The sequence below is a fragment of the Dromaius novaehollandiae genome, chromosome 9 (assembly GCF_036370855.1).
Source record: "Dromaius novaehollandiae isolate bDroNov1 chromosome 9, bDroNov1.hap1, whole genome shotgun sequence".
NCBI classification, from domain to species: Eukaryota; Metazoa; Chordata; class Aves; order Casuariiformes; family Dromaiidae; genus Dromaius; species Dromaius novaehollandiae.
In genome coordinates, this window is record NC_088106.1 from 32,029,920 (window position 1) to 32,168,781 (window position 138,862).

The following is a 138,862-nucleotide window of genomic DNA, read 5'->3' on the forward strand; positions in this document are numbered from 1 at the left end:
TTAACTGGTTGTGCTCTCAACAGGCTCAAAAGGTAGGTCAGAGTCTGATGGTTTGTGGTGGGAAGGTCATCTGCATCTTTTTTAATTCTGTTAAATGCTGTCTGACACTGCTGTCAGAGGTCCAGAGAACGAGGCCCAGAAGAATGCCCGAAGAAACTGGAGACTGTTTCAGGAATTGTTCTGCTGACACGTGCCCATGGAAAGGCAGCTCGTGACATAGGTTCAGCCAAAACTGGAGGATGGATGCTGTTGCAATGGTAGGAGTGCAGCCACGAGCTTCTGTGTGATTTGATGAAAAAGTACATTCAGTTGCTGTTCTGTAAATGCTGGTGGTGATGCAAATGTGAGCCCCTGGAGCAATGTTCATTGGGTTACACCTCTGAGCTGCAGTTGCCTGTGCTGTAGAGCAATCAAAGCAACATCTGTTAGGGTGGATGTGAAATACTGTGGCCCTTGTTGACCCTCTTTCTCATGAAAACTAAAACAAACAGAAAATTTTAAGTGTATGCAAAAAAAGCAATTGAAAGGTTACATAAAAAAACTAAGAGTGTAGTTCTAGCTTTGCAGGTCAAGAGCTGCTTTGGGAATGGATTAAGAACTGTAGAGCCATGATGGAAGCCAAGGTATCAGCTGGATGAGGAGTCCATACCAACATGTTTCTGGTTACTAAAGCAATTAGGCAAGGCTTTTGCAATTGCACCACCAGTCTCCACCAGAGTATCAGAATCCATTGGCCAGTTACAGCCCCATTTGACCAAAGTGTCAGATTTCAAAGATACTCAACTCCTAAAAGCACGGGAAAGCAAACATAGGGTGTTTGGGGACCTGGGACATACACCAGAGGAAAACCAGTCTTAATGAGTTCTAGTCTTTGCAGAGAAATTTATTTATTCCGAGTCCAGCAAGGGTCTTTCCCTTGCAGCAGTGCAGGTGCTGCTGCAGGTTAACCTGTATAACTGACTCACAGCGTGTGTGGTAGCAAGGGATGCCATTCAGCTGCTATCTCGTGGCTGTGCAGCCATGCTTCTGCCAGTGGTCGGGGTTTTGGGGGCATATCCCAGTAACAGTCTGTGCTTGTATCTCCTTGTATCATACCCACTTCATCAGCATAGCTGTACCCTTCAACTTGGTCACACACACTGTGCTAGACTCTGCACCAGTCACAGGCCCTGAGGTAGGTGAGGGGGGAACAGGAATAAGCATCTGCTTGTAGAAACGTATTTTGGGAGTCCCATTTTCACAGAGGCCTTCTCCACTTTCCTCTAACCTCAACTCCGATGATGAGGTGGCCACAGTGGAGGGATTTCTTGAGTTGTCCTTTGACTTCCTCAGTCTGCAAATGAACCTGTCTGCCAGGCATTTTGAGAATACTCCTGACAAATGCAACATTGCTGGTTGCACAGGAAGGGACTGGGATCTCTGTCTAGGATGGCATGGCTTGAGACAGCTGCTGGGAATTGAGCTGTAGAGACCTCTGCACACAAGATTTAATGAGAGTGGCTCATCAGTACAAGCCCAGTTGAGTCCTTGATCATGCTTCAGTGTGGTTGTTCCTAAAGACCAGAAGTGTGGCTTGAGTCAGCCACACTTGGCATCTTTTCCTGAATTAAGCCTTGCCCTATCTGCAGCAACTTTATTTCCTGGGCTCATGGATTTGGGACAGAGATCCAGCTAAGGTGAGGAAAAGGCTATGAGTAAAGGGCATTGCTCCAAGGACTCACTAGCTGGAGGAAAACTCATGGTTAATGTGCTTCCACAAGAAGTCAGTGCTGGTCTCAGACCAGGAGGACTTCTCCCTAGGTCCTTTTCTATATAGATCCTACATCATAACCGCTTGTCAACACAAGCAAGAGAGCTCTCCACCTGCTAACCCATGGCCTCCACACCGGGCCCTCGCCACATTGGCCACAGCACTGGGACTACCACAAGCGTCAGAACAGCTCCTTCGATGGCTGCAGTGGGACTGGCACCCTGCTGCAAACAGGCTAAGCAGAAACTGTCCAACAGAGAAAGAGGACCCCTCTTTGAGGGCAAAGCAGATACCACAGAACGTCGAACTTCTCCCTCCCCAGTAAAGAGCAATCACTGCCCTGGCACGAGTGCCAACAAGGGCACCAGCCTCTCCTCACCCCAGTACATTCCTCTGGTTTCTGCCAGGCCTAGTCACAGAATTACAGAATGATTGAGGTTGGAAGGGACCTCTGGAGATTAGCTAGTCCTACCCCCCTGCTCAAGCAGGGTCACCTAGAGCAGCTTACCCAGCACCGTGTCCAGGTGCCTTTGCAATAGCTCCAAAGATGGAGCCTCCACAACGTCTCTGGGCAACCTCTTGCAGTGCTCTGGCACCCTCACACGAGGAAAGTTGTTCCTTCTGTTCAGATGCAACTTCCTGTGTTTCTCTTGGTGCCCGCTGCCTCTCGTCCTGTCCCTGGGCACCACTGAAGAGAGCCTGCCACCATCCTCTTTACACCCTCCCCTCAGATATTTATCGGCATCGATAAGATTCCTCCCATCAGCCTTCGCTCCTCCAGGCTCCACAGGCCCAGCTCTCCCAGCCTTTCCTCACAGCAGAGATGCTCCAGTCCCTTAAAGATCTTAGCGGCCCTTCGCTGCACTCGCTCCAGTACCTTCTCATCTCTAGTGTACTGCAGAGCCTAGCACTGGATGCAGCACACCAGGGCTGGCCTCAGCAGGGCAGCTGAGGAGAACACATCACCTCCCTGGACCTGCTGGCAACACTCTTCCTGAGGCAGTCCATGGTCAACTTGTTGTCCACCAGGACTCCTGGGTCCTTCTCTGCAGAGCTGCTTTCCAGCAGGTCGGCCCCCAGCCTGTACTGGCACATGGCGTTACTCCTCCCTAGGTGCAGGACTCTGCACTCCCCTTTATTGAACTTCAAGAGGTTCCTATCTGCCCATTTCTTTGATGAATAGATTGAACAGGATCGGAGCCAGTATTGACCCCAGGGTACACCACTACCGACTGTCCTCCAGCTAGATTTTGTGCCGTTCATCACAACCCTCTGAGCTCTGTCATTCAGCCAGTTATCAGTCCACCTCACTGCTGGCTTGTCTGGCCTGTACTTCCTCAGCTTGCCTATGAGGATGTTAGGGGAGACAGTGTCAAAAGCCTTCCTGAAGCCAAGGCAGAAAACTGCCAGTGCTCTCCCCTCCTCTACCAAGCCAATCAGAAGGCAATCGGGTTGGTTAAGCATGATCTCCCCTTTGTGAAACCATGCTGACTACTCCCAATCACCTTCCTGTCCTTCAGGTACCTGGAAATGGTTTCCAGCACTAATTACTCCATCACTGTCCCATGGATCGAGGTGAGGCTGACCAACCTGAAGTCATCCACCAAGAGCTGTCTGGATTGACCAGTATCTGGGTCTGGGCAGGTTGCTGCCCTGCACAGCTGCAGACAGAGCAATGTAACCCGAGAGTGGAGATGAGGTGGGAAGTGGGCTGATGGGGTGTTCTGATCTGCCCTAAAATTGCTGTGACCTTTATGGTACAAACATATTTATGGCTCCTATCCACACCCACCCCCTCTACTCAATACCCCCAGGGTAACTGAGCTGCAGTTCTTGGGCATGCTGGCTGCTGGCCCCAGGTACCTGTCATGATCTCTGCCAGCTGCACTTTTCGGGGCTACAGAAAGCAAGTCCACATGACCGCTCCCAAGGCCTTCAGGTAAGAGCTGAAAATGTTCCCAACACTAGGCAGGACTCTCCAAGACAGAAATAAGAGCCAACAGTTTTTATTTTAAAATCCTTCCTGGGGAAATATCATTCCTTCTAGCATTCTAGGGTTTTTCAGATACATGTGTCAATTACGTTCATCTTTTTATCTATCATCATAGGTAATAGCATTTTTAATAAATTTAGAAAAACAAATACCATTAAAATCAACCCATAAGACCTCTTACACATAAATATTAACTTGAAACTGGGTCTAAACAGCATCTGTGTCCAGCAGGTCTCTGCAATTAGCACAGGCTTTTCTACCTAAGGATAATACAACCACGTGCACAGCAGTGAGCACCTGAAACTCTGTGAGACTGAAGAGAGAGAGAAAAGAAGATAGAGTCTCTTGGCATTGTCTGCATGAACAACATGTTTCAGCTCTTTACTAAAGCTTGTGATGCCCTAAAAAATCTTTTTTTTTTTAACTTAGCAACTCGTTAATTTGAGTTACAGTATTTTTTTATTGTTGTTGTTCACATTTTGATTTCTGCAAGTCAGTCTTGAGAAAGTTAGCTATTCCAGAGCTAATATAAGCTGGTTTCAGAGCAAAGAAAAACTGACCCTTTTTCAGCAATTGCGTGTACAGCTCTTTATGACTTTCTTGTGTGTGAATCTCTGGCATTTGGCCTTTGCTGGAATGACTTGGTCCTAAACTTCCATGCATTCAAGACTACATAGCCTTAGTATTACAATAGCCATGAAAACTTTGAACATGTTATGAAAGAACTATTAGTACCTCATCACTGCTGGTCTCTGTGCATCATTCCCATCTTCAAAAAGCTTAAAACCTATGTCTCAGTAGTGCTCAGCTACTGTACAAATGTAACTTGTAATCAGCGGAAACCCAGCTATTCTTTAAGTTACTGGGCCAAGGTGATTATCTTCCACCTCGGCATTCCTAAGTATTAAATGCTGATTACCTGAAAGCCATCCGAAAAGCTTCAGGCAGATAAGGAAAACGGATTAGAAAATCTTGCTATGCAACCTTCGAAATTAAGTGATGCCTTATCTGCAGCATGCTCTAGTGTGCAATGCAGGCTGGGATGGAGCAAAGTGGAGGAATTCCATTTTCGTATGCTGTTTGCTTGCAGACATCAGCTCTAAATGATGACACGCTGTGTTCAAACCACCTTGGTTTGAATTTCTATGTACACCACTTCTTTGATTTCAAATATTCTTAATATTGTTTTGTTGCAGCCTCAAAAATGTTTTAGTAGATTTTCACTTGTTTCATAGCAAACAGCGTCCTCTTCTCAGAGTGGGGCTAATACGCTGTTTGTGACGTACAGTTCCATCCTACCGAGAGGGACTGCTTCAACCATAGTGAATCTTTGAGAAAAATACTACTTAGTTTACAGCACAATGAAGTGCTCTATTACTGATGACCTTAGCTGGTTTTGTGATGCTTTTCTATCATTTCTGTAGCAGCTGCTTGGTTTTGTTGCTAGGAAGTCTATAAAAGTCAGAATACCGTTTCAAGGAAGCTCCTAAGAGCTACAGTAGGACGATGTCCCTGGACCACCCCAGCGGCGTGTTGCCTCCTCTCCAACACGCGGCAAGTGAAGGAATGCAGCGTCGTGGACCGCGGGAAGCCTCCCAGAGTTGTCACCGTCTCTGATCCTCACAAAATCACGTCTCTGTTCAGCGTGAGATGGGCAAAGCTTTGTTTTCCTTTGAGCTGCATCTTGACTCAGTGGAGTGTTATCGGCGCAGTAATTGTCACTGTCATGAACCTTGAAATTATATAACTCAACTAAAAATACACAAAGCTTTGGGAGGAGGGGGACAGAAAGAGACATTTTTATCGCTACTTCTAAAAGAACATCCCTCGTTACAGACGCAGGCAGTTACAGCAGCAGCAGTTTTTAGACTATAAAATCAAAGCCAAGTTACTCAAACTCTATTCCTGGCTATATTGGATTCTCTCTATCTTGAGCCTACAGGTCCTAGATACTGTGCCTCAGGCACATGTTTTACTTGGGATAAATATATGGAATAAAGCCATCTTCAGACAAAGTGAACCTCACTGCAGTTCCTTCAGCAGGCTAGAGCTGCCCTGCAAACACAGATTTCTCTCTGCAGTGCTTCTTGGCACCTGAAGTCACTGTTGTTACTTTGTCAAAACTAAAAAAAAAAAAAAAGTCACTTTGTAAAGAAACTTTGGACCTTTCCATTTGAGATGTGCTGCGCAAACACAATAAGTTGCTCTCTGGGGAAATGAATGAGCCTGGAGAAGAGATGGCTCAGACCTGGTCACTTGGATATGAGTCTCCAAACCACATTGCAAGGGTGTTCCCAGACCTCTGCCTTGCTTTGCCTACATTCTTCAGCCACCACATCTCAGTGTGGGAACTGGGGGTGCCTCTTCCCCAGCAGTCAGTTCCTGGCTCAGGGTTTTTGGAGGTCTTTCACTTCAGGAAGTGTGTCAGACCCTGGCAGGGGGAAAGTGATTTGGAGTTTAATTTTGGCTTTTTTTGACACTGCCACTCAGGCAACGTCTCATCCACAATTCTGATTTCAGAGGTACATCCCAGCATGAAAGGACAAGTTACTGCTTCACATCTTGCAACTGGAACCAAGCATGGTCAAGACTGACAGCGATTAGACGCAGCACTGCAGAGATTTCTCCTGTGCGACAAATGAGTGAAAAAGGGATATCCTTAACGATTCAGGCCAGGGGATGGCTCAGTTGGGCAGTTCAGAGCTACAAGGCATGTTCCTCCTAAGCAAGGTATGTAAAAGGTTGCTAGGTATCCTCTTGGCCACTAGGGCCCAACTCCAACGGCCAAGACCAAAGCCGTCATTTGGGACATTAGGAGACATGAGTGGGCCATGATGCTATTGCCCTGCTGCTGTCCCTCATCTTTCATTTCCAAGGTAAAATTGAAACCTGTGTGTGGATTTTAGAGCCCTTTGGCCTGTAAACCAGGTTTGCAGCCTGAAGCAGAGCTGTCGTGATGCCAACTCACTTGTGCTTTGCTGGATGAGAATAATTTTGCCCCAGGGCTGCAAGGGCTCAGCTCCGCCGCTGAGGATCAGGAGCTCTGGGGAACCAAGGATCCTCCTAGAGCTTGTAGCTGGAGATACTCACAGCCACAGCACACCTGGGTGAGCAAAGCCCAAAACCCCACAGGTGACATGACATGACAGCTTTCCCTGGTTCAGTGGGATCCGTCAAAATCGTTTCAGGAGTCCAGTACGGTCACTGAAACTTCCAGCAAATAATTTCCAAGACCAATTTGCCTCTAAAGGCAACAGCCTGTAGAGACTTGGTTAAAATACCGTAGGAAGAACTAGCTGTGGCTGCTGCTAGATCCCCCTTTGCCTCCACTTTGCCAGCCAAAGTGGCCCAGCTCCCTCCCCTCCCCTCAGATACCCTGTGGCCCTGACCCTGGCCCATCTCGGCAGCCCTCCACGGCCCCTCTCCAGTTTTTCTGGCTGACTCCTGCAGCTGTGGCCCAAAACCAAACACGGGCTCCAGGTGTGGCCTCCCCAGCACCGAGCACAGGGGAGAACAACTTCCCTCAAGCTTCTGGCCCCGCTCCTAATGCGGCCCTGTTACCTTTGCCAAATTTGCAATGAGAGGACCCTGCTGGCTTGTGTTCAACCCAGTGCCCACCGTTGCTCTCAGGTCCTTTCCACAGCGCCCTTGCTCTGCCAGGTGGTTCTGCGTCTGGATGCGTGGGTTACTGTGCTCCGGCTGCGGGACTGTGCTGTTCCTTGTGTCAGCCAATCCCCCTAGTTTTGTGCCATTATCCAGGTCAGTGATGAAGATGCTCAGCAGCGAGGGCCCCACTGTTGACACTCAGGGCACTCTGTTCCTCACCATCTGCCAGCTAGAGGTTGAGCTATTGCTTTCTGCCCTTTGTCCCCGGCAATCCAGCCAACTTTCAGCCCACCAAACACTCCACTTGTCCAGCACCCCTGGGTTGCACGCCCTTAGTTATAACCCTGCCTCATTCACAGGCGAGGAATATACCACAGTGGCTAAGACTCTTGGTGCTTTGGAAAGCTGATTTAATATAATGTGTTTGATTTTTTGGAAGGACAGCTGGGGGGTTTATAGCTCCCTTTGGTGTCCCCACACAGCAGTGATTGATTTAGGTGCCTAAGCTTTGCATGTTGCATCGGCACCATTCAGAGCCTGCAGTTTCCTGAGTTTATTGGACCTGATTTGGGGCTAAACACAAGCACTGCTGCACTGCAATGTAGTGCAGCCTTTCTGGGTGATGACCAACCAGACGTGTGTTGTTGCCCTTCTCTATTGGCAGAAAAGCCATGCTCTTTACCTCTGTGGGTTTTACCAGTAGATCTGGACAGACTATGCCCTATACTAGCACCTGCATGTGAATCCCCAAGGCAATCTCTTAATGCTTGTGGCTGTTGACTGCCTGGAAAGGTAAAACATCAGCTCTGCACTGATGTGGGCGAGCTAATGGTGAATGCACCTTGTGATCAGCACCTGCAATTCTTGCCATTACAGCAGTTTTCAGGCCAGAGTGTACCTGCACACATATCTTTCCAACACTTTCCAACAGAGGCAAAGCAGAAGGTATCTGAACCTGGACAAAGGCAGAATGTATTGCAAGCACTGGATGCTGCTAAGGTTCAGTGGCTATATCCTATTGCTGACCACCGACGGCAGGGGTGCCAGGACACCAGGAGCCAGATAAACTGGGACAAGAGAGTAACCACCAACGACACTTTTAGAAGCAAAAGTGAGCTCCCAGCTTTCCCACCCATTTTCCATGAAGGTTTTTACCTCCTCTCCAGGTGTGAAGGAGTCTCACTGTGGACCTCTCTGACCCTGCCATGATGGCTCTCAGGGGAAATCCCCGGTTGCAACTCTCCCCAGAGCTGGGATAGCTGCCATCCCTGCCAAGTGCACTGCAATTTCTGGAGACCCTCCACTGATGGAAATGTGATGGATGGCTCATGAAAAGCCAGCTTAGTTTATCAAATTGAGGCCAGGATCAGTTTATCAGATTGCCTTTCTGGCCTGATCTAACAGTGTGGATCAGCCTGCTTCCTCCACCAGTGTCTCTATCGCTGGCCAACAGCAGGACAAGGCTAGAGTTGGCCCTCTCCCAGATAACACTTGCAGCCTCCAACAATTAACAGATCAGGATTTCCTTCGGAAAAGCTAGTTTGGAGGCTGTAACCCGAGTAAATATTCAGCATCCACAGTGTGGCTGGCGAGGAGCTCCGCAGCTTACCTGCTCCCTAGGGACAGGGGGCTGAGCCAGCCTCCCTCCCCAGCCCTTCAGGCCTTGCAGTTTCACCTTGACCTTCTCTCCATCCGGAGGCAACATCAACCATCCCCACTGTTTCTGGCAGATGTTTCTCTAACCTATTCGCAGCACCCTCTGGGGATGGATGCTCCAGTTCGGGAATCCAGTGTGGAATCCCCAAACAAATTTCCATGTGAAGCCCATCACTTCTCACCTCATCAGATGAGGGCAAGGTAAGCGGATCAATCCCTTCCTCTAGGCAGCAGCACTCTCCATCTCTTTTCTGTAGTCAAAACAACTTCTGATCATTTTAGTTCTCCCCTTTTGACACTCCAATTGGTCCCTATCTTTCTTGAACAGTGGCCCTTAAACTGGATGCCAAGCCTTAAGCTACTCTCTCCCAGCTGCTCCAAGCAGTTTTTTCCATAGTTGCCGCCTCTGTGAGATGACTAGCCATCAGGAGAAGACCAGTCCCCCCAAGCCTCATTCATTTCATTATCAACTAATTCCTCATGCTGTGCAATACGGCTCAGCGTCACTTTTACGCTTCGCTTCCAACTCCACTCCATCCACACACCGGTCAGTAGTGAGTGTGTAGACTGCTGTATGGCACACACTCACTGCGCGCTTCTTAACTACAGTGAAATAAGTCTGCCAAAACGCCATTTCTGTAAGCTGGGTTCAAAGCTCTGATCACGGCCCCAGCCAGGTCCCCAGAGCCCATGGGCTTCCAATGCCGCAGGCACCTCCGTGCTGCACAGCCTGGCCTCAGCCCCTGGCAGCCCCAAACTTTGCCATGTCTAGGGACCGCACTGCTCATCTTGCCCCAGCCTAACTTCCTCTCTGATGCTGTTTTAACACAAAACCCCACAAGACAAATTTCGCCCGTAAAAGCTTATCCTCTCTCTGCAAAACTCACACGCATGCTAAACTCTGCCCCTAGCTCACCATACGCGCTGTTCCCCCAGGCCCTCCAGCCACTCCAGAGCCCTCCCAATCAGGTGCTTGTTTCTTTGCCTTCCTCATACCCTGACTTCCCTGCATGCCAGGTGCTGCAACCCCAGCTCCTTCCACGAGACAGCCCTCTTCAATCCACCTTCACCTCCGCCCACCCCTGGACAAACGCTCATCAGGCAAGTGGAAGGCAGTGCAAACATCATTGTTTGTGCCTCATCTCTGCCATCCTCGTTTCCCATCCCTGGGCACCGTTCCCCCCAGAGCATCCATCAAACGCACCCCAATCGGTACCCTGGCTGCAGGCCCCAGTAAGACCGATCCATCGAGAAAGGGTCCCAGATCAGGACAAAACCTACTGATTGCCCTCAACCTGCCCACTGCAAGACAGGCTTGCAAAGGAAACCCATACTTACATGGGATCAGCATAAAGTGGTTTAATTGATAGTAAGAAGAGCTGGAAAGCAAGAGCATACAAATATTTTCTTCAGTTTTGCTAGTCCCTTTCTCTCCTAGGCATTTATTTATTTCCCTAGGGGACCAGTCTGGCCTCCCTTCACCTCCTCTAACACCAGAAACAAGGCACACGACCTGAGGTGTTTCTGAGGGCGAATGTCTCCCTCCAGCCACCCTGATAGACATGTCCCTACGACCACAGTCCCCAAAATGCAGCCTGCAGAGGACCTCAGGAGATCTCTCAAGCCAGCCTCCTGCACCAGGATGGCTTTTGTAATCCCTGACCAGATGTTCGTCTAACCTACTCCCAAAATCTCTAGCAAAGGAATTTCACCACTTCCTTCTGTTCCAGTGGTTGATCAACCAAACAGTTAGTTTTTTCCTAATATCCAGCCTAATTGCCTTTTTGAAACAGCCCTTCACACACATAGACAACACGTCTGTTATCTTGTCCTCCTCAGCCATCTCCTTTCTAGACTAAACAAACCCTCCTTCGACCTTCCCTTGCTTGCACGTTTTTTGCTCTTTTTATTGTTCTTGCTGCTGCCTCCTGGACTTGTTACATGTCTACATCTTTATATCTTTTCACTGAGTAGAGAGGAATGATCACATTGTACATCCTATACACAGCGCTGACCTTAACACATCTCAGAAGAAGACCTGCCTTTCCTGCTGTGTCCTACACTGGCTTTGAGATCAACTACCCTGAGCTTTTCCTATGCAGCTGCTGCCTCACCAACTATCAGTGCTCTTAAATCCTGCTGCCCAAACCACATGCTTCGCTTGGTTTTTATTTAACAGCATCTCATTGATCTGGACTTTGCAAGGTCCACCAAAACTCTAGGAAAGAGAGGACGCAATGGATTTGTGAGGAGAGAAGGCAATCTGAAGAAAGATGTCCAGTTCCTCATGCAAAGCCAAAAATGGTAGGAGATGAGGAGGAGATCAGATAGGTAATTGCTGGAGATGGTGAGTGGGATGCAATGACTTCCCATAATGGTTACATCTCACTACTGTGGAAGACTGAGATAAAAGTCGTAAATGAATACTGCAATCTGTGGACACTAATTACTCAATAAACCTCTGGTAATTCCTCTGTCACTTCCCAGCAGAAATGCTCTCACTCAGTGAAAAGAACAGTAGCTCTCTGCCCTGTTACTGTCAATAGCTTGTCACTGAGGAAGAGTAATTAACGACCTGAATTAGGGCAACAATTTGTTTAAAGGGTCACTATCAGCTCATTGAGGTAATGCATTATTCCTGGAATAAAACAGATACTATCTTGTTATGCAGTAAGTATTTGGGCTGGACGATCTAAAAATATGTATTTAACATATTGTGATGCTGGGTTAGCGTGAGCAATGCCCGAACTGGCTTTTACATCCCAAAGCTCTACGATTCTATGACGCCCTTAGAAAGCAATAGTTGACTGTGATGATATTAAACACCGTTTCCGCAAGACGTCCTCCTCCTGTCTGCAAGCCCTGCCACACCAGCTTCAATGCAGAAGGAGGAGAAGGCAGGAGGGAGGGATGCACCAGACATGTTGGGCCACTTTCAACCCCAGAAGCACCCCAAAAAAGTGCAGCCTATGGCTGGGGACAGATGCACCTCCATTCCTGCTGCTAAATGGCAGCCCGGCAGAAGTTGCAGCGAAAGCAAAGAAGAAGAAATCGGAGGAGAAAGGATTCTTCTTGCTTTGCATCATCGCAGTCCAACCACATCTATTTTTGCTATGTGCATGGCATCAAGCACCCGTCACTGCTATTCCTACTCCATCCAGCGCATCGGCACCTTCACATGACAGCCTGCAACAGCATGGGAACAGCAGCTGTGAGACCGAGTGCAGGAGAAGGGATTTTTGCTCTTAGTTGTCCTGCAATGCAACTTAAAATCTCGGGAATTAGACCACTGCCCTTAATCCCCTGCTGACCCCCAGTAAAGGATTACTGGCTCTTCAAGAGCGCAGGGCACAATACCCCATTCCAAGAATACTTGCTCCGCTCACACTGGTCCAATATTACTTGTGCACCTTATTTTAGCCTCCAGTCATACCTCTGACACATATCCACGAACATTTAGCTTTGTCTTCTCAAGAAACAGAAAGGTCTGGCACCGACCTTAAAAAAATCAAGGCATATTTCATGATTCATTTTCCCACAGTGTGAGGGAGAAGGGGAAAGAATGACTGAGCCCTAATAAAACTCGCTGACCCTAGCAGTGACAAAGAGCAAGGCTGACTGCACGAGATTTTGTTCAGCCTGCACCTTCCAGCACCAACAGGAATGGCTGGGACGAGGCAGGCACGTGGCACAAACTCTTGGTCACTTGCTTCTTTGAGACACCCTTAAGCAGAGCCACTGAGAGCGGCATGCCTAAAAAAGCTAAGTACAGCAGTCCCGTACCATGTGGCTAGGAGTACTCATGGCTGAGAACAGGCAAAACTCATTGCTGGGATGTCCGAGCAGCCTCCGGAGTTCTTCAGTGGCCGCAGCTGTGTGCAGTGAAGAGGAGCCTTCTGGGTGGCAGACTTAGTTGCTTAAGTCCTTGTCTTACTTCCCTGTGTCCCCCCGGCTCGGCAGCACGCGGCAGGCAGCAGCGCTGGGGTCCGGGGAGCGCTGCTGGCCCCAGGGAAACACGGGTTCACGCTCCCCCGGCTGGACGCGGCACGGCAGGACCCCCCCCCCGGCAGGAGATGCGGGCCCAAATCCGCCGGGGGGGGGGGGGGGGTTCCTCCCCAAACTCACGCCAAGAGAGGCAAATCGGACCGCCGGGAAGGCAGCGTGGAGCTCTTTCGCTTTCCGAAACAGCCCGTGGAGCGCAGCACTCTGCTCGTTCTGCACCTCGGTCCCGAACGAGACGGCTCTCCCCTCCCCGGAGCAACTGCCCCGGCTGCAGCCCGCGGGCGCAGAGCAGGACCTGGGGGCAGAGCCAGGCGAGAGGCACCCGGCTGAGGTGCGATGAGTTCGGCGGCAGCGGTGCCGGGGCGGCGGAGGGCGGGCGGGAGCGCACGGCCGCTGCTCGGAGAGCAGGCGCGGCCGGCGGGGAGCGCTGGTCCTCCCGGAGCACATGCTCTGCTCCACTGCAAAGAAACGACCTGAAATCGCTGCGAGGAGCCGCCTGCCCTTCTGTGCCCCACTTTTTTTTTTGGGGGGGGGGGTCACATCACGGGGGGCTCCCCCGGACCGCCCCGTTGAGGCCAAACGCGCCGAGATCTCGGAGCGAAAGCGCGCGTTTCCCGGCCCGGGCGAGCGGCAGGAGCAGCCGCTGCCGTGAAAGCGCCGCCGGTGCCGAGGCCGGGACCCCGCCGCGCCGCGGGGAGCGGGGCAGCGCGGGGCAGCGCGGCTCCGCGGGGATGCGGCCGCCCGGCCGCGCCGTGAGCGCCGGCCTGGAAACGGGCTCCCCGGGCCCGGGCAGGAGTGCCGGGGCCGCTCCGGAGGGGAGACCCTCGCCCCCGCGCCCCCACCTGCGGGCACCGGCTCCGGGGCCGCCGCCGCCGCCGCCGCGCGGGTGCTGCGGCCGCCGCTCGGGCGGGACGCGCCGCTCCCCGCCGCCGGGGCGGCCCCCCCGGGCCAGCCCCAAGGCGGGGACAGCGCGGCCCGGCCCGGCCCCGCCGGGAGGGCTGCGGCTCCACGTGCTCTCGGCGGCGCCGAGCGGCCGGGCGCGGGGGTCGCCCGCCATCGCCGTCCGCCCCCGGCAGGCGCGGGCGGGCGGAGGCGGCGGGGCGGCGGCGGCGCGGGGCGCGGGGCGCGGGCGGCCCCCGGCGCCGGGCGCCCCGCACGGCCGGCGGGAGGGCGGGGGCAGCCGCGGGCTGGGCTCGGCGCGGCGCGGCGCGGCGCGGCTCGGCTCCGCCCGCTGCCCGGCTGCGGGGCGCTGTTGCAGGCTCTTGCGGGCTCGGCCGGGTGGGTGGCGCAGCGCGGTGCCCGTGTCTCGCCGGCCGCCGGGACAGGAGGAGCCGCGGGGCTCCCCATGAAGCGGCGGATGATGAACAAGCTGTACATCGGGAACCTCAGCCCCGCCGCCACCGCCGACGACCTCAAGCAGCTTTTCGGGGACAGGAAGCTGCCTCTGGCCGGCCAGGTCCTGCTCAAGTCCGGCTACGCCTTCGTGGATTACCCGGACCAGAACTGGGCCATCCGGGCCATCGAGACCCTCTCGGGTAAGCGGCGCGGCGCGGCCCGTGCGGGGCGCTCGGCCCGCCGCCCCCCGCCGCCCCCCGCGCCCCGGCGGAGCCGCTCCGCCGCCGCCCGCCTCGCCGCGCCTCGCCTCGCCGCGCCGCCCTGCCCGGCCGCCCGCCGGCATCCCCGCCGCTGCCCTCGCCTCGCCCCCGCCGGCGCCCCGCGCCCTGCCCGCGTCCCCCCGGCCTCTGCCCGCTCCCGGGCGCCGCTCCCCGCCTCCCCTTCCCCCCGGCCCGCCGGCGCCCGCGGCGCTCCCGGCCCTGCCGCCCCGCGGGCCCCGCGCCGCCCGCCCGCCTCCCCCCGGGCAGCGCCCCCCGCGCCCCGCCCGCGCCCCCCGGGCCCGCCGGGGACCCCCGGCCGCCCCGGGGCCCGCCGGGCCCCGCGCCCGCCGCCGGGCCCCCCGCCTTGCCGCGCCCGCCGCGCTCCCCCCGCCCCGGCTCTCCGGCCCCGGGTATTTTTCGCTGATTTTTTTCTCCGATTTTATTGAGAGGCGCCCGGGCGCCGAGCCCGCCGGCCGGCGCCCCCCCCGGCACCCGCCCGGCCTCGGGCACCTTTTTACGAGGTGCCCTGCCCCAACTCGGCGGGGGCGCCGAGTAAAAGGCGGGCGAAGGGGCGGCTGGGGGCCCGGCGGCGGCGGCGGCGGCGGCGGCGGCCGGGCGGGGAGGCGAGGCGCACGCACGCACCGAGCGGGCGGGCGGGCGGGCAGCGCCAGGCCGGGGCAGCGCGGGCCGCCGGGGCAGGTGGGCCCGGGGGGCGGCGGCGGGGCAGCCCCCGCGGCCCGGGGGCGGCGGCGCGGCGCGGGAGCCGGCGCAGGGCAGCATGGCTGCCCCGGGCCCTGGCCGCCTCGCCGCCGCGCTCCCGGGGCGGGCAGCCCGCGCGGCGCCGCGGCGATGCTGAGCGCCCCGTCCCCCGGGTGTTTCCGCAGGTAAAGTGGAGCTGCATGGCAAAGTCATGGAGGTGGATTACTCGGTGCCCAAAAAGCTGAGGTAACACCTCTCCCCGGGGGAGCGGGCGCGGCGGGCCGGGGTGCGGCGGGCCGGGGCCGGGGTGCGGGAGCCGCGGTTTTACTTTCGCTACGGGCCGGCGGGGGGGGCCGCGCCGGCGGCGCTCGCCGCCGCGGGAGCTGGCGGGGGGCGGCCGCGGGCCCTCGGCGCCCCCCGCCCCGCCGCCGGCTCCCCTCGGAAGAGCAGGACGGCGGCGGCGGCTCGCTCCGAGCCTCCCTGTGGCAAAGCCGGAGCAAATATTTACCGGGTCGCCTACAACCGCCTCTCGCCCCGCGCGAGGGTGTCCCCCCCCCCCGCCCCCGCCGCCCGCTTATCTCGCGGCGGGTTTCGGCGAGAATAAACAAAATGTCGCTCGGGGCAGCCGCCCGCCGCGGGCAGCGGAGCCGCCGGAGGCCGGGGCCGCCCCGCAGCCGAGCCGCAGCCCCGCCGCGGCGCCCCGCGCCCGCTTGCCCGCTGCCCTCGCGCCGCTCCGACGGCTGCGGGCGGCCGCCGCGGCGCCGGGAGCCGCGTGCTCGGGCCCCGGGCGGGCGGGCGGCTGTTCCGCGCAGCGCTGCGCGGGGGCGAGGAGCGCGGCGGCCCGGCCCGGCGCGGAGCGGCGCGGCGCGGGGGGCAGCGCGACCCGCCGCGGGGCCCCGCCGCCGTCGCGGGGTCGCGGGACGCAGCGGCCGCGCAGGGGCCGGGGCACTTGTGGCCGTGCCGGCTGGTGGAGCCTCTTCCTGCCGCTTCTCGCTCGCGCTGCGGGGAGAAGTCGAAAGCAGTCGCTTGTTTCTTAAAAACCTCCCTTTGTCGCTTAGCCGTGTGCTGTGATGGGTTTGGTTTTCGGGCCGTAATTTGCACGGAGCGAAGTTTTGTACAAAAGCGACAGCGTGCGTGGTGGCGATAGGTTTTTTTTTTTAAAGTAATTCAGCTCTACGCTTTTTCAAAACGTATGGCTCTGAGAGCGTACAAAACCTCAATGCCTTCGCGTTAGGCGTTTGAATTGTTTGAGGTGAACTTTGTGATTTTAACCAGGAGCGTGGCGTGCCAAGGGCGGTTGGTCTGGGTAGCGCCTGTTAAGTGAAAAAACAAAAATCGCGACGGTCTCATGTCGCTTCGTTGTCGCAACGTCCTTCTGAACGCGTGTCAGAATAAAAGGTCCGCGCCGTGGAAAGCTGCCACGGGAGCTGGAAAGACGCGAGCCCGCGGTGCGCAGAGATTGTCCAGCCTGCTAGTTTGGTGCTGCCTCTCGGGTCTCGTGCTGGAGATCTGGAGCGTGATTGACGTGCGAGCATTGGTTTTGAAATACATGGGAAATCGGGTTGTGTAATTGAAGCTCAGGAGGGAACAGCTCGTGTCGGGCATTACGTGTGGCACGGTCGGCTGCTGCGGCTGTGTACATGACAGCGAGATTTCTTGGGCAGTGGTCACGCGCTGTTTTACCTCTTTAAAAAAACAAACAAACTCTTCCCCCACCTCCCACCTCTAATATTTCTACTGTACTAAACCTCCACGATAACGTTCCCCACGTTGTGCCGGTATGTTGAGGACTTTTGAAGAATGATGGAGCCAGAAATGTGAGTTTAGGGAAATTAAGTTGATTTCCAGTTTTGCTACTTTATGCTGTATGAAATGGATGTAAACAAAGAATTCATCTTTACCTAAATTTTTAATCTGGCTGAAGTGGCATTAGTTTCCATTTAAGTTAAAAAAACACATTTAAACAGTCCAGAAATAAACTAATATTTTTCTTACCTTAATCTGTGTTCAGCTGTCTCCAAGTTTTCTATTTCGGCTTGGCTCCCCAGCTTCCTCAAACTGTGGATATCTAATTTAAGATGCTATCTTTTTTCACGTCTGGGGGAAAAAAAAAGTACTTCTTTATATTAAGCTATGTAGTCAGCATGGTTGCGCTTTTGCCCTCGTGTTGGTTAGGTTATAGATTTGGCTATGTTTTTCTAACGTGATTTTTGGCATGGAAGAGAGGATCACATGGTCATGTTTTTAGTTTTTCTGCAGATGCATCCCTCTTCCTCCCTCCTCCCCTCCAAAACTGTAGAAATTAGAATTTCTGCAGTTGCAGTGAAGTCCCGATACGGCCTCAGAGGCGCTGGCATTTGAGGGTTCTTGCTCACCTCGCGCAGGAATCAGGCAAAACTCGCCATTTATTCAAGGAGTTTGATTTTAATTAGGTCTGGAGAACCCGAGGACTTCTTAGCTTTCACGTTCTCTCATTTCTAATGTCACGGGAATGTAAATCAGTGGGTGGTAATTACAGGCAGTTTCCCCTCAGCTCTAGAATTAATATGGGTTGATTTATTTACAGGTATATGTATATATGCCTGTGTGTGTATGTATAAATATATATGTACAAAATTTGCAGTATAAAATGTTTGCTTGTGTTAGTTTTGTGCTTTACGTTCTGGTTTGGTCATTTTGTGCAGTAATACGGTTTGGCTGTGGGTGAGCATAGGAGTGGTTTCACGCCGGATTTAATGAAAAGGAAATTTGATAAGAAATCTGCTTATAAAATGTGTCCGAGGTCTCCCTCGACATATAAATTGGTAAATCGGATGTAAACGGGATGCCCCTTGCTATATTTGGACGGAAGGGTTTCCTCAAGATGCTTCAGGAGTCGCTGGAGGGGTTTGTTTGTTTTCCCCCCCCCGAGACGCGAGGGACGGAAGGGCTGGGTGGCGAAGGGCGACGGGCGAAAGGGGAGCCGCGGCTTTGCAGGCTGCGGGACCCGAACACCTCCCGGGGGTGCTGGGGGGGCGTTGGTGGCCAGGGAAAACACCGTGGAGTCCTGCAGCCAGAGCGCCGAGTTTGCCTCTCACGAGTTAAAGCGCAGTAATTCTCCTCCAATGCAAATGATTTTTGTCTCCTATAGGAACGTCAGGACAGTATCCCAATTGTTTTTGCTTTGTATATGCTGCATTGTGTATTGGCAAACTAAATAAAAAAAAATCCTGTTTTTTTGTAACATCAATTTTAAATTCACAAGAAACAGAGAATACTTTTATTTGTTTAAAACTGGGCGATACAATCCTGTTTCAAGAGTGTTTTGTAGCGGAAGCTTGGTATTAAAGGCAGCTTTATCATTATGCCCCCCTTACTGATATGTTGTACGTTCAAACGTGGATTTCTCCTTGCAATCTCTGAAAACCTTGTTAAAGAAAGATAGAAAATTGTGATTTGTTGTGAAATGCCAGAACCACAAACCTGCCACCACCGATGCTAACTTCTCTATAAGTATTTGACAAAAAATAAAATAAATAGTTCAGTAAGTAGCAGCAATGTAACAGAGCTCTGCTAAATGTGTGCAAAACAGTTAGATTTCTAATTTCCTTGTGGAAAAGATGCTTTCTGCCTGTGACATTATTTTTAGATATGAAAAATGAAAGCATGAAGAACAGCTAAACAGCAGACAAGGGGAGGTAATCAGGGAGAGCTTAGGCTGTAAATCAGTGTAATATTTGAAGAACTTTTTACTGTTCTAGTGAGTGGCAAAACTTTGGTAGCTTATTGCTTTTCTAACTCATGTGAGTAAGTGATAATGTCCGGTGTGTCTTGATCTAGAGCTCAGAAATTTTTGAAAGAGACCCAAAAACGTTTGGATTTGGAGGGAGGTGGGGGGGGGGGCCTCTTTTTTCTCCTAATCCGAACGTTTGAGACGCTTTCGTTAAGCCTTTCCTATTGTAAATGCCCAGGGGCGCGGGGCGGCTTGCGGACGTGCCCGCTTGCCCTCGGTGGCCGAGGGGCGGGAGGAGAAATACCTGCCAGCGCGGCCCTTGTCTCGTGGGGACCCCGGCAACGCTGAGTTTTCTCTGCTCGCAAAAGGAATTATTCTTAAATCCTCCCTCCTCCTAAAATACCGAATTAGAGGTAGGCGAGGGAGGTGACTTGCGTGTCTCTGTACCCCCAGGCTGCTACTGCGTTAAGCAGTTGTTTTAAAGAGAGTTGGGGGGGGGGAGCAGTAATACACAGCACAAATTAAGCCTGACACATAAAATTATCCAGATGCCTTAAATCTACCTGGCTACGTGTTGTCGTTATTCAAGCCAACGAGCAAGGCGCGGGACTCGTACGGTGCGCGCTGCTGCAGGAGGCAGGGGCAGATTTAATCGTTTAAAGATCTTGCAGGGGGTTTCGACGGTCGAGCGTGAATCACGGCTCTTGTTTGAAAACCGAGCGCTAGCAACTGTGAGGGCACTTGCCCAAAATGGTTAGAGGGAATGGTCTCAGCTTTGTGTGTAATTTCCATGATTCATTTTCATGGTAGTTGTTTGAAGTAAGCAATATTAAGGGGGGGGGGAAGAACCAAAAAAAAAAATAATAAAGGGGTTGGTGGTGGGGGAGGTCTTGGTTGCCCGAATGTGTGAGCGGTGGCGCGTTGGGGAATGGGCTGCTGTGACCCGCAGCAGAAGGGGCTGCGGGCCGGTACCGCAGCCGCGCGGCTCTTCGCTCCGCTTGACCTTCACCCGCAGCTTTGTGGCCGACGGAGTCATCTCCCGTGTAAATCCTGGACGTGCTTTAAATAGGGAACCTCACCCCGGCGGGGAGGGAGGTCGGTGTGGGGTATGACAAGGCTTCTGCGCCGCCGGGTCCTCCCCTCTGCCTCCTCCGCGCTCGCAAAAGCAGCGTTTTGTGGGACGTGGTGAGGGAAAACCGGGCTTGAGCGACCTGGGAAGGTTTTTACTTCCTGAGCAACTTTTGTTTGTGGTGTTTTTTTTTTCCCTTCAAGTGTTAATCAAAGTTTGAAAGGCCGGTTCCATTTTTGGTGTTGTGGATCGGAGCGGGATGGACCCTGGGCCGGCTGGTGGGGGAAACCTGACTGGAGCAGTTCGCCCAAGGCATCGCCGCGGGACAGCCCCTGGTTTGGGGGGCAGCCGAGCTTGGGCACCCCTCGGGAACGGCACTCGCCCCGCGGCCGGGGACCCGCGCTCGTCGGCGAGCTGGCACACGGCGTTTAATTCACTGGGGTTTTGCCCTGTGTGTTGAAGATGGGCACGGGCGACGCTCCTGCTGTTTTAGCAAAGCAGGGTAAACGACACCTGGGACAGCTGCAAATTCCCGTCCTCCCTCTCCCCTCCATGTCCCTCCTCAAGTCCACGATCATTACAGCTGGTGGGATGTGTTTTTTTTTTTAATCTTTACTTTATAATTTCCCCGGTCGCTTGCAAACTGGTAATTTCCATTTGGTGGCAACGTACGTGTTCTATTTTGGGCAGGCAAATTGCAGTGTTCTTTCAGCATTATTTTTAAGCTTTTACTTTGCCTCTTTTGATCATAAATTTAATTCTTGCTTGCCACATCTTCTAGCATGGAGGCAGAATACTTGCCATTTTTGGGGTATGAATCTATGGGAAGGAAGTTGAGAGCTTATCATGTGAGGTTCTTCGGTGGCAGAATAACCCTTAACTCCTACTCCATTATTTTGCTTCGGACTTTATCTATAAGAAATGTTATTTCATCAGGCAAAATTGCACTCATCCATTTTTGCCAGTGAAGTGTATTTTTCCACTATTTCTTTGTGTGTACGTTCGTATCCAGACACTGATTAATTTAGTGCTTATCTTTGCCATGCCAGTTTAGTTGTTATTTCGTGATAGGGAATTACTTTTGTCTCCCCCCCGCCTCTTTTTTTTAAAACCTAAAATGTTGGAGAATTTAAGATTTCTTGCATGGAATAAATTTGCAAGCTTTTCTGTCTCTCTCTAGGTAGCTATTCTTTTCTTTCATTATTCTTACTGCTTACTGTTAATTACACGGGCTTTTTTAAGGGAGAGCACATCTCCATGTAAGCCATACCCACGTTTAAATGAATTACTTTGCCAGAAAAAACCACTAGCACCTATTCACACACACAACTTTAAACACATCCGAGGAGCAGAAATAATATTCACGCTGATCTGTAATTCTAATATATCTATTTGATATATCTAAATATATCTAATTGAGGGTTTTGGGTTTTTTTTAATAGTTGTCTTACTGCTGGCTGTATTGGAGAGGGTGCGTGGGACAGATGGAAAAAGAATTGCAGGACCTAAAGAGCAAGGAGAGATTTTTTTTCCGGGTGCTTTCCTGGAGAGCACCTGGAGCTGAGGAGGCTTGTGAAAGGCAAAGAAATAGCCCCGGCTACGCTGTCACCAGACAGCAGGAAATTGTCCACGGTGGCAGCAGGTTTTCGTACCTCTCGTCTGCTGCTCTCCTGGTCTGGCTCTGCTTTTTTTTTGTTGTGTGTGTTTGTGTGTGTGTTGCTCCGTGGCTGCTGTTTGCAAAATGTGCATTTCCCGCAGCCCGGCGTCCACTGAGACCCGCTTCGAATCTCTCTCGCAGGGTTCGGAGGCAGGAGGAAGTTGCTGCTCTCCGTAGGGTTGCAGAAACGTGACCGAGTGGAGGTGGCTCATCTTTTAGGGGGCGGTTTGTAATGAGAAGCTGTGACAATTGCCAGACGTAAATTGGGAAAAACTGCTGCACGCAGCTAATTAGGTTAACAGGGAAAATTAAACACAAATGCTGGAATTTTCTCATGTATTGATTTACTCTGGGTTTAAAACTGAATTCCGGGTGCTAAAAATACGTTTCTCAGGCTGCTCTCAGGCCTATTTCAGGTGGTTGTTTTGAATATTCTCCTGTGATTTCCAGAGCAATGTTGGTAGCAACAGGCACAAAGAAATGACCTTCTTTTGTCTGTCTCTGAACTGGATGCACGCAACAGGCTTTGCTGTCGATCTCGGATGCTGGCTTTCTCGTATAGGGCTGCTCAGGAGCAAACCGTCTAAAGCACCTTGATTTAATAAAAGTGGAAGACTGGCATTTTGCATTGCAGGGGATCCTGTCCTGAGCCAGCGAAAAATCGGTACCTGTAACTTAGAGGAGCTTGATCGTTTCCTAGCAGGACTCTCTGTATGGTACGGCGGGGTGTGATGCTGTCGTTCTTTTTATTTTGTGTGTTTTCCATTGGGTACGATTTCATGTCTATGAGCCTCGTCGTACGGCACGTGGTCTGCTTTCGTCTCCCTTTCCCTTATGGGCCGTGCAGGCACCTGGGCTCGGGGCGAGGGCGGCGCTTGCCACTCGGGGTGCCGGGTCGAGCTTGGGATGCAAAGAGCTGCGGCAACCCGTGGATGTTCAGGGCTGTACGGCAGAGATGTTGCCCGGCCGGGATGGAAGCGATGCTGGGATGGGTGCGGAGGAGAAATCCTCCCGTCCCAGTGGCCATTGGATTTAGCGACGCGGTGGGGGTGGCTGGAGTTGCTGCCCTTCTCGGCAGCCTGCGGCGTTCCCCCTTTCCTCCCTTGCTCCCGTGCTGGGTCCTTGGGGGGACCTGCTCGCCCGAGCCAGTCTAAGCCCTTGGCACCCCCAGGCCTGCCACCGCTCCTCTTTGCCAGCACGTCCCCGTCCGCGATGCCAGCCTGAGCCCGGGCCCTCGGCAAGCTGCCGGCGCCCTGTGCCTGCTGGTGCCAGGCCCTGCGCTCCGGAGAGGCCCCCCCATGGCTGCTGTCCCCCTGCCTGGCCTGCACCGCTCCCTCCTCCTCCTCCTCCCGCTGTTGGAGATGTGGCCCTCTGTGCGCCCCAGCTCTTCCTCGCACCGTGGACCTCCGGCCTGAAGCGACGTCCCGGTAGTCCCCAAAAGCTGCAGGCCCTTGTGCCTGCTTCCGCCCAACACCGGTGCCTTCCTTCCTGCTGCTCCCGCCCGGGCGGCTTATCTGCAGAGCTGTGCTGCCTGCCTTCCTCTCCTTTCCCACTGGCTTTGCTGCCCCCGGGCTCTGCTTTCCACGTGGCCGAGACGGAGAGCCCCGGCTGTGCCCCCTCGCCGGGCCGTGGAGGTGCCGCCATGGTCCCTGGCTGCCTCGCTGGCTCGTGCTGCTTCGGCCCGGGGGCTCGGTGGGTGGCTGGCAAATAGGGAGCTGGTGTCAATTTATTTATTTTTTCTGTTGGTCTTCGTTTGGCTTGGGTCTTTGCTCCTTGCAAGGGTTGACGCTGGGGACGCCGCCCGGGCTGGCACGGTGCTGCCCTGTGGGGACTGAAGGTGGCAGGGCAGCCTCGTGCTCCAGCAGCAGCCCTCGCTCCCGGCAGCGCCCTGCCTGCAGGCTCCTCGGGGCACGGCTTTCCCCCGCACCTTGGGGTCCAGGTAGCCAGTCACCCCCGCCAGCACGGCCAGTTCCCATCTCCGAACAGCTTCCGGAGGAGCAGTGGTTTCTTTTTGACCGGGGGGGAAACGCAGGCGAGGAGTATCGATCAGCCCGTGTTCGCCAGCTCCTGCCTACGGAAGCGCCCGCTGCCCCGGCGAGGGCCCAGGAGCGCGATTTTATGAATGGGGTTGGAGGGTATTATGTAGCCGGAGAAAGGAACAGTGTCATGTGGCCTTTGTGACATCATGGCTAGTGAATGAGCATGTGTCTGAGGAAGGGAGGAGCTGGCATTGTTTTGCAGAGTTTAAAAATTCCTCTTCGCCAAAGCCCGGGCCTGCGAAGTGACAGGAGCGGAGAAATTGAGTCAAGAGCGAGCTGCCCGGCAGCGCTGCGCCGAGAGGATTACAAAACCGGGCGACTGAGTCCGCTTCCCCGCCACTGCCAGCAAAGAGTACAACCGATTCAAAAGTGAAACTCGGCAGGCCGGAGCGGCTGCCGGAGGGCTCACGGGTCCTCGAAGCCGGGTTCTGCCTGACCTAGCTGCTGTGGCGCTTTGGCCAGGGATGCAGGTGAGCGAGCCGCCCGGCGCAGGGCAGGCAACCCGAGGACGTGCTTCCTGTTTTCTGAATGCAGCGTGCGAAGGAGGATGCTCCAAGCCTGTTCCAGGGACACGTGAGCTGCTCCGCGTGTCGATATGTGGCAGAGCGGTGGGTCCCTGCTGCTAGGACAGGCACCAGCTCTGCTCTCGCGCGGGGGCAAGGATCAGCGCAGCACGCTGCTGCGACTGCTGGGTGATGCTTTCTGGTACCACCGACAAGCATACGTTTGATTTAAGACGTGGGAAAGAAGCCAAAAATGAAAGCAAAGATGAGTAATACATGAGTATTTATTATTAATAACCTATTACCCAGAGCAGTAGCAAGCTGGAAGTTTTGTTACAAATCCGGGTTGTGTCGGGTTTGTGTGTCAGGAAAAATGCCACAAGATAAACTTTTGCTGTTTGGAACTGGAGAGCCATGGGAATAAAAGTTCACTGGGAATTGATGGAAAGTTCCTATACAGCATACAATTGAAATTATAATACCGTGCTCTTCCTGCAGTTTATCCAATAAAAGAAGCCTGTTTGGTTTTCAGTGTTTTTTTTTCTCCCCAGCAAATATGGACTAGGATATTCATGGGTCAAATTCTGCTTTTGTGCTGATTCATCAAACTCCCACTGAAGTTCGTATTTCAGGAATTTGAAGTGGGCAAAATTGTACTGAGCATTGTTAGACCAACGCTCTTTGCCTGTCGGCACGTCTGGGTTTTCCTTCCTCAGCGCTGTACCCATCCTGGTTCTGAGATTCAAAGTGCTCCGTTTTTGCCCTCGTTTTGGTGCCACCATCTGTGCTTCTTAATCCAGGTTTACGAAAGCAGCATTGCTGAATTCCTGGAGGTCCCATCTGAACAGACGAGAGGTGGGGCAGGAGACGTGCTGCCGGAGCACGCAGTGGGAGCTCTAGCAAGCCCTGAAGAAGTTCGGATTTCTACTTAGTGCTGGAAGCAAATAGGAAGCCTGAAAAATGAATCTCGTCTCCAGTAGCTGGAATCAAGAGGGATAGCGCCGAGTACAGGGTTGTTCAGGAGACTCTTTTGTAGCTGTGTTTGTAGTCTTTGCTCAGAGTAGGGCTTTGTTTCTGTTCCAAGATGTTTCTAATTGCCTTGGGACTAGCTAGAATATATTGTTTCAGTTGCTTTTATTTTCTGTGGTCGTTGTCATCTGTTGTCCCCCAGCTATGTGGAGAGGAACCATCTCCTTGCCAGATAACCAAAGATCTCACTTCTCCAGTAAAGAGTTTTCAGATATAGTTTGTCTGCTAGCAGGCAGTTGTTTTGCTGTCTGTCCAAATGGGTGAGGTCTTATTTTTCCAGAGTTGTGCCCTGTTGTGGTTAGGCAGGGTCTATAAGTGGAAAGTGTATCTACCTTCTTTTTTTATCGCTTTGTTCCATAAAAGGTGCCACCTACGATGCTGTACCTGTGGCCAGATTTCCCTCAGCGACAAACTCAGTCTTTGAGTGCCCAGATTCTCCCCCTGCAGAGATAAGCCCGAGGCTCTGCCTGGCTGCAGTTTTCTGTCCTTGTGGACACAAATGTTACAGGTGCTCTGTGGATTACAAAAACAAGTCCTCTCGCTTCAGGAAGGCTTTTGGGGTGGGAGAGATACTGGAAAGGACAGGTAGCTCTCAGCGCTGCATGCAACTTCTGCCATGGTCGACAGTGTGTCCAGGCCTGTTTTGCAGGATAGCTCTCTGGTGACCGCTACCTTGACAGTGCTGAGACCTAGAGATCCTGGACAAGAAAGGAATACGTTGTTTTGCTTCGGTGCATAAATCATTGTATGGGCATCTTTTGCTGGCATGAAGGTGCACCTAGATCATGGCTCTTGCCATTGAATAATTGTTGCCCACTAGCACTTGAGATTATAAGGTCCTTTTCCCTCTCCGTAGTTTGCTAACGTTAATTTTTGTTGCTTTATGCTTTTATGCTTTCCTTGGGCACCTGTGACCTTGCCCATTGCTCCCGGTAGCGGTGTGGGGAGCCGCTCCAGGAAGATTTTAGGCGCTGTAGCAAGCGCCCTGATGATCCAGCCTGGGCATGGGGCAGAGGAGAGGCCGCGTAGCTGGCCAATGTTTGGAGGCTGGCTGACAGCACATCGTATGGCCTTTTCTCCACCAACTCCCCTCACTGCTGCTACTCCGGGCCGGCGCCTTTAGCTTTGCACAGAGAGTTTGGAGCCCTCGTTGCCACCCTTCATCGTTCAGCAGATTGCTTGTCCTGGGAGCCAGGGCGGGGTTTTAGCGCGAATGTATTTTAATTCCTTAACAGTGTCAAGGCCAAGTACCCGGGCTGTGTGTGGAGTTAAAAGCCTGTTACGAGCCGGAGCAGATACATACGCAACGCTCTTGGCGACTGGTTGAAACTGGGGCAGGTCTTTAATACTTATCTGTCACAGAGCTGACAGAAGAGTGAGCCATTGCTCATGAGGATCTGCTGCCAGGTTGGCTTGGGTGCGAGCAAAACTTGTCCAGAATGATCCCGAAAGACTGAAAAAAGAGAGACACAGAATCAGCTGGCCCTTTCTTCCATGCCCGGTTAGGTGCCAGCCCTCAGAAACCGTGCGAGGCTCTACGTCGTTGGATGCTAATGGTTCAGATGGGCATAAATTCTATTACTACCTGATATTATTATTATTATTATTATTATTATTATTATTATTATTATTTAGACTTCAAATGTGAAATGTCATCCGTTTTTTCCAAGTGGAGAAAGGTTGGTTGCAAAGAGAACATCTTCATAATTCAGACTCAGTTGTTCCCCCCCCCCCCCCCCCAATCTTGTAAATGCTGTTAGGATATCATAGTACTCTTTTTCTCAAGCAAGCACTAAAGTATTTCATAAAGGAAACAAGGCTGTCTTGGAGGCATTCAGATTCCAACACACTTCCCCTTTTGTTTTTTTCCCAGCTCTCTTGAAACCCAATTTTATTGAAAGTAGGAGATAATGGATAGTATTTTCTCTACCCCAAGTACTGATCTGAGGTAGACAGTGGTAAATTCCCTTTATGGTTTTATTACAGTAAGACAATACAAAGTTTGGATAGAAAAATCTTCATTGTTTAGGACAAAGAATAATGAAGTCATCACAAATTGGCTCCCCGTAAGGTCCAAGACAAATCTAAAATTCTGTAGGATGGTGAAAAACCAAACGGAATTGTTGCTGTGATTTCTCTCGCACTCACAGACACATACATGGTTTTGATATTAGCATTTTGAAGTACTACATGAAGTGGATCAATGTGTGAACTTTTTGTTTCCTTGATCATAGTGGGGTCTGGATCTAATTTTAAGTGTGGGACTGGAGATGTAACTAGCTCTGCAGACTTAAAGGGAAACGAAGAGAACATTGAGTTGCTGATTGCGCCTCTCAGGTCTAATTAAAAGCCTTAGGAAATTCGCAGCTCTGTTGAAGAGGATGGCAGGCCTAATGCACGCACCATTTTCTCCGGAGCCATTGCAACCTTCCAGCCACGTGCTCCTCCGACAGCTGCTTTAAAGAGTTGCCTTGCAAATCGGATCCGTTCATTAATTGGGGTTTTTAAAAAAAACCCGCTTGTTCCCCCCCTCCATCCCACTGTCAGGGTTACGTTTAATGCAGCTGGGGTCTGTGGTTTGGTTTGCAAATGGTGGTGGAAAGGGACGGGCTGATGGGAGGAAGCGTAAATAGGTGATTTCTCTGGAATCAAATGCAAGCGTTAATGCATCTTCTATTTTATTACTTGATCTCCACAAATACAGAAATTTCTTCAGAAGTCTAACATGCAGCATGGGAAACTTTCATTAGCAGAAAAGCAGAATATTAACAGGCTTGGTGATGGTGCTGGCTGGGTGCAGGGCCATCAGCATCGCTGAGAGGTGGCCGCACATTTGCTTTCTATAACTGCTTTAAGCCTCTCTGCAAATTTTTGACATCAGCACTGCAATTTAAGTATAACCATTTGATGCGTAAAATACAGTGAAGCTCAGTCGTGGATTATTTGATTAATGCATCTTAGAGCCTTGCTTGGTAAGAGCGCGGTATTGTTCATCATGTTTGTAGTGCTTGGTAAGCGCAGCCTACGCGACTGACTGTCCCTGATGGAGCTAGTATTTGTCCTTCTGCTACTAGATGTTCCAGCTGAGGAAAAAAAGAAAAGAAAACAGAAAACTGAAATAAGAGAGGTAAAAGAATCAGTAATGAGGAGCGATGCTAGAGATGTTAAACCACATACGTTACTGCGTTATGGCTACAGCCGTCGTTCTGGGGGGACAAAACCCTAAAAACTCAAAGCTGTTGGTTCTGCCTCTGATAAGCAATTACCAGCACAAGGTACCCAAAATCCAGAGGAAGGGTTAACAGAAGTGTCTTTCTCCTTGTTTAAGCTAATGACAATAAAAATGTGAGGTTGCTTCTTAGGTGCCAGCCTGAAGTGCCAGTCTGTGTGGGTGGCCAGCACACTCATTTAAACTCCGCTGACAAAGAAATAATCTCTTTTTTTTTAAAAGCACACTGTGGAAGCTCAGATGTTTTTCGGCAGCAACCACTGGCTACATGGTTGGAAAAGGAGACCGGTGTCCTGACTTCTCGAAGGCACTCTGTGTCTTCGTGTTTCCGTCTGACTGCTACCCCGAGCGTTGCACTGTGCGTGGGGAAGGTTTTGCTCTAAATGCAGACCTCCTTCGAAGGTGGTGAGTGACTCCACAGAGCAAGGGTGACTTTACCAAGCGGCTGAAGGAGATCTGGGATTATGGCCCTGTGATAATGGTGTCGCAGTTGCAGCGCAGGTCTGGGTTGATCTGATTAGCGGTGATGAACTGGAATCCCAGGACCAAAGCCCATGCAATGCTGGTGAGCTGGTGGGGACTGTTTCCTCCTATGGGCAGGGTCACCGATACCAAATATGAAGGTTTCAGATTGGATTTAGAAGGGCAAAAAACCAGGTGAACATATGTAGATGAATTTAAATCTAAACTCCTTTCTCTTTAGCACTGAAACTAGAGCTCAAGCTTATTTTTCGGCCTGTCTCACTTTCTACATTTGTGGGTGAGATCACGTTACAAATCACTGTAGAAAAACCAAGGGAAACTGGAAAACTAAAATGATGGAAGACATCAGTTGAATATGAGATTTTTAAGGAATCGGCGTGCTGTGCAGCTGGCTCAGAACGCTCCCACAATGTTTTTCGTGGCTTTGCCGTGGCTCACTTGGCACTTCATAAGGGGGTGGGCGCTGAAAGGATAGGTGGTTTGGTAGAAGTATAGAGGCTACCAAAGAGCAGGTGGAGAGAAACAGTAGGATCTAATTATAGTTGCCTTGTGTTTTACATCCAGAAGTGCAAGTGTCTGGCTGCTGGCTGGCCTTGGTGCTGCCTGTTCTGTTCCTCAGACCCTCCTTGCACGGTGTGGGGTCTTCTTTAGCGGTGGCAGGATGTTTCTGTCTCTACACCCATCAAGTTGTTTCTGTCCCATGGCGCAGGATAGGGACTATGCCACCAGCTGTGAGCTTGTCCTGGGACTGTGCTCCCGTGCTTTGGTGGGCAAATCCAAATCCCTGACCACTGGAGGGATTGAGCCAGTGATGAGAAACCAAGGCCAGCTGGACCCTTGCAGAGCCGTTTCTACTGCTTCCCATGCATTCCCTGAGATTCCTCTGAAGCTTTCCGAGATGGATCGGATGTACCAGGCACTGGACCTTTGCTGACAGAAGTAGCACAGCCTGGGTTTCCTTCCCTGCTCCGTTTCCCGTTCTGCTCCTCTCCCTTTGCAATTTGCAATGTGCTGGGGGTGTTGAGGGAAGTGCTGGGAGCTGAAGTGTATCACAGTGAACCTTCTGCAGGTACCGGGAATGAAAGCGTAGTCCCAGCTCTAGTCATGCAGCTCCTGTTTGAAACAAAATCCCAGGCTGCTGCTGGCCTGGATGCGCCGTAGTCTTACAGTGCCGTGGAAGCAGGGCTAGAGGGGCAGCGTCTGGGGAGGGAACGGGGAAGCCGAGAACCGTACAAGAACCAAGTTAATAAATGGAAAAAGTGAATCTAGGTGTCGAAGAGAGAATGAAAGAAGAGAGTAAATAAATGGAAAAATGCAGAAACATACAGTTCTGAGTTTATCTGTTTTCTCACACTGTCGCCAACTTGCTATTGGAGAGCTAATTGTAACTTACAGCTAGGTATTTTTCCATAAACTGCATGCTTGTAGTTACAGATATTTTCTTTTAATTCCTACCAGCCCGCTGTAAAACAGGTTGGGTGAAATGTGACTGCTGCCTTTGTCACGGGATCTTGTGTCGGGGTTTGTGTACGTGCTAAAATTAGACCGAGGCACCCCCCCAGGCTCCCAGCTTCTGCTCAGAGAAAGCTGAGGGAGCGGGAGGAAGGGGAGCGAGGAGCAAGGAAAAAGAACATAAAGGGCTTTTCTGCCCCAAAGTCCTCCTGTGCAGCTCTGGAAGTTGTATTAAATTACATATTTGAGGAGCTTGGCCTTGAGCTCTGCAGGTGACTGTAATCCCAGTGCCATTCCCTTGTCTTACGTGGAGCACGTGTGGTTCCTCCTGCTGCTGAAGGGGTGTGTGTCCCCTGTCCCAACCCCAGGAAGGGTGGTCTGGCCCTGGACAATGTGTCCAATGTTTGATCTGTCTTCAGGTTTTCTGCAGTGGTGACCAAGCAGGTACAACTTCATTTTCAGTGCTGAGTAATGAGCTGTTGGGAGAACTTACCAGGGTAGCAGTGGTGGAGGGAAAGCCTTAAATGAGATTTTGGCTAGCTTTTTAGAAGGTGTACTCTAGCTCAGATGGATACCGTAAGTGGGAATTCCTGGCTGAGCATCTCTGGCTTGTTTAGTGAAAGAGTTCAGGCTAGATTAGGGGTCCCCAACGTTCAGATTATTCCAGTTTCTCCTCTTGGAGGAAAGAAATGTTGCACTACATGGAGGTCTCCTTCTGTTTCCCATATCCCTCTGATCCTGCTCGCCAATTGGTAGTAACATGTGGCTGTCTTTACCGTGGCTGCACCTCTGGTGAAAGCAGAGCCATCCTTGCTCGGCGTGAGCTGGGGAGAGTGCTGGGACGAGCAAGCCGTCACAGGGAGGATGTGCTGAGGGTTGTGCCTGGTCGGAACAGGCGCAGACTGATCGCGTCTGGCCCACGTTCAGCGGCAGGAAGAGCATAGTCTGTAACCTGTGCAATTCCTTGTGCGAGCCAAATAGCGGTCCAGAAGGGATTCCTGAAAGGCCGGAAGGCTTTGGTGAGCATGTCCATAGTTCCCGACAACAAGAGGAAAATTCGGTGCTTGGATAATGCATTTGAATTTGCTGTGGAGGGGGCGGGGGAATGCAGTCCTTGTTTGTGGCAGGTCCTGGCATGGAGGCATGGCCTTGTTCGTGTCCTGTTAATAAATGTAGTTACTTGGGACCTTGCTGTGGCTGTAGGGATGTGCTGGGGCAGGAGAGGGCTGTAGCCACGCAAGAGAGATGTAGTCCTTTAAAAAGCTCTAACGCAGAGCTTCAAGCTGGACTTCATAGAAAGGGGGAAGCATCAATGCAGAGCTGTGCTGAGCTGTGCCCAGGCAATGGACTTGTTCTGCCCTGCATTTATATTTCCCTGTCCAGATACCTTAGAGCATCATGCAGTTTGACGAATGTGATCTGTCAGGATCAGGCTAGCCACGCGGCTTTGTGAGCCGGTTTTCTGTGGTTGCTCTCAGCAGCGTCCTGCTGTGCTGTTTGTTGAGGGAGCTCCTGGGTGCTCTGCAAGGTGGGCAGGCTGCATGGAGCAATAATGTGCCCACTTCCAAAGACCAGAAATGCCCTTAGATCTTCCTTTACAGGGTCAAAGAGCAGATTTCCAGCTAGAAAATGCCACGGGAGGCACAGGGGAGCCTGCCTTGCGTGGATGCTTGTGCAGCTCTGTGTGGCAGCTTCCTCGTGGTGAGGGGGTGGAAGGCTCTGAAGGTCCCCAGTAACCTCCCTGCTGCCTTGCTTGGCTTTGAAGGAAGGGATGAAGCTTTATGAACATGCCTCCAGCTGCTGATCCCCTGGGCATGTGTAGCAGACCTGGGGCTGGGTTTCTGTGGACTTGGAGAGGAGGGAAGCATTCAGCAAGGGCTTGGCAAGCTGCAGAAATTGCGCGGTCTTCCAGGGAGGACTGTTACTTCGGAACAGGGTAAAACTCAGCATCTTTCAGAGGAGGGGTGTTTACAGCTGTCTTCAATTTGAAGGCAGAGTTTGCTGATGGAAGTTCTGAGTTTGTCCCGGGTGATGCATCCACTTCACCATCACGTGCAGTGCTTCCTCTGATTCTGAGGCGAGCTGAAATTATAACGTCTTTGCAAATGCTGTTTCTTTCCCCCAGGCATGTTTTCATTTCCATGGCCTCACACCAGCTTTAAAAAACACTGATGAAAAGCTAGAGCAGAGGGGATCCACATTCTCCACGATGCCCACAAGCTCTTCTTTCTTTCCCTGTCTTTCTCCTCTATTGGAGATGCTGCAGATGAAGGTGGGTCCCCAACGGCTCTTGCAGATGAGGAATTAAACTGCCGTCGCATACAACAGCGTTTGTTGGCAGGGTTTCTGTGGAGGAGGCTCCTCAGCTCACCTCATCGTGGTCAGCCGGCACTGAGGTGCACCCCTGGCCTCCCTGCCCTGCCGTTGGGCTGGTAGGTGTCCAACCCTCCGTCTCCATGGAGGTCTCCTTTGGGCACAGGTGGTGGACCTCTCCCAAGGAAACACTTCGGCTGTGCTGAGCCAAGATGGACTCTCGCAGGCCTCTCTTGTCACTGAGGGGGTTGAGACAGGGCTGAGGGTCCCACGTCTTCTGCCTCCTCCCCACTGCTTGCCCTTGCCCTGGAGACACACTTTGCCTGGAGAAGGCAAGAGACCTCACAGTGCTCCAGCCTGGTTATGGGGCCAGGGCCTGGGCTGCTACCGCTTCTCCCCAGCATTTCTGCATCATGGCATCTCTGCGCTGCTTCCAGCCCGCTTAGCCACTGATACCAAGTGAATCCTTGAATCCCCCATGCCAGGCTGCATCTGCGCTGCACGGGGCATCTGCTCTATTGGCTGCTGGCACTCTCCCACCATTGGAGTGGTGACTGAAAGATAATTTATGGCAAGAAGCTGTCTGTTCGGTTGCTCCCCGTGAGTAGTGTGATGCTCAGTGGCTTGCCATTAGCGGTGGTGGGGAACGGGCGTTTCCCTGCCATGAGCTGTCATGAGAGGTAAGCGTGTGCTGAAAACAGTTTGCTGCAAGGTCTCCTCACCCCCCCGCTCACTGAGCAGGGACAGAGGAGAAAGCCGGTGGTACGAACGCTTTGCCTGCTGGCCACTCGCTGGGGACACCGCAGAGGTCGGCAGGCTCCAGCAAGGCCCATGGTGCTGGGCTTGCATGACCCAAATGCCGGTGGAGGTTTTGGTGGCCCTTGGGGCTGACCTTGCTTGGTGCCTTGACCGAAAGCTGGTGGGTGAGTTGCAGTGCTAGGAGTGAAGGGCAGAGCCTGCTGCACTGGAGCTGCTCAGGGCTGACCGTGCCCGCCTCAGGCGCTGTGCGTCCAACATGGCCCGCAGCACCCTCTTTCCCGGCACCGCTGCCGGGGAGAGCTGAGCTGCTCAGGACTGTTTCGGCAAAGCTGCCCCTCCCCAAAATGTGCCGTTCCAGCAGGCTCAGCCTGTTCTGCGGAGAAAATCTTTCTTCAGTAGCAGCCTCAGCAGCTCTCATGCAGGAAACGGGCTGAGGGAGCCTGCTCTGATTTGGTGTCTGGCCTGAAAGCTCTGTTCTGGGTTGCCTATGAACAAGTGTGAGTGCAAAGCTCGTTTCCCCTTCCCAGCCAAATAACGAAAGGTGGTGAGTGGTCCCAGAGCAGGCTCGTTGTCCTCCTGTCAATCTTCGGCATGGCTTTGCTTCACTGCCCCATTCCTCCCTTCTTGCCCCCGACCTGGTGGGAGCTGTGCCTGCTCCGCACTGCGGAAGGGCTGGCGGGAGCAGCTGTCAGAGCCCTTCCTAGTGCTGATCTCTGCTTCCCAGCTCCAGCTGCGCACCCGGAGGTGGTTCAGGGAAGCTGGGGAGGAAGAAGAGGCACCATGATGCAGTTGAGCTTTTCAGGGCAGGCAGAAGAGACTGGTGCATTTGGAGCCAGGGGTTATTTTGGTTCCTGTTCCTGAAGTTGCACTGCGTGTTGTCCTGCAGTGTCACAGCCCCCCAGCACTGCTGGTAGAGGGGCCTCGGGGGGCTCCCGGCCAGCCACTCCCACAGGGCAGGACTGTCCCCAGTGCCAGCTCACGGCAGCCCTGCCTTTGCAGGGACTTTGTGAGTCCCCAAAAGCCACAGCGAGGGAGATCACCCTCTCTGGGGACCTGTCCCGGGGCTGCACCACCCTCCTGGGGAAGGAGCTGCTCCTCACACCCAGCCTCGGCCTCCCAAGCCCCAACCTTTTGCCTCTGCTTTGCCGGTCAAAGCGGCCCAGGAACTGTCTTCTCATGAGGACCCTGAGCCCTGACCCTGGCTCGTCTCAGCAGCCCTCTGCAGCCCGTCTCCAATTTCTGCAGCTCCTTCCTGCAGCTGGGGCCCGAAACTGGATCCGGGATCCAGGTGTGGCATCCCCAGCGCTGAGCACAGGGGAGAACAGCTGCATTGCTGGGTGATTCTCCAGGGCTTTGAAGTGCTTTGCTGCGGGGTGGTGCGTGTGGTGCAGCAAGTGCTGGGAAGGAGGTCGGTGTGCGTGTTGCGTGTGCTTTGGTGCCCACGGGGTCCTTGGCTCCCCGCGCGTCCCATTCCCATATGCACTGGAGCAGTGGCCGGGCGGTCGGGGAGACCGTTGTTTTTGCACTGCAATAAAAGGGGGCCAGGACAAACGTCTTTGTGGGATGTCGGGCTTCTTGGAAAGCTGGGAGCTGCGGGTTGGCTTGCTGTGACTATGGCTGTTTTTCAGAGGGAATCCTTACTCATAGAGCAACGCAATCTGGGATGTGTGGCACAGATAGCCAGATAATGTTTGGTCATGAGCTAGTTGCTTGTTTCCTTTCTATTTATAGGTCTGGCAGCCAGCGGGAAACTCAAGCTAGAGGCAGGCTTTTTTAGCATTGCTCCTGACGCCATGTGGCAAAGGGATCGTTTCTGGCGTTTGGGTTCGTTTCACTCGGATTAGCTGATGGAGCTGCCTCGAAATACCTCGCCCCTAAGGCTGCGTAGAGGCTGCCCTTCGTTCGGCCCTCTTCTTCCTTGCGGTCCCTGGGCAAGGGCAGGCAGCACCCCTCTGCAGCCAGCCGCTCGCCCCGTTTGCAGATGGCCAGGTGCAAACTGGAGCCGTCACTGCTGAGTCAGAGGGGAAGCGGAAGCTTTGGCAGTGCCGCAGTGAAGTACTTGGGAGCTTGGGAGAAGAATCGCGTGTTGTTCTCAGCTGCCCTGCGTGATGCCAGCGGGGTGGGCACCGCAAAGCTGGGGAGCACGGAGAAGGAAAGGCGGCGTGCTGCGTCGAGTCCTTCTGCCTGGAGCACGTCTTGAGTCTGGGCCCTGCACGCTCTGATAAACCTCCCAGCGGCAGGTCTGCATGTCGAGGGGCCGTTGGGGCAGTTCTGCAGCCGAGCAGAGTTGCCACCTGTGTGGTCCTGCAGCAGATGGCCCTCTTGGCAAGGCGAAAAGATGCTCGGCTCGGCTCTGCTCCAGCATTGCGCCTTGCACCGACTCGGCTTAGTGCTAGCAGATGGCCCCAGCACAACTGGCATCTCACTTGCAGGCTGTTGTGTTGGTACTCCTGGGATGGAGAGTAAGACCTGGGGAAAGAGCAACGGGAGCTTTCAGGGAGGGAAAAGGGGAGTCAGTGAGGATCCTGCCACAGTCTTATGGCCAAGACGTCACAGCCAGCCCACTTGTGCTTCTCCCAGGTGCCTGCAAGCACCTACAGCACCACTGCTGTGGACCCCTGTGGATCTGTTTGATGCTTGTGGCCAGTAGATCGCTGCCTGCAGAAGTTTACCCATCCCCTCTCAACCCAAGGTTAGATACTGAGTCGGTGGTGATGCTTGGATCAGACTGCCCATCAAAATGCTCAGTAGATCACAGTGACAGGTTTGTGCAGGGCAGTAGCCCTCTGCCTACAGAGTCACTGCAGCCAACTGTGTGCCTTTCTCTTCCTTCTCCTCTTTTTGCATGTATTTCCCTCTTTGTCCTTCTTCATTGTGGTCCAGAGAAAATTGGTGGAGTTCTTTGAGTAACGTTTGCCTGGGACACCTGCAGTCAGCAAGATCGCCACAAACAGCAACTTTGTACGTAGCTGCTCGTCTCAGAGAGCCTGCATGCGCTTGGGGGCAGGGGCAAAGCCGGGGGGGGAAAGGGGGAGCTTAGCAAGCACTTCCCACTGCTGACCCACACAGTCTCGGCAGCAAACGTGCTGAGCCTTCCCAGCTCCTTGTGAGACAACAGCATCTAGAGGTCACTGATGCCTTTGAAAAATCAAGCCCCTGCTCTTTTGTTCTTACCAAATGAAACTGTTATAACTGTGTTTTCTGCGTGTTTTTTTTGTCTCTCAGCTCTTTCTCATGAGTTTTGCGGGAAGCTGGGGTGGAAAATGCACTGCGTGGCAGGAGCTAAATTGCAGTTGAGCAGCATGGTCAGAGCTGGGGAAATGCAAAATTAGCAAGGTCGCTTTCTGTCGGTGAGCGAGACGGGTTGTGCTTGCAGTCATAAAAGACAGTGGTTCTCCGCGATAGGCGGAGGGGAGAGAGGCCTCAGCTGCCATCCGCAGCTAATCCATGCTGTAACGTGGGTTGTGCTGGTTTTCTCATGTAGCGTCGTTAACCGAGGCCAGAGCCTAAGGCTGAGTCAGTTGGTGGAATTTACCCTCTTTACCTCGCTAGGTTTCAGTCCCTGCTGAGCTGAGGCATGGAGTGAAGGGACTTTGCTGCTCATTTCTCAGCACCAGTGAAGATCACGAGGCTGCAGGAGCTGGAAATTGCAGCGTTCGCTGCCGGCCAAGGGGGTCAGCACACCCCCCAGGGCAGGAAGCGTGGGCTCTGCTCTCCATCCTGCAGCATCCAGGCTCTTTCACGAGACCTGCTCTGCCAAATCAGCCACCAAGGACAATTTCAGGTTTTCATTCTTCTGTGTCCTGTTTACCAAAGTGCGTGTTTTTGCTCTGCGCACACCAGCGACAAATTGGCTGCATATCTGGACTCCTGTACAGACACAATACAGATATTTGAGTCTGACACCAGCTGTGGGTGGTATCAGAGCTCCTAGGTGGTTTTCTTTTGGGAAAATTTTGAGCCGCACTAACCTGTCCTTTCCAACTGAGCTGGCAGATCTGGCTGTGATCTCTTGCTTCAGGGCTGCCACCACTGAGCAGGTCCACTTTAAATATCCATTTTGCTGCTGTTCTAGCAGAAGCCCTGGCAGTCAGGTTGCCGTTTTCAGTGCAAGGCTGTAGGCAAATCTGAAAACCTTAGCTTCATGTTCTTACCTTATTTAAGGATGTTCCTCCTGGAAGCAGAGAGGATGATAGAAACAAAAAGAGAGAGGGAAAGAAAAAAACTATTTTCCATGGTCCAACCTATGGTGTTATGCAGGTGCCCAGCATGCATGTCTCCAAGCACTGGAAGTCTCAGTGGGAGGAAGACAGTGTTCAGTGACGCTTTGAATTGCAGCTGGGTGATGGCATCTTGGGATAAGGTAACTGCAGGTGTCACTAGTTCCGTTTCAATCCTAGAAGGCGTCTGGTGGTAGAAATAACTAGTCAGCATATATCCAGCAGAGCAGCAGCTCTCTCAGTCAGCTGTGAGAGGCCAACCCTTGGATTTTGTCAGATTTTCAGACCTGAAAAGGGCTTTTTCCTGGCAGGCTTTCAAATGCTGATGGCTTGAGAATCCCTGGCACTCAGATTTGTATGTGCTTGTGCAAGTTGGCCTCACTTTATGCAGCCATGGTCCGGTCAGCTCCAAGAAACCTGGGAGTCCTTGACCTGGCATGTGCCCGGAGGACATGCTCAAGCTGAGCTGGGGATGTACCCATAGTTCTTGATGTTGTGGGCACCTGGCTCCTGGCTCCTCGCTGGACTTTCAGGGCAGCTCAGTATATAACTGTTCAATCCTGCTGTGTCTGTGCACGAGTCTGGTTGCCACTGGTGCCCTGCTGCTGGTGGCTGCTGTGCCTAGTGCAGTGGTAAAGAGAAACCCAGGCGCTCTGCACCACAGGGCAGCACCCAGCGACCCTGCCGCGGGACGTCCAGTGATGCTGCTCGGCATGTCTGAACACATAGTGTGTCCCCGAGCACTGCCACAGGCCCTCAGGAGGAACATGCATCTTTTAAAGCTCCCAGGGACTCTCCAAACCTGCAATACCTCTTTTTTGATACGCCCTGTGTTTGATGCCAGTCATCCTGTCGCTTTGGGTCTGGTGCGTGAGTTGCGAGCTCAGTCTCAGCAGGAACAGCCACAGGAGTAGCCCATCCTTTCTCTCTTAGAGCTGGGCTGAGATGGAGTAGATCCCCCAGCTACAGTTTTGAGTGTTGGATTATTTCTGCATGTTGCTTTTCTTCCCATTTTTAGCTTGATTGGGACACCCTATCTGATTAAAAAAAAACCCAAAACTCAGCAGTTTGTACCTATGAGTGGATGGAAAAGGGGGCTGGCAGGGAGTGGGAGCAGTTGATAAGCAGAGGATAAGGGAAGGGATGTCACTTCACGGGGGAGATTTTCCAGCCTTCCCTCCTAGCCACTTCTCCTGTAGCCGTGATGGGGCTAGTGGTGTTGCCCAGTGCTTGGGTCCATGTGCCCCAGGGCACTACTGCTGTCCTGCTCTACTTGAACATGTGTGCTCTGTCATTTCAGGGCCTGGGCAGCCAGCTGGCTCTGCTGAGGTGCAATAGAAAGGTCGATGCTCGTTAGCCAGAGTCACCCTCTCACCATGTGCATGGGCAGCTGATAATCTCAAATCTCCCCAGTCACGGCTGAGGCTCCCTGGCATTGTTCCAGCAGGGCCCTTTCCCTGGGGTGGAGAGAACCTGTCAGGGCTCTGTGCGCCCGTAACACCCGTGTTTGGGTGTTAGGGGTGTACCCTAACCCTAAGCTGGGACAACCTCTGCCCCCAGTGAATTTCATATTCCCTGGCTTGTTCTGTGACCTTCCCATGCCAGCGGCAAGACAGGGAGATGGCGGTTGTGCCCTGAGGTCTTAGGGGCATTGCTGTAGCAGCCCAGTTGCTGGTAGCCAGCCTGGCAGCCGTTCTGCGGTGTGAGCCAGGAAGGTACCAGCCCTTTGGAAGTGCCACGGCCAGCTGAGGGGAGTGCGGGTCCTTCCTTCCCGGCGGTTAGAGGGTGTCTGCATTACAGGCTTCCTGTCCTTCCCCACTGGTCTTGTTCCTGGTGTATTTGGCGTGCGGGAAGCAGGAGTTCCCCTTCACAGAGATGCCCTGCCGCAGAGACCCAAGACGCCAGCTGTTTGCCTTTCCAGTGGCTTTGGGAGTGGTCTCCTGCTCCTGTAGCAAGATGGCACATGGGGGGACTGAGGGGGTGACAGCTGCCCCGTTTTGCGTAGCCGGCTGGCAGGCTCAGATCAGTGAGGGGGAACCCTCTCTTGTGGCCGAGATACAGAAGATGGAAGTGGGGGGGCATCGTGAGGAGCTGCCTGCTCCCCGGTGGGGCCACCAGCTTTGCCAGGATGCAGAGCAGATGCCTGGGCCCTGGACTGGGGCTCGGGGTGCAGCAGGTGTTGTCAGGCTTGTTCGATTAGCTCGGTCCAGCTTGCCTTGGTGGCGGATATTGGTGCAAATGCAGAGAGCACCTCAGCATGGGAGTTTGCCACTTCCTTTGTAAGAAAATACGGACACAGTGGGGCCATGCAGAATAATACATGCTGTCTTCATCCATAGCTCAGGGCCTTGACCTGATCAGGGCTGCTTTGACTTCTCAGCCAGAAGTGTGTTTTAAGAACAGCACCCAGCTATTTAGGCCAAGCTTGGGCCTGGTCAAAGTCATGCTGATACAGTTCTCTTCCCAAAATGGAGCTCACGTACAAAAACACAAGTGATCATTTTAGTTAGCAGTTGCGTGCATCAGGCACAGAACACGTGGGTCGCATTCACAAACCGGAGCACACTGATCAGGATGCCTACAGAGGTGATTTGTAGTCACAAATACAGCTTTGCAAGATCTGCCCTGCAGATCGCAGGGCAAGAGAGGCAGTGCCAGTGTAATACTCTGCTGGTGTTTTAGTACAGGGATAGTTGATGGCATACCAGTATTTTACCTTTGATGTCAGGATAGGCTACGGGCAACCCACAGGAGATCAGTCCACCCCCCTTTCCATGAGGATGCTCGCCCGTGCTCCAGAGTAAGCTTTCGATTTAAGAAATAAAAAGAAGCCCGTGACTGGCAGTAATAAGGGAATCTCTGGAGTGGGAGTGGGGCCTGACCGCTGCCTGGGTTTGCAGACAGCCTGAGCTGTTGGCTCAGAAATACGGATTCACCAAAGCCCAGCAATAGTAGCTGCAGTGCCAGCGCTGGTAACTATATCACTGCTCATCTGGGCATCTCACGGGATGTAAACAAGCATGTTTTGTTGCCTGGCTTGCTAAATAGTATAGGAGTTTGTTACAAAGGGACAGACAACCAGAACTGTAGCAACCTTTGGTGTGCGCGTGTGTTTGTCCTAGCATAGTCAAATGATCCACGAGAACAACCTTCACTTCTGCTTTTCTTCCACATCTCTTGTCCTCTGGTTCTTGGTGTTGCAGTCAGAGGATTTAAAATGTTGAAGAAGGACTTCACTCGTTTGTTTTAAACATAGTATCTCACAGTGTTTCAGCTTGGCCCAAATACCACAGGTACCCTCGTCCTTGAGTCTGCACATCCAGCCTGTCTGCTGGGCACCACAGCTCCACGTAGGAATGCAGACACCCAGTGAAATGCGTGAAGGTCAGGCTGTGCCTCATGACGTCCTGTTCCAGCCCTGCTGCTCTCTGGGACTGCCTCGGCTCAAACTCCCCACCCCAGAAATCAGGGAGAGGCAGGGGATTCACTTCCAGTTCTCACAGGACTTGGAACGGATGAGACTTTGTGCTACTCTGATACAAATCTGACACTATTGTAGCAGTGAGATACCCATCCCTTGCTTGGTCCGAAGCAGAGAAGACTTGCTGGAGTCCATGAACACTTTGCTGAGTCTGGCTTTCTGGAAGCCAAGCTGTGTTTTGGGGGGGTCATGTTCACTCCTCTCAGTTGCTGTGTGAGAAGTGCTCTGTGTCCTCTTCTAAGGAGAGCTAAAGGGATCACTCTCATCTTTGTAGTGACCCATGCAAAAAGGAGCCCGAGGGAGCAGATGCTTTCAGAGCGAGCATGTTGCTGGTTGTATTGCAGTGTATTCTCCTGGCCTTGCGCGGGCTGCCGTTGCAGTGCCGGTGAGCCTGTAACAGCGGGGCAGCCAGCGGGAGCTGGTTTTCAGGAAAGAGCTGATCTTGTAGATGCTGTGGTTTCCCTCCCGCCCCTGAAGCAAATCGTGAGCTTCGTTCTGCAAGGGCAAGGCCTTGGTGAGTGGACTTTGTTCACAAATCTGGTCGAGGCACCCGAGGGTTAATCATTTGTGGATGCGCTCTGTCACGTGTTCGGAGGTGTCAGCTTTGCAGCAATGGAGTCTTCCACCCTTCTCAGAAGCGGCATTAACCGCAATGGTAACGTCTTTTTGACCTCAGCCTTGAGAGCTGGTCTAGTCAGATTAGGATCTGCCCTTCCTTCCCCCTCCCCATGCTCTGAGTTGAAAAACAGCCTTTCAGCACACCCTCTCTGGCTGCGCACGGGAGGAGGACGTGTCTCTCGTGGAGCGGTGCTGCTCTTCCTGGGCTGGACCTGCTTTCCAAGCAGCGTTACTGGAGCTGGAGAGCAACCGCTGCCGCGCAGAGATGCCCGTAGGAGACACAGCTCCGTCTCACCAGCGTTCAGCTGCCTGAGCTCCTGGGAGCTGGTTGTGCCCCTAGCTGGAGCGGGGGAATCAGCCCGGTTCTCCATGGGGATGAGTCTTCTCCTCCCCGGCCGCAGCCAGGCCTGGTGTGGCGGGGAGGGGCAGGAGGTCCGAGAGCCATGCTGGGCCAGCGGTGGCTTTCTGGAGAAGCGGCGCCCGGGGGGCTGAGAGCGACGAGGGGGATTGTGCAAGGCTCTGCGTCCCGAGGGTGGTCCCCGAGGTGCTTCCTTGCTGGTCCCAGGTCCCCGCAGGTGCTCCTGCCGCCGAGGTCGCCAGGACCTGCGTCTCTTTGCTCGGGCAGCACACCGGCCTTCTCCCTCGAGCGTGACCTGGTTTTGTTTGCGGGTGTCTTCCGCCCGACGGTTTCCTGCCGTAGAGGAGGGAGCAAAGGTTGGTTTGACTCATTTCCTGCGCCATCCTCGCGCTGGCTGCTGTGGCGTTGGCTTCGCCGGCGGCACGGTGCCTCCTGGCCGGCTGCCCCGCCACAGGCACGTTCTCTGCAGCGGCGAGCGGAGCAGGAGCAGTCCAGCCCCAGGCACTCGAGAAAGGGAAAGCGATTTGGGGGGAGAAATGTGAAATTCCTCGTTCATCTGCACACCTCCAAAATGGTGAATGCTCACGGTTGTAAGCGTTTGCTTCTGCCCTCCCTCTCCTTTCCTGTTTATTTGCTGCAGGGTGGAATAAAATCAATATTACCTGCAACTGTTTGCCCTCCACTTCCATTTTTCCTTCCCCTGCAAAATCCACAGCCTCCTGTTAGGTTACCGCACATCGTCACCCCTCGCCTGGCCTGGGACATGTGCTCCGGGGCCTGCTTCTGCTTTCGGTTTCCCCAGGAAAAGCCGTGTGTGTTTGCAGGAGAACATTTCCTTTCCCGGGGCCTTGTAGGTGTTCGCTGTCTGGTCACAGGGCAGTGGCTGCACAGCCACTTTGGCAGCTTCGAGGTCAGCTGCTTTAGCAGGGCTGGTTCACCCCAAAACACTCACGGTGGTGCCGTTTGGCTTGAGCTCATGAGCACTGATAGGCAAAGGGGTTTAGGCACATCCATCCCTTTGGCACTTTGGAGGATCTCAGAGCTGCATGTCCAGCAGCCAGGGGAAGAAGTTCCCAAAGATATCTTGCCTCCTCTGGTTGTTGTACTTGTGCTGCGTGATGTGTCATACCGTGAGCTTCAATTTTACACTAGCAGAGTGACGGCCCTCTCCCTTGGCATCCTCCACATGGAGCGATGTATGGCAAGGGGCTTGGGTGAAAAGAAAAGACTTTGAAGTTCGGACAGTTTTCTTTCAAATGAAAAACTCAGCTATTTTGTTTCAAAACCTATCAGAGTTTAACCTCCACGAATTGCACGTTGGCACTTGGGACCTTTCATCAGTGCACTAGTAAGCCAGCCTGGCGGCACTGAGGACGTGGCAACTGTACTGGGTATGGTGGAGTAGTGTCCCCACTCTTCAGCTGCAGAGCAAGCCTGCACCATGTGCCTTCCCACATGCTTACGTGGTCCTCTGTCAGCCTGTGAGCTAGGCAGTACTTTGGGCTCCTGCTCCTGCCAGCCTGAGCAGAGCAGCACATCCCTGTGCACGGGAGCCTTTGAGAAGACCCCAAGCAGAGCCTGTGCAGTGGGGAGGGAAGCAAGTCTGGTTCTGCTTTTCTTGTTGGCAGGGGGGACCTTGTGGATGCAAAGTATAACCTTCCTTGTAGAGATGCATATGGTTCTTGTGCTTCCCGCAGGTAAGGATCTAGGTGACGGCATTGCTTCAAGAACAGGCCACACAAGCTGTGCACTCCCTGTGTGTCCTGGGGTGCTGGGCAGGGTTTACGTGCTTGACTTTGCCTGCAAGGGAGGTGGCATTTTAGCTACGCTGGCAAGAAGCTGAGCTAGTTTGATGCATGATGGTTTCTTCTCCGGCGTGGTCTGGGCTCAGGCTATGCAGGCACCCCAAGTGCCTAAGTGACAGGTGTAAGGTTGGCTTCATTTGCCAGGTTTTTTTAATCTACAGTAGTGTCCTCTCTTTGCAAAGGATAGCATAGGGGTGTCCTGGCAGTTGTATTATCTTGCTGGGAGAGGGTGGGCTTAGCACCCTGACCACCAGCATCGGTTGCTATTGCATTCTGCAGAGACGCAAGTCCACATAAGGAAAGGTTATAAAGGTTTGACTTAACTGAAAATATATCTTTGAAGATCTAGGCCTCTGCTCACGGCGTTGTTGTCATGATGTCCCAAGGATAGTGGAAAAGTGTGGCTTGCTGGTAGGAGTAATATCTTTCATTAGGCCAGCTCTGCCTGAAGGTTGGTATAAAAGGTACCTGCTCTCTGCTATTTCAGTCAAACGAATCTGCAGCTGAAGTGTGAGCCTCGGGGAATTCATGGGGACAGCTACCATCTAGTGCAATGACCTAGCCCAAGAAACAAGGTGGTGGCTTGTGATTCTTTCCCTGCTTTACCCTGCTGGTTTCCAGCTGTCAGCAGGTAAGACCCGACCTGAGAAAGTCTATACTCAAGCCATCTCACAGTCCTTTTCAAAGGCCAGTAATTGACTGGTGCTGTAGCATTATAGCTTCAAATACTTCTAACCATCTTGTACTTCCAAGTGGACCTACCTGTTGTTATCTGGGGGAAGGTGATGCAAAGTTAGGTGCCTGGGGTCTGGGCTTTGCGTGGCCTTTCCCAACAGCTGCAGAGAGCACCAAAATTATTACTAATTCCTCCGTTATCTGCTTTAAGTTTTTGCGAAGGCCAAAGGCAGTTTAGCAGCTGTGCATTTAATCCAAGTGTAAGTCTGAGATGGCTGGGGAGGTGCTGGGGCTACCCGAAGATGTTGGGACGTGCTCGTGTCAGTCGTGGCCGGGCCTCACCAGAGAAGATGGTTTGGGGGTTCATGGAGAGCGAGGTGAACGGTCCCTCCGGGCGGTGGGCAGTGCGTCGCCTTCCTGCCCGCTGTCCCGAAGCAGCGAGGCTCTGGGCACGGCCGATGGGCCCCAGGGCCTTGTTTACGGCTGGACTGCAACTTGACGGCGGCCTAGCTACCGCTAATCCCTCGCCTTTTCAAAGTGGGTCAGTGGGAAATGCGCGTACGCGCCGGGCTGATGGGAGGAGAGGAGGAGGCGTGTGAGGAGAAGTCGGGAGGTGGGAGCGGGGCAGGAGCTGGGTTTCGGTGAGGCTGCTTTTGGGGTCCAGCCCCAGAGGTGTGTTTCCATCTGCCCTCGCTGTGCTACCACGGCTTTGGGCCGCTGCTTTAGGGGCTGTTGCATTCGGGTGTGGGAGGGAGCGTGTGCGAGGAGCATGGCGACTGCCTAGGGTGATTTTTTTTTCTTTTTTAAAATCTACCTCGTTGCAGCATCTCTCAGCTCAGAGGGTCGCGATTAAATCACTTGGCAGCGGGAGAGAGCGGGGGGAACCCGCAGGCTGCGCGGCCGCCCCCCGCCCGGCCCGGCCCGGCCCGGCGCCGCGGCGCCCCCGCGCGGCCGCTGCTGGGGCGGCTCCGGCGGCCGCGCCGCCCTCGGGGCTGTGCCGGGCGCGGCCCCCCCGGCTGACCCCCCCCCCCCGCCCGCTTTCCGCACCTTTTCCCCTCCTCCTCCTCCTCCTCTCCTGCCCACAAGCTGAGCGGTCCCCGCAGGCCGCTTCAGAGGGGCAGGGTTTGGCCCGGGCAGGCAGGAGGACCGGGGTTGCTCTCCTCTGCCCGCTGGCAGCCCTCGCGGGTGTCCGAACGCGCGCCGGAGTCCCCGGGGGCCGCGCGGCTGTGCGGAACGCACTTGGCCCCCGCGGAGGACGGCACCCCGCCTGGTACCGCGCCTCAGCCCCTCAGGAGTCTGGCGAAGGGTGTAAAGTTCGCCAAGGGCCGATGGCAAATCAATGTGCTTGAGGTAAAACCTCCCCCAAATAAAAAGTCCAGCTTTCGGAAGTAGCCCTACCTGGTCCATGTAGCTGGGATCTTCTGGACGGAACCAGCGTGCAGCTCGCAAGCCAGCTTTCTTCCAAGAGACAATGTGATTGAAAGAGTTGGGAAGAGTTTCCCCCAAGTGAACAGTGCCTTTATTATCTATGACTTGTATCTCAAGCCCACTTGGTCTGATTCATCCCAAAGGCTCCCAGAAATTCCCCGCAGGTCATGGATCACATGCAGAAGCCAGAGAAATCTGAAGACGTTTTAGGCAAACTGGCTGGTGGGGCAGCAACTGGGAATCACGCTGGCAGCTGCAGCCCCTCTCCGGGCCTCGCTTGTGAGGTACCTACTGCTGCTCAGCGCAGCGTGCAGTCAACTGCGTCGCGGAGGCAGCAGGCCGAACGGCACGGCCGCGGGCTTGGGGGGCAGGCACCTGCCCTCGGGGGGCTGGGTTGGTGAGGCCACCCCTTGCCGAGGCACCCACCGGTGGGTGGCACCTAGCAGAGCGAGGGGCCGACCCGCGCGCTGGTGTCCTCCCGTAACAGCAGAGCCGGGAGCTGGGCCGGCCGGCTTGCCGAAGGCCATGGGTCAGGGCTGGCCCTCCGCATGTCCCAGCCGCGGCCTGGGCCGGTGCTCATTCACTCGCCAGCCGGCGCCCGCCGTGCTGCGGGGCCGAGGCAGCCAGCGCGGGAGGCACCACGCCGGATTCGAGGAAGGGAAGCGTTCCCATCTCTCCGTCTGGGAACAGAAGATGGTGTCTTGTTTGCTTTGCGTTTCCCAGCGTGGCCCACGTCCAGCAGCATCACGTGCAGCTGTGTTTGGAGAAAGCTATTTTTAGGTTACTTGACTTTTCTTCTTTCACTCCATTGTCTCTCCCTCTTCCTCCTCTTTTTTTTTCCCCCATTTCCCCCCCTACACCCCTTCTCCTGCTTCCTTCTCCTCTCAGCCCTGGCTTTTCCTTCTGCTCTTAGCCAGCCCTTGTGAGGCAGAGGGCCTCCCGCAGCTGCCTGCATGCCAGCACCGTGTCCCGCTGTGCCACCTTCAGTGTCCTGGCCACATCCCCCCTCTGATGCAGGGGTGTAACTGCCCAGCCATGATCCGGTCCCCTTGGGAGCTGAGCGCTCAGCGCTGCCCGGGATTAGACCTGTACGCCTTAAAATAGTCCATCTGGAAAATTTAAGTGGGTTTTAAAAATGAAACGCTTCATGGTTTTTTCAAAGCGGGCCCTGCAGAGCATTTCCATCGCAAGTGGAGGTGCGGAGTCAGCAGGATGCTGATGACAAGCAGGGGAGGCAATCTGCACAGGACTGCCATTGCCACAGTCTCGGTGGGCCACTCCCTCCTCACGCCCTGCCTCCAGGCTGGTAGAAAACTGTGTGCAGTGAAGGAAGGGCCTCTATTTTTTGCAGATTTTTTTTTATTATTATTAATTTTAATTCTTCCTCATCAAGGTGAAACCAGGAGGAAACTCTTTTGCATGCAGGTCCGTTTCTCTTTATTTATGCCTTCAGCCCTCGTTCTTCTTGTGATATCGAGGTCTTGCTGTGTCCACACAGGACGTGCTGCTGTTGCCCGGTGTGAAGGGCATTACCTGTTGAGCAAGGACTAGCTCAGCACAAGTCTCTCTCGGTCGTCTCTGTTGAAACTCTAAGAGATCACAGGGATGCTGACTTCTCCCCTGCAGCTTCTGATCCCCAGAGAGAAGCCCGCTAAGCCATATCCCCTTTCTCTGGGGGAGCTGCTTGGGGATAGGATATTTTCTCCAAAGAAGAGAATAGCCTTGGAGAGGCTTCACAAGGATATTACAGGTGCGTGTCCAATCCTGTAGTCCATGGTGGTGGCTGTGGTCAGGAGGAGTCTGCGCTCTCTGGAGGAGAGGCGTTTACTAATGTTGAAGAGGAGAGTCGTTTTCTTTAGCTCTGACTTTGCTTTTTTGTAGTGACAAATTTCTTGTGAATGGAAGAACTGTCCCTACAGAGAAACGCATGGCACAGAGGGAAAGTTGCTAACCAAGCATGAAGCCAGCTAACTCATTCGCTACGGTGGGGAGATGACAGTTTAAAAATTACAGCTGTAAACAGAATCTCCAGAGGACCATGAGGGAGATGGGGAGGAGCACAGAGGCTAAGACGTGGGAACTGCTTGTAATATCCATGCAGGATTTTTACTGAATAGCAAGTCCTTGTTCAGATGTGAGCATAGGTTTTGTTGTCCATGGCTGATTAGATTGCTTACCATGCCTGTTCAATTAATTTGTTGCCCATGCTCTGTAATCATACTTGTTTGCCATCTTCTGGCTTCAATTTACCTGAGCTAAACCTGTCAGGTGGAAGCAAGGGCAAGACTTTCTGGTTTTTGTCACCTTTTCTTGTTTCACTGCTGGCAGCAGTTCTTTTAAATTCAGTAGGGATAAACCCCATGAAACCTTCGCCCTGTGACTCCCGGTTCAGATATGGTTGTTACTGATATTCAGAAGACACTAAGGCGATGAGCCAGGATGATGTTCCTTAGCAGAGAGCTCTCTGAGTCAAAGAAGAACCATACTTTAGTGAAAAATAGTTCTCTGATGGTTTCCTCTTTGCTTCTCTTTCATTTCCTTGGTGGTCACTCCTTCACAAGATGGGAGAATGGTAGCCAGGAGACCCTGATCTTCCTTCTTGTTCTTTGTGTGCCGCAGCAGAGACTGCAGAGATCTCTTTTTGTCTGAGCACAAATGCTTTGCAGGCTGATGGCCATAGCGCAGGTGTTTGAAGCACAGACCAGGAGTAGCTGTTTCTCTCTCTGGGCACTGTGAGTATCCATGGAGCAGAGAGACTGAGAGGGAGCCGTGACCAGCCTCACAGGAGGGGAGGATCTGCCGTGACACACCAGGAGTCTTTAGGCCATTTGGTGGTTGAAGCTGCTTTGGTTGACACTAGTCCTTTTATTTTGGGCTGTGGCAGTCTTCATAAGACATCAGTAACGTCGCTAGGCTGTCCTGCTTCTCTCTCCTGCATTTCCAGGGTCCGAAGCTGCTTCAGAAGAGTGAGTAGGTGTCATCACTCACTCTCATCTCTCAGAGCTGTGCCCAGCCATGCTTCTCCTGCCCTGCATGCTCTGAGTCACTTCTTCATGGGCTCAGTGTGTTGCACCCACCCTTACTGTAGTATGGAACAGCTGCGAGTGGCCTCACAGCTTCCAGCTCCCTTCATCTGTTGACTAGGTGCCATCCCCAGGGCTACCCAAGCCCACCTCACATCTGTCCTTTGGCAGCCTGCGGAGCAGCGTGACAGGCAGTGTGGTGGCTCTGCACCCTGTGTGCAGACTTGGCTTCCCCCCGGCAGTGTGAGCCCCACTGGGGACACTGGAGATGGGGTGATAAGGGGGTGGGAGATGGATCTGCGGCCCCTCCTATCCCGGTGAGGAGGCACCTGCAGCCACCCCATCTGCGTCACTCAGCGGGCAGTCCAAGGGAAGAGGGATGTGTCCTGGGAGCGGGGACCAACAGCGACAGAGAGCTGGGGAGGCAGAGCTGGCACTTCTGGCAGCAGAGCACCAATGCCGTTGCCAGACCTCCATCCTTGAAGCAGAAACTCGGGGTACAAGTGCGTGGACACCTTTCCGGGGCAGCGCAAGAGCCCTCAGCACCAGCCCCTTGTGCTCACCCAACTGCCTGCGTACGCAACCATTAACGTAGCTGCCACTGGTAGCTTTAACATAGCAGCACACATGCAGATGAGCCACAAGAGCTCATGCTGGAAGTTTACACCATAACTTTCCCTTTGCAATAAGAAGGTCCTGGGCCAGGAAATGCCCTGAAAGGTGCAGAGCTGAGAGTGGGGCAAACAGCACCCTCCATTTCCCGGTTCCTCTGGTAGGAGCCCTTTATGTCCAGCTCCAGGCACTGATGTCTCTGTCGTCCTGAAATGCCCGGTATTGGGCTGAGCTCCGAATGGCAGCTGTTGCATGGTGATGTGTTTCACTCCACATGGATTAATTTTAGGCTAAGAGGGCACTTAATCTTGGTGCATCGGGAAGATGAATGACTGAGGGATGTGTTGCTCTCCCAATACTGCTGCAGACACCACCACTTCTCGGGAACGGCTGTGAGGAGCCTGCTGCCATCCCAGCTGACAGCTTCCAGGTTTCAAGGCAGAGAAGTGCCTCGAAACATGAAATTAGGCTTTTGTTTGAGCACTGTTATTTTGTTGAGCAAGTGATTACTTAGCAGGCGGGAGCTGCGGATTTTCTCTTTCCCGTGTAGCCTGCATCTTAAGAAATGGCCTATGCCTTCCTTCCTTCCTTTGTTTGGAGCCTGCATTTTTCTGTCATGTGGCTGGTGGGCTTCAGTGCTGTGTGGGGGTCAGACACCCCAGACCTCTGCGAAGGTGAACTCATATTCTCCAGCATCCATGGAGCTAGTGCTAGGCCCCTAATTCCTATTTAAAAATGTAGATGGGTGCCTGATTCTGGATGTCCCGCACGATTAAATCAGAAAAAGGAAGGCACATGGCTAACAGAGGAATCGTGGCTGTAGAGGCAAATGGATTCTGTTTAGAGAGCACAAGGACCTCCAGCTTGCTGGGTGGAGAGCTCTCCTGTTGCTGTGGTTGCTCTGGGTCTTCAGGAAAAACAGGCTTTTTTTTTCTGTTTTTCACTTTGCCCCAGATTTCATCCTGGTCCCCTGTGTCTGTCCTGAAGTGCTTCAAAAGTGCTCGTCCTTATGAAAAAAGGGCTTGTTGAAAGTGTTGATGAACGTCTGAACGTCTGAAATTGCCTGAGAACCTAGTGCTCTTTTCTGTCTGCAGAAATGGCTGGTTTGAGCTGTTGGGGGGCCTTCCTGAAGGCGTATTGTTAGCAGAGCACAGGGACTTTGGGTGTACCTGTGGAAAAAGCAAATGCAGGGACTACCTGCAATCAGCCTCAGAGTTCAGGCCTAAATTTGGTCTTTCAGTCTCGTATCACTTGCTCTGGAGGAAGGTTTGTAATCCCAGCGGTTTGATCTTTCCAGTTGAAGGATTGAGACCAATAACAATATCAGTGATGCCTCAGAAGTGATCCGTAAGTGATGTGTCACCCGAGGACCCTCACTCCCTGTCATATCACTGTGCAGAAGGATGGGGCCATTCCAACTGTCTTCTCCTTGACTGACATTGTGTTCCAGCATCTGTTTTTTATGCAGCCGGGACACCAACTCAGTCCTTCTTTGGACTTCCGTTTCATCACGGAGGAATGAATCTCACCAGTCCCCTTTCACAAACAGGTGTGTGCAGAGGTGGTTTCTCATGCCTCAGAACGAGCATGCAAAACAGTTTTCCCAGCACAACCAACTCTGAGCAGGGTTAATTCCCAGCAAGGTTTAATGAAACGTTTGAAACCAGAAATGCGTTTCTCCTTTTGACTGCCAACCTGCAGAACATGCAAGTGTCCCTTAGTTGTGCTGCAGCATTATTGGGATCCTTTCCAAAGAATCAGCCACTGAGTGTTATCAGCTCATGTAGTTGGTTTTATTGTTTCTTTGTTTTGTGAACTGGAGGCAAGATGTGGTTTTCTTTTATATGCTACATTTTCAACTGTCTCATTTTCCAGCTGTTAAAGACAGCTGACCACTGATGAAATATGGCTATATGGTTTTCTTAAGAAGCACCACCGTGGCTCTCAGGGGTGCTGGCTGTAGTCTGCAGGACAGCAGAGCTCCCAGAAGTCACAGACAGCAGCAAGTAGAGGTCTGTGCACAGGCTGTAGCGACTCTCAAACATTTTTTAAGTGTGTGTGTTGCTCGTGGCTTGCTAATGGCTGGCGGTATGGAAGGGAGGCTAAATCGGTGATTTCTCACAGCAATCGAGTTGTTTAGACACTCTACGCTCTTGAGAACGGTCCTGCATGAGCTGCTGGATCACCTGCCCCTGCAAACACAGGCTCTTCCAGTTTCCCTGCCTTTGACGGGTGCTCGGCAGTAACGTCTCGCGGAGCAGGGTTCCTGGTGTCGTCACGTTGCCTGTCACCAGGACACTTTGAGACAGAGTGTTGCCCTACCCTTGCGATGCAGCCAGCAACTCTGTCCTAGCGGGCTGGTTGGTAATGACTGTCACCAGCTGTCTGTCATCAGTCCTCACTTTTTGTTGTTTCAGTCTGAACTCTGAAAACAGCTGGGCTCCGTCCTGGACCCGAGGGCCAAGGGCAGCATGCCACAGCAGGTGCCCAAGCTTTAGGAAAGGAGCGGTTGGCCCTGGGACGGTTCAGGCAGCCAGGGCGAAGAGTTTTGGTGAGAACGACCTAGTCACAGCTCTGGGTTGCTGGCGATCCTCCGCATCCCCAGTGGCTGGTTTAATATAAGCCCGTACCGTGCTCCCCATCGAGGCAGGGCAGGCCCAACGCTGTGTTGGGTCAGGAGCAGGGCAGCTTGAGGGAGGCTGTTCTCCCCTGTGCTCAGCGCTGGGGATGCCACACCTGGATCCCGGATCCAGTTTCGGGCCCCAGCTGCAGGAAGGAGCTGCAGAAATTGGAGACGGGCTGCAGAGGGCTGCTGAGACGAGCCGGGGTCAGGGCTCAGGGTCCTCATGACAAGACAGTTCCTGGGCCGCTTTGACCGGCAAAGCAGAGGCAGAAGGTTGGGGCTTGGGAGGCCGAGGCTGGGTGTGAGGAGCAGCTCCTTCCCCAGGAGGGTGGTGCAGCCCGGGGACAGGTCCCCAGAGAGGGTGATCTCCCTCGCTGTGGCTTTTGGGGACTCACAAAGTCCCTGCAAAGGCAGGGCTGCCGTGAGCTGGCGCTGGGGACAGTCCTGCCCTGTGGGAGTGGCTGGCCGGGAGCCCCCCGAGGCCCCTCTACCAGCACTGCTGGGGGGCTGTGATTCATATGCTGCTCATTTTTTCCCAACGGATATTGAAGCTGTTGTTGCTATCATTTTTTTTTTGTTGTTGTTATTTCAAACTTTGCCTCCCTTTTTATTCTAAGCTAAATTCCTGGTTGATTTGCTGTTAGGGGCTGGCAATAAGTGGACCAAAGAAAGCTCCTCTTTCCTTCAGGTACAGTCTACCTTTTCCTACAGTCTTTAATTCACTAGTTAGCTTCTGCGCCTGCAGGGAGGAGAACTGGCTGTTCCCTTCAGCCCCGTGGGCAGCTGCAGGATTGCCTTTGCACACAACGGATTCGCTCTTCCTGTAGCTGGTATGAATTCCTCCTTGAGCTCATCTTCCTTTCTGCTGCTTTATTGAATCTGGCACAAGAAACTCCAGAAGGAAGGACAAACTTTTACAAAAACAGTGATACTTCCAGCTGCTGATCCATGCGCGAAAACCAGGCATGTGTGTGTGCGAGGAAGTGGTTTGGCATGAAAACTAGTCTCTGCCATTGAGAGAGGTGGTCTCACTCTGACCTTTGCAACTGCCACTGCTCCCACTGCTTCTTGCATCAGATTTAGTGGTCATGCGGCTGCAAAGTAGGTCAACTTCATGAGCTGATCTTGTCAGAAAACAGCAAAAAAAGAAAAGATAATGCTCCATTGAGTGCACCAGCCCTGGTTCTGGTGCACCATGAAGCCAGCAGACACCACCTCATGAGTGCTGGGGTATCCAAAGATGAGAGTATTAGGGCTGGACCAGATGAGAATATAGGACATGGTTTAGTTGGAGCTAATTGATTACGAGCAGGATTGTGAATGCAGATCTAGGTGCTGGCTCTCAAGCCTTCCCACACGTAAAGGTACCTCTTTGGTGCTCAGAAACCCCAAATCCCATTGTGCGCCAAAGGCTCCCCTGGGGAGCAGCCTGCAGTGATCTGCGGTACAGATCTACCCCCCCACTGTGTGTGCTGGAAGCCAGCCATGGAGTGACCATCTATACCCTGTCTCCAGCCTTGGAGCCTCCCGGTTGGGGAACACCTCTGACTTTGCATCTGATTTCTGGATCACGTAGTGGGACAGTGAATGAGTTGATGGCTTGTCTGGGTCCTCCATGGACTTGGCTCTAGTCACTACTGCCCAGGCACCTCTTCCTGCAGTGAGGCTGGGGAGGCATTTGGGGGCCATTCCCTCTTAAGAAGCTTTGCAATGCTTGCTGTGCTCCCGTGCCCCAAGGCCACACCATGGCCAAGCTGGGTATGGTAGCCATGTTCAAGGGCAGGCCTCAGGGCAAGTGGATATAGGGTCTGGCTGCACGTTTCCCCATCGAAAGCAGGCAGGTCTTGCTAGGAACTGAACAGCAATGCACACCTTTGGGGTCTGTAAAACATAGCCACCTCCCCTGAGTAGGAGTGGGCCCAAGACCCCTGTTGCTGTGTTGATCTCAGAGATGGGGTAGAAAGCAGGGCCACTGAGCGGTGGGACTCAGGTGTCTGGGCACGGTGTCCCCCGCCAACCCAGGACAGGCAAGGCTCTCCTGGCTCGTGGGCTAAGGGCAGGCCCTTGCAACTAGCCCGGGACTGGGGGCAGTATGATCGGGTGTGTGCATGTGTGCGGGGACCCCGTGATCCCGGCTGTACTTGTGTGACTGTGTGCTGTGAATCTGGAGGTTTGCATTTTGAGAGGTTTCCTAGGAAACACAGAACAGCAGCCAGGATGGGAAGGGATTTCTCCTGAGGCAGGTTCAGCCCCAGTGGGAAGTGGCCGGTTGAGAGCTAAGAGAAATGGCTTTCCCTGGGTCTCGGAGCTCCTTCATAAAAGACCACTTTTGCTCAGCCCTGGGCTCTCTGTGGGTCTGGGAAGCCGGGTGTTTTTGCAAGCTCTCACCAGCTGGCATCTGGTTTCCCAAAAGCATTTGGGAATTGCTGCCCTGCTGTTGCAACGTGCGGCGTGTGCATTCCTTCAGATCATAACCTGGGGCTTTGTCTTTGCAGGAGCAGAAAGATCCAGATCCGGAATATTCCCCCCCACCTGCAGTGGGAGGTAAGAAGCACTGCGCTCCCCTTCTGTCTCCCCTCCAGAGGCAAGGGGATTTTAAAAGCACCCCCATTTATTTCCTCCTGCCCCGTTCTTACCCAAGCAGTGGTAGCTGAGCTGCCCAGAGTGTGTGATCAGCATTTATCTTCCCAGTAACCCAGGGCGGGAGGCAGAGAGTTACCTGTAGTGCAAAGGGGAAGTCTTCTGCCTGCTTGTGGCTCCCAGGGTCCCAGGGCTGTGACTTTCATCACTGTGAGGCTATAAGATGAGCAAGGCAGAGAGGAGATCAGCTGCCTTAATGCATGGGCTGTGAACCAGATTGAAGTGAGAATCACAGAATAGGTAAGTCCTCCTGATAACAAGACAACTGAAAAGTCAGACCAGCAAATACCAGCTGCAGGGCACTCTGGTGCAACACTGGGAGTGGGTCTTCTGTCCGAGTCTGGCTTCCTGGTCATCGGCCCCTCTCAGGTGCATCGGATATGCCCCGGCGTGGGGAAGAAGGAGCTCTTTGAGATGAGTGTATTTGCTCAGCCTTAGAGATGGTGGCTGCGTTGTCCTGAGAGTGGTTTCCAATTCTGATGCCTGCTATTAGGAAGATCAGCAGAGAGACTCAGCTCTGTAGTTCCTTTGGTGCCAGTCCTGCTTGTGCTAAGAAAGCCATCTCTTTCTTAGGATGCTGCTTTGCCAACTCTGAAAATAGTCTGACCACTAAGAATGCAAATCCCATGTGTTTTCAGTGCCCTTTGCAGAAACTGGGCTTGCTGCCTGTTCGTGCATTGGGGGGGGCAGTACTCTTTCTAATAAGTCTTAAAGTGCCTTTAGTACATCTGTCACAACAGCTGGGTATTGAAATCCAGCAGAAGCAGGCCAGGGAGCCCGTTGCCTATTGCAGGTCAGTTCTTCATCCTGGGTGAAGCGGGGTGTGAGCGTGGCTCTCCCTCTGCCCCCTCCTTGCCAAGGTTGGCTGAGGACAGCAGGAGAGCACCCGCTTGCCCAGCAGCCTCTCCTGCCTGCTTCACCTGCGTTGTCTGCTGCTTTGTCTCCCAGGTGCTGGATGGCCTATTAGCTCAGTATGGGACTGTGGACAATGTAGAACAAGGTAAGACAGTCTAGCACGGGTCCTCATCTGTGCGAAAATCCCAGCACCTCTCCCCAGCTCTGCATCCCCTCTGCAGGAGAAAAAAACACTCTTTTCAGGACCTAATAGGGTGAAATTTGCTGTGCCCAGTAATTTGGAACTGGGCTAAACCCTGCTGACACACGTTCCTAACCTCTGCTGGCAGCACAGGGCAGAGGCAGGACCATCTGTCTGGTGGCAAGATGACTTGGGCCATGAGTCCTCCAGCCTCCAGTGCTTCTGCTGGCTTGGCTTCTCCTGGTTGCCAGGCACGTGCCCTCGTCTCTGTGAAGGGCACGCGGTTTGCGATGACACAAGCTGGCCGCACGCTGCTTGAGCAGGGCACAGGAGGGGGTTTTTGCCAGAGCACATCAGGAGGCCCTGGGCTGCCTGCACAGAACACCAGGTGCCCAGAGCCTGTCCCACGTGTCCCTGAACTGTCAGGCATGTGGCTGCCCGTACTGCACAGGCACGGGGCCAGTCTGGGACTGTGCAACAGTTTGTTTTTCTGCTGACAGCACTTGGCATTAATCCTCTCATGAAAATGAAATGTGTGTTATTTTTTGGGACCAGCCTCTGCCATCGTATCAGCTCGCTTAGGGCAGCAGTGCCAGTTCTGTCCAGCTGTGACATGCATTCTCCTGGCTCTCACCCCTCACCCCTGGTAAGGCTGGCAAGGCCTGGCCTTGCAGCCTTGCAGACAAATGCCGTAGCCTTCGTAGACAAACCCTGGATGCTGGAACCAGCCTGGGACAGTTGCAGATCCTTAGCGAGGCCTCTGCACCAGCACCTGTGTGCACATCCCCAGCTGGATCTGGGGTGTCAGAGTTAGCAAGGCCACAGTCTGCACATAGAAGAATGTGTTTTTGCTGCTGGATCTTTTTCAGGGCAGTCACATGCAGAATATTTTGAGTGTATTTTTGAAAAGATGTTTCCTGGCCCTAACAGACATGAAATGCTCTTGCTGAGCCACACAGGGCTCAGCAGTCAGTTTTAAGACAGGAGTGAGACACTGGAAGCAATTTCCAGCCCCACACCAGGAAGATGCTCAGAAAAAAAATGTATGACAAAAGGCCCCGAGACATGGTGTGCACCTCAAGGAAGCCACATTCAAACCTGCTGGTCTCTCCTCCAGCCCTTCAGGACCAGGTACTCCAGCTGAACATGTCGAACTTCCCTTGGTCAGCTGGATGCCTGAAGCCCAGGTAGCTTTAGATGGCATCTGTGTGCAAACCGTTCTTTTTCTGAGCAGCACGGCTTCCCGCGGTCTGAAAGGCCTCTGCTGTCGGCAGAGGCACCTTTCTCCACCAAGGATGGTGGTGGCAGTGTCAGGAGCAGAGTCTGTTCTCCGCAGTCTGTGCTCTAGAGCCTGCTCTCGAGGATACTCTTGCTGTTCAAAAGTGACACCCTGAGCCCGCAGTGCCTTTCCTGTGGTTGCTGTCCGGCCACAGTGCAATTCTCCCCCCTGGAGCTATGAAATGCAGCCAAGGCTGGGCTGGTCAGTAAAGCGAGGCGTCCCACTGTTGATTTATCTCCTGTGGATCAGTCCTGTTGCACAGAGGGAAGTGGAAAGGCAGGGGAAACCCTAAGAGCACAGGACACGCAGGAAAAATGTTGCTGCCCGGTGCTGGCTTGGCTTGGCTGAGTAGGACAGCCAGCACCAGCTAAACCCAGTGTCCAACCACACAGCACAGACTGTTAGGAACATGGCTTTTCTAGAGAAGCTGTGAGAGAGAGACCTAAGTAGTCATCTGCTTGCTGCTCAGACTAAAGGACCTTGAGTTGCCAAGATCTCCATCTTAAACCAGCAAAGGGCATCTCCTCTGCTTATCCAGCTACATCCTTGTTCTCGGGGAAAAAATACAGCAGCGCTGTCTGGGATCCCTCCTCACTCTGTGTATGGTGCATCTCGGAGGCACCAGCCCAGGCTCACAGGGTTGCCTAGCAAGTTGTTTCGGGACCAGAGTAGCTCACAGGCAATCGGGAAGGTAAAACTGTGCTTCCTCACACATACAAGTGTCTAAGGAGAGACATGTGGCTCCAAAATATTCCCAGATGGGCATGATGATTTAAGCTGACCTTAGCAGAATTGGGTCCCATGTGAGTTTTAGCTATGCCCAGCTGTGCCCCCCAACACCTGAGATCAGCTCTTCTGCCTCAGGGCACAGCTGCTTTTTCAGTCCGTGGAGAGGGACTGCGGCTGGCTGAGCAGAGCAGAGCGAAAGGCACCAGACGATTGGGAGTCTGGCAGAGTGGAGCGTAGTAACTTTAAGACACTCGTGCTTTACTCGCCCACGGACCTGGGCTTGGGTTAAAAAATCTCTGAGGAGTTTGCAAATGAAACGGATCTGATTCATTGTCTTGTTTAACGATGCCTGTTGCTGCCCAGGCCACAGTTATGGGGGGGGGGGGGGGGAGGAGGTAATCACGCTGGCCATCTGGACAAGCTCCATGTGCAAGTTCACCCGCTACGCGGTGGCCAGGGCCAGCCGGGATGAGAGAATCATGCTCCAGCTCTCAACTCCTGCATTGCAATCAGCTGACGTACCAAGGGGGGCCAACAACGGAGAGGAAGGCCCTCTTCTTACATGAGCTAACACACCCTGTGTTGCTTTTCCCTCAGTCAACACAGACACAGAAACAGCAGTTGTCAACGTAACATATGCAACTAAAGAAGAAGCAAAAGTGTAAGTGGCTTTTGTTTTGTTTTACTTTTATTCTCTCTCTCTCTCTTTCTCTCTCTCTCTCCCTTGGGAATGTTTACAGGTTTGCCAAATCAGGTGGCAGCCACTTTTTCTTGTGCTCCACAGAACTGGCGAGGGCTGGTTTCCCTCCATATAAAGAGGCCAGATGTTGTCTGTGATGCTGTGATATTCTCCGTAGAAGGTTGCAGCCCCTCGGTGTTGAGGGAGAGTAGACCCTAGATGATCCAAGCCCCGACCAGCCCTGTCGGCAACTCCACCTGCTACAGACCTTCCAGATGGGACAAATTTGCCGACAACCACCCTAACTTTTCCCTTTCCCAATGAAGTCTAGGTATTTTCCTCCAGCCATTTTTCTGAACAGCACCATTCTCTGTTTATTTTTTTTCTTCTCTGTAGGCCTCATGGGCTTGTTTCTAAGATCTTATAGTGTAATCTTCAAGCATCCTAAGGGCTGTCTGTCTGTCCCCTTCTGGAGCTATCAGACTGCTTGTGCTTGTGTCCAAGGTGGTTTTTAATTGATGTGGGAGTAAGTTTGTTGGATGCAACAGCAAGTGCTTTGCTCAGATCTGAGTGGATCATGCTGAACTTTCTAATAGTAGCTCTCCTTAAGATATAGCAAATATATTTTGGTTTAAACTTGAGCTGTGTTGTGTCTTGCTTCTGCTGTGGTTCTGCTTGCTTTGAAAGCCCAGTATGTCTCTTTCTACTGCTGGTTGCACCATCAACAGGCCTAAAAATGAGGTGGGGATTGAGTTCTACTCCAGAGGTCTGCTGATCCTTAAGGATCCTTTGTATCAAGATGTGGGTGATCAGGCAGTACCTGGCCAAGAAAAAATGATGTGAATTGTCAAACAGGAAAGGATGTCTGTGTCCCAGTTCTTCCCTTTGCCAGGAGCCCAGCTCAGCAGATCTTGTACAATGCTGTGACTTTTTTAGAATTACACTGAGTGATTCTCTTCTCCCAGAAAACAGGTGCTAGCTGGAGTTCTACATCCTCACTGTTTCGGGGCCAGCAGTCATCTCCACCTTCTCCTCTTTCCCCACTGCTGACCACTCTCCCTCCTCCTCTCTTCTCTGGGAGATGGGATTTCTCACAGTCTCCCACAGTCTGTGCACTTGCACCATTTGTCCATCTCTGGGCCATCAGCCCAATCTCTCCATGCTAGCCCTGTGGTTGTCACCTTTTCTACTGTGCCTTCTCCTCTTGCCTCCAAACAGCTCTCATCTGTTCTGACTTGCAATGCCCTTTGGATCCTGTCTTTCCTGAAAGCCTCTACGTGGTCACAGGCTGTGTTCTCCACAGTGGCTTTGTCTCCAGGGAGCAAACGGTTCTAGAAAAATGTGAGTCGGGTCAGATAAGCAGTTCATCAAGGAGCCACCTTTACAGGTTGGAATTCTAGGCGTGAATTGGGAATGCGCTATATTCATTGGTACGTCTAGCCACCCAGCCTGAGGGGTGACAGCGGTGGAATATGGCCAGGCACCCCTTGTCATTGGGGGAGAATTCAAGTCAGAGACCAAAATTTTCAGAGAGTGCCAACTCCTGCTTCCTGCAGCTAAAAAAAAGACAAGCGTCCCTTGCCTTGGCCTTGGGCAGTGTGCAGGCCTGATTCAAAATACTCCAGTGAAAGAGCCATTTGGTAACCATGACTGCCACGTATGTAGACTTAACTTTCTCACAGGAATGATACAATACATCCACAACAGTCATATTTAATGTAAAAAAGGAGAATGTCCTAAAATAAGGATACTCATTAGAGAAAATAACAAGCACAAGAAAACCAGTTAATAAACTTCTAAAAAGCTTTCAAAAGGTTCCCCTGCCATGGAGAAGACAGTAGGTCTTTGGATGGAAAAGTAACTGGTTAAAAGATGTGAGGTGGAGGGGAGTGGTCAACGGCCAGTCTCTGAAGAGGGTGGAGATGAGCAGAGGGCAAATTGCTTGCCTGTTGTGTAGAGACACTGTAGAAGAGGCTTGAAGAAATGCCACTTGTCAAGAAAAACTTCAAAAGGATGGAGGAAACTGGTGTGCCTGTGGATCAATGGAGCAGTGCTTCTGTGAAGTCATCCCTCAAGATCTATCATATCCAAAGAAGGGTAACAGAAAAAATTACGAACTCTGGCAATTTAGGGGTTAATTCAGAAATGTAAGGGCTATTTCAAGCAAAACACTTTGTTACAAGCTTATAAAGACTTCAGTGCTATGTTAAGAGACCAGCACTAAATTAGCTAGAAGTGATTAACATATCTCATAATTAGTGGCCAGGGTATTTTTGATGTACCTAAGAGGCAAGTCAAAACTGAGTTCATGGAAGAAAAAGCCATAGATAGTCAGGCTAGTTCCCAAATGCAAATGTTAACAAGTTTGGAGCCAGTTCTGTGTCCTGCCACTTAACAGATGACTGCAGAGCACTGAAATAAGAAAAATTGATCATGGTGGAAAAACAGTTGTAGCTGAGGTTTTAGTTGATACTAAATTGATGTGTGCAGAAAGCTAGGTTTTCCAATACAAAAGGCAATGAAAGTCTTGTTCCATTTCAGAGAGGATGCAGCCCTGGTTTTTCTGTGTAAGAACAGATGCTGCACAGCAGCATGGGATGCAAAGCTGCAGCTGCACAGAATGCCAGCAGAGACAGATGTGCCGAAGGATTTACCACTTGTCTTGCCAGAGAGAATTCAAAATGCATTTTCCAAAAAAAAAAAAAGGTGATGGACTGGAATGAATCTAAACCAGGTCACATATAGAGATTGTGGCTTCCCCGCAGTGTTTCATATACCTTTGGAAGTCTCATTTGTACAGAGGTTAAAGCAAAAGTTTAAATGCACCAAACAAAACAGATAAAGAGGCCAGCTGGGTGCAGTAAAGGTATGATCACTACTTTAAAATCTGATAAATTAAAGGATCCTTTAGATGTTAAATATATAATGCTGTGACTCAGGAGTGATTCCAGTAAGAACAACTTAGGTCCTCTCTGGATTCCTGAGATGGGAGACTTCAAGAATAAACTGTGCCCTAGTGTCGTGCCTGGTGCCTAACTGAGCCCCTTCAAGGCCCTGTTTGCTGGTGGAAATTCCAACAGTTTCCTATCTGAATTGGCTCAGCACATGACCGACTAGTGAGGACAGCGGTGGGAAGAATGATCTGCTGATCCAAGGAAGCCAGATGTGGTTACTCGGCCAGCCCAAGAGCAAGGCAGGAAGAGGGGCTCCATGGGCAGAGTCAAGTAGCCATGCTGGGCACACAGTCCACTCTGAGCTGACCTGAGAAAGGCTGGCTGTGAGCAGGGCAGTGGAAGGCACCATGGGCCACAAATAAATGCATCGTGAACTGAAGCAAAAGGTGTGGCAAAGAGAGGGCTCTCACCAGCCCAGCCTTGGTACTTTGGGGTAAGAGACTTCAGGATTAATGAAGACACCATGATCAGTCACATCCAACTGGACTGAAGTCAGTGTGGTGATGGCTCAGTGCTCTGTAGCTTGACCCACAGCTGAATGATGATCAGATGCAGGGAAGAAAGGCTGTGGGTTGGTTTCATGGGTAGGTGTATTCAGTTTAAAGTACGTTGTGTTAGAAACAGATCACAAGGAAGACCTCAGCAGAGAAATCTGACTGCAAGGCACTGCATAGATTTCAGAAAGGCATTGTGAAACTGCAGAAGTACTCATTAAATGTGAAATACAGGCCTGGCAAGGAGCTTCTTACAACACTGTGCTCATGTGCCTGCCTGTAAATACCCAGAATGAAATGCAATAGAAAGAGAAATTGGGAATAAATATGGCTCAAGCCATCCCCACTTGTGAAAGTCATCACAGTCTCAAATCACACGTGCAGCATGGCTCCATATCACACAGCTGAGAAGGAGTTTGGGGCAAACGGAATAGCCCATGTACTTCAGCCCCAGCCTTACTGGAGCTAAAAAGGAAATTAGGATTCATGACAAAGGACACTACATGCCGCATCCTTTTCTTTGGAGCTTTGGCTGTTGTTCAGAGAACCTCTGTCTTCTGTCCCTTGCTGCATGTCTGCAGAGAGCCTGCGAGATCATTTCCACACCATGCATTAGCTTCTGCTGGTGTGCAGAAGGACAGGCCCGGCTCTGACCAGCATCCCTGCTAAAGGAACTGCTTGGCACTGCTCTGCCACAGCTCTCGTTCCCCTCATAAGCCACCGGAGTCCATCCGAGACAACGCCAACCCTCAGCACATCTCTTTGGCTCATCCTGTGCCCCGGGAGGGCAGCCATGGCAGGTTCCACAGAGTCCAGGTGGGACAGGCTCTCGCTCACCATTGCTCCCTCCTGGTTGCTCTGCCGGCTGCTCTTGCCCAGCTCCGGTGAGCCTGTCCCTTCCTCCAGTTGGCTCTGGTGAGCCTGAACCTCTCTCACTTGCAGTTGTGTCCCTACTTGCGCAGCCATGTACTGGCTCCCACCAGCTTCATGGCCCTTTGCCTCTGGCGTGGTCTCACTGGCTGTTCTGATGAGCCTGCGGTACCCCCTCCCTCCCTTCCCAGAGTTGTGGGGCGGCTGTGCAAAGCAGCTGTGAACAGGCCTTTCTCTGGCGTGGGCTCGAGCATGCACTGGCCCTCTCTAACCATCCCTCTCTGCCACTTGAATTCATTTCTGGATGTTGCCTCCTGTTTGCAGATTTGTGAGGTGTCACGTGGACACACAGCACGGGAGATCCTCCGTGCTGCCTGGGCTTGTCCTGCCAGCGTAGGGCTCTGCTGTCTCTGGTGACTGGCCAGCTCTTTCTAAAGATCCTCACCCTCCTCCGTGTCCAGCCCCGATGGGAGCTGTGCTCCTTCCCCTGTGTGGAGTGGTGTGTTTCTGGGCTCGCCTCCCACCTTGCCTGGGGAAGAGGCCCTCCGTGCCCCCAGACCTGGTGTCAGCCTGGCTGCTGGCCCGACTGGGAAGGGAACATCGTCCCACATTGCTGGAGGTGTCTCCCTCAGCACGGTGATGGCAGAAGGATTCTGGCTTCTCTTGGTTGCTTTCAGAGTAGGATAGGAAGGGGAGGGAGTAGGAAGGGAGAAGGAAGTAGGATGGGAGAGGGACCATGGCCCTGCCAGGGTCTCTGCGAGGACAAGTGCCCAGGGCTGCTGAAGATGCATCCACGCCCTGAAGGGACGCTCTCCTGAAGCCTCAGCCTCACCGCTCCCTTCCTTTGCTTGCCTTTCAGAGCAATTGAGAAGCTCAGCGGCCACCAGTTTGAGAACTATTCCTTCAAGATTTCCTACATCCCGGATGAAGAGGTGAGCTCCCCTCCGCCCCCTCAGCGATCCCGCCGCGGGGGCCACTCTTCCAGGGAGCAGGGCTCCTCCCCGGGGGGCTCCTCACAGCCCAAACAGCTCGATTTCCCACTGCGGATGCTGGTGCCCACGCAGTTTGTTGGTGCGATCATAGGAAAGGAGGGCTTGACCATAAAGAACCTTACTAAGCAAACCCAGTCCAAGTAAGTACCTCGAATGGTTTTGTTTCCTTCCACAGGACTCTGTAGGTCCCCAGCACATGGCATACAGGGGTCAGAGACAGGGCAGGCTATTCTGTGTGCTAAGAATGTTCCATTGCTTTTGACTGTCAGCAAATGCTGTTTTATCTGATATTACCTTCAGAGGAGCATAGCGAGTGCTGGGGGTGAGGGAGATGCAGCGCTTTGCCCCCACCGGGTGCGGGGTAACGGCACCTGGGCCAGGCCAGCTAAACCTGCAGCCTGAATCCAGAAACAAGCTGTTGCCTCCTGTTCCTGCTGGGGCAGGCAGTGCCTTTGCCTGGCCCCGGGAGAAACGGCGTTGGGTGCTCCCAAGCTACGTGCCTGGCCCTGTTGGTTTCAGCTTGCAACGCTGAGTCTTGCTTCAGACCCCATTTCCTAAATTGTTGCTTCTGGCCAGCGAGGTCTGAGTGCAGCAAGTCCCTCAGAGGGGGATCCACACTGACCACCACCAGAAGCAGGTTTCTGAGGCCCAATGCTTTAAAAAGCAGGAGAGGCCTGGCCCTGCATTGGGCTTCAGAGTGTAGCAAGCCCAGATAACAGCCCCAAAACAGGTCGGCTTGCTTCTCTCGGCCACTATTGCTTTAATCATTTAGCTCTTGCCCTATGAGAGTGGCTTGGGCCAAGGCTTTAGAAAAAAATGGTAAATTTGGGATAAAATGTGTAAGGGAAATCCTAAAAGCAGTGACCAGTGCCCATGTGGTCTTTGCCCTTGGGATTTGCTCATCCTCCAGTGCTCAGTATGGGCTATAGATATTCTAGGGGGAAATGTGGCACTGTGTGAACGTTGCCTTGAAAGGGATGTGCTTTTCATAACTGTTTGAAGCCTTTTTCTCAATCTAACATTTTTTATTTTTGAAAAAGAAAAGGACTGTCTTGCTGAAGTTTTCCATGTTTCTCTTGTTAATGTTTACATTGATTTCATTTCTGATTTTCTGCATGGTTTTCTTGCACGGTTTGTTTCTGCCCAGATTTTGTTTGTGTTTAACCCAAAGCTGTCTTCTCCCATGTTCATCATCCTGAAACCGATGATCCCACAGGACATAGGACTCCTGTACCAGAACCATCCGCCAGGGCGTCCTATTTCTCAGAGAAGCTTTTAGAGGAAATTATTTAAATCATAATAGCGCATCTACTTGAGCCGAATTTCTTCCGGACCCAGCTGGTAATCAGCTGTCTCTGAAACATGCTGACCACTACTGATTTTTGTAATATGGTTTCCAATGTACATGTCCTAGTGGTTTGCAAATTGAAGTAGCGTATAGCTCAGCATAGCTCAGGAGGATGCTGTCTTTGCTGGTACTCACTTCTGCCAGTAATAGGTAAAGACTGATGCCAAAGCCTGACTGTTCTGGTATGAAAGTTAATCTTCAGTCTGGGTAAGAGAAATATGTGAAGATTTGCATGTCTGTGTCCCTTGACTGAACCTAGGACTCAAACTTTGCTGATCAGTCATGTTGAAAAAGAAGCTGTCCTGAGAGGGTAAAACCTTTGTCTCAGTGTACCTTGTGAGAGCAAAGCTGGGAGAAGACCACAGGTCAATTCCTTTCTCTGTGTGTAACCTTCTCTCCTTGTCTGTGAAGCGACATAGACATGAACGTTCCCTGGCAGGATGTAGAGGTTGTGGGTGGCTCCCGTTAGCAAGAACCGATGGTCTGCAACTGAACAAGTCAAACCACATCGTTTGGTTTTAACAGACATAATGCTCGCACAGATTGCAAAAAGAGGTTTGTACAGAAAGGAAGCCAGAACTGTAGGGAGAGGAGCTCTTTTGTGAGACCAACAGCTCTGTCTAGCTGTGAGTGTGGCCACGTAGTAGCTGTGAAGGCACATGCTGCCCTCCCAGCTGCAACGTGCTAGCAAATTTTAGTCAATCTGAGTCAGCCTCAAACCCTTCTTCTTCAGGTGAGTCCCCTCGTATGTTCAGCAGCGGGTGTATCCTTGCCCTGCTACCCGAGACTGGAAAGTTTTCCTTTGCATGCCCTGACTCCTGCTCCATGCGTGGTGTGAAAGGTAGGATGCGCCTGCTGCCAGTTTCTCCCGACCATGCGCTTGAGGTGAAACACTGCTGCTTGGAACAGTTTCCCCTGCAGAGCCATCTCTCCTTGCGTATTGGCTTCCAGTGCCTGCCCTGAAGACCTTGTGCCACGGAGGAAGGCCATGCTCCGTATTCTGACCCGTGTTTTGGCTTGCCTGAGAGCAGGCCACATGCCGCAGCGTGCCACCACCTCTGCCCCAGCCTCAGACAAGGCATGAACCTTGTCAGACCTGGGAATTCGCTGGCGCATGCAGTCGCGGGAGAGCCTCTTCTGGGAAGTGAGACAGCCTCGCTCTGCCTCCTCCTGCCAAGCCAAAGTGGCATCTCTGGCCTCCAGTGCACCTTCTTCCTCTGGCAAGGCCCTGGCATAGCCAACATTGCATTCTTGTGTTGACTTTGTAACAGCAGCCTGGTCTGGAGTGTCTGCCCACAGCTCTGTCCTTGCCCAGGGCACCCTTGGGAGGCCTCAGCGCTCAGGTCCCCTGCACCTTTTGCTGGGATCTCCCTCCTGAGGTGTGTACTCGGGCACTGATCCTGGCACACCTGGGATTAAGGAAGCTAGTGAAACCCCTGTTGCACAGTACTCACTCTTATCCAGAGCTGTGCTGGGTCCCAGAACCCTCCAGTTATGTAGCTAAAAGGTTCACCCCTGCTTCCACATGCAGCAATGGCCAGAGATGCTTTTTTGAGCTCCAGAGGGCAAAATTTTCCCCAGACTGAGCCTTCCTCTTTCTTGACTGAGAAGGAGCCCAGGCCAAGAACCCACCCCAGAAGACCTTCAAGCATCATTGCTGCCTTTGTAGCTTAATGAAGAGGGAGGACCATCTTTACTAAGCAGCCAAGGGGCTGGGGTGTGCCAATATGCATGTGGTACAGTCCTCTGGAGAGGGCTTTCCCTTCAAGGCCCTTGGTCTCTGAAGCATTCCCAGGCCACCCTAACGTGCCTTGGGGTTTTTCCTGCTGCACTGCAGACAAACCTGCCCCTTCCCTGTCCCTCTGATCCTAGTGTCTGCTGCCCCAGGCTCTTCTTCCTGTAGCGCCCCAGGGTCCCAGGCCAGCTGCTGCTGGGTATATGGGGGGGGTGAAGGTCACCTTCTTCATCCTCTTGTTGGACTGGCACTGTGCAACAGTAGCACTGGGACATGCTGGGAAGTCTGGAGTCCTCCTCCACCCTCCCGCTGTTTGGGGTGGGACATGCCCGAATACAGTAGCTGCTTCCTGGCACCCTATCTATCTCCTCTGTGCAAACTGAACTCACATCTTCGCACATTCAGGTTTGGGGTGGGGATGGCAGTCAGCAGGCCAGCAAGACCCTCAGCTGTGGTTGTCCACAATAATTGTCATTTCAGTGCATCCATTCAGTCCATCTATGCTGATGGTCTCAGCTCCTCTTTGTTATGAAGGCATACCTCTGTGCTGTTAGCATGGATGGCTTTGTCCTCATATGTCAGTGATGGACTGGTAGAGGATCACCATGGTGCAATACTTTCTGTTCTTGCCTCATAACACTTCCCATCTTCACCAAGCTCAGTTGCTTGTGAATTCAAGAAGTTGCCTGACTCTGACCGGTTAGTGGGGTTGCCAGGGCTGTTGTACTTCCCATTCACTCTACCCCCAGGAGATTAACAGAGCTGTCAGCGTCAAGCCAGGGTGATATCACAGCACCCCTCTGGAGTATGAACCTGTCATCATCTTCTTTGGCACATCATAATGTATTTGCCTTCTCCCCTGCTATGGCAAAGGGAATTGCAACAGATGTCTCCCTGTCTGCCAGGATCTTCCTTGGCCTGTTGGCTGGCCCAGGATCGGTGTCTCTGAAGGAACAAATTCTTCATGTCATCATGCTGGAGCTCCACAGTGTCCCCAGAATATCTTAGAGGATGTCACATGCAAGTGACAGCATACAACTTGGCCACTGTGTGTTGCAGACACAGCCTAAGGGAAGTCAGATCCACCTACTCTGTTGGGGAGTGACAGAGGCATAGATGTGCCTAGCAAGGTCGGGTTCTCGGGGGTGCAGATTCCTCCAGCACCCCTGTGGAGAATCAGAGCTCTCCTGCCCAAGCACTTCTAGCTAACAGGCGCAGGAGATCTGCTGGATAGATGTAACCTGCTAAAGGGATCAGACTCTGTCCCTCCTTTCCCCTGCTTCAGTGCTTAGCTCTAATCACCCTGGGGTGCATTTTGAAGTTGATAGAGTCAGGCTTTTCTCTTAGCTTAGGGAAGGTTCACATAACTGCTCCCTCTCTACCCATTGCTTTCCAGTTAAGTATCCATGTTCCAACACTCTGGTTCATGAGTTCCTGGAAGAATTGGTCTATACAAAGCCACCATGACCCTGTGGTGTCCAAACATTTCATTGGGGGAACTCTTTGGACCACAACCCTTGATCTTGCAGTCTCTGCCTGGCAATGACCAGTGCCAGTCTCAGTCAGCACATGGATCTCTTACGAAAGCAGGAAGCTGGAGCATCTGGTCTTGGCCAGAGGGCATCGTACTGGAGATGAGTGACTGTGCAGCGTTTCCATTCCAGGCACTTGCTGTGCAGCCAAGCAGCAAGTACTGCAGCGTACCTAGAAGATCCAGGCTCGCACAGCCTCTTCTATGATAGTGCCGCCAGCGGCTGACTGACAGGACCCTGAGATCGCTGCCAGGTTACTGACGGCAGGATGACTGCGCGGAGTCATCCTCTGGTGGAAAGAACATGTGGACACACTTGGAGAAGAAGGAAAGGTTGCTTTCAAGTAACCCATGTTCTTCAAAATGCGTGGTTCACGTACGGGAGTCTCCTACCCTGCTTTCCTCTCTCCCTCTTTCTCAGGGCCTTTGCCAGGTACGGTTCTGCAGTGAGGAACTGAAATGGAAGCAGGCATGTTCCTCCTTTCTGCCATGTGCTGAGGGGAAGGATCAGAGGAACTAGAGCACAGTCTCTACAGATACCGCAAGGGAAAACTTTCTGGTCTCACATGGAAGGGCGTGAGTACAAGTGCTGTTGTTAACGTGCATGTATGACTCCATGTCGTGAAAAACACTGCCTACTGGTAAGTTACCTTTCTCTCCTGAAGCACATGCAACAGTCCTGGCAGAAGCTGTTCTCTGTATGGCCTCAGGTATTTTTCACAGAAAGATTGAGGTTGGAAGGGACTTTTGGAGGTCTCTAGTCCAGTCTCCTGCTCCAAGCAGGACTAGCATCACAGTTAGATCAGGTTGCTCAGCGCCTTGTCCAGCTGAGGATTTGTTCTGCCCAGTCTTGATGCATCGTTTCATTTTGATTGACATCCCTCAGTTCCTAGGCAGACCTCAGATCACAGAAGCAATTGTAGTCCAAATCTGAGTGAAACCTGATTCAAACCAACTGAAGCAAAATACTGCCTGGGCTTACATGAGACAGGGTGACAGTCAAGACCCAGGTTCACCCCAGAGATTGAGCTAAGCAGATGTTGAATTGAGCCTTTCCGAATAGCGAGTTGAGCTCATAAGCTCTCAGAAGCCTTCTTGCAACATCAGTCTGGTCTCAGGGGGCTCCTCTCTGCTGACTGTTTCGCTGTAGGGTTGACATCCATCGGAAAGAGAATGCTGGTGCAGCTGAAAAGCCCATCACCATTCATGCCACACCGGAAGGGTGCTCCGAAGCATGTCGCATGATCCTTGATATCATGCAGAAGGAGGCTGATGAAACTAAATCGTAAGTGTAATATCCAGTACACCTGCCTTAGCAAAATCAGCAGGTTTGGTGGAAGGGATGGAAATTCGGTCAGCTAATTTGCGTGTTTAGAGAGCGCACTGATTACCACTGGAAGAGTCCCAGAATGGAATACTAGAGCCAATGATAAAGAAACCATCTTCTGTTTACTTCCACCATGCAGAGTCATTGCTTAAAAATCATTTCTGCACTGGTGTTTCTTTTCACCTACTCTTTCTGTTCAGTAGTGGAGGAAGTTTCTTGCTGTGGGAGGGAGTTTCACAGTAGAGTAACAGGGGCGATTAAAGTTACTTGAAAATTTTATATCAGTTTTACAAAGAATTAAAAAACACACATTTGAAACCAAAAATTTCCATTGTTTAAAATGGAAAATTAAGTAGAGATAAAATGGAAAACTAAATCAAATGGAAAACAGGAAAAATGGAAAATTACTGTAAATAATGTCAAGCCAGAAGACAGTTTTCTCTTTTGGTTTGAGCTTTTTTCAGATAAGATCTGTACCCTTTTTTTGACTAGATTTAATTGCAACTTGTTATTGAGTAACTAGGCAATAGAATAACAAGGAAATTCAGGGTTAATAGCTATAAAATGATCTGTGAGCGGGAGGCTTATCATCACACAGACAATGGCAGCTGATGAGCAGTCCGTGGTATTTAGGATTCCAGACTGCCTCTGGACTCTGCAGTCTGGAGAAGGTCTGACGGGGCGGGGCGGGGATCATAGGAGTCTGTAAAGGCATCGTTGCCTGCAGAGCCTGGACAGGGACGTAGATACCCACCACATGGATGCAGATGAAATGGTCTCCTATTCGACTCAGACCAAACCCCTCCCACAATAACTTTTCCATGGTGTGATAGTCAGTGCCCCAGAGGTCAGAAGCTCAGGTAGCTACAAAGAGCACATAGGCAAACATGCATAACAAAAGTCTGCTAGTGCCCATCAAATATGAGGTGTGACAGCAGGCTCAGGAGGTCCATGAGCTTCATTTCGCCAGAAGCTGAGGAGATATGATGGTGGGAAACATGCCTGCAAACATGCCTGCCTTGCTCTTCTGCTCCTTCCACTGCCCTTACTACTGTCCATTGCTGGAAAGGATAGGCTTCCAGGCTAGGCAGACATTTGTCTGACTCAGTAAATTAAGTTTTTATTTTTTAATTCATTTTAGAGCAGAAGAGATTCCCTTGAAAATCCTAGCACACAACAGTCTGGTTGGGAGGTTGATTGGCAAGGAGGGCCGAAACCTCAAGAAGATTGAGCAAGACACCGGAACGAAGATCACAATCTCTCCGTAAGTCCTGGTGGGCGCTGAACCTCCAGGGGCAGGGCTGGGCCTCAACACAGTCCCACACACTTGTCCCTGGAACCAGAACAGAAAGCAATCACGTCCTCCTGCACACGTTCCCCTTTGTGTATGGACAGTGGTGTTGGTTAGGGAAATGACTTGTAGCCTAGGAGGTGCCCGCATTACCTCAGGGGAGGAATCCTCTTCTCTCATTTGACAGTTTTCCTATATTTCGACTTGAGGAAAGTATAACAGCATCTCTGGTTTTGTCTGTACGTGAGCTAGTTTGCAGGACTTAACCATTTATAACCCTGAGCGGACCATCACAGTGAAGGGCAGCACGGAGGCGTGTTCAAATGCAGAAGTGGAGATCATGAAGAAGTTGCGAGAGGCCTACGAGAACGACGTCGTGGCCGTCAATGTAAGCTCCTGGACCTCCTGCCTGGGATACCAGTACTTCAGAGTCATTACCAAGGAAACCAGACAAAACTGGGAGGGGGTCAATCTGTTATGGAAAGGGCTCACCCATCACTCCCGTACTGTTTCGTCAGAACCCCAGCAACCTCATACCACATTTTATCCATTTCTCTGTGTCTTTGCTTTTCTAGCAACAAGCCAATCTGATTCCAGGATTGAACCTCAGCGCTTTGGGGATCTTCTCGACAGGGCTGTCCATGCTCCCATCTGCCACAGGGGCCCGAGGTGCTGCTGCTGCCGCTCCTTACCACCCATTTGCAGTAAGTGTAAGAGACTTTGGGGTGCCAGGAAGTTATTCTTGGAGACCGAGTGGTCACTAGACACTCTTGTTCTTGGGGCTGGGCAGACACTATGCCTATAAGACCCATATCATGGAGGGCCCTGAACAAGAGCTGTGACTCTTGGCAGTTTTAGGAAGATGTGCTAAAAGCCTCTTAGACTTGCTTGGGCCTCCCAGGTTCTGTGCACTTCTGATGTCTGCAGCCTCCCCCTCCTGCAGAGATTTTACACTTTGCAGCAGCAAAGGGAAGAAAACAGTGAATGAAAATGTCTTGTCCCTCCTTGGATTTAGGTCCCAGGAAAGATAAACTGTGCCCTAATGTTGTGTTAAACTGTTTCACCTCTGCAGATCATGCAGAGTTTTTGTGTAGAAGGACTTGCTGTGTTTCAAGGTTACTGGCCTGTATTTTGTCCGGCTCCGCTTGCAGGTGTGCGTTGGGCACACGTAGGTGTGAGCCAGCAGCAGCCTGCACAAATGCCTCTACGCAAAAGCCTTGTAGGGCACTGCCTGCATCTGGGTCTGTGATCCTGGCGCCCTGCGCAAACGCGAAGCCACAGTCACATCCTCACTGGAACAGCCTGTGGTGTGCACTCAGCGCGGGCACCGTGGGGCTGCTTCTGGTGGCTGCCTGCAGCCTAGGCAGCAGGACCGCTGCCCGTGAAGGTCTGTGCCGTGTCAGGACTCCCTGGGATCTCTGCGGGGAGCTGCAGAGGCCATCGGCTGTGGCAAGGATGGCCGTCTTGCCATGCCCCTTGCTGGCTCTGCACCTCCCTGGCGAGCCTGGAGAACGTGTTGGTTTGGCACAGCCCTGTGTGTCGGGGCTGTGCCAGCAGTGCACAGAGAGCACAGGGAGGTTTCCTGCTGTGATGCCAAACTGGTTGGATTCAGAAACAAGTACTGTAAGAAGTCATAGCTGGAGGGAACAGACTGTGACTTCTCTGACATAGGAGCTGGTAAAATGAGTATATACACTTGGAACGTGTCTTGAAAGTGCTTGAGTACTGCGCACTTTGCAGCTGCCTCTGTCAGCCTTGATCCTTGCCATAGCACTCAAAGAATTGTGTTTGCTGGGAGTTTATCTTTATCTGGTTTTACAGGCAAGGTTTTTATTCTTTCTCTCATGGTGCTGCAGTGCCTTTGGGAAGCCAGGCTGTGGGAGACCGCAGAGATGTGGGTGATACAAACCTGAGAGGCCGTTTTGAAACCTTTGAGATTGCACATGGGCAGAAATGGGCCAGCACCTGAAAAACACACGAGCAAGAGCATATGTAACGCTGCAACCTTGTGCTGAGGCTGGGGATGAGCTCCTCAGCTCTGCTTTTGAAATGTTGCATACATCTACCCGTGTGAACAGCCTGCAAATACGTGTTTCTCCTAAGGCGTCTGTGTGGCAGCCAGCGAGCCCATGAAGACAGTGGGCAGGGGTTAGACAGGCTGTCTGCTTTGCTGATAGACAAGGTTTGTCTCGTACCTATTAGCATCTGCAAAGCACCCCGGGAAAGACCAAGTGACAAGGTTTAAACCTTGTGAAGGAATCCATTGTCAGCTCTGCAGTCTGTGTCTTTTAGTCTCTCCAAGTATTTCTACCTAGATACTGCAAATGCATGGAGAATGGAGAAAAAGTTAATTTACTTCTATTGTTTTCTTTTTCTGAAAACCATAGCAGCAGAGTGATCGGAAAAGAACGGTGAGTTCGGAGTCAAAATACTAGGGTTATGGTGCAGCAGACTGAACGGATGAATGTGAACAGGATATTTGTGCCTGTGGGATGTGTCTGCACAGCTCCCCACTGCCTATGAACATGTCTGGTCACCTGGGCTGGCGTGGCAGGGTTGAGCGAGCGATAGGTGTACTTCCACTGCAAACACTGAGTGCCCCAGCTGGGGCAAGAGCTTTGGTAGCTTGCTGAGTTTTGAGCCAAAAACCAAACCAAGCCCCTTCACTTTCCTCCTTCAGACTCCCAGTCAGGAGTGGAGGTGCACTCAGCTCCCCAGCAAAGCGCTGAGAGCCAGGATCTTGGGGGAGGCTGCTCTTTGGAGACATGCATGTGGGTCCGTGCCTGCGTGTGTATGTGCACCTGTGTGTGTGTGTACTACCAGCTCTTGGGAAGGATGCTCTGCCTGTGTCAGCCCAGTGAAGTGGGTCGTGTTGTCTTGCAAACAAGTGGAGCCTTCAGGAAAGTTGTATTTGACTGTTTAGACTTCTGCGCCCTGCGGTGAGAGCAGCATTTGTTGCTCCACGGACTGGTAAAATGGATGAGGCATATGGGAAGGTCTCCTGAAAGGCATCCTTTCCTGTTTGGACTTGTTTGCCCAAAACTTTGCATGGACTTTTTAAAGCTATGTTGGCTAGTTTAATGGGAGCTATCACCTCTGCCATGAGCCTTCTCTTCTCCATAATAAAAACAAAGTGTAGTCAAACAGTTAATAGGAAACCAGCTTAGCTCCTAGGAGGTGACATTTGATTTCCATCTTAATAGCGTTCTTTGAAAGCATTGGCACACTGGTTGTGAGCAACCAGAGCACAGAGAAGGATATTGCTTCCCCCTAAACACCATCTGTTTCACAAGTCAGAAAGGTTATTTCTGAAGACAAGGGTGGTCTGTGATGGCAAGGAGTGGAGGGTCTATTTGTGTGGGGCCAGGCAACTAATAGAGAGATGATTTAGGTGCAGCTTTCCTTGGTCCCACAAAGAAGCAGCTGTCCTGAGATGTACAGTGCTCAGCCGCATCAGCAGGACTTGTGCACTGCAGGTTCAGTGGCTGTAATTTAAACCAGGACTTTATAAAACTGGAGAAGATGGAGGAAGGGAAAGGAGGAGAAGACGCCTCACAGTGAAAGGTTTAAGGACATCAATCTGGTTATTATGCCACAAGGAAATTGGAGAACTGCTTTGGTCTCCATGTCTGTTTCCTGAGAAATTGCTGAACAGGAATGGACTGTTTGATACAGGAGAAGGTTGCAGGAAGAGAAGCCCATCGCCAGAATCAGAAGCCAGATGAATTCCAATAGGATAGACAATTACCACCTCAGTGCATGGATGAGCAGGACAAGGTCTAGTAGGAGACTGGCCATCTCCTCACATTTGCACGTTCAGGCATGGTGCCCAGAGAGCTGTGCTAGCCACCCACGATTTACCAGGCTTGGCGCAAGAGTGGCAAAATCTCAGTGCACTGAGTTTAAAGAGAGGGCTAAGAGCAAGTGCAGTGTGTGCAGCAGGTGAGGAAGCTGGGTCCCCTCCTGATTTGGAGCAACTGTGATTTGTGTACACCATCTGGATGTTCTTTCCTGAATCAGAGGGGAGAAGACTTATTTGTACTTCTAGAAGAAATGTGTATGCCCTACCTCTCTGATGTATTAGAGATATTGAGGAGTTGGAAGACAAATAACACCACCAGATGTTGAGGCTTCCATTTTTTTCCTTGGTGCTTGAGTCTCTTTGGGTACCCCAGCATTCACTGGGGTAACATCAGCTTTAGAGGCTTCAGTAGGATCAGCACAAATTAGAGAGCTCAGCAGTGGTTTTGTTGGACTAAACAATCCAGCTACAGGTAGATGGATAGAGTGGCCATAAAATTGCTGAGAGCACGTGTGCACATTCAGAGTGCCTCAGTCGTGTGTTTGGATGTTAGTGTGTAAACACTTGTATCTGCCTTGAAGGTACTGAGTCAGCCTAAGAGCCAGCTCCCAGTCCCCAGCAGGAGTTAATACGCCGACAAACGCCACCAGCTCTGCTGTCTGTGGCTTTTAATGGGTACGAGGCCCCTTGGGTTTCTGAGTGTCTGTGATGCGGAGAGCCCCGTGTACAACTTGGCACATGCTGTAGCCCCAGAGGTGAGCCCCCATTGGCCCCAGCCACCCCCAGGCTCCCACCTCCGGGGCTGTCACCCTGGCTGTGGGTCTGGTTGTGCAGTGTCTGGTCCTGTGCCCGTTGCCATGTTTCCTCCCGAACCCCACTGAGATCTTTTCCTGCATGTCTGCAGCAGTGGTTGTGCTGAGGCAGCTGGTGTGGCAGAGATGTCCTGACCAGGTCTCCCAGTGGAGGTTCCCGCAAGGAGTCCCTGTCCTCCCAGCAGCAGCTGTGGTACCTTTGCTGACGGGAGGTGGTCTATCTATCTGCTGTCTGAACAGGCACGGCCGTACTGGCCAGGCCCCCCAGCCCAGGCCTGACTTCTGGAGCTCCCTCTGGAACCCCTAAAGATTTTCACTGACATTTTCATCTTCCTTGTCTTGCCCTCTGGCCCTGTGCTCCAGGATGCTGGAGCCTCAGTCCCTGCTTTTTCTGTGGAGAGATGCATTGTTTTTTCCCCATTTCCAGCCTGGCCATGACTCCCCCAACCAGGTCTTGAGAGAACTTTTTCTTTAGCCTGTGCTTTCCCTCCTCCGAAGGGTCCCCAAAGCTGCAGACTGAGCCCCTGCAGTGCTGAGGCCTCAACCAGTCTGGAGTGGAGCAAAGCACTACCCAGGTGCCCCCTTCTGCCCCCAGGCCTGGATGGTTCACCATGGTCCCTACATGGGTCAACTGTTCACCTCCATCTTTGCCCTGTACCTTCACAGGACCCTCAGTGCCTCTCGCCATCCTCCCAGGGCATCACTGCACGCAGGATTCCTCTTGCTCTCTGAATGAATGCCCCAGTCTTCATGTCCCTGCGTGTGACCTCTCCAGGTCACCATCATGGCACTGCTGCAAGGCTGCTTCCAGCCAGGCAGCACCGCACCCTGGTCCCACTGGGATCCGTATCTGGGTGCCATGGGCCTTCTGCGTGCCACCTGGTCTAGCTCCTTCAGCTCAGCCAGTGACGAACATCTGCTGGCGAGAACCAGCACAAATTTCATAGACAAACAGATTATTCCCCAGTTTGGAGGTGGCCAGAATTCCCGTTCACGAGTAGTCCTGGCCAAAAAGCTTCGGGTTGGAGGTGGGAATTCAAAATGAAAGTTGAAGATCTTCATGTGCAGCCTTTTTATTTGCCTTTGCTGTGATTTTTTTTTGTGGCGTGGGAGGGGAGGAGACTGGATTGATTGTAATCCAGTTGCAAACTGGAAAAGAGAAATGAATGTGGAAATCACTTGGTGCCAAACAAATGTTTCCTCTCCGTTCGCCCCAAATGTGTTTTTCTTCCCATTGAGGATGTGCAGGGTGAAACACCACCTTTTCCATTGGGGGCTGACGTTGGTTACAAAACATTTTCAGTTTTTCAGGGTGGCTGTTGACCAAAAGGGCCATTTCAGCCCCACAGACAGGAGCTGCTCCCTCTGTCCGCTGTGCAGGCATGCTGACAGCCGTGCATGGGTCATCTTCAGTTATGTGGGGTTTTTGTCCCCTTTCTTTCCTTCTGGTGGCACAAATAAGAACAAAGCCTTACCTTTGCCGAGATGTACGTGCCAGGATGCAAGTGCCAGGGTGTAGATGCTGGTGTGTGGCGGGGCTGGAGCCTGCAATGTTTTCTGCTGCAAATACTAGCAGGACTGGGTGAGAGAACAACTGGACCAAAAAAAGCAACGTGATGGGACTGGAGGCAACTGGGAGTCCCCTTCCACCTTGCAGTCCCCTCGCACTCAGAGGGGAGGATGCAGGAATGGGGCTGAGGGTCATCCCTGTGTCCCCATGGGGCTCACGAAGGCCACGGGGCTCCAGAATGGTGTCCACACGCCGCTCTCCCTAGGCTGGGGACTGCCAAGCCTGAGGCTGGCCGGCTGGGGAGTGGGCTAGCGCTCGCCGGGGAAGTCGCACTGATTCTCATTTTCTCTCCTGCCGTAGAGCTCCTCGGCATACCTCTCAGGTCTCTACGGAGCCTCCCCAGTTGGCGCGTTCCCACATCAGCACCCCGTAAGTGCCCCAGCCTCCCCGCCGCTGGCACGCTGCACCCCGCTTGGCTCTCGCGTGGCCCCTGGCTTTTGCGCAGCGCTTCCCCCGCCACGCGGGGCTGCGGTGCTCCTGCCCCTTGGTAGCCTGCGGGCAGCTCTGGACCCCTCCCCGCAACTGCTCGTCCTCCTCGCTCACAGCGTCGCAAGCACACACTCGCCTTGGCCCATCTCGCAAATGAAGCTGCTGGGGATGGTTCCCCCTTGCCCTTCTCCACGGTGCATTTTCCGCCCTTGCCCTTCTCCAGCCGGACGAGGAGCAGATCCCCGGCTGGGCTGCCCCAAGCCTCTGTGGTGCCGCTTGCAGGGGTGCTGGCATGCAGAGCAGGCCTCTGGGGCTCTGTGCTTCCTTGGGTGCTGCTGGAGCAGTGGGAGGCTGAGGGCCGGCGATGGGCGAGCTAGTGGTGCTGGCAGGACCTGCTGCCCGCTGCCTCTCAGCCAGTCTGCCTCCTTTCCCCCGTTTTACCTCCGGTTTTGGGAGGTCAGACTCTGCGGGCGGGCAGATGTCCCCCTGGCAGCAGGTTAGCACCTGGACGTTGTGCACAAAGACTGCTTGAGACATACCTTTAGACCTGCTCACCCATCCCCGGCTGCAGGTGCACAGCCGGCGCCCTCCCTGCGGGGTCCTGAGCCTGTGGTGCTCAGCACAGGCCTTGCTGTCTGTGGGCACTGAGGCACAGGCATTCGCGCCCAGAAACCACCTACTCCTGGTAGCACTGACGTACCTCTGGGCCTGTTTGGAAGCCCGTAGCCCGAATAGCTTTCGTCTGGGATGGGGCGGCGTAGATGGTCTTTTCGTGCAGGAGCTCTTATGCCAGCTGAAAGCCATGTCCTCGAGAGCACATACCCATGGTGTGAGGTTGAGCTGGGCAGAAGGCCCATCGCTGAGCTGCTGTTGCCCCTTTGGGTTTGGCATCAGGCAGGCGAGGGGTAGCAAAGGGGCCTGGAGGCAGCAGTGCCCCAGCTGGGTGCTTCCCGGAGGAGACAAACTTGGCAGGAGGCACATGTGTACAGAGGTCCACACTGCAAAATGTAGAGCAGAAGTGGCACTGCTGCTCCTTCACTTTGGCTTAGCGTGATGCTCTGCTCTGCCTGGTTCTGGAAGAGTAAGGTGGAGACAAAGCACTGGGGTCTGTTTCCCCTGCACCTGCCTAACCCTAAATTGCTGCTTTTCTCTCCATGTCCCTAGAACAGCAGCAAGGGGTTGCTAGGCCAGCCAGGGCTTCAGACGTGCTGGGAAGGTCTCGAGCAGCTCCCGCACACCCAGCCTGTCTTCCTGTGCCCCCAGCCTGCCCTCCTGGCTCGTGGCTAGGGCAGGCTCTCAAGGTTGCCACCGCCCAGCCGCAGGACCACGCTTTCCGTTCACGCCGCGGGCTCTGCAGCGGCAGGCCTGGCTGATCAGGGCCCGGGTGACGCTGTTGTTTGGTGATCTGAACACGTGCTGTGGGCTTCCTGGGAAAAAAGCGCCCACGGTGGGGTGCCTGGGCCTGGCGGAGCTCTTCAGTGCAGGCGAGCGGCTTGCCTGCCAGCAGAGAGCTGGGCAGGACAGCCTGGGGCTGTGTGGTGTGGATGGGGGCCAGGGCACGTGTGTCCTGCAGCGCAGCGGGTCCTGCAGCTTTCCCAGGGCTGGTGAAGGATTCCCTTACCATCAAGCCAGTCTCAGGTGGAGGCCTGCCTTATTAAGGGAAGAAACTCCCTTTTCCGCTGCATGTGTTGATCCACGAGCCGTGTTTTCAATTGGGCACCTTGCTTTCGCGATGGAAGGGGCCAAAATGGTGATGTGACGGCGTGTCTGCAGTTGCAGCCCCAGTGCCAAGCAGAGCCGGAGCCATGCCTCTGGCCTCCGTGGCAGTGCTTGCAGGCACTCCGCTCCTGCCTGTACGCCTGCAGCTATTTGTCCCCTAAAAAAGGCAAATTCAGTCCTGCGGGCACCTGAGCAGAGCTCTATGCATTAGCAGCTGTCAGAAAAGGGAGAATGACCCCCTGGAGAGTGTGAGTGCTCTTTGGCAATTTAGGAGCCAGATGTGCTGGACCTTGTGGGTCCAGCTGCTCCTTCAGAGAGCAGTTGTGTGAGCCAGAGCAGCCCACAGAGCCTGCTTGTAGGATGAGAAACACCATCTTTTCTGATTGTTCCTCTGAAGCATCTCACCCTTCTCTGTGTCTCCCAGCTCCCGGAGCAGGAGGTTGTGAATTTGTTCATCCCAACGCAAGCGGTAGGGGCCATCATTGGGAAGAAGGGTCAACACATTAAACAGCTGGCAAGATTTGCCGGGGCCTCCATCAAGGTAAGCAGAGCGGCGGGTGCTGCTTGGCCCTCAGGGCCTCCTCCATCTCCATGCTGTAGGGGTACCCCAAACCACAGGCACTCTGTTTCCCCTCTTCCCCTCACGGCTCATCTCCTGGGGTTTGTGCCTCAGTTTCTGTTTTCTGCTGCTGGGTGTGATAAAAGGGTTCCCCAAGTGATGGTAGCACGGAGGTGCTTGTGCTGGGGACCTGCCACCTCCTCGTCCCTGGCAAGCTGCAAGCTCTGCAGTTCCTTGCGTGCTGGGAGGTGGGAGGCAGTAAATGTGTCTCCCCACCACAGGGAGGGGGATGCAGGGCCTGCAGGTTTTCTCCATGCAGTTCTGTGTTGCCTCCTAACACACAATTATAAACTCCCAGCTGAATGGAAATGGCTTGTTAAGGCTGGACATGTGCCAAAGGTGACATTAAGCTGATTCATCCTTCCAGCTCTCCTGGGATCCTGTAGGAAGAGAGTGGTCACTCAGAGGACAAAAATAGCATGCCACAATTAGCTAGGGTCCACCAGACCCCATGTCCCTGCTGAGAGATGTCTCTGTTTACAACATGGCCATGACTCCTTTCCAGATGGGCAGCGCTAGAAGCATGCACAGGAACTGCTCCTTCCTTAGCTTACACATAGCAGCTCGTAGGGAGCCCCATTTGCTTCGTCCCCATCATCCCTCCCCTGCAACGCCAGTGGAAGGTCTGTGGATGTCCATGCATGATGCTAAATTTACAGTAGCTTTGCAGAGCTGAACGTGTGTGTGCTCTCCTGGTGTGCAGCAGACCCTTGGGATGCCTGCACCCATCAGGCTGGTTGGTAAATGGTGGAGGGGTTCCATGGCACCCAGATGCTGCCGGTCCTCCAGCCACCTCCCCAGTCAGGCACTGCTCCCAAGAGGTTCTCTGCAGGATCCGGCCAGACCGGTCCTGGAAAGCAGCCGGGTCCTGTGTGCTCCTGCCGTCTCCTACTCTTTGCCTCCCAGCCCTAGTCCCTGCCTGGGGCGTTGCACTGCAGCCCCGAGTGTAACATTGAGCGAGCCTGTCCCCTTGCTGCCTTTTTGGTTTTGGAGCTCCTGGCATCGGCCGAGTGGGCATCAGCCCTCGTGGTGGGTGCAGCCACAACCCCGAGCCCTCTTGCACATGCATGTGGGGCACTGGGCCTGGGGACGGCAGCTGCCCTCAGGCAGTGACTCAGGGCGCAGGCAGGCCTGGGCCAACATTGCAGGAGCCACTGGGGGAAGGGGCCAGCAGCTGTGTCACACGCGAGATGCCTGAGTCAGCTCAGGAAGAGGCCTGTGAGCATGAATCATGAGCCACCATGCAGAGCTTCCCATATTTAGGCACTAGTGGCATGCAAAATGCTGCTGCCCCCCCCCCCCCCAAACCAAATCTGTTTATGCACACGCTCCTGGGGGAGTAGCAACCCAGTTGAACCCTCCAAGAGGAACAGGAGCCCTCAGCGTGCAGGGAAATGGGGGCAACTTTTTGCTTTCTGAGAGTAGAAACCCATCACTGAGTCCCACCTCTGCCAGTAACAGCTGCTCTTCGTGCATCCCTGGTGTTGCCTTGCTGTGGTGGGCAGCACTTGCTCCAGTGCCTCCTGGCTTTTTCTCAGGGTCAGCTAGCCCTGCTACAGCTGGGCTGTAGGACAGTTAGGAGCTCTGCAGCAGCTTAAAAAAACCCCAGGCTGCTTAAAGCAAGCCCCCAGGCTCGCAGAGCCTGCTCTTCTCCCCTGAATTCTCCCTCCACCCTTGCTGAGCACAGGTCTCTGGGCCAGGCTGGGCTGCTGCCTGGGGGGGGCACCCCTGTCCGGAGGGGCAGCCCGTATGGGGGATGTCCTGGGAGGGCTGCTCATGCCACTCATGCTCCAGCTTCCCCATGGTTCGCAGATCGCACCAGCAGAAGGGCCCGAGGCCAGCGAGCGGATGGTCGTCATCACGGGGCCGCCTGAGGCTCAGTTCAAGGTGAGCTGGCTGCAGGGGTGCATTCGGGGCCGCAGGCTGGACGCGCTGGCACAGAGCACGGCTGGGGCGGGAGGGGGGACTAAGGGGCACGGCTGAGTACCCCCCCCCATCAATGGCCTGTTACCAGCCCAGGTTCACCTGCCCTTTGCCAGAGCAGAGGCAGCAGGCAGCGGCACCGTGGGAAGGCAGCTGTGCCTGCAGGAGTGCCTTTCCTGGGCACCGATCCCACGGCTAGGACACCTGTGGCCAGGAGCAGCGTGAAGGTGAAAGACGTGCTCGCTGCCTTGCGCTCTCACTTGCAGTGTTGCTTTTGAAACTGCCAGCCTGGGCCTGCAGGTAGTTGCGGGTCTAGAGGAGGCAGCTGCGAGCCGCCAGTGCTGTCAGGGCTGGAAGGGGCAGCAAAGCAGTGAGGCCAGGTTGCTCAGCAGCTCCGTCTGGGTGCTCCCCGTTAGGCAAGGAGAGCGCCTTGCTCCCCTGAGCCTGACTGTGGAGCCAGGTTCAACATGCTTGGCATGGCTGGGAGAGCAGGTTGGGTTTAGTGTCCAGCTCCGGCTGCGGTGAGCCAAGCTCAGCCACCACGTAGTCCCACCGGGTCTGCAAGCAGCGTGGGGCCGGGGGCTTTGTGTGTCCTCTTGCAGGCAGCAAGGCCCGGATGCTCCTCTCTGCCACTCAGACCTTGCCTCCTCCTCCCACAGGCCCAAGGGCGGATATTTGGGAAGCTGAAAGAAGAAAACTTTTTTAACCCGAAAGAAGAGGTGAAGCTTGAAGCCCACATCAAGGTGCCTTCCTTTGCAGCCGGCCGCGTGATAGGCAAAGGTGGCAAAACGGTATGTCGGAGGGGGCCAGGGCTGCAGAGAGCCACGGGCTTACACGTACAGCTACGGCTGCAGTTTTTCTTCTGGGGCAGAGGAACACCAGAGCCAAGCACTCGCCCCTGCCCTCTCCAGAGGGCACATCGAGCATGCTGAATTCAGAGGCTGTTTCCAGCAACACTCGGATCCCTGCTGTGGGCAGGTCTGGAGCTGACCCTGGCTCTCGCTGGATGATGATGGTCCCTGAGGCAGGGCAGAGTCAGACCCTCGGCAGCCAGTGGCGGGAGCTGAGTGGGGGGGGGGGGCGGGGGGTGATGCCTGGTGCTGCAGCACAGGTAGGGTCAAGGATGGGAAGGCACAGAAAAGGGGATTTTTAGCCCTTCCAAGAACAGCTGCACAAAAATGAGGAATCTTTCTTTTGGTTCAGGTGAATGAACTGCAAAATTTAACTAGTGCAGAAGTCATTGTGCCACGAGACCAAACTCCAGATGAGAACGAGGAGGTCATTGTTAAAATCATTGGGCATTTCTTTGCCAGTCAGGTAAGGTTTTGAAATGTCTTTTTTTAATATTCCTAGTTGGTTGGATCCCTAAAGGAAACCTGTCAGTCTCACCAGCAGGTGCCAAACAGCTCTACGTGAGCATCCTTGTTTGTACACAAGCATCTCTGTTTTTGATGGGTCCCTCGCCTAACTAAAAATACATATCTACAAGTCACCTTAAACACGCCACATGGTGGCAGCCAGGGTGTGAGTCACCTCTCCACCAAGCCCATGCCTGTTCCTAGGGATTGTATCCGAAAGTCCAGTGCTGGCAGGGGAGCCCAGTGGACTGCGCTCCCACAGAGACACCTATACCATAGGTGCCTGATGTTAGAGGAGACAAATCCCACCTTAGTGCATAACCCACGCCCTGCTCACCTGCCTTCACATGCAAGTAACTGTTCAGATAGGACAGCATCACCCAAAAAAGAAATTCACTCTTGGAATCTGTGGATGTGCAAATGACAGGCTAAATACATGAACTGCAATGAAATACTTGTAAATGAGCTTGCCTGCCCTTCATGAAGGCATGCTGAGCCTGTTCCCACTGGAGTAAGTCAGGAAGAGAGCACCTCTTTCAGGACTCATCCTGTTTTTACATCGCAATGCAAATGTGCAGCCACGCACTCAGGCCGTAAGCGTGGGAGCCTTTGCTGGGTGCAATGTGGGTGCACTCTGCGCGGTCGTGGGGGCCACCAGCGCACCGGGCAAGCTTGCGAAGCCCCGCTTGCCGGGCTCGTCTTTCTCCCGCTGCCCTGACACCCAGCTCTCGCTTTGTCCGCAGACCGCGCAGCGCAAGATCAGGGAGATTGTGCAGCAGGTGAAGCAGCAGGAGCAGAAACACGCTCAGGGAGCCCCAGCCTCGCAGCACAGCAAGTGAGGCTCCCGCCGGGCCAGCCAGCAACACCCGATGAATGTAACCCTGCCCACGCCTGACACAACAGCCGATCAGGGGAGCAAACCAAAGACCGTCCTGAGGCACGAAAGTCTGCCTGTGGCTGGGGCCCTGCAGAGGACGGACGGACGGACGGCGGCTGGGGAAGGGGAGGGTTCACACTGAAGATGCCGCAGTGCTGGGCTGCTTGCCCAAGGGCGCTGCAAACTCTGTCAATCCCCCAGCCGCCACCTTACTCTATTTACTACCGACGCTATCCCTTTAGTTGGACTAACATAGGCAGAGATTTTTTTTTTTTTTCTCCTAAAACCGACCCCATGACAACTTTTTGGAACCGCTCTTTGTACCTGCGTGTACGTAACTAGAGGAGGAGATTTTACAGCATGGGGGCTGCAGTGCCCCATGCAGCATTCGCAGCGTTAATATATTTTAGAATTAATATATCAATAACTAAACTAACGCCAATTTTTAATTTTTTAAAGATTTTTTTAATTTTTTTTTTTTTAATTTCAAAGGGGGGGTGGTTGGGATTTTGGGGGAGGGGGGATGTTTGTTTTTAGGAAAAAAGCAGGCTTTTCTAGACTTTTAAGGAAAGAAGCTAGTCCATTGGTTCTCTGATGCACAGTACACCAGAGATTTAGGATTGCCAGCAGAAAAAAAAATTGAGCAAGTGTTAAAAAGTGGCAATTTCTTAAGGGCTTTGAGAAGAGCAACACCAACAGTGCGCTATGGGGATTGCCTGTATAAGCCAACAGAAGGGATACCGTCTCTTTTAAGAGGAATCTCTCTCTCTTTCTCTCTTTTTTCCCCCATGCCCTTTCCTCTTAGCTTCACAGAGTCCAAACTGGGTTTTGCATCTGCTCTGTCCCCCGCTCTGTCTGTCTGTCTCTCCCTCACCACCGGACAAAGCAGTGCTCTCGCTACCACCCCGCAGAAAGCGAGCGACAGACCCACCCAGCCACAACTTCTGCTTTGGGTATCACCAGCCCGACCCCACGGTACTTAGCCAGCATTTTTGCAAAAAAACATATACCTACTCAAACCAACCGAAGAAAAAAGAAAAAAAAAGGAAAAAAAAATAGGGGGTGTCCTTGCCCCCCCCCCCCCCCCCCAAACCAGGTAACCTGGGCGGGCCCCCACCTTGCCTGGCTGAGGGGCTGCCCCTAGGGACTTGCTATTTGGGGAAGGATGCCTTTTTATATGTTGGGGGGAAGAGAAGGGAGAAAGCGGAGGGAGTCACAGATTTACAAGAGGTTGCTGGCCCAGGGCTTGAAAAACTAGCAAAAATTTTAAAAGGAAAAAAAAACCCCCACACACGTACACACACAAAAACTACCTCAGGTTTTCGTACCTCAGCACCTTGCGCTTGTGTTTCCCTTTTAGAGATTTTGTATGCCTTGTAAAACTGATAGTTGAAGCATTTTTTTATTTTTTTAATAAAAATGAGTTGGAAAACTATCTAGACCAAGTCAGCTGCGAGGCAGGAGAAGGAAACCATCCCACGTGTCCAAGAGCTCTTCTGTAGTCTCCTTCTGCTAGCTGAGAGCCAGTGGCCATTCCTTTGGAGAAAGCTTGAGAAATGTTTAAAAAAAGAAAAAAAAATCATATATGAAAAAGGTAAAAAAGAAGAAAAAAGAACAACAAAAGCAATGAAACCAACCAGCGGACTGGAGCAGACCACCTGAGCCCTGCAGTGGCACGCACCGGTCAAGGTTTCTGCGCTGGAGGCCGAACGCGTCCTGGGTTATGTGACCATACCAACATTGTAATGACAGACTGCAACGCCAGTTTTTTTCTCTACTGCAAACAGTGTTCTGTGAAAAACCACCACCACCACCAAAAAAAAAAAAAGAAAGAAAAAAAAAAAAGAAATATATCCAGCTAACAAGAGCCTGAGCTTGCTATCCGTTGCTTTCTTTCAAGTTCTTTGCGTGGGTACAAGCTGAGCCGAGCCAAGGGTGGGGTTGGGGTAGAGTCCCCGGCATGGGCCGCTGTGATGGTACCGGGTGATTTTGTGTGGCCGCCCAGCTCACCCTGCCGCTGTTGCAGGCACGATGGCAAGATCTGCTCTGCTTGAGCTGCAAGGGCAATGGGGACCAGGGAGGGCAAGGGGGGCTGGGTTTTTTGCCTTTTCTTGAGGACCAAACCTAGTGGCAACACCCCCACCACCATCACAGGCCAGTGGGTGAGCCAGCCGCAGAAGCAAGGTGGTGGGGAGGCCCGGTGGTGGGACCTGTGCTCCACAGGGGCCTGGCTCTGTCACGGCACATGGGCAACATGCGCAGGGGCAGGCCCCAGGTGAGAACCGCTGGGCTGGCAGCTCAGCTCTGGGCCCCCTCCAGGCCACCTTACAGCCCCCCCCCCCCAAGGTCTGCTGGGGAGGGTGCTTAAGCTACTATCTCTGGTGAGCAGGAGGCAGAAGCTTTGTTTCTGGCCTTAAGGGCCCAACGAAGTGATGTTGGGTCCAAGCCTTCCTCGTCCCACCATAAAACTGCTTTGAACGTGTCAAAACTGGCATTTCAGAGCTGCCCAAAAATGGGCTTTTCTTTGGAGGAGGGTGGTGGTGGTGGGAGGTGTTTACAGGTATTGCCAGGAGCAACTTTGCACACCCACTCAGAGGAGATGTTATTGCCATTAAGCTGCCTCAACATGGCTAGCAAAGCCAAAACGATAGCATGGCACTGCTGCATTTATTAATGGAGCTCACTAATTATGATCATGTAGCTGTAAGCCTTAAGTGTCCCTACTGGATCCCATAGCTGCTTCTCTAGCTGACCAAAAGCTTGGTCTTAATAGCAGCAGAGAGGAGCCGCCCTCCAGGGACTGCTGTTATTAAAAGGGCCAACTCCTAAGAGAGAATTGGGCAAAAATGGGGCCTGAACTTCTCTTGTGTGAAACTGTTAGTGCAAAGGCAGCATGGGCCCCCAGCCACCTGCTGAGAATGGAGCATTTCCCCATCTTTTCCTCATTTACCACCACTGGCAGATATGCATCTGGGCATCAAGTTGAGTACCAAAGAGAATTAAAATAAGCCCGTAAAGTCTGGTTCAGCAGACTTGTCCAGCAGCAAGGACAACACACAGCGCACAGACCCAAGCTTCTTCCCTACATTGCATCAGTCTCCAGGGACCATGCTACCACCTGAGAGGTGGCCTCTGGGGAAGGCAATCCTTAGTACCACGGCTGTATGATCTCAAAGCAGCAAAGCAGAACTGGTCACTTGTCACTCCTTCATGTTTTGTCAAAACATACCGAACAAATTTTTTCCCCAGACTACAGCCTCGGGAATGATACACAGGAGACGAGAAAAAGAACATCAGCCTCCAAGTTTGAATCCCCTTCTGTCCCCGCCTTTCTGAGTCCCAGACAGCCTACACTGAGCAATGATTTCACTCCTGTCCCGAGTGACAGCTCTGGGGAGACCCGTGCTCACCAGTGCTTTAAAGATTTCTGTTTGACCCACACTCTGTCTGAGCCACTCATGTACTTCCTGTGAGTAAGGACTCAGTCACACAGCAGATGGTAGCAGCAGAAACACACAAACCAGGATGAAAAGCAAATCTCCATCCCTGTGGAGGCAGCCAGGGAATACAGTATTACTCATTCTGTGTCACAGGCCTTACGTGTACTCTCAAGCTTCCACTTTTCCATGGAAAAGAGAAAAGTGGAAGCTGATCAGCTCCAAGAGCCCACTTACCAGCTAGAATTACAAGAAAGGCCCAGATCCAACATTTAACTGTTTGCACATAGGGTCTGTGGGCCAGAAAGCACAAAAGATTTAAGAGAGACTATTTCTCTCCATAAGATGTTGGGTAACTCAAAGCATCTTACATGGATGGAGGGAACAAAGCAACAGCTGAAAAGCTGGAACCTGTAAGATGACCTTGCATACGGAGGAGAGACTTACTGATACATATATAATTTCCTCATGGTATCTCACAAAATGAGGCTTTCAACAGCCAAAGCCACACAGAATCACAGAATGGTTGAGGTGAGAAGGGACCTTTAGAGATCAGCTAGTCCAACCCCCCTGCTCAAGCACAAGCACCTCAAGCAGGTGGCCCAGCACTCTGTCCAGATGGCTTTTGAGTATCTCCAAGGATGGAGACTCCACAACCACTCTGGGCAACCTGGTACTCTGGGCACACAGGTACCTTTTAACCAAGCTGCAGGGACCAAAGCTGTTATCTCCTAACAAGGTTTACACTCTAGTTTAGGAATCTGCATGTTTAGCTGTCTGTGGGTCCAGGTGAGCTTTTCAAGGGAGTTTCATTCTGCTCCTTTCACCCAATGCCCGAGCATCCTGTGTTTAGGGGGAAGTACAAGGACAACTTGGAAAGCATTCTCTTGTTTCACAAACTTATGCCACTAGCACAGCAGGGCTGTTGAGTTGGTTGGTTTTGTTTTGAAAAGAAAAATTCTACTTTCATAGATCAGAAAACTGCAGGGTCAAGCTCAGAAATTACAATACCCCACCACAAGGCAAGAACTGAAGCAAACAGGAAAGGCTAAACTACAGCATTCAACTACTGGGCCCTAAAGTCAATAAACAGCTGAAACCTTCCCCAAGTCCTTAGGGAATCCAGGGAAAATGAAGAAATAATCTCATCTAAGGACAAAACATGACAGATTGCCTTTGTGAGGGTTCTCTTTGGAGAATCTGATTTTGTGATGGATTAAGCTGATCAGTTTGAAAGCAAAGACTGAACCAGCTGGCAGCCCACAATGCAGACAAACCAATTTACCAGCTTTTCCAGAAGATGTGAAACAGTTCCTCAGGCAAGGAGCAGCATCATAAAAGCTGAATGTTCCCACAATGACTTGTGGATAGTAGTAGGTCCTTGATGGATTGAGACACAGCCAAGTCTATGTTGGAGGAGGTAAGACAGGGCCAGGGCTGGAACTCTGAACACATGACAGAGGGGTTATGTCCCAAAATCAGCATCCTTCTGCCAGAGCTGAGGAGGAGAACCACCTTGTCACCAGTCAGGTATTACCTTACATTACAGTGACTATTCCGTCCTGCATTACAGAAATGGGAGAGCACAGAAACAGTCTGTTGTGTCTATTTATACAAGAATTAGAATAAGCTGCTCACAAACCATGGGACAGTATTTCCTCTGCAATGGTACACAGGGATCTGAAAGACCTATAACACTACTCCAATTCTGGAGTCTAACCTAAAGGAAAAAAAAAGTAAGAAAGTGGAAACACCATATTTAAACTAACTGGAACAGACCAGGAAGAATTCACCCAAGCACTTCATCTGGCAGATGTATGGAGGCAGTCCCTCCAGCACAGGGGCAATAAGCAACTGGAGGTAGTAACATGTTCCTGCAACACCACTGTATCTGGCAGGAGAGAGTCCAAAATCCTATGCATCTGTACCAGCACCTGATAGTGCTTTTTATTCCACTTCCACAGAGGTACACTGCTTTCTGAAATACTGTGTGGAGACACCCATATTAGTTTTAAATAGATTCCAGAACCAGACAGGCCACGCTCACCAAGCTGTGCACAGGCTAGTTTATCTTACTGAGAAGCCTGCGTTATCCCAAAGAGACATCTGCTCTTCAAACCTGTACTTGGATAATACCTGTAGTACGCTTGCTCATCTCATTGCTGAATGACAGCCTGATAGCCCCATTAGGATTTTGTGACAGACGCTTAGAGGCTTTTGTGCTCTGATATTCATCCTGGCTAGTCGTCTTCGTTGTAGATTACAAGTGAGCTAGAAACCACTTTGCTATGTCAAACTTTTCAATTAAAAAAAAATCAGTCCACTTCTTTACTACATAGAGTTTCATTCCAGTAAGGCTCTTTATATAAGTTACATATTTATTTTAATAAAGAAAAGAAATAAATACTTCTCTTTTCACATTAGATATTTCCTTGGAGACGCACAAAAAAATAAAACAAACCCCAACTATAGGGGCTTCACTACGGATTTGTTACAAATCAAAGATTGTAAATGCTTTCTTCTTATGGTCATCACAAATCCAGTTTTAGGAATCAAGTAGATTGTGGATATTCCAGAAACAAGAAAACTCTCCTTGAGGAAACAGTAGCTAAGCACGTTGTCCTTACGGAGATTAGTATTGGTAACAGAATCGTTACCACCACAAATAAAAGTCCCATTTGTCTGTCATCCGGCCCATGTGTGCTGCAAGGTACGAGCAGAGGTTCACATAGCATCTGTTCTTAACCATTCCTTGGGCAAGGGCACAGCAGTCTTTGTCTTGCACTTACGGTGCATTAGCTAATTTCAAAGAGAGTTACCGTCTCCAAAAATTGGAAAAAAAAAAATTAACCACTACTTTATAGCCTAAAGAGGAAAATTTGTGTGCCTGCTGCCTTTTGAAATAAGGCATTAGAAAGATAATTAAAATGAGAGTTAGTCACCACATGGTGATCACAGTGTTACTCTAATAGTGCATGTCTCACAGCAGCTGCTGATGGATTATTTCCCACACCATCTTCCGGCGGAAGTAAGGCATGTTATTCTGAAAAGAAAAAAAAAATTAAATATGAAGTCACAGTTGAAAGAGGCAGGAATATGTATAAGCATCCAGCTGTTAATTCCTTAATGTGACAAAGTTCATTGTAAGAATAGTCGACACCTTCCACTTCAGATGCAGCATTGGTTTGCCCCAACCCCCTTCTAAATGTTTCCAAGACACAACAACCCAACAAAACCAGATTTACTTCACTAACAGCTTACAAGCCCTTTGATAAAAGCTCACTACGTCTGAAAACAACTACTGTTTTAACTGGTCAAAGCGTTGAACACATTTCTCCAAAATACACAAACGGCAGTACCTTGCCCAAGTGGAATTTCACAGGCTCTGCTAGGAAACGGATAGTAGAAATAAAGACAAAGAATACAGCTCTACCCTGTTCCAGCCCTGGTGTTATGTACCAAAAATGGAGCTTCGGAGACGTCGCAGTTAACAGCTACTACTAACTTCCCCAGTTCTTTTACTTGTGTGAGAAATCTAAAGTGTTTTTTTATGAACTTCACTCACCTGTGTGAAAGTGATCGGTTTGTCTCTGGAGACATAATCTGCATATTTGCACATAAAAACTCCACAGTCACTTCCATTAAGTTGTTGGGGAATTTCCTAATGAATATAAAAAAAGGAGAATTTTCCTCTATCTTAAAAGGAAGGCAATTTGGAAGCAGCATACAGTACTCAATACAGATAATACACTAATCAGACATTTGTGAACCTACTTTTATTATCCATTGATCACTCCCAGGGCACACTCAAGTAACACACTCAATTAACCACACATTACTTCCCTTTACTTCCTTTGCTCAGATGTTAAAATCCAAGTTCTTGGCAGGCCAACAGCAGATAGCAGCCTTCATTCCTGCAAGGTGTCTTGAGGTCTGCACAGTACTCAGTGCAAGTAAGCCTTTGTTTTTTAAATTGAATCTTTAGATACTACCTTTCATTATTAAATTTGTTGAGAAACATCAACCCTTTGCCTTGTCACATGCCAGGATTTGCACTCCACACAAGAATTAAAGGCCCAAATGCAAAACTGATTTTAAGAGCTTACAAACTAAATAGACTTTTAAACGTGATTTGTGAAACTGGGGCAAAAACCAGATTCACCCAACGTGGCAGAGGACGTTGTGGTTTTTTTTAATCTATGACTAATCAAAAAATAAAAAAAGAGTATGCAGCCAGCAAGGGGAGGTACTGATTAAGATTCCATTCCAGCATGGTTTCCTCATCCACTTGCAGTCTGAGGTGGTACATTAAGAACAAGAGGGGCTTTTGGGCATTCTCTAAAGGCTTAGAGTTATTAGTATATGTTAACACCTTCATGATGAGGAGTTACAGTTCACATTTCAAATCCAAAGAGTGCTTACATACATGCGATTCCATGCTGTGAAGAATCCACTCTGAAAAAGACAGCTCCAGATTTCTTTTTTCCTTGCTTTCTTCTTGCAGGTATTGGCTGTTTGAAACAAAACAAAACCACTCTTCATCTCCATATTTAGGCCAACAAAAAGAGAGCTGCAGAAGGATCAAAGGATACTGAATGGCTGGAGAGTAAAATGTCACAGGATAGTTACTGCAGCTGAAGTAAGGCATTTGGAGAAAAAACCCAAATCTTAACTTTACATACACAGTGACAGGCTGTGAGCTAACAGTTATCAGTCAGGAACGAGATCCAGTGATTCCAACAGAGACTTCCATAAAAGCATAAGCTTCTTGCTCAGCAGAGATCAAACAAAGCAAATAAAATGTTATCAGAAAGGGAACAGAAAAACCAAGCCCTTCCAGTGTGCCCTTCCGTACTTTCATGGTGTGCCTTCCTCCCACATACTAGGTGCACTTCTGGAAGAATAAATACAGAAGCTATTAGGCTAGCACCTCTGGCTGAGGAAGTTCCCGAGCCACAGGTTGCTGGAAGAATAGTCTGAGAAAAAAAAGTTATATAGCCCTGTTCTTAAAATACTTTTCCAGGCATTTGCTGTTAACTGCTGTCCAAGATAGTACTGGGCTAAAACAACATTTGGTTTGACCCAATGGGGCTACTCTTATGTGCTTGGTCTATAAAGCTGCTGGACTAAGGTTTTTACTACTTCTGCATCAGTGGCAGAGACAACTAGGGATGCTGGCTTACACACAGTTATAATGGTAAAAAAAATCTGTACGTACAAACCTATGCATACAAAAAACTGTGTCCATAATGTTTGGGATTTATGTTATGTTAGCCAACATATCTGGAAGTGTTTCCTACAAGACATCTATCTTGAATCGGAACCTCAGAAGTCTGAATGACACACAGTAACAGCACGAGGATAGTCTGCCGGAGTAAGCCAGAGGGAGGTTTTGTTTAAAACATCGAAACAGAAGAGTGGAGGCATAGAAGAATTGAGGAGAAGCATGCTACAAGCTCACTATAGTAAAAAGGATGAACATTAGAGGAGTGGAAAAAAAATTGTCTCAAGGAAAGAAGAGGAAGAAAGAGCTAAGCAATAAAGAGTTGCATAGCTCATCATAAAAAGCAGTGGACATGCCATAGGATGCTAACATTACTGAGCTACAGTAATTTGAAAGGTCTTAAAGAGTGGGGTGCATGGAAGAGTTGAAAAACTCTTGGAAAAATGCAATGCCTTCCATAGACATCACATACATCACATCTCCTCTTCCAGTCAGGCTGTATTTTGAAACATTTCCCTGAAATTCTTCCCCCTACTCAACAGCCCAGCTTTACTGACTGCTAACAAGGTTAGTTTGTGTGCCACAGGCCTATTATACTTTTGGCAGTGAAGCTTTGGCTGTTAATATATCGTGAAGTTGGCAGAATCCAGGCATCTGAGAGCCTGGATGGAAGGGACAACACAAGACTAGATAAGTAACTGATGTTACAATCTATGTACAACTTGGAGCAAGTGAATCAGGAAGATTTCTGTTTGGTATCTATGAGAAAAGGAAAAACATCTAGTCATGTGTTCAAGGGAGAAATCTAAGAAAACAAACAAAAAACTTCTCATGGTTCAAAACCAAAGCAGTGACCAGTTACTTACAACAAAGTTTCACAAATCTTGTCACCCTTTTGTCCCACTGAGTCAAAGTATTTGATGCTCTTCCTTCTGACATCTATAACCTGTTATTAGAACATGATTAAGTTAGACACAGCACAAACTTGTGCTACGTGACATTTCTTGTTTGTCTTTTCTCCTCATCCAATTCTAAAGAAAAGCCAGTTTGACTCACCACTAGTGCCCAGTGCACTCTTAAGTGAATGGGCACTAAGATGAGGTCCTGCTTGAAAAGATCCACACCTCTGGTCCATCTTCTTACCGCTTTGTAGCCCCCAGAAATTAGCTTGGGATAGAAGAAAGTACTAAAAGCATAAAGTGCTGGATATCCTTCTTTCTTATTTCTTTCCACCAGAAGATTCATGTAGAAATTAATGATCTGTGTAATAATGAACAAACTTTACATGAAAAATAGGACACTGGCTCACCAAATGAAAAGTACAACACTTAACTGCTGGCCACAATTAAGTATGCAGCTGTCTGAGACATTTCCAGTCTCAGCTTTCAGCTTCTGTTCTGAGAATATTGCACTTGGTTACTTTTGCAGTTTAATATAAACACCTGTCACCCACTCCAACCAACCTAGACACAAATTTGATTAAATTCTGAAAGCTATGCAATAGAAGAAATAAAGGTGCTTCCAGTAATATGCGATTCTTAAAGGCTTAAAAATCAGAACCCTACAGATACCTTCTGGGATCTGCACAATGGAAAGAAAACTTACAGACACTCAAGGTGTATTTTAAAATGTATACTGAATTAGAAGACCTCTGTGCTGCAACGTTTTACCTCATCGTTTAGCCAGTGAAGGTTCCTTAGTGTGTGGATGTCCTCACGGGTGACCTTTAGTTTGAAGGCACTGCTCATGATCTCATCGGGCTCACCTTCATTAAATGCAGCAGTTACCTCTCTCTCCATGGTCTGAAACAAATAAACGAACAAGAAATGGCTCAAAAGGGTTCTGAGCACGCTAACCTGTAGACAGCATTCAACTGAAACAATGCCTGTTAAAGCCCGTCAATTTAGGCTCAGGTGACAGAGTAACCCTGGAACTTGGAAACAGCAATAGTGTTTCAGAGTAGAGGACTAGTGGCTTTGTCAGCTTTTCGCTAAGTTATGACTGGCAGCTGTTTCAGAGTCCTAACTTTGAAGTTGAGGTTGTTTCAATTTGTTTTCACAAAGGAAGCTGATATAAAACATGCAGACTAGCAGACACAATAAAGCAGCTGAAGAACGAACAGAAATATGGCAAACACCTCTTTTTCCACATAAAGCTGGAGCCCTCACAACACCGATGTTTAAACCAACCGCAATAGGCATTCTCCACACCAAAGCAGGTAAGACAGGGGCCTCAAGGTGGTGAGTTTCAAAGGGAAAGGACACGACAGCAAAAAGGGAGACTAAGGTAACTACAACAGAGTCATGCAATCAGAAGTCTGTGTTGTGCATCTGACCGGTTGCAATTTGGATGCCTACACCTAAGTTTGCTTAGCGAATGCAAATAAATCACTGGGCCTGTTAGTATAAAATACTCTGATCTGCAATAGCATCTCCTTGATTGAATCTGAGATAGCAAAATGAGAAAAAAACCTTTTTTTCCCCTTGTATTGAAGCATTACTCTGCAGACTTTGGTAAAATTTTGATTTGTTAGTCCCTTGCATGTCAGTTGTCAATGGGCCAAACAGGAAGAGCTCAATTAGATCAGCAGGACTGTAACTCCAAAGAATAAAAGACGCCTAAGTTCATATGAGGAAGGGAACTAGAACTTCCAAGCCCTGTTGAATATAGTTAGTGAGTTAACTCCTATGACCCCTGTTATACGCAGTGCAACCATGGCCAGTGCACGTGTGACTGAGATCCTGAGGACACATGCAAGATGCTCAGGTTCCCCATAAGTAATGCAACAGTGGATCAGCAAAAGCTTACTCTTCAGGTCTTATTTCAATGGCAGGACAGGTTATAGGGAAAGCCATTAAAACAGGATGGACCAGTCAGCAAGCAAATGTGTGTTAAACATTGTGCTTGGTAGACTGTTTTTAAACCTGGACCTGTTGCTGGCCTGGTCACAGAAGTCCCACAAACCCTTATGTTAACATGACTTAAGGAGTTGTGGACCATACTAAGCGCTTAAAACCAGCTTTATGGCTGACCCTGGCATTTGAAGTTATGGCTACAGACACTTGGTAACAGGTTAAATGCAAGTCCCTAAGACTTCAAAAAGCCTTAAGAACCATCGGTAACAAGTGGAGTCACTCATGGCTGTTCCAAAGCTTTTTGCTTCAAACAGACTAAGAGCTATGGTACCTCTGTGAGCGGAGAAAGACCTTCTACTCTTTTTTCTGAGCTTGGAAATTTCTTCTCTTCCACATCAAGAGCAGATGACTTTCTGGACAAAACAGGAGCCAGATGTAATCTAAATGACACCTCTTCTGAGATTTCAGCCCCACGCTGTCTCTGTTAGACAAAAGGACATCAAGCTAGCAAACAAATACAGATTTGTTTGGCTTGGGAATAATGCAGAAAGTCTTGCTCATGTATAAAAATGGAAGGATATTTTTTACATGCATCCAAACAGCAAACTCCAAAGTTAGTTTTATTGATAGCTGCATTGAAACTACATCCAAAATTTAATTGAGGCAAGATAGCCAGAAGGTTGGTTTGATTTGAACTAGCATTAAGAAGCTCAGAAAGCCTCTCTATGTAGGTATCAAGCTGAGGTTGAGATTAATATTTCTTATTTTCATGGATAAACTTTTATTTCTGATTTCAAAACTGATCAGAGATGAAAGTCAGAGATGTACCTCCTATCTCACAAAATAAGAGGAGACTAAAGATGCTGCAGACTAGTATTGTAGGTCAACTAAGCTTGTGCACTGCGGCCTTTGAAGTTTTACCCAGCAGAAAAGAGGAAAAGAACAAAAACAGTATAGTGCAGTGTGCTCATAATAGTTCAGAAATAAGTTTCCTGCTGCCATTAATTTTTTGTGAAAGCACCATTCACCAAATAATCCTCCACCCTTCCCTGCGAAAAAACACTGGGATAAGTACATATATATCTGTAAGGATAGAGTGCAGAAATGCATGATCAAAAATACTCAGTCATATTTTAAAAATAATTAACTATTAAATAAGACAAGCTTACCCCTGCACTGGCCTGTTTCACTGGTCTTCCCTGTTCATGAGAATTTTCTGCTGGTGTGTAGTACCTGAGAGAAGGAAAGAAAGGAGCTGTTTCCAGTGTTATCACATTTAATTCTGCAGAACCCATCTTCTGGTTAAGAAATGGTTTTTGCAGAGCTGAAGCTGACTAGAACCTCAGTGGCACACATGAACAAGAGAAGACATTATCTCAACTTCCAGCACCAGTCTTTTGGAGCAGCAAAAGTAGGATAGAAGGAAGAGCTGGGAGCCTTTCCAACTTTCTTCCATCAATATATGCAAGATTCCTTTTGTTTCTCTATCAGTTTCGTTATTTGGAAAACACAGAAGCAACCAACACCACCTCTATAATGTGCTTTGTGTTATACTGGTGAGAAATAATGCGAGCTAGGCGTTATACTGCAAGGTATAACATAAGTATTTGCAACTGTACTTGCATCCAAATATAGTTAGCTTACTGAAACTAAGACCAGCACATTCAGTTAAAAATGGACTGCTAAAAGATGTTTACTTGCCTTTTATAGGCTATTCAAGAGAGTGACTATCCCCATTTGGAAAGGATTATCATTTAAACAACGCAGACTTTGAAGAGCAAGCAAATACACAGACATTAAAGTTGTCCATTTATAGGTCCCTTTTCCTCCAAAAAGGAGCATTTGCATTGTCATCGAAGATTTCCCCCTTTCCGGGGGAAGACCTACAACAGAATCTCATGGCATCCCACACTCATTGTGCTTTAAAGGCATTCAATCCAGCATGGTAAGAGTAGATATCACAAGCCTTGTCGAATGACTTCAGTTAGTAGCTAAATCTGCAAAAAAGGCAAGAAAATGTTCCTTTTACTTGAACCCATCATATTCTCAGTTATTTTGTTTCCTTCTCTCCCTTGAGTTTAGAGGAACTTGTGACAGTTTAAGCACAGGAACAGTGCTGCACTGCTGAACACAGTGATAGCTTTTAAAGCAGGGAGGAGAATAGAGCCAGAATCAGCTAAAAAAGGCAGGATTGCCATAACTAAATTTCTCTGTTCCCACCTCCACTTTCTCCTCTTTTTTAAGGAATGGTCACTGCAAAAAGATGCGTGCATCAGACTGCCATAGAAAATCTCTCCCAGTGACTGTACTTACTGCAGCCAAAACCAGTTTTCCTTCAACAACACAAAGCCATCTGAACTCATACTGTCTCCTGCTCAGATGGCTAATGCAAAGGAGTTCACTCAAAGTCTCTCTCAGACAGACAACCCAACTGCACACTTCCCTTTCAGTCTCACATTCAAACTCAAAGCATCCTGCCAGTTACAGAAACTGCCTCAATACCACTAGGCTTTACAAGGTTCCTCATCCTTATGCTTAGGATAATAGCTTCGAAGTGAAAGAAGTGAAAAGTCAACTTGTTAACGGTTAGGCAGAAAGACACCCGGAGGTGATGAAAATGGCTACGTTTCCTGTAAATACAAGGACAGCTTGGCAATGCCATCACTTTCATCATCTGCTGACTCTCCTTCCATGGCATACTCAGCAAACTCCACACCAGCACAGGCCCTGTTGGTTAAACAGACAGGCTTAGCACGGGAGCTGCACTTGAGTTGCAATTGGCTTGTGAGCAGTTCCAGACTCACAAGCTAGCTACTCCTGTTCCACAACACTGAGATGGCAAATACAATTTTTCTCCTTCTGGACACTACTACAGGCTGAAAGATGCACACACACATACACACAGCCAAAAGAAGCAAGAATTATGATTAAAAGAGACTTTGTACCTGATCATATCACTTTTCTGTGACCACTGTGGGCCACAAGCATCAGCACATTTCATATCTGCACAGAAAGATGGGAAAGTATTAATAGAGAAACAAGAAGGCTACTTTCAATTGCAAGGAGATACACATGATTCTCAGTTTATGGGTGATAAAACAAAATACTTCTAATAGTGACTGGATGGTTAGAAAGTTTGAACTCTGGCAAATATACCTCTTGAATATCATGTGCAAGTTTATGAGAACTGAAGCAGGAAATGTACTAAATTTTAAAGCCTAGATTGCATACTTCACCAAATTAGTGATTTTACAATAACTGCAAACAGCTCCCAGCTCTGAAGCTTAGATTGTCACCTTGCACCACAAAACAAGCTTTCCCCAAATTTTTGTACCAATTCAGAAATAATTTCAAAACCCATGCTATTGCGTAATAAAGTCACAGACACATAAAGAGAACTGACGACTACTATTTTTTAAGTAACAAATAGGAAAAAAAATGATTGGGACAGTATTAAATGTATATACATGAACCCACGACATTATAACACAATGCTGGGTACAAAAGAAAATAGTTTCTTTTATACATCTTCCTTAGCATGCTGAAGATATATAACTACTTAAGGTGACCCTTAGTTGTCTCCTGCAGAGTGGGCTGATTAGACTAGTTTGCTGATAAACTAACTTGATATAAACAATGGTATTGTGCCCATCCAGAAAAGATGCAATTAGCTTGTTTGGTTTTGAAGCTGCTATCATGAAGACAGTCAAGTACAGCATTAAAAAGGGATTAAAGAGTAACATATATTCCCATCTCTAAGTTAAATAAAAGGCATCTAAGGGTGCACAATTAATTTATCATACTCTACTACTGTGTGAGTGTAGGGTTATGTCTACACCATCATTAACACAGTAACGGCTCTTGGGTGCAATTTTAACAAATCTTTTCACTCCAACAAAAGCCTTACAAAGCCACTTCAGCTAGTAACTATATATTTTTTCTTTTCTTTTTTTTTCCCTCTTTCCTTTCAGAAAGAGCTTGTTTAATTTAAAGAAGTGACGTAAGCTATACCAGCATAAATGCTCTAACCCATTTAGAGTTCCTTATAAAGGGACACAGCTTGAAAATACAGTAGTACCAACAAATCTTTTCAGTATAGACTATAGCGTCAAGACTTAAGGAAATGCCCTGTTTAAGTCTACCAATGAAATGGAACAGAGATGAATCACAGTAATACTCACTGTTTTTTAGTGTCATACATTGGTAGACGTCTTCTCCACGTCTTTGTTCTTCCAGACGACTTGCAGTCATCACTGGTTCCTTGGAGTAGGCTTGAGCACTTTGATGCAGCAAGACACACAAAAGAAAAATAAGAATGTCTATACATGTGGTATTTGTTTTCAGTGCATACCAATACACTAAAAAAATACATTTTATTTCTACACAATTGTCTACACTACAGAGTTGGAGACTATAAACTAAAGAAATAGAAGCTTGTAAAATAAAATTAGGTTGTTCAGTCTGTTAATAGAAACGTGCATCTCCCACACTGATTTCATCAAAAAATGCAAAAGGCATTCTATTAACAGTTAGGTGGTTTACAGTCAAAAGCCTGATTACTTTCTAATCACACACACTGAAGATATAGGAGTCAAATTTTCTGTCTTTTCAGATTTTTAAAAGAGACTAATAAGTCATGAAATTTGCTTCCTTTAATTCTCCACCAGCATTTTTTTTTTTTTTAAGAAAGTATACTATACACATCCTACAAACATCTAGATTGCCCTGAAGAGGCCATTTTATTTTATGGGACAAGACAGCATTCATTACAGCAGTCTTTGATGAAGTCTTAAATACTTCTCTTCAGTCTATTTGTATGAAGATTACACAGGTCTTCTGATCCCATTCAATGGCCTCTCCTGGAACCTTTTAACTGCAACTGACAGTGACAGAAACTATCTGCTATGGCTACATCTACTTTAGCAAGCAGTATGGCTCAAAAGGAATGGATCTGTAAGGGAAACAGTAGATGCTGAGAACACAATGTTCACAGTATACACATTTCAGGGACGTTTTACTCCAGCCTAGCTCTACTAGGACTGCAGGGACTAAATGCCCACTCACAGTTGGAGTGCATTAGATGCACTCAATGACAACACCTTCTGGTTTAGCTTCATCTGAAAGAAATCTACATCACATGCTCCAAGAATGCTCTGTGATATGAACCAAAGCACAGAAATCGACGACTGAGATATCAGATTCCAGAAACACAGTCTTGGTTCACCCTAAAATGCTAATGCAGGTGCACCAAGAATGATTTGAAACACTGTCTCCCACATCATTTTCATACACCAGAATGTTTAAATGTGCTACGCTGTTTTGATCTGAAGTCATGTGTTTACATGATCTCCAGCTGTGAACCACCAAATGGAGAGCTGGGTTTTTTCTAAGCTTATGAGAACAATCCATGTCTTGGAGCATGTAACAGGAATTGCAAGAAAGGATGGCATTTTCTACTATCTTACTATGTAGAAAGGCACGCTGGAATATTAGCACTATCTCAGCATCAGCATTTTACACCAACTAGCCCTCCTTCTGCACACTTTTGAAGTATAACTATTCCACCAAGATAGGGGTTTCTCCCTCCCCCTTTTTTTCTTCTTTACTGGCATAGTTAATTTAGCCTCCTGATGCTGACACAGCCATAAAGATACCAATATACTTATGTTATGACTGGTATATAAGAATCAGAAGTACCCACAAGATCCGTTTTCTGGTTGCTTTAAGCTCTGGAATTCTACATGCAGGACTGTGATGGCATTTTGTCAATTTTGTGTACTGCAAAAAGAGACCTCCCTGCTAAAGTGCACGAAAAGGACTTGCAGGGTAGCAGGGAGGCAGGGGCAGAAATCTGGCATTTCCTGGGTTTAAGTTAAGCTTCACACCCTCAAATAAAATAGGACTCCTGACCAAGGAAAAATGCAACAATTCCGAAGGAGAGGAAGATAAGTTCTCTTCAATGGTGCTACAATCAATGCTGGGGATTTTTATATTAGAAGTTACACTACTAGGAACACTTACCAAAACTAGATACTATCTTTCTTAATGCAGATACAACAAAGGAGTATCAGAACCAGAAATACACTCATACCAACTAACAAATCTTCACCTTTAGAATATACCTTCTTAGAATACTCATGCTTCAGCTTGGGCTGGGGGTGGGGGGGTGTTGTTTTGTTTGAAAGACCACAAAATACTTCTAACCTTAAGCAACACTGTGGCACATTACAATATAGTTTGCCCCAGTACCTGTCCAGCCCGGGACACTATCCGGAATCCTGAGATTGCAAAAAACAATTCCCTCCCCTTTCCCATGTACAACAGCTACAAAGTTGCTACTAAAAAGTTAGTGTTCTTTTTTCTGTAATTACTTGCAGAAGTTGGTAGACTGAGGAATAGGGCAGCTTCTAGGATACTTTTCCTTCACTAGTTTCAAGAGTTGTTTGTATTTCTCCTTTTCACCTCTCTGGACATCCTAGCAGAAGGGGAAAAAGAACAAACAAAAAAACCCACACATTATAACCACTGCATATGAAGCAACACAATACTTGTAATATACATTGGGTGCAGACTGCACAGGTGTTCCTGGAATCTGGGCAAAGTCTTCAGCTTTATTTTAGGAGGAATTCTCACACCCTCATTCCTCTTTAGGTGTGGTCTGCACTTCTTGCATAATAATTCTGGTTAGCATGCACTCCTCTCAATATGCACAACTATCATATTGCTGTGTGTCCACAAGATGATATTTTAACCACATGCCACAGCTTCTCCAATACTTTTTCAATATAAGCTACGTTTATCAAATATTTTCCAACAGTTGCTTCAGATACTGGGAGGAAAGGACAGAGAAGGGCTTCTCAGTCCTTCAGCTAAGTGCTATGAGCAATTGTGCCATTTTTATCTGCACCATTCTTTTAAGGTTGGTGCTTAAAGACAGCACTTGAGTTAGGTTAAGGACAAAATACTGAAACAAGAATTCAAGTCAAGCCTGCAACAAAAATATGCTCAGTGACGAGGCAGTAGCGTTTCACTTACAAGTGAAACTGGCTAGGGTTCCTCCCCCAGCACATCACTTCCATGAGAGTGGTTTAAAATTCAGTCTTTTGGCAACCAAGGACTGCTCTATTTCAAGATCTGATGCACACAAAGGCAAATAATACATTATACACTGACTTTCAGAAGTGTCCTTTCAACTTCATTAGCTATATCCATTGCACTGAAAGTTACAAAATTCACTTCAGTGAAGATACAGTTTTGTTGCAACTACTAAGTTACTTGATTTCAAAAGACACCTTTCTCATCAAGCTTACCTCTTCAGCAGTACAAAAAGGTCTCCCCATTTTGCCAGATTCCAAAGTTGTGGATTCTAGCATAGTGCGCTCCCTAATGGGTGGCCTCAGTGTTAAGGCGTCTTCTAGAGTTGGTTTGATCTGGTGTTTGCCATTCCTGCTCGTGCTAAAAATACCAACGGCAAAAGAAATAACAGCATTTGAGTAAGCACCTCTTGATTGAAGTTGCACCAACAACCATTTTGTAAAGCACGCACACCGATTGTGATGGAGACAGACATGAGATGTAATACCCAGTGGGAAAGCATGAGTAGTTCTGCAAGGAAAACTTCTCCAAGCAGACTGCTACTCTCAGGGTCATTTCCACAGCAGTCCATGCCCTGAGTCATTACAGAAGATCAAAGATCCATGCAGGTGTGTTATTTATGTCATTAGAAATTCAGGTGTTCTAAAAGCCAGCAAACTGAAGCATAGCTGCTGCTTTTCTCATCATGACAACTCCAAGCTGGGACACACACGAGACAACAAATCTAATTTTGAGACTGGGAGGCAAACAGAAATCACATCCTGACCCATTCCTTCTCTCTTCCAACTATTTCAAACTCTGAGGTAAGTGTACAAGCAACCCTTCAGCATCACCCAAACAGTAAGTAGAAACAAATGCAAAGTCAAGATCACCCCTGTTATTAAATCACAAACTATTTTACGCTCAACATCACGCACTTAGCAGCAACTTATTTTTTCCTGTCATACTAGTTAGGAGCTTCTGACAAGCTTCCCTGGTCTCAACCTCTTCAAGTTCCACATTTACACCTACCACAGACCATTAATCTGTATTTAAATAAAAAGTTTAAACTTTGTTGGAAATAAAGTAGCTGGAGACCTCTCTGTAGTATTGCAGCTTGAAGAAGTTCCAGAATACCTTGGAAAAAGGTAGGTGGACAGATACAAATGTCAGGCAACACACAGAAAGTTCAAGAACAAAAGTGAAAGACAACAAACCTTTCAGAGAATAAGTCAAAGAAAACCAAAGGATTTTTACCTCAAGCAAGGGATTGTCTTATGAGAAAGGGACAATGCTTCTTTATTCAAGTGAGCACTGGTTCCACAAGGCATTTTATCTATGAAAGAAGAGCACAAGCCACCAGTAAATACAAAAGGAAACTAAAGTTTTATGAGTTTACAATGAAGAGCTTCACCAAAAATGAATTCTTTTCATTCTCTGTTACATCATAATACTATTTGCACTAGGTTACTATGTTTACAGTAATTTCAGGTTTCTATGCTGGCAGCTGGAGAAATTTGTGCACACAAACTACTGTCAGCCTAAACTTGAAATAAAAAAGGATTATCAGAATCTACTGTCTAAAAATTAATGCGTAGAACAATTTACTTCAGGCAAGCCAGCAGCAGACATGTCAGAACTGCAGGACTGCATCCAACACAGCTCTTGCACTTAATACTAAGATGACAAGACAAATGTCTGGCCCAAAAATAAGAAGCAATGCAAGGAGGCAGGAAAGAAAACAGACTTCATACTAAAGTACTCCTACATTTTACCTGCTATTGCATCTACCAATGTTAGTACTGCAAAATCAGTACATAAACCTCAGGGTGGTGTCACACAATACATGAGGTAGGGTAAAAAAGGAACAAGTAAATAACTGATGTCAGTCTTACCAACTTGTAGCATTTCTATATCTTGTGCACAACCTGCTGGTCTATTAGACAAATCGTCAGAAGCAGTGGACTGAGTCTTGAGTAAAAAGAAAAAAAGTAATTGTGTGAGTATAACCTGAACACAAATCCAAGCAAACACATAATCCTCCTGAAATTTAAAGTCAACTCTGTTATGACTCAGAGACTATAATTTACTGATTCAGACCACAGCATAACGCACATCTCTACAGGTCCTCTGACAAGTACACTTCAAGTTTTTAATACAGTGATGCAGTGATTTTGTACACAGATTACAGAAGGGATTTTCACTTAAGACCATTATATATCCAATTCTATGCAATATTTTATTCTAACTGAAAACTTCTGGATCATGAAAGTTTAGTGCGTCAAAACTGCATGTCATTCTTCAGAGAAAAACTGAAGAAATCTCAAGTACATTCACACAGTGTGAGCCTATCACCAAGTTTTATCACTGTCAGCTCCTAAACATTCTGGAGTATGATAGATGAGCCCTTGAAAAATAAATTTTGTACAAATAAAAGAGTTAGAGATTCACTCAAAAGCCAATCATTAGAACATGACAGTTTCTTATTCCTCTAATCCTAGTGGGGCAATAAAAAAAAAAATAACGATACACCTTTGAAACCAAACTATAAAATCAAGCAGTTCAAGAATTACTTTCACAGAATCAAAGTCCTACAGGAATCTACTCATGAACTGGTAGATAATGCACCTATCAGAAAGAGGTTTTCCAGAGGAAAGTATGCAGTTTTTCTCGTGAGGTAATATATTTTGATTCCTTATCTACAAGCTTGGGAGAGGAGGAAAGAAAGAAAAAAAAAAGAGCAATAATCTGCAAACACACGAAGGCTATAAACTTGAACTACTGTAAAGCATCTGGGAGACAGTAAACATTTAGCTCCTGAGCTATAAGTGCTAGAGTAGAGTATTCAGATTTGAATGAGGCAAACCCAGCACACGAGAGCTGCCTGTTATAAATGGAAAAGAAGAACCTAGTGCTGTGCAGCCTTAGAGCAGGCCCAGCTTCAAGATGCACTAGAGAAAGCAGCTCATCTTGCACACATTCACTCAATATCATAACTACCTATTTTCAAAATCCTTGCTAACCTCTTCTGCAGACTCTGCGCTTGGAGCCACATTGCTGACCAAAGCCTTCCAGTGTTTATTTGCTGCCTCGGCTGGAAAGTTCACCACAGCAGAAACTTCTTCAACTCTCTCTTTAGGCTTACAGATGGCGTAACCTAGAAAACAAGAAAGGTCATACAAGAACATGATTAAAAAGGGGATTATGGCTTTGATATAAATAGAAAACCAGCTCCTTAATCCTACCTAGAGCACTATAACTCATTTTAAGTTACACACCTTACTGCCAACAGCAGTCGGTAGTGAGTTTTGGATTAGTCAGCTCACCTAGCAGGTCTTCAGAACCAGGGCTCAAAGACTAACCCAGGAGCCTGCAGCCAGATTTGGAAGGACACCCTGCTTTTGGGAACATTCAGTGTTTCTAGAAAAGCAGTACGTGGTACAATTTCTATTCCTCACCCCCTCCATACATGCATGTACTCCTACAGTTTACTACATGTTGCTCTTGACTAATTGAGAGAAGCTGTTCACCAAGGTCTAGAAACCAAAGCTACCCAAGCCTTGCCTTTTCAGTATTCAAAAAGCAGAAACATGCAACCCCTCAGACAGTATTTCCAAACATTAACAAGCAAAGATTGTCTAATAAAGAACTGTGTGAGAGAGTAAATGATATTACACAACAGTATTTGTTTGAAGATAAGAGAATGACATTTAAGCAGACGAGGGCATAGATAGTACCAGGTTCCTAGAAGCAGATTCGGCCTACTTACTAAGACTTGCAAATTGTTCCTACTGAGGGTTGGTCGTGCTGCTAAAAGGAGGAGCAAAACATCAATTTGACATTTTCAATTGTTTTACACTCTTAAGTCTGAAAAGTCCATTTACAGTTCAGCAGTCCCTAGCATCAAATGACAGGCAGCATCCTTTGACAAGCAGTAACTGAGAAACTCTCCTCTTGGAACTCATGCTAGTAAAAATCCCAAAGCCTAAAGAGTATCACTTTCTCCCTCTTTTTCAGTAAATACTGTCAAGGGGAATATTCTGTCTCAAATCATGATCAATGCGTTTGCTGTCTAAAGGTACTGACATGGCTGCAGGCAGCTGCATAATTTTACCCCTGAACACTGTAATCACTTTGCAAAGGGGGTATCACAAAGTCCCACTGAGGAGAGCAGCAATACCACTCCATCACTCTGCCACTGCTGTTTTCTCCTATGCCGAACCTCTGCTGCATCTCCATCCTTTAGCCAGCTCTCCTTTACCTTCTCCAAATTCACATGCCAAACTTTTCAGATTCAGACTGAACTCAGACTAGTGTCTTCTGTTTTCATTACAGAATTTTTTCTAACTCATTAGCTGGCTACAATCAGAAACACCACTTTTCTCTGCCTGCCATAGTTTAAAATAACTTTCCTTAATATCCAAGATTCAAAATGATTTTTCAAAATACAAAAGAGACAGGTATTTTGAACTGACAGAGGTATATCATCATGAATACAGATAGCAGGGAGCACACAACTTCGATCTAAAAATGCTCTCTGCTGCTCAAACGTACACACTCATAGCCAGAAACCATCAAACATAGTCCATGCCACTCTACTGATCTGGCATATCTCCTAATGGCTGTGGAAGTATTGTACCCTGCCATACTCACTCAACACAGATAACATCATATATAGGGCTAGGCCCCATGATGCATCCTCAGGCCCCTGCTGCAGAGATGATCACAAGGAGAAAGGAATGGCTTGGAAAGCCAATTTCAATAATAATGATTAAGTATAAAAGCCAGAGTTTTCCAAGATGCATGAAACCTAAGAAAAAGACATATTAATTACTTCTGTAATGTGCAATACCTGATTTTCGCTTTTTGGCTTGAGTCTGGTCAGGATCTTGCAGAGGTGACTGAATGCTGAGGAAAGAACATGCAGAACAGCGTTTTGCAACCACAGATATGCTTCTAAGAGACTGAGTTCCCTTCACAGGGCCCAAACTTCCAAATTTAGCTTTCATGTCCCAAGTTTTCCCCTCCAACCACCTCTGGGATCATGTCAGACAGAAATATGTGAAGGTCTCTTCAACTGCTGTTACTGCCACTGCTGCAGCATCTCTCATCAATATACCACACACCCCTCTCAGGCAGCAGACCACTCACAGGCAGCTACTTCTCCCACTAAAGCACCTTCAGCCTCTTTCTCACATGTGTTCCATTAACTTCTCCTTATTATCACCCAATGTTTTATTTTTGTTACTAGAAACAAAAATACTGCTGAGCTTAACACGTAAAGTTTGACCTTAGGAAAGGGGCGTACTAAAGATTCCCAAGCCATCTGAAGTCATATCACTACATTAAGTGAGCTGCAGAAAAAGAAGAGTCTAACCACAAAATAGTTCCTTTTAAACTGTTATGCTCCCAAACAGGGATAGTACCATCACTTACAGACTATCTTCCTTTTGCATCAGGTGCACAAAAAGTTCTTCAAACATAACTGATATCCTTAACTGCATCTTTCCTATAACACAGATAATACTTGCTGTTGATATGCTAATTAAGGCAGGCAGAAGATATTGGGGGGCTGGTGTTAAATGCAAGTTTGATATTTCAGAAGGTAAAACTGAAGAGGGTAAAATACATTTGTGTCCTCCTGCCCAATTTTTTTAGCAAGGGCTAAGTTTCATTCTGAGCTGGTCTTCAGTGAAAACCTTCCAGCATTAGTCTTGTAGAAAAGCTTAAGTATAATTCATCCTGCTCAATGCTACATTCTGAGGTAAGTACAGTTTAAATACCTGGCTGTGGTAGCAATAACTGTTCTTGAATAGAAGTGCATCTTTCTCCAGTTTTAGCAGAGCACTAAACATCTGAGTGCATTGTTTTATCCTTTTTTACTTTATCGAACACTTGGGTGTTTAGAATTAGTTTGATCACAGGGCAAGATGAATTATTTCTTGGTAATTCAGAAATAAATTAGGAAGTCCTTGATTTTTTTAAAGTATGCATGGCCAGGCAACAGATAGGCAAAAGAGAGAAGCCAGGAAAAAAATGAATCTATGTTTAGCGACCTCTGTTTCCAACACAAAGGTGCACACACCTCCTGGGAGGAGGTTATGCTCTGTCATTACAGTTCAGGTTTTACCAAGGGCCTGGGAGACAGGAATAAGGACACTGATGTCGAGTAATATTTGAAACAAGCTGAAAAAAATAGACCAAAAAACATGAGTCATTTGAAACTGCTCTCCATGCAAGGATATGTTCCCGTCCTTCTCCTTGTTGTAGAGGAGACAGCACCCATTTGTGGCCATCATTTTACTTTTCCCCTCAGCAGCCACAGGAAAAAAAAAAATAAGGTATTAGAAAAGTGCAATAACACTACATATATGCATGTAAGCTCAGACCCTGTTCTTTTCAAACCCCCTTCCCTGCCCCACAACAGTGTAGAGAACAGTTCGTTAAGATTTATAACTTAAAGCTGTAAGTAAATTCAAATTTTCATGGGTTAATCAAAGAAAATTTACTATTGCACTTTGGTGGTGCTCTACAAGAGTAGCTAATGCGTGTCTACCTTCCCCATCAGTTTCACCACCTCTAGCTTTTCCTCTTTCTACTATGGAAAAACATCAAAGGGGTAGAAGTAGCAAAGAAAGCAACATTTTTGTCACTTGCACTGTTTTGTTACTTTCACAGTTCATCTGTTTTAGTTTTTAACAGTGAAGGGGAGTTTTCCTAGCTCAGGATTTTTCTTCATCTGTCATGCTACAATGCTAGCTGAAAACACTCTTCTGTTCCACTTGAATTTTAATAAACACCACTTGCCCCATTTGAGATTTTTGCTTTAAGTTTCCTTGAAGAGATTCAGAAAGGTGACCTGACAGTATCTTTGCCATTTTACAGCATCTCTCAGTTAGCAATGGTTGAAAACTTATTTTCAGCAGGAAAACAGCTTCAGGACAGCTTCTGAAGCCACCTAATGCAGTTTTATTTGCATTTCATCCCACTTGCTTAGCACCATCATTTCCAGTGATCAGTCAGCAAACAGAGTCTCCTGGTCAAACTATGAAACTCTGTAGTGTCTACAAAGGCAAATTCTTCAGTTTTAGATTTTGCCCTTTGTTTACTGCACAGTAGCTGTGAACAGCTATTTACGCAGCAACTGGTTCTTTCAAGCTCAGAACACATTCACTTTTCACGTTCACTCTGAAATGCATGATATTAAGCATAGCCTCAAGAACCTCCTGGAGCAACAGCTCCTCACAGAGAAAGCGACTGTGCTTGGCAAACCATAGCATGTAATCACTATGTGCTCTCCCTTCAGGGAGAGGGAGCTGCCAGACACAGAGATGGCTCAGCCATCAGCCACTGGCAGCTCTAGGGGGGCCAGCAAAGGCTCCAGGTCACTTGGAAATATCAAGAGTTAACACCTGTGATAGCACCTCCTTTTCTTCTACTCTGTATACATATACGAACAATATTACAATCCCCATATTTATATCCCCTGCCATGGCTTTCCCCCATCCAGTGAATCCCTATATACTCATACACTGTCCCCTCTACCCCCTTCTGATCCATCAAAATACACACACTCCAAATCTCTACCCCTTTTCTTGTCTTCATGCCCCCACTACAATGACAGAAGGTGAACAAGGGAGTAAGTTTGCTAATGGACTCAGTGGAAACATCCAGCATCCAAACCAATCTGTGTATCACACACGAAGCAACTGTAACTGCAAGCATAGAGTGACCTGTCATGACCCACAGAACGGCAGACAGGGTAATGGTCTGGGGCAAGAACAAGTGCTGCAGCCTGGTCTGCCTCACCCCCTCCAGGACCAGGGTGGGAAAGGATGGTGGATAACGCCCTAAAAATGCCCATCGCGAGCCCTACTGCCCTGGAACTGGGTTACTGAGCAGGCAAAGGGCCAAGAGAAGCCCACGCACAGCCAGAGAGGCAGCCGTAGGAACGGGAGAAACCCCAAGAAACGTGACAAAACTGGAGCCAGGCTCACAACCTAATGTAGCACCTAACTCAGCCTCCGCTCTCGGGTGAGACACCTCACTGCGGAGCAGGGGCAACCGGGGCTCGCCAGGCTCCGGACGGGCACCTACTTCCCGGCGGCCAGGCCCCGCCACCGGCCGGCCCCGCCGCGTAGGCCAAGGCGGCCGCGGGCGCGACAGGCCCCGGCGGCCGGTGAGGGGCAGGGGAGCTGCGAGGGCCGCGAGCGGGCACGAGGCGGCGGCGACCGAGGCGGGAGGCGGGCTGCCGAGCCTGCGAGAGGGAGCTGCGGCAGCGGGGCCGCCCCACGGCGAGGGGTGCGCGGGCGGGGCAGCTCGCTGACCTGCGGTGCGGCCTCTTGCGCGGCGGCGAGGCCGGGAGCGGCGCTGCGCGGCGGGCGGCGGCGGCGAGGAGGGCGCCCAGGGCCCCCAGCAGCCATTGGTACATAGGCCCGGCCGCCGCGGCGGAAGTGCGCACATCCCGCGCGACAGGCCCGCTGCTCCCCCATTGGCGCCCGCGGCGCGCGACCTCCCGCCCGCAACGAACGGAGGCCGGCGGAGGGGAGGGGCAGCGCGCCTGCGCGCGGGGCTGGCGGGGCGCGGGCGCTCCGCTCGGCGCATGCGCGCTGGCGTCGTTCCTCGCCGTGAGGCGCGTTATGGCCTCTGCGGGGAGGGCGGGTCTGGCCCCTCTGCGCAAGGAGGGGGAGGAGAAATAATAATAATAATAATAATAATAAAATAATAATAATAATAATAATAATAATAATAATAATAATAATAATAATAAGCTGAGCCACTGAGCGAAGCTTTATTCGGCGTTTTCAGGCTTTTGCTGCTTTTTGGTGCAGCCTTGGGAAGCGCCAGGGTGCTCCTGGGCCTGATGCCCTGGTCCCTTTGTGGAAAAGAGAGGAGGGCTCTGCGCTGAGGCCTGCTGTGCTCCAACGGTTTCACAGCCCCGGTCCCGGGAGGAGGGAGGTGGCAGTCTGGAGCTGCTGGGCCCTCCCCAGTTGTTGGCTTCCCTGGCAGAAGGGGGAGAGAGGCTGCTGCTGCCACGTGGGGGAAGCATCTCCCATCCCAAAAGACTGGAAGAAGTCTTTAGCCTGAGTAACACTGCAGTGTTAGAACAAGAGGGACAAGAATTAGGGAGACCAACTAAGAGCATATCGGAGCCAGAATGTGCCCTTTTCCCTGGCTGTTTCCATGCAGGTGTTTGGGAAATTCACATCCTGGATTTGCAAAGTCATCCCCTGCAACAGTGTTTTTGAGACCGTCCTCTCTGTTGCTCCCTCTGCTTTTGCATTGCTTAATGATTTGCTCAGTGTCTAAGATTTCTGGAGTTGGCAAACTGAAGTTTCTCTGGTGGTTTACTCTCCTGGTAGGTTTGGCTTGGCATTGGAGCAATACGTTGTTCTGCATCACTATTGACAGCGTCTTTTGACGTTGCGCTTGCTGATCGCTTGGGCTAGCAGACAGTCATGAGAGGAAGTGTGACAAATATTGGCAATTACCTTTGTGATGGAAATCACCACTTTGGGACCAATTATTTGGATAGTATGAAGAGGGTTCATTGAGCGTTTTTGGCATGGCTGCATGAGAGGTGGGGAGGGCTGGGGAGAGTTCTCTTGCCTGGACCATTACTCAGAATCTTGCAGCAGTTTAGTTTGAGGTTAATATATGACTTCCCTAATATGACTGCCTGTTCCTTTGGTTATTCAGTTTCTCTCCATGGTTTTGTCAAACAGACCACATGTTCAGAAATAGGGCTCATGCCTATCCATAGCTAAGGAAAGTTGAGGTGCTGCTGCTTGACCTTTAGAGTGCTCAGCTGCTTACTGGCTGTGCTCACATGCTCTGCTGTTGCAGAGATGCCAATATCTACTTTATGGGTTCCTCTGGGGAGAAAAAAAGGTGCCTTAAAAGTGAATACTTTAATGGCTTCAAAAATCATCTGAGAATGAGATCTACTGCCTTTCAGAGACAAGAGATGTCATTCTTAGCTGGGCCTTTTGACTTTTTTTTTTTTTTTTTTTTTTTTTTTTTTTAATCCAAAGCATGGTGGGAGCGGGGGGTACTGTCTATTTAACTTTGTCAAATACCTCTTTTCCAGAATGGCCACTTATTTTTCAGGAGTCAGCATCACTGCCCCTCACGACTACAATAACTCAAGGGTGCATTGGTAGCTACACTGGCCACCGAGCCGATCCACTGTGCTGGCAGCAGGGGATGCTGCAGGCATTGCTGTAGCCACCTCCTGGAGAGGCTTTCCACATTAGAATTGAATCCAATTTTTAAAGTGGAAGAAAACTAAACTGCCTTAAGGAAGCTGTAGAATAAAGTCTTAATGAGCCGAGTAGTCTAATGTGCTTGGAACAGGGAAGGCGTTTTCACAGGATGCACTTGTTGCAGAAGGTCCCACTAGTTGTTCATGCCTGCAGGGAGTATAAATGATGGTGGTGCAGAGTCTTGTTATTTTAAAACGGCCTTGCTCATTACACTAGGCACTTAATTACCCCTCCATTTACGGTTCAGGGCTTTGGCTAAGGAAGGGAATGACTGAGACTTGGATCCAAAACTGTGATTTGAGAGATGGGTCAGCACCCAGTGGCACAGGGAGTAAGGCAGCGTGTGGATAGGCTTTAAATGAGGTGCAACAAGGGCTGCATAGTTCCGAGAAGCAGCCCGGCAGAGGGCACAGCAGCACCATGCAGGGCCTGCAGTGAGCCTGTGGCTTGGAAATACTTCTTCCAGTCAGTTATTCCATCTTTCGTTTCTGCACAGGCTGTATGTTTTAGGTGAATCCTGCAGCAGAGAGATGGAGTGGGTGCAGGGAAGTTTGTTTAAATCCCTGCCTAAGGAAAGGCGTGAGGTTTAGCTCTGCCAATTCAAGACTTCCCTGCAGCACACTGCTGTTTCTGTGCACAGTGAAAGCTGCAGATAGAAAGCAAGAGCATTGAACTCACCAGACAACAAAATGCAATCCAGTAATCATGGAAAAGAAGACGGCTGGACATTTGGGGAAGGGGTCTTCCCTGAACCCAAGGCAGACTTGTCAAACGTGAGGCTCACTTAGTTGTCCTGCACTTCTTGCTTCCCTGTCTGCAGGTGATGTGCTGGGAGCACAGACAGCGCAGTAGCTTCTCTCCTGCTCTGGGACACCCCATGCCAAGCACAAGCATCCCACTGGCTCATGTGCAGTCCTAGCACAAGGAAATGGCGGCAAAGCCACTGGAGAGCACACGCATTGGAGCAGGGTTCATGCATGCAGGAGTTCCTCTAGCAGGCACGGTCACCCCATCTACAGTCTCCCCCATCATGTGGTCTAACCCATGGCAGAAGTCTTAAGGTTTAGAAAAAAATATGAGAAATCTGGTCAGGAAATCTGTTTGCTATTTTAAACAAACTTCCCTTATTTTAAACAAGCTTGTGTATGCCTGCTGATAACACCACTTCCTTATCCTCACAAGAATAGTGCAAGGATAATGATTTTAATGCTTCACAAAACATCTGTATGATATCTCTTGCTAGAAAAATAACTGTCAGTAACAACGGGGTTAATGCAACTGCAAGACTCATTTTGAAATCCATATAAGCCTGTGCAACCTGAAGGATTTGTCCCAGACACATGAGGATAGTTAACATGGAGTTACACGATCGTGATAAAATCCACTGAATAATTAATTTTGGAGACAGATGAATGACTGGTAATTTTAGGTATATGAAAGCATAACTATAATATACTTACTTTGTCATTAAAATCTCTTTATTGTACATGAGTTTAAGATGATGTCAGTGGCATAATATCTAGATAGAGAGGCATTGTGTCCTACAGCGCAACCAGCGAGTGCTGCGCTAGCCTAGTAAAGCACTGGCTGTCTAGTCAATCTAGCTGTCACTGCTCGTGCTTTCAGTTACTTCATACAAATATTGGTTCCCAGTTGCAAAGAGGAGGAATTTAAATTGTGGGTTTGGAGCACAGCGCTCCCAAACCAGCAATATGAGTCTCAGCAACATACATTTGCTGATGCTTTCACATTCAGTTACTAATCTGCAGAATTCTTTGCCTTGGGTATAATCCCACTAAATATGATTCAATTTGTCAACATAGCTACCTTATGACTAGTATGTGTTTGGCTGGTCAGCCCATTTTATACAATCACACTCTATCAAGTGGGATATCGTGTGACAGCAGAAGTGGTTGGAAAAAATATTTTTCACCCCAGATAACTCTGAGGCTGAAACGTGCTTGCTGTTTTCCACTGGCCCAATTCAGCAAGATTACACTTTATAACACGGTGCCTGTAGTTAAGGTGCATTTATAATAGTGTTTCACATTGGTTATATTTTTTGTTCCCTGTAATTTACATAGCTGAAGGTTAAGTTCACAGCTTGATTCTTTATTATCCCTTTTAGTTTCCTGGTCAGTATATGCATAAATGTAAGCACATCTCTATTCAGCAACCCGTTCAAGCACGTGTTTGCATTTTGCTGTAGCCAGTGGGACGTATTTCATTCAAGTGCCCATGTCTCCAATATGTCTGGCTGGGCAATCCCATGTGCATGTGAACATGCAATGTGACAGCACACTGTGGGAGTAGAGATGACCTTTTTTTGAGGACCTCTCAGCTTGTCTATGCTTTCCCTGTAGAATGGCTGCTATCCCTTCTGTAAGCAGTCCAGAAGGCAGACTCCATCTTATGCCCACGCGTCAATCTGGGCAGAGTACAGAGAAGCCATTACTGAATAAAAAGCATATTTGTAAAGCACCAAATTCTATTTCTCAAGCTCTGAAGTTGCAGGGCATTGACTGAGCTCCTGCCTCAGCTAAGAAGGGCAAATTTAAATTTGTACCTGTCTTCTCATCTGCCCACTAGCATCTCCAAGACATTCTTCCTTGCCCACAGGCTGTCATCATGTCACTTTTTGTTCAGCTGAGAAGGTCCACCACCGTCTTCCCTACCCATCTATGGACTGAGAAGGACTCTGGACATCCCTCTTCCTCGGAGATCGCCGCAGCAGGTGCTGGGGAGCAAGGAGCCGGTGCGAAAGTGGCGCATTGTCTCACCTAACTGCAGCTGTGTAAAAGTGCGACGTCCGGTCTGAGTCTGATCTTGGCTCTCCACCATCCACCTCCCAAGGGTGATGCAGCTCATTTCTCTTAGAGCCTCATTTTGGGAGATGCCATGCTCACACCAATACTCAGAGAGCCCAGTCCCTGCCCACAGGCCCCCCTAGGCCCATACGTTAGAAGAAGAGTTTGGTGTGTCGCCTTCTCCCAACGCAGCAGGCAGTGCACTGGCCTCAGTGCATTGTCCCCCCCTGTCCCACGGGACCTTTGGGTGCTGGCAGGCTGGTGCAGGCTGGTGCCGCTACCCGAGCGCAGGGGCGACGGCCCGCAGGAGCGGCAGCGGAGGTGCAGCTGGGGGTTCGGTCGCCGGAGCCCCTTCGCCCAGAGGGAACACGGGGCACTCAGGCCAGGTCTCCAGCCGAGCTGTGAGGTCCAAATGGCAAGTCCCAGCTGCCCTGATATTCCCCCGAAACCCCTCCAGTGGGGAGAGCGTCACCAGCGGGGAAGCCCAGCAGCTCTCGAGGGGAGCGGCAGCGAACCCACCGGTGCTGCAGGAGCGAAGGGGCCGGGGTGGGAGAGCGGTGGCCTGGCAAGGCGGGCGGGGGTACCGTCCCATCCATCTGCCCCCTCCCCCCGTCATCTTTTGCCAGCGCTTGGACTTGGCTTTTATTTTTGGAGATAATACAGAGAGCAACCGGTCACTGGCGGGCAAGAAATCTGGGAATTTTAATGCGGACCATCTGGAGCGACTGCTCACGTCGAAACGTTCGGGCGATGCGGTAATTGCTGCGGCTCACGGGGGAGCGGGGGGAGGAGGTGAGCGCCGGGGCCGCGTCGGCTCCAGCAGCCCCGCGCGGCGCGGAGCCGGGGCACCCGCTCCCCCTCCGGGAGCGGGGCCGGGGCGGGGGAGAAGCCGGCTCTCCTCCAAGGAGACCTGGAGGAATGGGGCTCGGGGCCAGCGCGCGCCTGGAATCCGCGTCACCACGGCAACGGGCTGCGGGGAGGGCAACAAACAGCGGCCCAGGAATGCCGGCCTCGGCCTCGGCCCCGGCCCGGCGGCCAGGCCTCGCCGCGGCCCCCCCGGCCCGCGCGGGACGGGGGCGGCCGCCCTCCTAGCCCGGGGCTGCTTCTCCGTCTACAGCCTGAAACCCTGCTGCCGTTCCCAGGTTTTCCCCCAAGTCTCGAGGAAGGGCGAGCGCAGCGGCCAAGCCAACGGCTACCGCGGAGCTGTGAGGCAGGAGGGGGATGTCAGAGGAGACTGCGTCCTGAGGGATGAGCTCCGAAGCTCCCACGCGGGAATGGCTACAAAGCGGCACCCAGCCCCTGCCCTCGCCGGGGCCACCTCACGCTGCTCCAGCACCTGCCCCCAGCCCTCCCCTGTGGCATCGGGCCGGGCTCTTCCCGCAGCGGCTGCTCCTCCTGCCCTGGGAGGCAGGGAGCCCTGCTCCGCTCTGCCCATACCACAGCTGCCCGCAGGGGCCAGGCAGCTCTTCCCGCTCCTCCCTGAGCAAAATCAGCCCTGGGGTCTCTGGCATTGCCAGAGGAGCACTGAGCAGCCCTCGCAGCTCCTCATTTTCTTGCAGGTGGGTGATCTGGAGGGTCCTTAATTCATAACCTCAGCTATCTCCAGTCAGGGGAGCCTGTGGCTGGCTTGCTTATGCAGTCTAGTGGTGGGGTGAAGCGCTGGAAAAGCCTGGTGTTTCCTATTGAAATTGCCTTTTTTCAAAGTGCTGCAAACGGAGATCCCCGGCTCTTGCTTCACAGAAAAACTTGGCATGAAAACAGACTGTTTAGTTGAGGCCTCCAGCTTGCCCGCTGTCTTTTGTGACTGACAATAGCAATTCTTCTAACAATGGGCCTCCCAACCATGGTGCTCCCAGGGGTTTTATCCCTGACCCTCTGTAACACAAGCAAGCTATTATATTTGACCACCTGCTTCCTGGATTCAACACTGTTTATCACTTTTCATCAGCGGTCGCCAGATTTATGGCCTTTTGCTAGCTCATCCTGCTCCTCGTTTCCTAGCTCCAATGAGTCAGATTCAGACATCTTTGAGGGACAGCGCCGCGGAGCTGGTCGCTCGCTGCAGCGCCTCAGCAAGCTATTAAAAACATCTGCCATTCCCACCGGTGACACAGCAGCTCTTAGCCCTGCCTTACGGCTCACCTGGGGGCATAGCTGACCTGTGACACGTGAAACATATGGAGCTGGGATGAGGATGCAGGTGACAGCAGTTGCATCTGGAAACCAGCCAGGCCTGGCACAGAGCTTATCTGAGCTTGTGTATGGGGGCTGCTCTCTTGGGTCTTTCTCTGAGTGGCTGTTCAGCTGTAAACTGTGATTTTATTTGCCTCCTGTTAATGAGGCAGGGCTGTTACTAGTGGGCCAGGTGTTACTATCATGAGGTGAGCTGAATGTGTCATTCTTTTATGATTTAAGGCAAACAATGATATTGCAGTACAGATCTGCACCGAAAGCGTCCGTGAAAACAATGTTGGTGACATGATGACTCACGTCTTTGCAATGCCACATTAAATTTGCTAAACACAACCAGCTTTTTTTCTTGCTGACTGCAGAAAGCCCCACAGATTCCACCCAGGATCTCAAAGGCAAACTCAGCTTCTTCTTGGACATTAGACCTTTCAGTAACCCTCCTGCCAAGCACCTGTGCAATGCTGGGATCCTTGCACAGTGTGTGCCACCCTTGTCCTGTTAGTGGGACTGCCTGTAGCTTAGGAAAGTACTCTTGGTGAAGCATGGGAAAAACTCAGCCACAGCCCATTCTGTTGCAGCTGTACTGGCTTGGCTGGGAGCAAGAATTAACAAAATAAAAAATCAAAACGGATTGTTCTCATTAAAATCTGCAGATGTGACTGAATGTACTCTGCTGTTTCTGAACCACAGGAAGAAAATGTAGCTTTTATACAGTCATTTCTCACAACTGCACTCACAGGATCCAGTCCTGCAAAGGGCGAAGCAGCAGAGCCTGCAGTGTATTTAAGCACATGCTAAGCTTTGCAGACACAAATTGCCAAGCTAAAAGTCTCTGAATCTGAGGATTGGGCTTGTGAAAGCCTCACAAAGATAAGATGCTGGCAGGCTCCCAGGAAGGGGCAAACAGCAGGCTGCACATTCAGCAAACGTGTGATCACTTTAGGGTGCTTCCATTCGGCATTAGAAGGATCCTACTGGGAAAGCTGGCAGGAAACACGGTTAAACTTAGATGCCATAAGCAAGCAGGAAAGCCACAGACACTGACACATGCAATCACAGAAGGAATGTGGAGCAACACGCTAAAGCAAACCTATTTACTGGGACCAAACAAATTTCTGAAGGATGCATTCATATCCAAACCATAAGCTAGCTGTCAAAAGGTCTCTTGGACTTCTGCTGCCATTGGCTGATGACAAATGGAGGCAGGAAAGGGAGGAGAAGAACAATGAAACTGCTAACAGTAAGAGTATGATTTACTGAGATGCAAACTCTTGATAATTCAGGTCATACTCCTGCACCTGGATCCTGCGGAGCACCTGTATAGCTACAGGGAACTCCATGAAAGTCAGGGCTGCAGGAGGGGAGCTGTAGCCAGCTTTTGGGGCAGGCAGCCAAACTTATGTCTGAGGATGAGCTGGAATTTGGAGTAAACACGCAGGGCGATCTATATCTGCTTAGTGCTGGACAGGGAGCTGGTTGAGTATGTAAATAAACATTTTATTCTGTGATGATCTTAAGTACCTGCTTGTCGTTAACTCTCACTTTCAACAGATGACTTATTTCCTTATCAGTTCCCTTCCCAGCTCTTCCAGAAACTGCCCATCTGGGAGTGGGAGTTGGAGCTTCCTGCTAGGACTGGTAGCTGGAGTAGGAACAAAAATGGGTAAGCTATACATAACCAAAAGAGGTCAAATTCCATTTTCAGTGTGGTGGTTTGCACAAAGATCAAAAGAAGCCTTTATGAGGCAACTGATCCTTTCAGAAAGAAGAATGTTTTCAGCTTATTAAGACTTCGGAGCCTTCTAACTCTGTCGTCCCGCAGTGTGTCTTCCTCTTCTTTTCCTAGAGAGATTCAAAGCCTGTCCTGAAGTCCAGATCAGCCTATCACATGATGCACAGGCAGGACTTACTGCATTATTGTAAATTTGTTGCACAAATAATTTGACAAAAAGGAACAAGTTCTGGAAAATACAGAAAGAAAGTGAACTCTGTTGAAAAGTTGTTTCTTGTTGAATAGAGGAAGTTCAAAAGAGGGTAAGAGAAAGGGGAAGCACGTAATTTGGACTTTTTTTTTTAGGAAACCAAACAACTTAAGTGCGAGTGCTATTTCCCTCCTAACTTTCTCAGGTTCCTTTGCAAGCCCATGCATGAAAAATATTGCTACTGTCCAGTTTGTCAGATATTGACACCTGGGGAACAACCAGTGAGTGAGCTTGTCAAACAGCCCACTGGGTCTCCGCTAGATAGGTTATTCCACAGAAATAGCTGAACCTATCGATGGGATCTGATCTGCTCTAGCTTGCCCAGTTCTGTTCCTAGTCAACCCTGATGCTGCTTGGCCTCAGGGGGTATTTCAGTGGGGAGCTCCCAGGCTGGGGGTGAGCAGTGTCAGGGGAATTGCTGCATCTCCCGAGTTAGGATGGGGGACCGAAGAGGATGGGAGTGTTCCCACGGACTTTGGACAGCTTTAGAATAGGGTGGGCGGTAGCGCGTGTCTACTCTGGAACAACGACCCCCACTCGCAGACTTGGGGTCTTAGCGTAGAGCTAGAACAGCAATCGTTCCTGTTCCGAAGGGCTTGGATCAGGCGTTGCAATGACTCAGCCAGTGACCCCTGCCTGCCTTGCTAAGGTGCAGGGCTGAGAGTTTCCAAAGGAAAACTCATATTAAACTCTGCCAGAAGGCTCTGGTGACCATATGGAGCTAGGAGAGGGGTGGGGGCCAGCTATGACCTTTATTGTCCTAAGGGCACAGTGGCTGACCCTCTTCCTGCCCCTCCAGAGTGGCTTTTCCCATGCAGTTCAGGTTGTTCCAACCAGTGGTCAGGGCAGTCCGCTAAATAAGACAATTAAATCCTTCAGCTCAGGTTTTAGTGTTTCCATGTGCTGCAAGTTTCTTAATCTCGGCTGTTTGGGGAATTTTTATCCCGTGGATCCCTTGGTATGCTTGGAATGTTTGCTTTTCCTACTGTGTGCGTGTGTTTGAGACACTCCTGTAAAAACAAGAACTTCCTGCCTGCCTTGTAAATCTTTCACTGATTGGCAGAATCGCCTTCAGTGATTTAATAAATGGGTGAGCTGAACCTGACACCCCCGGGGAACTCGCTCCCTGTAAATGCCCAGCACACGAATGTGGGCGACCCGCCGGGCTGAGAGAGCTGCTCAGTGAACAAGCTAGCCTGTCTCCCGAGCCCGTTGAGGAGATACATGGGGTGACACCATTTTTCGGTAAGAGCCTGGGAGAGGAAGAAATGAACGGAAATTCCAGCAAGCGAAGGAAGCGTACTGGAGCGCCAGCACTTCAGAGGCCTTTTCTATTGTGTCATCGACAGCACAGCTAAAACATGCTGTTCTGCGGGAAGGTGTTCACTTAGCGGGCAGTCTAACACTCCCGTGTTAATTTGGCCTGGGGAAGAATGATTACCTGATAAGAAGGTGGTGACTTCTCCAAGCGAAGGGCTGGGGAAATTGCAAAAGAGGAGGCTGCTGAGAAGGCCAGGACCCCTTGTCAGAGCACTCAGGCACTGCCATATAGCAGGTAGTGGACACTAATACAGGCAGATGGATTAGGAAAGTGGAGAGAGATCCAGCATAGTGGACGGCAATGTGAGTTTTGACCTCCAGAGGCTGGGGTGTCACTCAGCTTGGCCACACTATTTCTTATTTCCTTGGTTCTCTGCTTGCTGCCCTTGTGTGTCTGGTAGGGGAAGCCGAGTGAGTACCTGCTGGAGGAGGCCATCCCTAGCAAAAAAGCTGGCTGAAAAAGTAGACCTACAGGCTGTGAACCATAGGGCCTGCCATGAATTCAGTAGCTCAAGCAAGAAGACCTCCAGAATGGAAGGCTGATGAAAACTTGCAACCAGAGAGACTTTTCAGTCCATCTGTGGCTGTGTGCCACTGTTTCTGACCTATAATTTTCAGGCCCTGCTCTTCCCACTTGTTCTTTGTTTTTCTCCATTGCTAGGTACAGCATCATGCTGTGTGGCAGCTGAAGACCCTGCCAGGATGAGAAGTTCCAGGGACAGAGACCTTCAGCTAAGTGTCACAGCGAAGCAGGTTGCCACAGAGGGTCTGTATATCCATTCCAATGGAGTGGCAGGAAGAGGGACGGGTAGCAACATGGGAGTGCTGGGAGCACACAAAGAGCAGCCAGAGTGTACGCCTGTGGGTGCTTCCCTGGGCTGAGGTGTAGAAGGTAAAGAACATTCCTGCCATGTGCAGCTGTGGCAGAGTGTGACAGAACAAGAGGCTCCCCCGGCCTATTCAAAAATCCTTTCCTACGCTCAAATAAAGATGTTCCTTTTCAGTGCTGACAGCCTGCCTCACTATGTGGCTGCTGCAGTGAAGTTAGGAAGCTCTGAAGACTTGAGTCACTTTTCTCTTTTCTAGGAAAAAAGATTCCATGACGAATTTCAAAGAATGGAGACTTTTGCCATTGCTCAGCTAACCAGCACAAAGCTTCCAGCTCCCAGGGCCACAGGGAACAGCAACCACTGTGGAGACAGGGAGTAAAGCATGAAGACAGAAAAGTATGAAAAAAAAAACATTTCAGAAAGGGATGGGTGCTGGGGGAGGAACGAGGAACCCTGAGGGTTTGATGTGCTGGCATGGGAATGCTGCTCCGAGACAAAGTGCTTCCAAGGCCTTGCCTCTGTTTATCCTACCAGCTAATAAATAGGTGATAGCCATTGAATAGAGTTGTTCTCCTGGAGCCCATCTATCAACACTCATGTGTGTCCCAGTGATAGGTGAGACTGGAGGCAAGACAGGCTGTGAATATATGCCTGTTGCGTCTTTCCCTAGAAATGCTGAGTTTGTAATTGGTCTTGCTCCGTTTTCCACATGTTCCTCCTACGTTGCCTCAGGTGTTGATCCTCCCTACATTTGCTGGCTGGAGGGAGGAAACTATACAGATAGGTGCTCTTAGCCTTTCCCTTTCCACATCTGCCCCTGGTTTTGCCCCAGTCACTCTCACAACTCTGAACACGCACCAGAGAAGGAGCTCAAAAATCTGTGACGAGGCGATCAAGGAACATTTTGTACCCTCTTTGTGCCCACACAGGGTTTGCCTGGAGCTGCATCTAGGTAATGAACCTTCCCATAATCCAACAGTGTGTTACCAATAACCCACCTGGTAACACTTTCGCTGTCTCCATGCCACGGGATATTCACTGCCATTAAAACATTAGCCTGGTGCCTGGCACACTGTTGGCTTGTGCTTTCACCACGGTACAGTTTCAACACAGTTCAGGTGTTCTGATGCTACAGGGACCAGTCCCAGTAGTGATACTGACCTGGGCTGTCCTGTGCTGACTGGCCTTGTGCCCAGAGGCAGTCCAAGGCACGTCTACTTTGTTGACACAGAGTAGCCAGGAGGCTCTCTGCACTGCTGTGGGTTCAAATGAGCGGGACAGGGCCTGAGCCATGGCATCAGCTCAGCTAGCGAGCGCTGACATGAGGAGAGCACTGAAGACAGGCCTCCTGCAGAACTCTGCATCCTCCCTGATGGACTTTGGGTCTAAGAGGTGCAATTTCTTACTGAAACATTTTCTGCAACTCAGCCAACCCTACCTTCTCCATTCTCTTCCCTCCCTCCCTTCTTCCTGTGTGGAGTTTCTGCTGCCCCAGCCGGACTCAGCTGATGCCCTGGGGAGGTCATTCATTGTGCCTTTATCCCCTACCCACCACCCCGTTTTCCCATGTTTGTAGGAAGTCTGCATCACTGAGAGCTCCATATCTCTGTCGGTGTAACTGAGCAGTGTTTTCTAAATTCACCAGAGGGGACAGGCTGATCAATGCACAGACACTCCCCTGCCCCAACCACGTTATCCTCATCTCCAGAACAAACCAGACTAACAGTTCGGAGAGCTACAGGGGCAGATACAGGGGCTCTCCCAGGCCTTTGTGGCTGCAAAGCCTGGAGATGCTGGAAAAATAGATGCTGAATAGCCTGTGTCTGGCAGCCTTATGCCAGAAAGTCAGGCTGTGATTTTGTCAGACTCTGGCTTCAAAGTCAGAGCAGCAGGGAAGCCATGCTGTGACAGCGACAGTGCAAAGGCCAGGAAGCCCAACATGATCCCGGGGAGGGATGCTCACCCCCTCCTTTTGGAAGGGGATGCGCTGCCACAGAATTACGTGATTCATCTTCTGTGCTCAGACGAACCGCATGTGTCGGTGCGTTTGCCACCAAGCTGGTTTCCTTAGCAGCCTAGAGCTGAATTTCCCGTGTTGTGCTGGTTCCCAAGAGCTCACACATCATTTGCTGTGCAACCAAATGCTTTGTCATATGCACCACAAGCCAGCCAGCTCCTACAGCATTAGACAAAGACCAATAAAAATTTAAACTGACCTGTGAACAGAGCCAGCAATAAAACCGCTGAGCCCAGTCTCTGAGTCGTGGAACTGCACATCACCAGGATCTCTCTTTTTTCCCCAGGAATGCCCAGAGGAAGGGTGACAGGGTGGGCAGGGTGCTTCTCCCTGGGACATGGCCACCGTCCTGGGGGAGGGTGGTGTTGGCTCATTCATCTACATCATGCAGGAGCATGGAGAGGCCTTTGCAATTGCTGTACTGGAACAAGCTAAACCAGCATGGTCTGTGCAGGGATCACTGCCCACCGCCCATGGGACTTCACAGTTTGTGCTCTTGCCCTCAGTCCTGCTTGGGCAATTAGCCCTGCTGCACTTAGACTTGGTTACCATCACCTGGGGGCACTAATAGTAACAGCCTCTATTCCACCTGGCTACTGTTGTTTCGCTAAGATAAGTTGCATCTTCCCCCTGCCTGGAGCCTGTCTTATATCCACCTCCTCCTCTCATGATAGCCAAGCAGCCCTCAAAGAAATGAAAGAGTCATCAGAGCTTTGAAGAGGTTGGCCATGTAGTTAGGGTAGTGATAAGACATCATAATCTCTACAGTGTTTAAATGGGGGAAAGAGGAAGATCCTTCCTTCCTTTCTTCTTTCCATTCATGCATCCACCTACCCGTCCATCCAATGTTCCCAGTGTATATTCCATATTCTGCTCTTAGTTTGTCTCTATGATTTCTCAGGCAGTTAAAAATCTGCTGCTAGCTAAGAAGACTGGCCTTATTGCCCTGAGAAGAAATCTGCTGGAGGAGGAGCTTGGTGGGGGTTTAGGGAGAACACCTGCTCTTTCTCTTTTCTGTTATTCAGTATTTGCATGAAATTTTAAAAGCAGGCTGCCTGGCTCTGAGAACTCTTTGGTGGCTCCTGTTTCCCTTGTCTCCAGTGCCAATCTGCTGTATGAAAACTCCTCTCACTTCTGCACAGGGGCTGATGAAACAGCAAGCAGGACTGTGGATTCAGCTCAGGATCCCATATGGCTGTCTTGATATGCAGAAGACAACTGCAGATGTGCGTGCACCAGGACACACTCCCTGCACCAGGCACTGATCAGCCCAGAGAGGAAGTCCAAAGAGGTCTTGGTGCTTTCTACTCATGCCAGAGCATGGTGAAAGCAAAGTCCTCCTTCCAAATCTGTTTTCTGTGACTTCCAGGCAAAGGGCACAAGATGCCAGGGATCCAGTGGGAGCTGCTGCAGATGAGTGAGTGTCATCCATGACAGATGAGGCTTGCAGCATTTGCTCTGCTCTTTCTCCGTGCAGCCCTGTCATGTTCTCACATGTTGTTCCTTGCAGAAGTAAAGTACAGGTTCCCTTGTGGCCCAGCAGCCCCTAACGCACTCACTGGTCTTGTAGCACTTGCTCGAATCACTCTTGCAAATCCTGCTCTGCCTCAGGAGGCTCCAGGACTTGGACACTTCTGCTACAAACCAACATGATGGCCTCCCTCCTGCCACCAGTGGACAGCAGCATTGCTGCTGCTGCTCCTACCGGCCATGCAAGGGGAAGGGGAGGTGTGGAGGGCTCTGATTTATGCAGATGAATTTCGTTCCATCACAGTAAAATGCAAACTTTGGGCTAACACTTCTCAAGGAAACCCATGTGGCTCAGTGTCTCCCTGAGATAATGTTAGGAATTAGCTGAAGTTCTTGAACCTTGAGAGAAATTGCTCTGTGGCGGCTCTGCTACCAGCACAAATGCTGCACTTGTAGTGGGAGCTCAGTGGGAGCTACTTCTTATTTCACATTCATTTAGCCAATTTACGTGTTGGAGACAGCTATTCGACAGTTTGTATCATAAAGCACCATCATTAGGCACAAGAGTTAAAAACACCCCTCCCCCCCGGTATGACTCAGATAGGGCTGCTCTTCCAGGATGACTATTTCGCACCACTGATACATTTGGGAATGCAACACCGAGCTGCTTTTGCTTTGGCTGCGTCCCTGGCAGGTTATACTCCTATCCAAGAAGATGTGGAGCTTGCCTGGAGTCCAGATGCGTGCTTTTATTCTCATTCATCACAAACGAGCGATGGGGAATGACACAGCTGGTGTCCCTCTGCCCCTCGAGCTGCAAGCCTCCCCGCTTCCTTCTGCAGGTGATGGCTCCAAAGTGGGCTGCTGATCTAAACACCCCTCAGCCGTGGGGAGCGGGCACAGACTGGGGGATCTCTGGGTTCAGCCAGAAAGCGAGCACCCCGCTAGTGAGGGGGTGCAGCAAGGCGTAGTGTTCCTGCACCAAGCGGCCTACGACGAGGTGTTCCTCTCCTGCCCTGTGGCCGCCCCATGATTAAAAGTGATGGAAGGAGCCACGTCGGCTTGAAGGTGGTCTGGGGAAGGACACCGCGGACAGAAATATGTGTGCTTCCAACACGTGGATAGGGAAGGGTCGTTGCCTGGAGTCAGGGCTAGGCTGGGGACCAGACCCCAGTGCCTCCTGCTGAGGTTCCTGCTGATTTGCAAGGAGACCTGCTGGGAAATCACTTCAGATATAAAATACTAATAATCCTGGTTGTCTTCACTGTTGCCAGTGGGTGTTGTGAAATTTTTGCCCTCTCTGGGCTGGATTTTCACCTCCTCATAGAGGCAGCCAGAATAGGAACCTTGCTGCTTCAGAAAACTGCTAACAAGATTCTTTGAGAGCTTTTATTTACAAGTTGTGTTGACTTTTCACATTTTTCTCTAAGGGAAAAGGAATGTTTTCAGGTTTCAGAAAACAGAAATGCCTGTGTCTCTTCCTGGCCATCAAAAAACATTCGGAGTTTTCTGGTTCTCCAGTGAAAACAATTTCCCCCCTTGAAAGAGCTCAGTCTCGTGATCTTCCCAGTCTCCTTCCAGTCTTCTCAAGACCTCCATGGAAAGGTTGCAGCCAGCTGCGGGGCCAAACCTTCCCGCGGGAGGTGTGCTGGGAGCCAGCGAAGGTGAAATGGTTTGTGTTGTGTTTCAAACCAAGGCCCTTCTCCTGTCCTGGGTGAGGGCACTCAGCTGGGCTGGCATCTAGGTCTTTCAGAGCTACAAACACAGAAGTATCTGGGCCACTTTCATGAGAAAAAAGATAAACATGGGGTTTCTGAAGCGTTAGGAGCAAGGTGAGAGGCCACCTTTAAACATGGGCTCACAAGGGGACTGTGATGGGGACTGGAGCAGCAAATTGCAATAACCTATTCCTAAGAAAAAGGCACGGAAATTAGAAATCCAGGACGTGAGGGTTTCCAGACCGTGGCACTCCCCCCGCCAAGTGCCCAGCAGGCAGATGGAGGTGCCACCTCTCGCGATGACCCTGGAGGTGCTCCCGCTGCGCAGGGCCCGTTTCCAAGAACCTGCTGCTCCATCCCACCAGAGGCGTGGGAGGTTTCCTGCCAGCCCTCCCGCAGGCAGGAAATCGCGCCCAGAGCTTCGCATTTCTCAGGGATGAGTGAAAATGCCTCAAATGTGAGAACATGGCCAGATTATAGTTGGTGGGGTGAAGTGCTTTGCTATGGAAATGCAGGGTAGTGTCCCCTGGGGCTCTCCGAGTGCACTGGTGGCTCTCAGCATCTTGTTAGGAAACGACAGGCGGCTCCGCTCAACCTTTCTTCTTGCTAACACTTTGTTCATGGGACAGGCGGCTGAAAACAAAGCCCTGGCTCCTGCGATGCCTAGGACTGCCTAGGACGGCAGGTCAGGAACAATGAGCCCATTTCAGGAAACCAGGAAATAAAGGAGCAGGAGCAGAAAAGGACAATTTAACATCCAGGAATGGAAATGACTCATTTCAGGAACAGAAATTTAAAATACAGAAATGAGGAAGAGAAGGACGCTGGCCCCTTTTTAATGGCCATGCGGCTTTGTCAAAATTTTGCACATTGTCCCTCGCATTCCCTACATTGCTCCTCATGTCACGGCTTGGCCCATGTCGCCTATTTGGCAGGGCTGGAGCCTGGCCGGAGCCGCAGCTCTCGTGGGTGCGGAGGCATCCAGCGAGGGTGATGCAGAAGGTGGGACGGGTCTCGCTCACTCCTTGCCCAGCTCCTGCAGTGATGGCTTCCCAAAAGGTGGGCAAAACCTGGGGGTTGTTCATGCTGCAAGGGCTCAGGGTGGTCCTGGAGGCCCTCAAAGTGGCTGCCAGAGCTGGACCTGGCAGTGGAGATGGCAGTAAGGTTTAAGCTGTGTCAGCGCAGAAGATAAACGTACACGCACCCACACAGACTCGCATTCCTGACTGTATCATGCTCACGGATCCTTGTTATCCCATGGATGAACAGCAGCTAGAGCCGTCTGTCTGCACGGGGAAGCGACTGTCGTGTCCCAGGCCCCCATACCCCCGTCCTCCCCTATCCGCATGCAGCCCAGCCTGGGGGTTTCCCAGCCCTGCTTTTTCCCTCCCCGGACTCCTGCCACTCCAGCAGCCTGAGAAGGGGCTTTGTGGATACACTCATGGCATTGCCTTTGGGAGGGTCTGATATCTGGAAAACAGTGGCAAAAAGACCGTCGCTGGGGAGCACAGACCTCAGGCGGACTATGCAGGCAGCTGGTTTCGGGAAGTCCTCGCTGCATGGCAAACTCTCCTCCCCTGGCCCAGGAGTCCTGGAAAGCACCCATGAGGGGGTGCAGCGGGAGAGTCGGGTCACACCGTGCAGGGCAGGGAACAGCAGGAAAACGGGAGCTCCCACCACAGCCCCCGCCTGCCAGCTTACAAAATCCTCTGGGCATATGCTGTGAAGACTCTTGACCACAGCCACAGCAATACACACGCATGGGTACTTACTACCCGCAACCACCCGTTTGCCACTTCAAAGCATATATGATGAATTACACTCATCTAATCCTTAGGCTGGAAGTCTCGGCAAAGCTGTTTCTTGCTACTGGCTAAATTTTTGCCTGTGTAGCCAACGGATATGGTTGTAACACCCATAAAGAGACTCTGAAAGTAAGTGTTCACTGTAATGGGAAGGGAGGACAGGTGAAACCCTTGTGGGAAACTTAAGGACCTTGCTTGCAAACTTCAGTGCCACTGAGGAACTCTCCTTACCCAGGAGCTTAACTGGTGAGAGATGCCATCTAGCCAAGCCCTGTTTTGGCCAGTGAATGCCTTTGTCCTGAGCTGATTGCTGATGTCCTGCTGCAGGATTGTGGCACCCTCGATGCTTTCTTGCCAGCTGGAGAGATGTCACTCTTCAGTCACACGTCTGCTATACTTTATGCTTTCAGAAGAAGAGAAGGGTTCAGCTACATCCAGATGAAGCATGGGGCAGAGACTGAAGGCAAAGAAATAGCAGGCTGAAAAGACAGAGAGTGGGGCAGACAGGGAAAGGACTACAGCCACCCTTGCGTGACTCTCACCTGGGGCCAGACCCAGCATCCTCCCAAACAAGCGAAAGTCTCTGTGCTGTCTGCAGTGGGCCTCAGGCCAGATGACAGCACTGTCTGAGCCAAGGAGAACAACCTGCTCTTTCCTCGGGAAGTGCTTGCACCCAGCTGCTCCCTTCTGCACTAGCCCTGTTGTCCTCTGGAAGATCACCAGCAGTGTCCCAAATCCTGAGCCAAGCAGCTCATTCTTGTACTATGGATCATCTTTCTTTACTTATTTTCCAAAATATTTCTCTTCCATGTCTAAAACAGCCTAGCTCCTGCCTCCCCCACAGAGTCCCACCTTCCCATATGTTTCTGCACTGGGTTTTTGTGATAACCTTCACAGGATGATGTTCTCTCACTGAGTAAGATCCATTCACACGTGCTGCTTGGGCGCTGTCGGAAGTCTGCAGTGAGTTCGGTTCCTGGCACATGCTGAAGAGTCAAAACCACTCTGCAAGGCAAACATCCAGGTAGCAGGCAGCAGCCGCGCTCTGGAGCTGTGTCTCAAGGGGAGGCTGCCCACAGGGCTGTCCCCATCAGCCTCTCCGCAGCGTTACTAACCCTGGCACCCCAGTTGCTCCAGCTGAGCCCACGCCATAGCTGGTTGGGGATGTTTCCTCCCCTTCCTCCACTGCCCTTATCATAGAGCCTTATCAGTTACTGGCTCACAGGCAGTGAGAAAGGGAACAAGGGAGCTGGGAAAAAAACAGAAGGGGGAAGTTGTTCACGCCTGTGTCTTCCCCAGTCACTTTGAGGACGTGCTCCCTGTGCAAGTCAGGACTTTGGCAGCCCCACGTGAGTGCTGGGAAAGGCTGAGGAATGGGGTTCTCTTGGCCCTACCTTGCAATGCCATCGCAGGCCACATATTCTGCTGGTGGCAGAGCTGGGATACTCCTAAAATGATGCAACTCCTATTTAGGATTGCAAGAGAGAAGCCAGTATCACAGGACATGGAAGAAGAGTCCTGATCAGGCCTGACATGCTTTGGGGGTGTTTCCAGGACCAAAGGGACAGTGGATGCCCAGGCGAGGATGCTGAAGCCCCTTGGCAGGGACCAATGACCCATGCAGCAGCTCTAGCCCTCGTGCACTAAGGCAGTCTCAAACTACACTGACTTCATTTCAGAGCATTTGGCTTCAAAGTGCAATGTCCAGGAGCTACTGCACATTCAGGCGCTTGGTAAAGGGGCAAGAGTGCAGAGCTGAGATCAGTAACTGCCTCCCTGCCCAAGCACCATTCATCTGGACATGTGAGCCACCCCATCTGCTGGGGAGCCAGGCCTGGGGGGAGTGAGAGGCCAGCAACCAGATCACCTGTGGGGCACACAGTGGTTTTGAAACACCGGCCTACATCCAACTCATGTGATGGAGAGAGGAGCATTAGCATAATCCAGGAAAACTGGTGATGGAGATGCTTGCATCCGTACAACAGTGGTGCTCTCAGAGGCACTAAGCCTTGAGGGGAGCATGGTGTAGTGGTCATTTCTGCATGCAGCACAGCCAGGGAGGTCTGCAGGGCTGCTGGTGGTAGAAGGATTGAGGTCTGGCTGGAGACAGGGCGTACAGGGATGTACATCCACAGCCTTGGCTCCCCAGGGGCGGCATCCTGCCTCCTCTGCATGGAAAAGTCAGGGCTGCTCTGCAACAACAGATCATGGGGGATTTCCTCCCCCATTGCCTGCCTCCCAGCTCAGAGAGGGCAACTGGGCCTGGTGGGACGGGGTGAGCTCAGTGAGCACAGACTCCCCACGGATTCAGACAAGCAGCCCAGCAGCAGAAAACACCAGCTGGGAATCTGGCCACGGGACTGCACAGCGAGACAAAAGGCTCAGCCAGATGTGGGGTGGCTGGGGCAGGAGGTGGGATCTCCACCTCTGAGCCCAGCTGGGGTTTCATTCCCGAGTGCCCTAGCAGCAACCCCTCCTTTGCAATGTAAATCACACCATTGCCGTGTAGTTGAGACACTTAAAGGAACCTGCAGAGACTCCACGGTCACATTTTTTTAAGACAAAAAAGCTTGCAGATAGGGTATGTTTTCGCCCAGGAACAATTCAGATTTTGTCTGCCTTTTGCCTCATCTTACAGCCACGTGAGCAGTTTGGTTTTGCAGCCTGTTGTTCCCAGGAACTTGCAAACTCTTCTCAGGCGGCTGGTGGAGAAGTAGTTGATTTGGGAGGGAAGATTTCAGATTAAAGTGTGGGCAGATGGCAGCTGAAAGAGAAAAGGGGCAACTGGAGGTGTGAGCAATATTGTGACCAGGAGTATTGCTGGCATGGGGCTGCACCCCATCCTGGACCCCACAGCATGGGGGCTGCACCCCGCCCTCGTCCCCAAAGTGGTGAAGACATTGTCTGGGAGACCATGGGCCTTGCCATTTAAATGCCTTGGCATATCACTGAGGGGACCTCAGCGGGTCCAGCGAAGGGCTACTAAGATGGCCAAAGGACTAGAGCATCCCTCACATGAGGAAAGGTTGAGAGAGCTGGGACTGATCAGCCTGGAGAAGACTTGGGGGGGGGGGGGGGAGTCTTATCAGTGTGTATAACTACCTAGTTGTAGAGAGGATGGGGCCAGACTCTTTTCAGTGGTGCCCAGTGACAGGACAAGAGGCAACAGGAGCAAACTGAAACACAGGCAGTTCCATTTGAACATAAGGAAAAACTTGTTTACTGTGAGGGTGACAGAGTGCTGGAACAGGTTGCCCAGAGAGGCTGTGGAGTCTCCATCCTTGGAGATATTCAAAAGCCATTTGGACATGGTCCAGGGCAGCCTGCTCTAGGTGACCCTGCTTGATAAGGTGGTGTTGGACTAAGTGAGCTCTAAAGGTTCCTTCTAACCTCAACCTTTCTGTGATTCAGTGATTCTGTGTTCAGATGGCATAAAGCACCCAATGCCAGGGTGTTTGCATCCCTTTGGGTCCCTCTGAGTGTCCTAGGGTGAAGGGTATCAGCTCAGCAGGGGGATGCAGGCTCCCACCAGCCAAGGAAACACGGGTTGAAAACATCCCTGGGGGCAGGTGGACTTGCCTTTGGGTTGTGTCCAAGGGAAGTAACTGAGGTCTGACAACTGGGCTATTAATAGTGTCTAATGGGGCAGCCACAGAGCTGTGGGTAGGCAGCCTCCATGGCTCCAGCAATTGCACCTCTCCAAGCCCATAATGCTTTGACGCAGCCCCGCACACTCATTTTCTACATCTCCCCCAGCTCCTCATCAGCACATGCTGTGCAGGAGCATCCCTGGGCCACCAACTGCCCACTCCTGGCTGTGTCAGGGGAAGCAAGTCACTGCTGTCGACGCTGTGTCTGCTTCTGTGGTGAGAAGTGCCCAAGCACAGCCTTCGCTCCCTGCCTGCAGACCCATGTGCACCTGGGGATGCAGCATCCCCTGCCCAGGTGGGAAGCAGGCTGGGGATTCCCTCCACCATGCGCCTGGCACAGGAGCGCTCTGCACAACCCGGATCCCAGCACCGCCTTGACGACATGGCACCGGCAAAGGGAAACAGCGCTTAGGTGCTTCCTTGAGCCCCAGGCTTCTTCCCCACCTGGATACACTTTGAATCAGGAGTTTGAGAAGGAACCAGATACCTGAAGGGAGCTTTCTAGGAAAAATCGCCGCAGAGCGGTTTGGAGAGTTCAGCATCCCACGGTCCTGTCATTGTGCAGCCCAGCACTGGGAACCTGGCAGCTGCCTGGAGACATGCTTTCCCCATGAAAACAGTCTCTCCAGGAGATGCGCTCAGACTAGCCTAAAGCAGACTGCAGACCTCCTTTTTGTCACTAACACCTTCCTCTCCTCGCCAAACTGCCCGCAACTTCCCAGCTCTGATTCTGGACTCGGGAAGGCTTAGGCATTTGGGAGCCATGGAGCAAGCCGAGGTGATCTCATTCTGGGAGTATTTTCTTGGCTCATTCATCTTGCTCCAACGCCTTGCAGATAAGGCCCCGCGGTGAGGTCAGTGGGAGGGTTTTGCATTGCAAAGCAGTGTGTCACGCAGGGCGCCCAGCGCACCAGCACCTGCGTTCGCCTGCCTCTGGGCCGCTGCAGTCAGAGAGCCCGGTGCAACTCCACAGCGCCAGAAATGCCCTCACCGCCCTGGCACAGAGCTGCCCAAGCTGCTTAGCTGTCCCCACTGGGCTCGCTTTCTGGGGTTGAGGCTGAAGAAAATTTTGGTTGCTTCTCCCAGATGTGAAATCCAGGCCATCACTGTCTTTCTCCGGTATTTTTCTGTGTAAGTTTGTTCTTATGTCCCTCTGCCAAAAACTGTTAGTTCTTCTGGTCCGTGTGCAGTAACCTGCTCTCTCTAAAGCCCCTCCAAAGTGGGAAGGGTAATATAGGAGGTACCACTTCTCTCGATGTCCATTTCAATGAATTGAGAATATAATCTCACGACTAAGAGGAATATGTTAGGAGTCCCATCAGCAAGACAGTGTTGAGATGGTCACTAAAAAGCAGAACAGTTTTAACCTCCAGGACAGACATCAGCAACCGCAAGCCACAGACAGCACCCCGAACATCGCAGCTCTGACAGAGGAGGAGGCAGTGCCCCTACCAAATGGTCCTCTCTTGCACAGGCAGCAATTCCCTTTCCTTTGCTCTCCCAGCATTGCTAATTCAACTAGAGGCATGAATCCCTACCCCACAAAACAGCAAAATCTGGGCTCTTCGACAGGCGGCTTTGTACCTGCATGCTTCAACCTCTAACCTGAGAAACGGGAGCACAACTCTGAGCAAGAGCTGCCAAGACGGCGGGTCTGCGGGACAGGGCAGGTTCCCTCCTGCGTGTGTGCGTCCAGCCCAGAGTACATGCTTATGAAGCAGGGGTAATGCACAGGTCCAATTTGTTTTTAAATTTCCTTTAGAAGAAAATGAAGAGGTTAAAAAAGAAGAGTAGGGGATTTTTCCTCTTCAGATCACTTTCCAAATTGTTATTATCAGCCCAGGAGGGGTTTCCTGCTGCCAAAAATAGAATGGTGTTAAGATAGCAAGGGAAGGGAAACGGGATGACGCAGGCGTAGATAAGGCCAGCGGATGAGCCAGACGAGGCAGCCCGGCTGTAGGGGGGAGTCAAGCCAGCTCCATCAGAGCTCCGGCTATCGTGGTGCCTCCTAGATGCTGGATTGCTGCATCTCCACCGGGCAACGCACTCACTGTTGCGGCCAGCGGCTCCAGCCCTGCCTGAAGAGCAGAGTGAGAGCAGGGACCTGGAGAACAAGTCCCTGCTCTGCTGGAGACCGTGCAAGGTGGCCAAGCCTTGCTTGCTGCTGGCCTCATTCTCTCGGAGCAGTGCGTCCATCTGCACGGCCCCTGGGCCCCAGCTGGTGTTTCCAGACTCAGCACGTGTTTGGGGACGCAGGCACATGGGGGGAATGGTGTTGAAGAGAGATACTTCTGTGTGCGCCCTCCTCTCTTCCCTGCAGAAAGGCAGCAGCAGGACCAGTCACTGCCCAGCCACGAGGGACAGACTCGCGGCCAAGTTTTGGGGTATCGCCTTTACCCACAGGGCCTGTGCTGACTTCCACCCACTGAGAGGCCAGCTGGGTGGGTATGACCTGTCATCAGTAAAAATTTGCACTGGAAGCTCTTGTTTCTTAGTCCTTTTATTACTTGATGGCCTCCCGAGCGCTAAATATAGGCTCAACACCTACATCCCTGAGGACGCTGCAAGGCTTTGTTATGCAGGAATCCAGATTGATCACATCAGAGTCACAACTCAGGTCTCATCTGCCCTGAATTCTGGTGCCCGTAAAACTACATTCCTCTGCCTCCAAGCACATTCCCCTTTTCACAAAGTCCACACACACCTCCACCGCACTCCTCGGCTCTGAATGCTTTCATGGTTTTAAATCACCACTACCAATCTGTTGCTTACTTCATGGTTGGCATTCTTTTCCTTTTTTTTAATTTTTTGACAGCTGAAGAAAAGCTGGAGTGAGAGAGCGGCAAATGCGGACTCCTGCCCAGGGCTACAGTGGCTTTTGCCAAAAGGCAGCTTGGGCACTGGGTTTTATGCTGTGCCAGCAGGGCAGTGCCAGGGTGGGATGGGGTGGGAATCGCCCCAGCAGAAATAGCAAGGCAAGGAGAAGAGGCTGGAAACACAAATGTCCCCACTGACAGAGGGCCTCCCCCACAGGCCTGCCTGGGATGGGTGGCACAAAGAGTGAAAGCACCACGCAAGGCCCCACAGGCCTGACCCAAGTTAGGGCAAAACACATCCCAGCCACGCCAGCTCCATAAGGACCCTGCGAAAGACTCATGGAAGGGCTCGCTGGGGCAAGCTGATGGATTTTTCAGGCATATGCTGCCTTGCTTTGCGGTGTCCTGGCTCTGCATCTGTCACTCTCCCGAGTGCAATTGCCGTTGAGTCTTTTAAGGATGCTGCTCCCCACCTGCTTGTGAAACTGAGACTCCAAAGGGGCTTTGGCTCGGTCCCAGGGCTCTGTGAGCAGGGCATTTTCCACCGAGCAGCTTCTCCTCCCCTCTCTACCCCGAGCCCCCTCCTTTCTCCACAGAGACAAAACTTTCTAGGGGGCTGGGAACGGCAGCCTGGAGCAGCAATGGGGCTCACCGAGGAGTCTCCAGTTCAGCGCCGAAGCCTGGCTGAGGCTGAGGGGTTTTGTTCCGGGTTTGGAAGGTGCTGAATTCCCTCTCTGGAGAATGGGAGCTTAATGTCCCATATCTAATTATCAATTTTCCCTGCACCTGCCCCTCTGCCGCCCCCCCCCCCCCCCAGCCCTCTGACCATCTGCTGTCTCTAAGCCCTGCAGACAGCAGCAGCGAGCGATGTGTCTCCGCGGCTGCCGGGCGCACGTGCGTGGTGCGGGAAAGCTGCTAGGAGACGAGGAGGGGCTGCCCTCTCCTTCACGCAGCCCTTCAGACTGGGAGAAAGGCCAGAGCCCAGGATGCTGCTCCCTGCCGCGGGCCGGGACACAAAGGCTGGAGAACTTGCAAGTGAGCTGCAGCTAATCCTCTGCGTGAGAATCACCAGCAAAAGTCTTGAAGACTGAACTCGGTCTCATCATTTTGGTGTCCCGACTCACGACGTGGCGACTGGAGGCTGATGGTTAGTGGCAGGAGCAGCAAACGCTATGCAGCGAATTGTGTGGGTCGTGGGGCACCAGCGGATGGGCCAGCTCCTGCTTGGCACTTCTGCCTCGCTTCAAACTCGCTCCAGTTGCCTTGATGGTTTTGGCTCATGACTATGCTGACGCTGCTCACAACAACCTCCTGTTTCTATTTGAAAGCAAGTAAAAGGAGGCAACTGAGAGCAACCAACAGACCCTTTAATCAGCATAGTTACTTTGCCTTGCCCGACCCCCTCTAACAATGCGGTGCCAGGAGTCCCTCAAGCCAGGAGAATGAGGCTGACTGAAGCATGGGTGGCCTTCTCCAAGGCTGGTTCCCAGGATGCGTCCACCAGCAAACCCTTCTCCAGCTTGGCAAGCCCCATGCCCTGCACAAAGCGCCACAGGGCTCCTGGCCAGCCCAGGCCTTGAGACAGGTCTCGGAGGAAGGTATTGCAGGATACAGGCCCAGCCAAGCACCTCAATTCCTTGTGCTCAATCCTGCAGCATTTGGGCTGTGACTTGAGCACCTTCAAGTTTTCAGTTGATTTCCAGGGTGTCAGGGAAAGGCTGAGAGGGGACTTGCATTTCTCTTCTGTTGGTCAGAGTCCTATCGAGCACGTCTTTGTATCACTCACATACTTGTTTTGGGAATGGACTTGTCTGTGGTTACGGGTTCTCTTTATTTCCCCAAATACGAACCAGGGCTCTGAGCTATTGCAACAGCCAGTGTTATTTTCCTGGCTAATCCCCATCCAGCTGCAAGAGCCCTACTTCTCCCCTCGCCGTGCTCCCCAGACACCAGTTGCTCTCGGCAAATTCCCCCTGTGACTGCAGGTGGGTTGCATGGACCCTGCGAGGGTCACCTATGGTGGGTCGTAGCCAGGACCATCGGCCTGGCCGCCCTCCCTGTACTCCCGCGGAGTCTCTGCTGGTGGTGACTCGACTGTTCCCGAGACAGCTCCCATGGGATCCCTCCTTCCAGGCACCCCTGATATCAGCACCTCCAAAAACACTGCCCAAGTAGCCTCAGCGCCGCCGGGGAGGGGAGCCCAGCACCCGAGCACAGCACGGCTCCAGCCCGGAGCCTCTCAGCCCTCCTGTTGTGTGAGGCTGCAGCTCCCTCCCGGCATCAGCACGGGTGGGGGGGGAAACGAGTGCCGTCTCCTGATGGGAAGGAATGGCTCCCTCCGTCCCCCTTGCTGAGATAACAGGGCAGAGGGGGAAGAAATATGTGGAAGGGGCCACTCAGAGGGGAAGGGAGGGAGTTAATCTTTGATCTGAGGTGAGCAAATTGCTGCCTCTGGGTCCCCGTCGCATTGTGCGGGGAAGGGGAAGGAAATCACCGCATTCCAGAAATTACCAAGTCAATGTAGAGCCAGCGAGGGGCCGGGGCTGCCCCTCCTCACCCACCGGGCCTCACCGAGCCGCCCGGCTTGGGGGGGCACAGCCAGCCCCCCAGCTCTGCGCTGGGCCTCATGTGCCAGAAACCGAGGCCAAGCCTAGCGCCATCAGGCCGTCAGCACGGCGAAAGCCTGGTCCTCGTAAGCATCCCGACCGCAGCTGCAAGGAAGGGTGGGCTCCCGCTGCCTCTCTCCAAGGCAGGAGGCTGGGCAAGGAGGTCGGCACAGCCGCAGAGGAGAGGCTGAGCTCTCCCCGGGGCCTGCAGCACCATGCTGGGGCTGCGGCATGCAGAGACATGGGTCTTTGCAGCCAGCACTGGCGTTCCCACCCCCTGTCATGGACCAGGCACCCTTGGAAGGTCCTCGTCTCTGGAGACCTCCTGACCTGCCTGCCGTGGAGGAGGAGAGGGTCCCATGCAGGGGAAGGATGCTGGGGACACCTCTCTGC

The 138,862-nt window shown here is 50.8% G+C and overlaps 2 protein-coding genes across 5 annotated transcripts; one reads left to right on the forward strand and one right to left on the reverse strand.

Annotated features, from left to right (window-relative positions):
• The first annotated feature begins 14,213 nt into the window (after positions 1-14,213).
• IGF2BP2 (insulin like growth factor 2 mRNA binding protein 2) lies at positions 14,214-86,276 on the forward strand. Of its 2 annotated transcripts, XM_064517145.1 has the most exons (16): positions 14,214-14,542; positions 15,487-15,547; positions 54,885-54,933; positions 55,978-56,029; positions 58,671-58,734; positions 63,930-64,202; positions 69,827-69,961; positions 71,145-71,267; positions 71,547-71,682; positions 71,870-71,998; positions 77,779-77,847; positions 80,051-80,167; positions 82,058-82,132; positions 82,828-82,959; positions 83,372-83,485; positions 84,270-86,276. In XM_064517145.1, the coding sequence occupies exons 1-16, from the start codon at positions 14,353-14,355 to the stop codon at positions 84,363-84,365; spliced, it is 1,815 nt and encodes a 604-aa protein (XP_064373215.1). In that variant the 5' UTR covers positions 14,214-14,352; the 3' UTR covers positions 84,366-86,276. The 2 variants fall into 2 exon arrangements, with proteins under 2 accessions (XP_064373215.1, XP_064373216.1); XM_064517146.1 differs by lacking the exon at positions 77,779-77,847.
• A 3,900-nt stretch (positions 86,277-90,176) lies between these two features.
• Positions 90,177-111,493, reverse strand: SENP2 (SUMO specific peptidase 2). Of its 3 annotated transcripts, XM_064517147.1 has the most exons (17): positions 111,321-111,491; positions 107,846-107,901; positions 106,017-106,150; positions 104,889-104,964; positions 104,251-104,329; positions 103,230-103,374; positions 102,291-102,394; positions 100,101-100,198; positions 98,865-98,922; positions 97,089-97,152; positions 96,251-96,400; positions 94,735-94,866; positions 94,121-94,324; positions 93,931-94,010; positions 92,267-92,351; positions 91,406-91,501; positions 90,177-90,883 (listed from the first exon to the last, which is right to left on the reverse strand). In XM_064517147.1, exons 1-17 carry the CDS (start codon positions 111,422-111,424, stop codon positions 90,821-90,823), a joined length of 1,728 nt encoding a protein of 575 aa, XP_064373217.1. In that variant the 5' UTR covers positions 111,425-111,491; the 3' UTR covers positions 90,177-90,820. The 3 variants fall into 3 exon arrangements, with proteins under 3 accessions (XP_064373217.1, XP_064373218.1, XP_064373219.1); XM_064517148.1 differs by lacking the exon at positions 96,251-96,400 and having other exon boundaries at positions 111,321-111,493; XM_064517149.1 differs by lacking the exon at positions 107,846-107,901 and having other exon boundaries at positions 111,321-111,474.
• Between the last annotated feature and the right edge of the window lie 27,369 nt (positions 111,494-138,862).

Excerpts from the sequence above, each read along its gene's own strand:
- IGF2BP2 (XM_064517145.1), top strand. The coding sequence starts at position 14,353 with ATGAAGCGGCGGATGATGAACAAGCTGTACATCGGGAACCTCAGCCCC. Across the intron at positions 77,848-80,050 it reads CGTTCCCACATCAGCACCCC|CTCCCGGAGCAGGAGGTTGT; the intron begins GTAAGTGCCCCA and ends TGTGTCTCCCAG. Across the intron at positions 82,133-82,827 it reads CGCCTGAGGCTCAGTTCAAG|GCCCAAGGGCGGATATTTGG; the intron begins GTGAGCTGGCTG and ends CTCCTCCCACAG.
- SENP2 (XM_064517147.1), bottom strand. The coding sequence starts at position 111,424 with ATGTACCAATGGCTGCTGGGGGCCCTGGGCGCCCTCCTCGCCGCCGCC. Across the intron at positions 107,902-111,320 it reads CGCAAGAGGCCGCACCGCAG|CATTCAGTCACCTCTGCAAG; the intron begins GTCAGCGAGCTG and ends TTCTTTCCTCAG. Across the intron at positions 94,867-96,250 it reads GTCTTTCTCCGCTCACAGAG|ACCATGGAGAGAGAGGTAAC; the intron begins GTACCATAGCTC and ends TATTTGTTTCAG.